This window comes from Pelodiscus sinensis, chromosome 5, assembly GCF_052426305.1.
Source record: "Pelodiscus sinensis isolate ZL-2025 chromosome 5, ASM5242630v1, whole genome shotgun sequence".
Classification (NCBI taxonomy): domain Eukaryota; kingdom Metazoa; phylum Chordata; order Testudines; family Trionychidae; genus Pelodiscus; species Pelodiscus sinensis.
Genome location: NC_143056.1, coordinates 122,676,334 through 122,820,376, shown reverse-complemented (window position 1 = coordinate 122,820,376; position 144,043 = coordinate 122,676,334). Strand labels below are relative to the sequence as shown.

Here is a 144,043-nt window from a genome sequence, read left to right as displayed (position 1 = left end):
GTGTGCCTTGCCGGACCAGCCCACATTAATGTCCGTGAACTGGCCCCGGTGGTGAGACACAGCCTGCAGGAGCACAGAGAAGTACCCCTTGAGATTGATGTACTGGGAGGCCTAGGGTTCCGGGGCATGGATGGGGATGTGCGTCCCGTCAATGCCCCCACCCCTGCAGTTGGGGAAGCTGAGGGCGCCGAACCCCTGGATGATCGCGTCCGAGTCGGCGAGGCAGACCATCCTGCAGAACAGCACCCTGTTGATGGCCTTGACCACCTGCAGAGAGACACACCAAACCACGAATCACTGGGGTGCCCGGGTGGCTGGGAGTGTTCGTTCCCTGGCACTGCCCCGTGCCCCACTCCCAGAAGCAACCCCTGCTGCAATCTTGACCACCATGGGCGGCGTGTAGTACAGCCGGGACAGACTAAACCCTCCCATGTGGGGCACTTTCACCTCCTTCTCCCCCTCCCCCCGTTTTCCCTGGGGCAACCCATCCCCTCCTTGCAGCCCCCGGCCCAGTGGCCAGTGAGTGCCGTACCTCCATGAACACTACTCTGACAGTGCATTTCCCCATGCCAAACTGGTTCCCGACGGATCGGTAGCTGTCCGGTGTGGAGAGCTTCCACAGGGCGATGGCCACACGCTTCTGGAGGGGGATGGCTGGCCTCATGAGAGTGTCCCGTCACTGCAGAGCAGGGGCGAGCCACTCACAGAGCTCCAGGAAGGTGTCCTCCTTCATCCTGAAGTTCTGGGTCCACTGTTGGTCCCCCCAGCGCTCCAGGACGATGCAGTCCCACCAGTCGCTGCTGGTGTCCAGACGCCAGATGCGGCGGAGCACGCTGGTGTCTGGGCGCTACTGTGGCTCCTCCACAGCCCCCAGGGAGGACAGGGGGAGGGGCAGGGGGCTGACGTGCACCAGATGGTACCAGGCAGCCTCCAGCCATTCCTGGCAGGCTTGCAGCAGCAAGTCCAAAAACTGGAGCAGAATGCCCAGGGCAAGCTCTGGCTCCATGGTGCCAACTGCGTCGTCGTCCTCAATGGGAACCACCGACACAGGCAGGCGGAGAGGAAAACGTTTTGCTGTCCCTCTGCAAGGTAGGCAAGCAAGCGGAAAAGCTGAGAACCGGCTGTCCAGGGGGGTCCCTTCAAGCACGAGCCTCAGATAGCCTCAGACAGCAGCCACACAAAGCAACTACTTACCTGATGCACTGCTGGAACCAGTTTCAGCTGCCCTTAAATGAGACCCAGCATCCAATCAGTGTGGATGCGCTATTTCAAATTAGCAAAACGCTAATTTGAATTAGTTTTTGGATCTAGATGCATTATTTCGAATTAGCTTATTTCGAATTAATTAATTCGAAATAAGTTAGTTCGAATTAGCACTGTAGTGTGGACATACCCTGACATTTTCCCCTCCCTCTGACAGTAACTTTATTGCCAAGCAACATCATTGCCTCCTCCCTCTGAAGCAGAGAAGCTCTCACAAGAATATTGTGTGTGCAGGACTTCTTGGGACTAGGGGGTGTCTGTCTGGGAAGCGGTGTCCTAAAAAAAGACAGGAACAGCCTGCAGCATTATCCCCTAGGGTTGCCAGATGGTTTCAACAAAAATACCAGACACACTTGACATTACATCACAATCTACATTACATCTTATTTAGAAAATACCGGACATTTCTATTTTCTCATTTATATTTTCTCAATTTGTTTCCCAAATAGAAAGCTCAAATACTGCACTGTCCAGTTCAAAACAGGACACCTGGCAACCCTATCATCCTCAGGAAAGTCAGAGGAAAATTCTCATAGGGTGGAGCCATGTAGATTAGGCTGATCGGCAAAGGGAAATGAAGCCGCGATTTAAATAATCACGGCTTCATTTAAATTTAAATGGCTGCTGCGCTGAGCCGACAAACAGCTGATCAGCTGTTTGTCAGCTCAGCGCGCTAGTCTGGACGCTCACACGCCGACCTGAAAGCCCTTTATCGACCTCCCCGTTATGCATCGTAGGATTAGGTTTACCGGGGAGGTCGATAAAGGGCTTTCATGTCGGCAGGGGAGCATCCAGACTAGCGCACTAGGCTGACAAACAGCTGATCAGCTGTTTGTCGGCTCAGCGCGGCAGCCATTTAAATTTAAATGAATCCACTATTTAAATCGCGGTTTCATTTCCCTTTGCTGAACAAACAAATCTACATGGCTCCGTCGATGGAGCCATGTAGTTTAGACGTACCCATAGTGATCCATACCTAGCAATGTGCCTACTCACACTAATACATTAAAAAAGGAGGGTAAAGCAGAGATTTTCATCTTTTTCTCTAACAAAGCTAAAACTGGCTAGATACGGGAATTCAGCACCAAAGTGAAACATGTAGTATGCTCACTTCCCACAATGTTCTTCTGTCTCATAATTATTTTATAAGTGATACTGATTCGTGACTGAGCTGTTGGAGAAAATGGAAAGCTCTTCTGGCTTCTGCACAGAGATCTTTTGTTTTGTTACTGTACTTGTGGGTCACCTCACCATTTCCTTTAATTTTACAACTCTCATTATCTTGCAAACACAAAACAAATTGTAGTTCTGAAAATAATTCTAATTTGCCTTCCTCAACACAGGAGTAGGCTTTTAAATGTTTAACTGACTGTTTCCATATCCACTTGGAAGTGATTTTTCTCTCATTATCTGTGATAAAATTGTAAAATAAAGACTAACTTAATTCTTTTACTTGTTCTGACTGGACCTCCTGATTCAGGACATCACAATGAATTTTGTAAAATCAGCTGCTGAACACTTACATGGTATTCAATTTTATAAAATATATGACAAAGGCTCGGGATAAAGAACTAGAACTGAGTAAGACCAAGATCCTCAAAGATATTTGGGTTCCTGAAAAGGAAATGAGGAGTCCAAATGCCTTTGATGATCTGGCCTGGCCCTTGGATAAAATGTGGATGTGTTACCCAGGAGAGAAGACTCAACTCTGAGGGCCCAAAGCAGCTTCTATTTTAAAATGAAATCTCTTTACTGTCCAAAGCTACCTGGCCTCCCAGTTTCAATGCTTCTGACAGGAATGAAAGAGAAATTGAGTATGAGAAGTGGTCTGGGAAATCGAGGAGAACAAATCTTTAACATTCAGAAGCCAGAGGCCTAGATTTTTTCCTGTTTCCATGTTACCTCTGAAGTAAAACATCTGCAAGCACCCCTCCCACTCACTGTTAAAAGGCTCCATGGCACACTTAACTTTCAAGAGAGGCCCCAAAGCCCAAATATTGCTGTGTTATAGCAATACTTATTTAATACAGCTCATTAAAATCCTCCAGAGCACAGGCTCAAGCCTTATAAAAATGCAGTAAACAAAATGGTTATGTCCCTCACAATAGAAAACAGATGGGACGCAGCAGGGGGGCAGTATATAGAGAAAGGGTTCTTTATTTGGAATGTTGAACAAATAGATTCTTGGTGCCCTCATTCTGTATCTTGTTTTCTGGGGTGTAGAGCTTGGACGTCAGTGTTACAATGCATTGTTCAATCCAGATTAAACAATTATGGAATAGATTTCTGTCTATGCTACAAGGAATGGCATCCCCAAAACACAACCCATTCAAATCCTTACAGCTGAAAACATTCTGTGCCATGCTTTAGAAGACCTGGAAAAAAACACATGAGCCCTATACTATGTGATCTGAAGGTCAATGGGGACAGTGGATCAACCTTCTTGTCGCACCATCCACTGCTACCTGATAACAGTCAGGGAAGCTAATGATCCAACCAGTGGGCTGAATTCTGCGAGCACCAGCTCAACAAATCCCAATACTGTCATCACCGACAATCCTAATGTGCAGCCTAGTGACTTCCATGTCATTGGACCAGCTCTATGCATGTTACAACTCAATACTGAGGGTTTGTTGGTTGCCAAACATGATTTACTTAGCATTCTTACTCGTCAATTTACAGTCTATATAATCTGTTTGCAAGAGATAAACGTGGCAATTGCCGAAGTTGGGCATTACCGTACTGATGGCTGTGACCTATTGTGCTATGCTGAGGCCTTCATGATAGCCCTTTGTGCAACTGTGGTGCAACACAGACGATGACACATATTGTCAATGAATGCCCACTGACTAGATCCAGCAGTGGTCTAGAAGAATTGTATCCTGCTACTAAAGATGCAAGTGCTTGGATAGATAGCTATGCATGTACGAAATAAACAAATGAAGGTCAATAAATCTGGCCTCTGTTCAAATTTAAGCAGAAATGCAGAAAGCAAATTTAAAGTGAAATCAAGACCCCTCTCTGAATCCTGTACCTCTAACCTTCTTGTAATTAAATAAAGTCTGGACAGATCTCTGGTTGTGGATACACTGATCAGAGTCTGAGGAGAAAGATTCTGTTTCAGGTAGTCATGTTTCATCCCATATAAGACTTCATAGATTAAAGCAGATGCCATCTGGAAATCAGCTGGAAGCCAGGGCAAATCTCTGAGTACACATCTAATGTGATCTAGTGCCCTGCAACAGATGGGTCAGGGCTTGGCTGCCAAACAAGGCACTGGATAATTCGATGAAACAGAGGAGAGCTGGGTGTCATCTACATGTTGGAGACAGCTCTACTTATGCCACCTCACCATCTCCCCAATTGGCCTCAAACATTGAACAAGAGGTTTGAGAGAATGGAAAGTCCTAGAGCAGCTCCATCTCTCGTGGGAAATGAATAGGCACTCAAAACTCCCCTCTGGTACTCTAAGCAAAAATAGAATAGAACCACTCAAAGCCTGTCTGTCCCCTGTCAGCATGAGCAGCCATGTCAACAGTGCTTCATGGTCAAGGGCATCAAAAGAAGCTGTTAGAGCAGGGGTGGAGAACCTCAGATGTGGGGACTGGATGTGGGCCCCAGCTTGCCTGGATCTGACCCTCAAGGCTCATGGCTCCCCACCCCCAGCACTGGGGTGCTGGTGCCTACTGCAGAATTGGAACATACAAAGTCTACTAGCCTGCACCTCACTAGGCTCTGGGGTGCAAGCAGAATGTGAGGAGTGTCTTCTGTGTTTCTCCTTCTCAGCTAGGGGCCACCTCAGTGAGGATGTCTTTTTTTTTCCTTCTCACTTGTGCGCGGCCCCTGACTGATTTTTTTCGGGGGGTTAGCAGCCCACAATCCAAAAAAGGTTCCCTACCCCTGTGCTAGAGGGGCAGCATGGTGCAAGAGCAGCACGGCACAGAATGAACTACCAAGCCAGTGTAACTCGCAGAGCCTCACTAGATGAAACAGCAACCGATCAGGCCCTAAGAAACGTAAAGGCTCCAGGTATTGTCAGGTTTGCTCTAACTTCACTATCTCTGTAGCCTGTCTTAAAAAAAGATAGATTGAATGATAATCAAGATTATCAGTCTCCAACCTCAAGAGTCTAGTAACTCTTATTTTAAGATAAGCTTGCTTGCTGACAATTGACTCGATCTCACCCTAAGATTTCATTAACAAGGAGGTATATGGATTTCCTTAGCACATGCTAGCCCCACAATCCCACTGCACTACCAGAATGTCTATGAGCAGAACTGACTGGAACTCAAGTAGAGAAGACCGTGTATTTGTTCCCTCCAAAAGAGCTTTTGCTTTCACAGATGCTGAAAACTCAGATCAAATTATCTTGCTCACAAAGTATATTGAAGATTCCTGACTGCAAGGAATATCCAACCCAGTGACTGGACAAAAGCAGCAATTCTGTATGATGTACCAAAGTGACCCAGGAGAATTAAATCAGTGAAGTTGGCACCTGGAACCATCTTTTAAATAGACATGGGCAATTGTTGGTATGCTTTCGGGCCACAAATAGTACACCCTGTTGGCTTTTGTCTTCAGGGACATGTGAATCCACTCTTCCACTTGCATTTGACAATCAGGTCCTCATGAGGACTACTGCAAATGTGGCTGATCATTTTTTTAAATCCAGATGTGACCCCTAGGGTAGTTGTTTGTATTGCCACTGACTATTCAATTTGAGTGTCCATAACCATTTGAAAAGTTGGACTGACTTAGCCAATAACCCATTTGTTATATCTCCTCCCAAGACTTAATAGATTAAGTAGTCTCAATATATTAATATGTTGTCTCAGGCTACATCTAGACTGCAGGCTTCTTTTGGAAGAAGCTTTTCTGGAAGAGATCTTCCGGAAAAATTTCTTCCTAAAGAGAGGTCTACACAGCAAAAGCACATCGAAAAAGCCATCTGTTTTTTCAAAAGATAGCATCTACATTGTTTGGACTATCTCGCATAAGGCCACCTGGAACCAGTTCAGGCAGGGCATTAGGTCACCAGTTGCTTCCACGTGCTGTTGCCTAAGCCTACCTGAGACATATGCTTAAAGGGACCCCCTGGACAGCCATTTCTCTACTTCTGCTGCATGCTTGCCTACCTCTGAGGGTATGTCTACACTAGCCCCCTAGTTTGAACTAGGGAGGCTAATGTAGGCATTCGAACTTGCAAATGAAGCCCGGGATTTAAATATCCCGGGATTTATTTGCATGTTCCTGTCTGGCCGCCATTTTTAAATGCCACTAATCCGGACTAACTGCCCACGGCTACACGAGGCAGTTAAACGGTAATTTGAACTAAGTTCACCTCATTCTAGGAGGAGTAACAGGTAATTCGAACTAAGGACTTAGTTCGAATTACTGTTTAACTGCCACGTGCAGTTAGTCCAGACTAGTGGCATTTAAAAATGGCGGCCGGACGGGAACATGCAAATAAAGCCTGGGATATTTAAATCCCGGGCTTCATTTGCAAGTTCGAATACCTATATTAGCCTCCTTAGTTCGAACTAGGGGGCTAGTGTAGACATACCCTGAGGGACAGCAAAGCTTTAGAAGCGCGTGCTCTGATTACCCAGCTTTTTTGGGCATCGCAGCATTTTTTTTTTTTTGCCATGGAGCCTCTGGGCATGCGACGGCCCCTCACGGCCATGCTGCAGTTTCTGCAGCAGTTTCTGCAGGCTGTCTTCATGGTCCTCCATGAGCTTGACACCAAACTCATTCTTGAGACTCTCTCCCTGTGTGCGGGAGCAACACCCGTGCAACCGCACCCTACAGTGGAGAGATGTTTCTGGAGGCTGGACACCAGTTCTGACTGGTGGGACCGACTGGTAATGGAGCAGTGGGATGACCAGCAGTGACTCCAAAACTTCTGCTGCAGAAGCTGTGTGCCTGGCTCGCCCCTGCCCTCTGATAACATGACACCCACCTGCAGCCTGCCATCCCCATGGAAAAGCGGGTCACAATCGCTGTCTGCAAGCTCGCCACCCCAGACAGCTACCGGTCTGTGGGTAACCAGTTCGGTATGGGGAAGTCCACATTCAGAGCCCTCCTCATTGAGGTAAAGGCACTCTTGGGCTGTAGCCCCTGAAGTGGGGGAGGGAGGATTCCTGGAAAGGGGGATCGTAGGAGAAGAATGTTGGGGGGCTGAAGGGGAGCCCCATCCCCAGAGGGTTGTGCTCATAACATGGAGGGGGAGGTTTTTCTGAAAAAACTTTGCAGTGTAGACATACCCTCATTCATGAACAAATGAATTATTTATGGGCAGAGTAACAAGGATAAGTGCCTCCCTTGCTCTTTCTTGTGGCCAGGAACACCTCCGCAGTGCTCTTCCCTGTTTTGTTTTGACTTCTTCAGGGATTTTTCAACAAACTCCACAGTCTTTCCAATCTCATCCCTTCTTAGGATCTGGGGTTTTATTAAATTCCTTCCCTGCTCCTTTTTTGAGAACTGTCTTCTACCAAGGTGTGACAGGGTGGGTGTAACCCCACTCTAGCCACTGATAGGAACCTGGGTTGAGGCCCTGATTTGGGACCAGACTCCCTACCTAGGCCGCCAGACACCCTTGACTGTCAGCCCTTTAGGTATCGGCTACTAGATCACCCTGCCCTGCACCTCTATTGACTCTGGGTTGTAGGCTATGGCTGTACTAAAGGGCCACATCTAAAGGCAGTCCCCGGGTTACGTACAAGATAGGGACTGTAGGTTTGTTCTTAAGTTGAATCTGTATGTAGGTCGGAACTGGCGTCCAGATTCAGCCGCTGCTGAAATTGACCAGTGGCTGACTACAGGAAGCCCGAGGCAGAGTTGCTCTGCCCCGGGCTTCCTGGAATCAGCCTCTGATCAGTTTCAACAGGCTGAATCTGGATGCCAGTTCCGACCTACAAACAGATTCAACTTAAGAACCCCAGGCGTCCCCAAGTCAGCTGCTGCTGAAACTGATCAGTGGCTGATTCCAGGAAGCCCAGGGCAGAGCAACTCTGCCTCGGGCTTCCTGTAGTCAGCGCTGGTCAGTTTCAGCAGCAGCTGACTTGGGGACGTCTGGGGCAGAGCAGCTGGGGTGCTGCTGGGTTGCTCGAGTAGCGCTGCTCCTCGGCGCTACTGGACCAACCCAGCAGCACCCCAGCTGCTCTGCCCCAGGCATCCTGATTCAGCCGCTGCTGAAACTGACCAGCAGCGGCTGAATCAGGACGCCTGGGGCAGAGCAGCTGGGGTGCTGCCAGGTTGGTCCAGTAGCGCCCAGAGCGGCGCTGCGGGGCCAACCAGCTGCGCCCCAGCTGCTCTACCACAGGCGTCCGGAGAAAAGCCTGGTTTGCTGGGGGGGGTGGGGGGGGCCTACTAGCTGCGCCCCTCCCCCCAGCAGACCAGGGAGACGCGGGCGGCGGACCGAGACGCACCGTGGTCCCTCCGCCCGGGTCCTCCGCGGCTTTGCTCCACGTCTCCCTGGTCTGCTGGGGGGAAAGCCTCTGAGGACGCCGGCAGCGGGACAGCCGCGGCGTCTGGGCTATCCGCTGCCCGCGTGCTCCGCGGCTTTGCTCCCCGTCTGCTGGAGACCAGCAGACCAGGGAGACGCGGAGCAAACCCCGTTTGTTACTGCGGATCTGACATAAGTCGGATCCGCATAACTTGGGGACTGCCTGTATTGACTCTGATTATTAGGTCTTGATGTGCCACGCACTAAGGCTATTGCTTTTACTTGGACCCTTAGTTCCTGAGGTAGCAGAATAGAGATGGACAAATGGACTTAATGGTGATGTCCACGCACCCCCTTTCAGGACATACACTGCTAGATATGGTGGGGAATGCAGCTATCAACTGGGCCCTGGTGAAAGGCCCTGGGAGGGAAGAGGGCCAGGCGAATAGTCTTTTTTCACCTGCCATTTGCTGCCCTTTCCTGGGATGGAGACAGAGAAAGTTTTAAAATGGCAGTTGGAGAGCCAACAGCAACAAACTAACCAACAGCAGCAGCTGGCACAGCTGTTGCAACAAATGATGTGTCAGCAACAACAGTTAATGAGGGAGCTAACAGCACACCAAGCCCAGAAAGAGTGCCTGATTCAATGGCTAGCCACAATGGTGCACCCCATTGGGGCACCAGGACCCAGCCCCAACAGACCAAATCCCGGGACCTCCCCACCAGGCCTCCTTCAATTGCTGATGAAAATGAACACCCAGATGGAATTGGAATGAGATCTGGATTTTGTGTAAGAACAGAGAGACGATCCAACCTTTAGTGGAGCCTAGGAGCAGGTCATGGTTCCAGGCCTGGAGGGGAATGCAACACTGAGACCCCTGCAGGGGCTGTGGTTCAAGATCTGGCATGATCACTTATACTGTGAGGTACAGGAACCACAAATAATAGAGCCTCTCCATCAGTAATTGGTTTCCCGAAGCTACGCCAAAGTCTCCTGTACTTAGCGCACGTGACACCCTGGGCATGCCAGCTTGAAATGGCTCTCTAGAGAGTAGCCTGCTACTTCTTTTGGCCTGGCACCCATCAAGAAGTCCAGAACTATTGTACTTCTTGCCTGGAATGTCAACGGATCAAACCCAAAAGGGTACCTCAAGCACCACTTATTCCCCTTCCGGTGATTGGCACACACCTCAAACACTTGTTCTCACTGGGTAAGACCTTCCGCAAGTATAGCAGGTCTTGGATCCAGGGATCCTCCCGCTAGAATTGAACTTGTATCTATATGCATGTTAATCTTGTCTTTTTGATAAAGTTTAGTTAATAAGAATTAGCTATAAGAGTGCATTTGGGATACAATATGAAATATTTAGTGACCTGGAAGGTAGTGTCTGATCTTTTGGGATTGGTAGAACTTTATCTGACTTGGATGTCTGGGAGGAAGTCTTAGGCTAGGTACTTTAAGGGAATTTCATTGTTTTGACTTCTGCTTAACCAAGAAGGTAATTCAGAAGCCATTTTGTGTGCCTACCAGCCAGGCAGTATGCCCTACGTGACGGGGCGGCGGGGATGGGGCAGGAAGGAATCCCCAGGGCTGGACGTGCTCATGCTTTGCCAGGACCGTGTGTGGGACGGGTACCGCCCTGGGATGTATGCGCGCCCAGGGCCAGTCCCACTCCCCAGTGGCTGATTCTCTCCCCCCACTCCCCACCAGCTGGTTCTCCCTATTGCCCCTGGCCAGCCCCGCTGCCCCCAATCCTCCCTCCCAGCCAGTCCTGCTTCCCGCCGGATGGTCCGCTCCTGATAAACCTCAGCCAGCCCCACTGCCCCCACCCCTGATCTCCCCAGTCCAGCCCTGCTTCCTGCCAGATAGACCCCCGCCCCCCATGTTCCCTGGGCAGCCCTGGTCCCCCCGACCCTTCCCCCCACATACACTGTCCCCAACCCCCTCCCTCCCGGCCAGCTCCACTCTCTTCCCAGCCAGTTCCCCCACCCCATCTGAGATAAGTGTGTCTGGTCTTTTTTTTGAAGCCACCTAATAATCCTATTCCCACATACTCCATCTTTGTTAGTCATTTGTTTCTAATAAGCAATTTAAACCATGATTGCCAGTTAGTTAAAATACTAAACAGAACCACTTCACTTTTCTTCTCAGGGCATTAGAATAGATCAGCATTTTCAACTCTTGAACATAGATTGTGTGACATTTGTTCCTTTTGCCCATATTTCCTGCTATTCCCCTACAAACTCAATTTTAATTAGATTTTAAACTCCAGTTTAAAGGGATTCCTAATCAATTTCTCATTTTTTGCCACTTCATCTGCCAGCTCATTGCCCACTACCCCGCTGTGTTCTGGAATCTACACTAATATTACACACAAAATACATCAATTTGGTTAATAGTAATATTTCATTAAGTATATCCTGTCTGCTATTTGATCTGTCATTTTTGATCACCATTAGTTCTGATAAAGAATCAGACAGGATGGCCACAGTGGCGGAGTGCACATCTGTGACCCAATTTAATGCTAGCATTATCCCTGCCAGTTCAGCCAGCAAAAGAGCACAGAATTTGCTAATCATACAGCTTTCTTAATTCCAAGATAAGGAATGGAGACTGCTGTTCTTGATCTTCGGCTCTTATATCTCTGGAGCATTTGGTACACCTCAGGCAACAGCATCCCCACTTATACTAAATGTATTGTTTTGCTGATCATGCATGTTCAATACTCCCTTTCCTCTTTTTTAATTTCATTGTACCTTCTGAAATTGATATGGAATTATATAAATTTTCCAGTTATAATGCATTTTCCCAAAGCTATAGGCTAAGAGATTAACATTTCTTTTCATGATCCTTTGTCCACACATTAATCCTACTCACAATGAGTTATTTTGAGTTTTTTGCCCTTTATGTCCACCCTTTAATTTCCAGCATTCCTCATATTAGCTTAGTGTTTCCATCTTCACTGTTACCAATACTATTAGCCCAAAATGTCAAAAAGCCTAATTATTAAATTAATAGGAGTTTCACCTCAACTATCTGTAGTACACAAGGCTGCTGTGTGCTTTAGGCACCACATTCATTTCACAATTCTTAAGTTTGGAAACCCCATGCCTACAATTTCCTGCTGCCTTTTGCTTTGGGATCACCTGATCTAATCTCGGTGTGGCTCCTATAAGAATCAGGGCTGGAAAAGTCATCCTGATACAGGCCGCATGTTGTATTTGACCGAGCTCCAATAAAACAGAAGTGGCTGAATAAATTTAATCAGAACAACCCTTTCAGATCTTCTACACTTCCCATACATCTCTCTTGGGCAGTGGGGTGCTAATATTATCAGTGAATACAAAGCATTTATAGAGATGATCTTCAGCTGCATTTTAAAGGGCCCGCACCATGTGAGTAAGACTCTCTCAGTGGCCCTTTGAGAGAGATCAGCACAATTTTCTCAGTTATTCAATGGAGTACTTGTGTATCAGGTACTCCATCGTGCACAGACAGGTCACCAACATTGGTAAAATCCTAACCCAGGCTCTGTGACATGGAGGGTGCTGTTTTCAACCATAATAATCACAGATCACTTATCTGTGATGACGGTTTTTCCATCATCGAAGCGCTGCCTACCCATTAGACTGGCAGGCCTTGGGGAACATGCACTCAGTGCCACCATCTCCATTATCATGACTCAGGAGAACAAGAGAGAAACACAATGCTCAAGTCAAACCACTCAAGTGAAACTAAGTAGTCTGCTGAAGGTGTTGCTTTGTGATTTTTAGGAACAACTGCTAGGAATGTTGGCTTTTTTGAAGCTCTACAAACAAGGATGTCTATTTGTTATTGTTTCCAAATGGTATCAAAAATAGTTACTTAACTCATGAACTGCCATCCATCTTCAAATGTTTTTTCTCTGCATATTGATTTAAATTGCTGCATTTCTATATCACTTTTTACCCGATTACAGTGCACTTTCCAAACACTATTGAATTAAATTTTACAGCTCTCCCATAGGCTGTTTCGTTTGTTCCCACTTTACAGATATGACAACTGAGAGTAAGAAAGAGAGAAAAAGGAATACATAGCAGATCAGTGGAATGAGTCAGTTACAGAAGAATAGAATCCAGGAATCTTGGTTTTCAAACTCTTGTTCTAACCTAGAAACACCACCTCTCAGAGGATGATCTTGTCACTCTCAAAATGTTTCCTCTGGACAGCTGTTAGCAAGCTCTTAAGCCAATTAGTAAACACAGGCATCTATTTTCAGAGGAAATATACCTTGTCTATCAAATCTGGGGAAATAGCCCTCAGAAAATTCATTCAGTCTCAATGTCTCTCATCAACAACTTCAAGTATGCACATCAAGAACCCAGTATCAACTGTGAAGTCACTTTTTATATCTGCCATTTTGCAGTATTGCACAAAGGACAGTCAGAAATATGAAGCCCATAAAAACAGCAAAAGTGAACTCTACAGTCAGAAATATGAAGCCCATAAAAACAGCAAAAGTGAACTCTACCAGCAGCCAAAGAAAACTTGACAGGCCAAAGCCTATCCAGATGCCCTGGCAATTTCTTACAGGTGTGAAAAAATACATATGGCTAACATACAGTAAAGCAGATTCAAGATGTTAAATTCTATCCATCCTAGATGGATAATGCAAAGTTAGTTCAAAAGGACAGAGAAAAACCAAACTTCTCCAGATGTATTAGTGACAGCACACAAACATTTTCAAACTCAAGTTCTGAAAAATAAATTAAATGAAAGAAAGGAAATGGCATCTCTAGCGGCCTGCTTCTGTTGCACTCTAAGCAGACCTGATCTCATGTTACATTGGATCTGCAAAAAGTCCCTCATACTGCAAGACAGAATGTATTTCAATGTAATTTATGATTATTAAGAAGCATGTCAATTACTACAACTCTTGAAGTAATAACCATTGCAGCAGATTTATTACGTGACTTTCTGTAGTCCAATGAGACTTTCTACTATATTTATTCACAGAGTGCTATCAAAGCTACACTTCCATGCCAACGGGATATGGGAAATGTAAGCTTATGTAAAGCATAAGAGCAAAAGTTCACAGATTATCTGTTTCTTTCTACATACAGAGTAACTGACATCTGGAACTCTCTGCTCCAGATATACTGGCAGAACCCACATTAAGGCCAAAATTTTCTAAAGTACCAGTTGTAACCCCCTTTTTCCTCCCCGGGTTACTCAGGAGCAGGTCACACTCACAGGTGTGCCTGGGCGCCTTATGGTTTCAACCCAAAAGGAGATCCTGAGCACCCCAGTGGTGATGGTGTTTAGTTGGGGAAAGCCCTATCCACCCCCTTGCTTGTAATGAATGTACAATGGGGGTGCTTCCACCTGGATGGCCTTGTACACACCCACTGGTGTGCCTTGAGAGCCTCCAGGAATATACTCATTCCAGCTATAATCTGGATCTAATTCCAGAACACTACAAATCATATACATCTAATTGTTTATTTTCATGTAATCTATCTTAATTTAAATAAACAGGGTTTAACAGATTAACAATGAATAGCATTAACAAAGTGCACAACAATAACTGGAATTTATATATCTAGCCGTTACATTGCCAATACTAATCCCACCCCAGAGTGTGCACACCCCTGGACTCAGAGTCCCAGACTCTTGCTTGCCTGGGCGCACTTGAAGAACTGCAGCTGTAGTGGAGGTTCTCTGCAGGCAGTGTGTATGAGGGTCCAAGCTAAGCAGCAGCTCTGTCCCAGGCAGCACTTTCCCAAAAAGGCCCAATTACTTACAGCCTCATGCTGTGCCTATCAGAAGCAGCCTGCTAGATCCCAGTTCCATAGGCATCTAATCCCAGTCTGTAGCTGCACTCTAACAGCCCCTGGACTGGATCAAACTCCTCCACAGCAGCCTGGCTCCTCTTCTCTTCCAAACTCCAAGGGCAGAGTCCCAGACTGCTAGGCCTCTCTTTTCATGCACATGGAGAGCCTCTGATCTCCCACACAAGAGACCTTCCTTCCTGTTTTTCCCAAGGGCTCATGGGAATTGTAGTCTGGATTGCAGCACACAGGGTCTTTCCAGAAAAAAAAAAACAAAACACCACAGAGGCCCTTTTAGTACGGGGACTACACAGTTATTTATAGACACACAACATATGACACCTTAAAGGTGCCTGATGTTTCAGAAAATGTAGAACTGGTCTCTGAAAATTAGGGCCTGTAAGGTACCTCAAATTGGGCATCAACACCATTCCTCACTTTGGAGAAGAAAAGGAAAATTGTACAGCAACTCCCACCCCAATACACAATGCAGCTGTCTTCACATTATGAATATCTTCCAAAGCTGGGCAAACATTCTAAAACTCTTCCCATTAAGATGACCCTCCCATCTGGCAAACTGAAAAGATGAGAACAAAGCAACAGGAGATACTTTCACCAGTAGAGACATAAGATCATTGAAGAAACAACCCAGATTTAGAGTGCTTATTACAATGTCAAATAAAATCAAGTGTTCTGAAGCGATAACAGTACAGCTTCCAAACACCTAAAACTGGCTTACATTAAAGAGTACACTCTTTAATCTACTGTCAGTACTACATCCATCAGAGAACAGCCTGCGACTTGACCACAAGAAAGAAGATCAATCAATAGCTTAAGTGTTGGGTCCTAGCCCTTTCTCTCTCTTTCCAAGTGTCAATATGTCACTGTTAGGGTGCGTACTCCCCACCATGCCTGAGTTCCTGACTGTCTTCATCTAGCCCATCTCAGGGCAAGCTGCAGTCTGTACAGGCTGCTCATCACCAGCACTGGGTGAATCTCTGCTGCCCCGCTTACGTGGGCTGAGTTGCTACCATCCTCCAAGCCCCAGGCCTTGCCCCAGGGAGCCCCTTAGCCGGCAGTCCACTAGTCCTGCCTAGCTGCCCCAAAAACTGTTCTCCCTCATGGGAACCTCCTGCTTCCTTCACTACCAGCTCTTCACTGCTCTCCCCCCTCTGAAGCAAACTGTTCTTCTTTATATAGCCCCCAGCTGGGCTTTCATTAGCCCTAACGGCCACAGCTGAATCTTTGCTTCTAGCCCCTGCTCTGAGTCTGAGTTTTACCCTGTCACAGTCACCTAGCCCAAACTTGTTTCCACCTATGTCTTTTATAATAAAACTTCAGTTAGCTCATCTCATTAGCCATGCTAATGGGGGAGGAAAGAGGGAATGAATTTATTTCCCAGACCATTATCTTTTTGCATTCCTCAAAAGTCACTACCAGCTGGTGACTGACCAACTTCTTCCAGAAACTCGGTAAACTCTACTATAACTTCATGCTCACGCACCACGGAGGTACCAGACTTATTTTTTTCATTACTTTTTTTGTAAAGGAAAGGAAAAACCTGAATTGCAACCCCAGCAACATATATTTAATATTTTACCTGCCTGCCACCCTCTATTTACAATCTTTTCACTGCTCCATCTCTGTATAAAACAGACTCTGGTCGCAATGGACCAAAGCTGGTAGTCTGAGGATTCAGAAGCTTAATGCACCTTCTCATGGGATTTACTTTCTTTGAGACATGCTAGTGTTGTATATGTTGGACAGCATATAGGATTCACAGATAGTTCCAACACTGATTGTCGAGTAATGAGAATGAGCCTTCCATGAATTAAAAACGATTCACCTGGAAAATGACATCCTTCTGAGGAAAGCTGAAGACACATTTAATATTAGCAGGAGAGGGAGAAAGCTAAACAATTCCATCTCTACCCAGCAAAACACAAGGGCTGCATCTAGACTGGCAAGTTTTTCCACAAAAGCAACTGCTTTTGCGGAAAAACTTGCCAGCTGTCTACACTGGCCGCTTGAATTTCCGCAAGAACACTGACTTCCTACTGTCTGAAATCAGTGCTTCTTGTGGAAATACTATGCTGCTCCCGTTTGGGCAAAAGTCCTTTTGTGCAAAGCTTTTGCGCAAAAGGGCCGGTGTAGACAGCTCAGATTTGTTTTGCGCAAAAAAGCCCCGATCGTGAAAATGGCAATTGGGGCTTTTTTGCGGAAAAGTGCGTCTGGATTGGCACGGACGCTTTTCCGCAAAAAGTGCTTTTGCGTCCGTGCCAATCTAAACACTCTTTTCCGTAAATGCTTTTAACGGAAAACTTTTCCGTTAAAAGCATTTGCGGAAAATCATGCCAGTCTAGATGTAGCCAAGGTGATAACTGAGAGGAAATCATTGCTGTGATGCTGCAAGTAGGCATTGAACAAAAAGCAGATTAGTGTGGGAAAGTGTAGGATTATGAAGTAGGCAGCATAACCCTTGATTACTGGACAATTTTAGAAAAAAAACAGCCCTATTCTTCCCATAGTTGAGAGGGTTGATAGGTGTTCTATGTGGGCAAATAACACCTTGAGCTGTCTACTTGCTACAGCTCTACCAGGGATAAAGCAAAACTCTAAAGTCTAACAAAATGTCCCCCGATAGTTTTCCACTATTGTGTCTCTTATCAGCTTTTCAGTAGCTTAGCTTGCAGAGTTAAAAAGCACAAATTTGTTCTGTTGTATGAACTTAAGCACTACATTTTCATTCATTCAGTTGGAGAAACTCAGTGGAACAGCTGAAAGTATGTTTATTTTAGATATAGAGATCTGCAGTAGATGGATCAAATTCTCCTCACACTTACAATGGGGTCAAGCTATCAAAAGCCAAAGAGGCTGCACAGCAGAATTTGACCCAAGGTAATTAAGCCTGTAATACAATATGTTTTCATTTTTTTAAATAAAGTGGATCCATAAGCACAAAATGGTATCTTCCTCTTTCCAGCAGCACATTCAATCTTAACACTTACCTATGATTTGCAGCACAAAATGGAGAAATTCAGGGTCGGATGAGTTAGTCTGCTGTGTTGCTTAGTAAACAAGAGGAAAAGTCAGCATTAAGCACAAACAATGAAAGTAATCATTTCTTGCAGCCTCACATTCCTGCGCTGACTTGCCAATTTGGTGCAGGAGATAAGGCCAGCCTAGAAGAGGAAGATCCTAGAAAGATGAAGGAACTCCTGCTTACTACAGATCCTCCAGCATACTTCCCTCAGTGTGTCAAACAACTGGATGCTTCCTTCATTAACACTGGACTCCGCTCATGCTTGAAGGTCCTCAGATTTGTAAGCTCTGCCCCAAAACTACATGCAACTCTTTTAAGTCTATTAGCCCTGTGTGATGGATGGGAGGAGTACTACCCTTTTCTAAACATCCCAGCATTCAGTATCTAAGGGTATGTCTACACTACCCCGCTATTTCGAAATAGCAGGGTAATGTAGGCATACCGCAATTGCAAGTGAAGCCCGGGATTTGAATTTCCCGGGCTTCATTTGCATAAACGGGGCGCCGCCATTTTTAAATCCCCGCTGGTTCAAACCCCGTGCCGCGCGGCTACACGCGGCACGAACTAGTTAGTTCGAACTAGGCTTCCTAGTGTAGCTGCCCGGCACGGGGTTCGAACCAGCGGGGATTTAAAAATGGCGGCGCCCCGTTTATGCAAATGAAGCCCGGGAAATTCAAATCCCGGGCTTCATTTGCAATTGCGGTATGCCTACATTACCCCGCTAGTTCGAAATAGCGGGGTAGTGTAGACATACCCTAAAGGATTAAAACCAGAATAGTGGGCATCCAGGAAGTGTTGGCAGGGAGCCAGAAAAGCCAGTGGAAAGAGATAGAAAGATTTTTGAAATGTTCCAAAGTTAACTAATATACAATTAAGATATGTCTACACTTGCAACCTAGTTCAAACTGGGGATGCAAATGCAGGCATTCAAAATAGTCAATGGGAATTTAAATATCCTCATTTTTTGAGGAGTAACATTCGTTCGAACCAAGGGGTTTGGTTCAAACTAACGCGTCCCGGCGCGCACTTTCACTTTCGAAACAGCTGGCATTTGGAGTAACGCGTTGGCAAGATCATGCTAGTGAAGTGCGGGATATTTAAATCCCTGCTTTGCTGACTATTTCGAATAGTTCGAACTAGGGTGCAAGTGTAGACATACCCTTAGAGAAAAACTAGGGATTTTAAGAAAGGAAAAAAATGCTTTCTCCTGAGGTCCAAAATGACTATGCCAAGCTTATTTCAGAACTGACTCAGGAACTGCAGAAAAGGCTGATGTATCACTAGAGATCTGATTGGTCTTTTGTCTTCTACACAGTGCCAGATGAGCAAAGGGAACTGGAAAGGAAGCAAAGTCAAGGCCCATGTGACATTGAATAAAATAAGTTCATAGAGAATTTTAGGACAGGCATGATGACAATGTTTTATTTCAGAATGAAGAAAAAATAAAGGACAAACCTTTTCTCACTCTTCGGAAATGCTTTGTTGTACATTTGTACAGTGCTTAACGCATTGGGACCCTGCTCAGTTTGGGGCTACTGAATGTTACTGGAATGGAAACAATGGGCTCTCTGAAGTCAACAGATTCACCCTGACTTGTGGTTTTGGTCCAAAGCCCACTGAAACAATTCCTGGAGCCTGTTTTGTCTTCTTCAAAACTACTTATAAACTTCGGCTGGTTTAGAAATATTCCCTCTTCTCCCATCTTATTTTTAATTCTTTGGGTAGAGTCAAGTCACTTTTGGCAGATTTGTTTGATCCATTGGTGAAGTAAAGTTGGAGCTAACAGCAGAACTGATTTGCATTTGGCTTTTTTGTGTAAATAGTCCAAGAGAGAGAATGACAATCTATCACCAGGATAAGCAGAATTATCTATTCACAAACAAATCTCAAGTTAGTGCAGGTGAAGGTTGAACATGGGCTTCTCTGGAGTCCAGTAAACACCACATTAAATTCTCTAATGAAATTCTACATCTTTAAAAAACAAACAAAAAAAAAAAAACCTGAGCACAGCATCCATTAGACCAGTGTTTCTGAAAGTGTTCCGCGAAATCACTTTCAGAAACACGTTAACTGGCTGCCCCCGTTTGTTTATTTACTGGCGCTGCGGCCATGGAGTCTCGTGGCTCACATTGGCTCCATTTCGTCCTTTGCAACCAAGGGGAACCACAGGAAGCAGCATGGGCTGGGCCACCACTTCACGCGGTTCCCCTTGGCTGTAAAGGATGAAATGAAGCCAACAGGAGCCGTGAGGCTCTGAGGCCGTGGTGCCAGTAAATAAATAAACCGGAACGGCCAGTTAACATGTTTCTGAAAGTGATTTCGCGGAACACTTTCAGAAACACTGCATTAGAATGTTTGGAAATGGACAAGGGATGCAGCCTGTTTCTCAAAGCCAGGGCTGGGCAAGATGCTGCTCCAACCCTTTGATCCAGCCAATGGACTGAATCTGGCTGCTTCCTATTTACATCCTGCTGCCCGTGCCACCAAATTTCCAGGCGGTAGCTCAGGTAGCAGGGTCCTATTTAAATGGCTCATGGTTGCCTTGCTATCCCAGTAGTGGAAGAACAGTGAGCCCTTTACATTGCTGCTATTTAAAGGGCTTGCAGCTCCTGGCCCTGCTGCTACCACATTGCCTGGGAGCCTCTGGGGTTGCTATGGCTATTTAAAGGGCTCCCAGCACATCACTATCCTGGGAGAGACCAGAGCCACAAGCCCTTTAAATAGCCACAGGAACCCCAGGCAGATGCCAGGCAAAGCAGTAGCAGCGGGTCTGGAGTCACAATCCCTTTGCTGTGTTTTTAATTCAAAGCCTCTGGCTCCAGACAATTCTGAGGGGTGGCTAGTTCCCAGCTCCACCCCTTCTGGCCTAGGCTCTGCCCCTTTTGGGGGTGGAGGGTGGAGCTGGCCTGTGACCACATAACAAAATTCACGAAGTGGCCCCCTGCAAAAATGATTGTCCATTCCTGCTCAAAGCCATACAATCCTTGATCACTGACGTCCATAGTCTACCCTGTCCAACTTGCATTATTTATTGGAAAATAGATCCCTTGGGTAGGATTTTAGATATCTCCCTCAAATTAAAAAAAATATAAAGTCTAATGTAATTTTTCTTTCAAATTTCAAGAGGCAGTGTCAATTCTGAGTGTAATTCAGGCACGGTGAAAATCTTAGGACTTTCCTACAAATGAACACCAAAAGTTAAATCATTTTATCATATAATATCCATGCGTCTTATGAGCAGGGCTCAACAAAGCATTGAATCTATTTGCCCGTGGTTTGTTTGCAGTGCGCTCATGCACAATACGGGTCTTGCGCATGCGCAGTGCAGGGCTGGCAAGTGGCTTTCGCCGCCATTCATCAAGCCCTGCTTATGAGTGCTGATTTCAGTAAATGTATGGGGGAAGAAAGGAGATTTTTCCTGGGAGGAATATCTAGGTAACAATATTGATGGGAGGGATGGGGGGATTTTACATTCTGTTGATAAATAAATCAATATAAAAGATCTTTCACTATACAGGACTTTCAGTATACAGGACCTTTCACTATTCTTTTGGACCTGTGTCACTCCAGTACTAGTACATGCATGTATATAGCATCAGTTACTGTGCTATCATTACACCCTGAACATGACTTAGACAAAATGATTTCCTAGGAATAGAGATAATATCTACAACTCTGCTCCATCAAGTGCCACAGTTTAGAAGGATATAGACCCAGAAGGACCATGACAGTGTATTCAATTGTGAGAAAAACTGACCTAGCTGTGGATCAATCTCTGGACAAAATCACTCATGTGTTTTCAAAATAGTGAAATGGTCAGTATCGGTGTGCATTGTCAGGGAAAGTTTGCAGGGGTGATGCCTGTGGACAGAGAACCTCAGTCTTCATAACTCCCTTCAGCACTGTCCACAATGATGAAATCCATATTAGAGAACCCTGTAAGAATGAAGAAAAACAAACCTCAGTATTTTATAAATAACAGTCTGCAGACCCTAAGTGAATACAAGGATGTGATTCACTGTAGGATTTCTGCAGCTGTTAATAAATCACTCAAGCGACACTCTGGCAGCTTATGACATCAGCAGAACCCCTCAAGTGAATTACAGACACTTATTTACATAGAGGAGGCCATCTATCACCTACTATTGACCAGCTGTTACTTGGGATTTGTGCAATTCTTGATAAATTAACTGTAGTTCAACAACATGTAACTTCGGTTGTACTCATTTTAATTGTTCTGTATGCAAATGTCAGCGAAAAATTACTGATGTGACATCATTTAGAGGGAGTTATATTGACCAGTGGGGCTACTCATACCAAAATGTTAAGCACATTATAAAAGAGTTTCTGCAATTGGGGCCTTACTGATGTAAACGGAAGGATAGTAATACTTTTAAAGACATTAGTGAAAGGGTATTTACTTAGCATACAAAGAAGCAAACCATTATTAAGTACACATAAGCTTTGAAAGCCCTAATCAACCCTTGGCTAACAAAGAGACTGCAATTAGTGATCTAAAGCCAGTTACTGCTTTTGGGTAATGCCATTCATTGCAGATAGTAAAAAGAATATTCTGATTGCTATCAGTAAATATAGGTAAAACATTCACCCAATTGAATGATCATTTCTGTCTCACCTCTAAATGTATGTCAGTTACTATGGTGTTTTTTATTTTTATTTTTTATTCCACAAATTTGCACTTATAAATTGCTGACATCACCACCTTTTTCAAACTATTTGAACTGAATGTCTGGATTTTGGTGATGACATGATCCAATATAAAATCCCAAATAAGAGAAATAGCAGCTATAAAGTAGGTGGTGATTGTTATTGCAAGAAATGGTGTTGGGTAGCGCATTTTGTAGATGCCTTAAAAATACTAACACCCTTGTTCATAGATAATGAACAGGTGGTTCTGGATAATGGAACTGGGAAAATTAGGGTAATGGAAAACATGGAGCTAGTGCTAGGCAACAGCTTTGGGCATCTGTGGCTAATAGAGAATGCAGTGTTATTTTGGGGCAGTATTGTGGTGAATTATTAATATTCAGAGTGTACCATTCCTACAAATTCAGTACACGTTTTAAAACTTTATGTATTACTGCCTTTTTTAAAAGTCCCACTAAAATATTGTAAGAAGATATATAAAATGCAGATTTATTACTGGTATAAACACACATGAATTCTCCATTTCAAAAAACTTTTTTGATGAGGACTAAGTTAAAATAATGCAAAACAAAAACAACCAAAAAAAATGCCTACAGTCATGGGTCAGTGCAGTTGCACAAGTACAGGCAGTCCCCGGGTTACATACAAGATAGGGACTGTAGGTTTGTTCTTAAGTTGAATCTGTATGTAAGTCGGAACTGGCATCCAGATTCAGCCGCTGCTGAAACTGATCAGTTTAAACAGCGGCTGAATCTGGACACCAGTTCTGACTTACATACAGATTCAGCTTAAGAACCCCAGGCGTCCCCAAGTCAGCTGCTGCTGAAATTGATCAGCAGCTGATTCCAGGAAGCCCGGGGCAGAGCAACTCTGCCTCGGGCTTCCTGTAGTCAGCCGCTGGCCAGTTTCAGCAGCGGCTAACTTGGGGACGCCTGGGGCAGAGCAGCTCGGGTGCTGCTGGGTTGGTCCAGTAGCGCGGCCGCTCCTCGGCGCTACTGGACCAATCCAGCAGCACCCCACCTGCTCTACCACAGGCCCCGGGCTTTGCTCCACGTCTCCCTGGTCTGCTGGGGGGGGCACTTGCTGCGTCCCCCCCCAGCAGACCAGGGAGACGCTGAGCAAAGCCGCGGAGGACCCGGCCGGACCCGCGGCACTTCCAGCTGATCTGGAAGCGGCCGCGGGTCCGGCCCCGGGTCCTCCGCTGCTTTGCTCCCCGTCTCCCTGGTCTGCTGGCTCGCCCAGCAGACCAGGGAGACGGGGAGCAGCTTTTCTCGCCCCGGAGGAGGCGGGCGGCGGGACCAGGCGTCCCGCCGCTCCTGTCCTCCGGGGCGAGAAAATCCCCATTCGTAACTGCGGATCTGACATAAGTCGGAGCCGCGTAACTCGGGGACTGCCTGTACTCATTCTCTGTGGCCCAGTAAAGGCACCCACTTCAGGCTCCTGACTTCTCAGCCTTCACCTCTTTTAGGTGGAGACCCATGTCCCTATCCTTGTCCCTCCCAAGAGGGATATTTCCATACTGCACAGCTCCCTATCTATGTTGTAAACTCCCCAGCAAAGCTAAGCTCCTTGGATGCGTCTAGATTGGCAAGATTTTGCGCAAAAGCAGATGCTTTTGCGCAAAAACTTGCCAGCTGTCTACACTGGCTTCTTGAATTTGCGCAAGAGCACTGACGTTCTAATGTAAGAATTCAGTGCTTCTTGCGCAAATACTTTGACTCTCCAGCTCAGGGATAAGCCCTCTTGTGCAAGAATATTTGCGCAAGAGAGCCAGTGTAGACAGGCACCTTAATTTTTTGCGCAAGAAAGCCCGATGGCTAAAATGGCAAAAGCACTTTTTGCGCAAAAGCATCCATGCCGATCTAGACGCTCTTTTGAAGAAATACTTTTAACGGAAAAACTTTTCCGTTAAAAGTATTTCCGCAAAATCATGCCAGTCTAGACGCAGCCCTTAAGTTGCACAGTTTACCACTTCTTAGGGTAAAAAAGCAGGATCTGGCTGTACAGGGCTGTAAGGATTGGAATGTTAATTCTGGACCCCAAAGCAGGATTTGTTTAAAAGAAATGGTTTTACAAAATTGAATATCAATAGAAGCATGTAAGTATGATTTCTCAATGGAAATTGTTTAGCCAAAAGGACAACAAAAACAAAAGAAAAAGAAAACTTTTAAATCCTGCAGTGTAGAAAAGTGTGTTTTTCATTTATATTTTCTCCATTTCATGCAAGTTCCACTGCCCAAGGAGAGGGAAGTGTAAAAAGTCAACATATAGTATAAGTGGCTAGCTACTATTAATGTCAATTAAACTGAAAAAAACTTAATCTGTTAACCACATTACTAAAGAATTAAGAATTAAAGTTACTGAAATAATTATCTTGTCATTATCAACTGAAATTCTTTTTATGCTTTAACTCAGTAGTAAGTGTCCTAAACCTTTCAATCCTATAGTTTCAGAGCAGATTTTCTAGTTAAGGTGGAAAAACTCACAGCTATTTTAAATGAGTGTATGAATAAAGTGATTTTTCCATCCATTTAAAAGAATAAACAATTCCATTTTCACCTTCCTTTTTCTTGATTATTAACTCCAAAACCAGCAAAATTTGAAGATTTGAAATGTTCCCTATCTTACTGAGATAACTGACTGGAAACTAAAAAATTTAATATAGATAATTATTTGAGACATGTACAATAGACATTTTTCGCTATATTTCTGAGCTTGCACTTCCAGGGAGCTGGGCTTTGTGTGCATGCTGGTTTTCATAAGTATATGTAAATCAGCCACTCAGCCTTAAAGAGACACAGTCTTATTGAAATCTAGTCAGTTTTAAAGAGTTAAAAGTAGCTCAATGTATGAAACTTGCTCCTGAACCACCCTGCCACTTTTTGTGATTTTTTACCATCAAAATTCCCTATTTTAAAGAATATTTATTACCTTTGTTACTGTGTTAAAGACCCATACAAAATGAAAACTGATTTATTACAGTTCAGAGGGAAAACAGTGAACTGTTCAACACAAAATGCTGCCAATTGCACAATGTAAACAAACTGAAAATATTGTTTTTCTTTAATATGTTTCAGACGTAATAATTTTAAAGTATTGTCACAATAGTAGGGAAAACTTTTTAGACAAGTGTATTTTCAAAAGTTGACACCCTTTCAGCTTAACTTTGATTCTCTCTTTGGTTTGCTTGTAAAAGGCTGTGGTAGGGATGTAGTTAAGCGTCATTGCTTGAACTGGCTCAGCTATACCAACAACAATTTATCCATTGCTGGAATTGAGGCAAATCATTTGTGAAGACAAGGCCAAAGGCCTTCACCTTCCAGTCCAAAAGTAGCTGGAATTCAGTGAAAGGTAAGGTGATCCCTTTATATGCAAGGCCCAATATGAAAGGTAAGGTGATCCCTTTATATGCAAGGCCCAATATGAAAGGTAAGGTGATCCCTTTATATGGCAGGGACCCCAATGCCACAGTGAGCTGGGGGGAGGGGCTAGTTCCTTAAGCAGACTGAACACTCTAGGTCCTTGTCATTAATGTTATCATGGTATCACTATTTGTGACGCTATTAAATATGTGCCATCACTTTTGATTTTAAATAATTATTTTCACAGGTTTACAACTTGACAGCAAAAATTTGTCCTCTAGTCTAACAGTTGGGTGCACGTTCTCAGCTTTGGGAGCAGTTACTTATTACTAAATTTCAGTACAATCTATTTAATGTTTTTTTTAAACTCAAAAACACTTACCTGTTTGAGATACTTTTTTGTTTGCTTGTATAATTCAAACTGAGATTTAAAACAAAATTCTGCAAGTGATGAGATGTGATTAAAATACCTTGGGCCAGGTCTACACTAGACCCAGCAGCTTGACTTAAGGTATACAACTCCACCTGCATAGAATATGGAGTTGCCTTACTTTAAGCCAAGTGGGAATAGCAGTTCATCTAAGTGACACAGCATTTTTAAAAACAAGAGATCCCCTTGCGAGTAGAGGTTGGGGGAAGGCAAGAGAAAGGCAACTCTATTGCATAGGGAAAGGGCAGGGAAGAAGTAAGGGGCACCCTGCCATCTTTGTAGTGTTGATTTGCCCTAAGATTTAGAGCCTTAAGGCAGTACATAAGGACTTCCTCAGATAATCATGACCCAGACCTTGCTGAAGCCAGGCCCAGCAGAGGTTTGTGGTTTATCTGTGTGGACATTAAAAGTCACCCTGGAAGACTTTGGCAAGTCAGTGCGCCACCCATAAGGGAGTTGACACAGAAGGTGGAATCTCTGATTATGGGGATCTGGGTTGGAAACCAAAGCAGGACGGTGGCAGTCAGCAGAACTTCACGCAGAGCCTGGAGGGGCAGTTGACCACATGCTGGACAGCTCCCCCAAGCACTGAGGAAGTGACCTCCCCCATGCCCTGACACACACGGGTGGGGATCTGGAGAGGTGGCTAGAGCTCCTCGGGGCTGGGACAGCGGTGAGGGGTGTTGCTGATAAGCCCCCCCCCCCCAGGATCCGACGACAGGCCTCGACTCGCTCGCTCCCATATCCAAGGGTGGGGAGGATTCATTTTCCTTCCGCTGTTGCCAGTGACCGGTATTTAAAGGGCCGTCGGAAGCGGAGGGATCCCTTCAGGTTCTAATACCGACCGAGACTTCTTTCCGTGCTCCGCCGCGGCCGCCCCTAACACTGGGATGGAGCCGGGACTTGTTTCAGTGTGATTGTGAATCCCTCCGCCCGGCTCATAAACAGCCTGGAGAGGTCATGGGAGTCGCCCCGCATCCTGTTCCTCTGCCTCGGGGGAAGCGCAGGCGGAGAGACCCATTCGGCGCTGCGCCGTCGCTCTGGGAAGTAGCGTGAAGCACTAGAAGGGATTTATTTTGAGGCGTATTCCTCCGCCGCGAGGAGCGATCTTGCAGGACTAGAGCTTGGCGTGTTCTTCCGCCGCCTTGGAGCACACGGACAGGAGGCGCCTCGCCTGATTGTGTGAGGCGGCAGCGGGGCTGGCAGGGAGAGACGGGACCTCGGCACGCGGTGGAGGCTGCTCTGAGTGCGCGAGCGAAGTGCCGAGGGGCTCCCCACGGAGAAGCAGGAGGCGGTGACCGTAGCGCCACCGCTCCGCAGGGTCTCTGTGAGGGGGCCCAAGGGACTCTTTCTCGCGGGGCCTGGCGGATGGATCTCTAGGCGGCTCTTCCCCCCACAGAGTTCGGCCCTTGCCGCCGCCATCTTGGATTTTAATCCGCCATTTTTCCCCCTGGAATAATAATATTTTTTTTTATGATTAATTTTCCTCCGGCTGGAGCTCGGGGCAGCGGCGGCGGGGCCGGGGGTGGCGGCAGGGACCCCAGCGCGGAGGGGCAGCCAGGCGGTAAGTGTTCAGCGGGTGGGGCTGCCAAGCGGCCCCCGGGCGCTATTGAGGGGGGGGGGCCGTGGCCAGGTGGGCCTGGGGGGAGGGGGGAGCGATCCCTTTCCGGGCGGGGAGGGGGGTACCGAGCCCAGGATGGCGGCGGGAGTCACGGTGAGCGGACCGGGGTAGCTAGCGTGGGGGCAGCTCGGCGGGGGTCGAAGGAGGCAGTGGCGGGGGGGTCGCAGGGGGCGCGGCAGGGAGATGGCTGGGGTCGAGGGGAGTAATGGCTGGGATCGGAGAGGACTGGGGGGGGGTCCTGCCTGGGGCGGGGGAGCCAGCCGTGTGCCCCCCTCGCTGGGCGGCGGCCGGGTGTGCCTATCCCCGGGGGAGCGCAGTGCGGAGGGTGTCACGGGGGGGGCACCCTGGTCCCACACGGGGATGGTAGCAGCCCACCGCTGCTCTCTGACAGCTGACATCCTGTGGTGCTCGGGGATTTAAAGGGACCCATGGCGGCTCCGCCGGGCTGAAGAGGGCCGGGCCGGTAGAGAGGGATTGATGAAGAGAGGAAGTGGCTCTGGCTGTTCCCGTCTCCTCCCTGGGTGTGGAGGAAAAGCGGGGGCTGGGTGACCGTGATCCCTCTGGCAGCAGTGGCTAGGAGGGATGGGGACTTTGGATCCTTCTAAGGGACTGGGATGTCTGTTCACATAGTCCAAGGAAGGCAGGAGGTGACCTCCAGGGGGCAGCATAGGATTAGAAACAGAGCTAAGTACTCTGCATCTCATTCGGATGTGCCCTGGCGATTTGAAGGTGTTTTTTCCCCTTAAACCTTGAAAGCAGGGAAGATATGGATTGGGGGAGCAGTTAAACTCTGGTTGTATATGGAAACTGAGGACAGAAGATAGTTACTGTGCTGACAACTTATGGCAACTTTGATAGAGATCTGATCACTAGAGTTCCGCTGCTGAGAGTTTGTATCCTTTGTAGCTATGTATGAATAAATAATATTAAAATCTCTGCTAGTTGTCTCTTTGCTAAAACCTGTTTTGAATGGGCATTCTTGGTTTTGAAAACATTGCCATTCTATTGAAATGTCTCTTGTTTTCTGTTGATGAAAGGCCAAAAGTTCTGAAGTTCTAGGGATTGTGAGGAGACGAAAGTGTATCCTTATCCACAATGAAACTTAAAGTGGGGATTTTGACTTTTAAATGGTCTTTTAAGAAATTCTTCTCTGAAAGAGAGATCATGAGGGAGGGAATGTGAAGTCTTCACAAATCTGTGCCAGAATCTTTTATGTATAGTCTTAATGGTTTCTGTGTATTAATCACATTTGTCTACAATATTTCCATTTAAATATAGCATAAATTAAAAGCACATACATTCTGACTTCAACAAAACATTTAAAAAAAACCCAATTACTTTGTAAGTTAGTATCAGAGGAGTAGTAGCTCTGTTAGTCTGAATCTGCATAAACAATGAGGAGTCCTGTGGCACCTTATAAATCTGTAAGGTGCCACAGGACTTCATTGTTTATTGTAAGTTGGCAAATTTTAAGGTGGATGGGGTTGTTGTGTGGCTTTGTTCTTTTGTTTTTTGTTTTTGTTTTTTTTTTAAAGCCACATGAGGGTCTGATTATGAATTCTCTATAGAGGTAGAACATGGAATTTCATGAAGTTTCAGTTGGGATCAGTTCAAGTTCACTAAATCCTACAAATTTTAAGTTTCAGAACTGGTAGGCTGTTTTCATTTACAGTTGCATTATGAATATGTATACACACCCTTCAATTTAATTTTTTTGTTAAACAAATTCAGCTCAGAGGTAAGTTTTTAAGATAGCTGAAATACACTATAGTCTCAGAAGTAGAATGGTAGGGGAAAAATGCATCTGAAACCTAACTAAATTACCCTAAAATAAGATTATCTTTAGTTACAAGACATCTGGGTCTTAAACTCTGTTTGGTCTATTTACTCTTTAAATCGGGTATTACTTTAATAGAAATAAAAATTGTTTAATTGAGCTACATTTTACTTTGTACATGAATTTTTATATATGGTGGTCTTTCTAAATGCATGTCATGGCAGAACAGATCCATGAGTATTCATTGTAAGCACTGAAGAGGTTTTGTATATATTAGTTCTAATTCCCAGTTTGTACAGTACACTGATTTAGCCTAAGACATGTGTTGTAACTTATCACAGTAATGATTCTGTTATCTCATATGGTTTTACCATGAATGTCATTCAGCTGTCTGAGGTAGCCACTGCACATTCCCACTTGTGGTATGTAGCCCTCCAGTGTTACTGAGCTTAATACTGCTTTGCTAAAAGCTTTGCTTTTGGGGACTGCATGAGTGTGTTCCATCCACCCACACCCCCTCCCTGCTGATGGCACTAGGTACCTGGAGCCAAAATGATGGTTCAAAATGTACTGTGTTCTCCTCTGGGGCAGCACTACTGTGGAGGTAGCCAGCTCAGTTGTTTGGAGGCTCTGACAGTAATTGCTCCTAGACAGGGATTGGCTAATCTAGTAAACATGCCCCTTCCTGCATTGGAGACTTCCAGTTTTAGGGGTAGTGTTCTTGGTGTCGGTGGGGGGGGGGGGGGGGGAGTTGTTTTTATCCCACACATACAGTCTATTCCTCTTCAGCAGTATTTTGTGGTGGGTTCTCCTTTGAATCTGGGAGTGTACCAAGATCTGTGAGTTGAGTGTCTCTAATGTGTGTAGGGGGAAGGGAGTTGCCTGTGTTGGCCACAAAAACATCTGACTTTGGCTTGGTGGCTTCCCTGAACAGCTCCCTTTGCAAGAGAGCTTTGATTCAGCAGATTCCTGCTCTCCTTTTGGTTTCTGCTATGGTCTTTTCTGAGAGGTTTTCAGCATTCTTGGGGCAGTTTTTCCAGCTTGCCTTTCCATGCCTCCCCTTTTAAATCTATCTCCTGTGGAATTATTACTGATGCTTGGGTGTGTGATCTAATTTTGTTCTGTGCTGCTTCCCAAGTGTCTTTTCCCTTTTCTCCTTCAGATTTTCCTCTTGTAACAAAGTGAATTCTTAAGTTTGAGTGCTACACAGGAGGTTCTAAAACAGTGAAAAGAGTGGCTGTCATTTGAGGTTATTCCACTTTCAGAAAGAAACATGAGGTTTTTATCCCATTGTGAGCTTGAGGTAGATGAACTGATGGATCAGTTTTTGCTTTTCCATGCTATTTCCTGACGTGTTTTGGTTTCATAGTCACAATTCAAACAAAGTAAGAACTTGTTTGAATTAAAAGATCAAACAGTAATGAAAAATGTTTGTCTTGAATGAATTCAATTACTAATGAGGAATGTCTAATGTGGCATTTACTCTAATCTGCCACGCATAACCTATCAACAAGATGGATATAAAAGTGAGACTTTTTTCCTTCTACATTGAATTAAATACTAAATAGTGCAGAAGTGGGACCCTAGCTTATTTGATTTCCTTTGACATCATACCTTTACATGGACTAGGCCAGTTTAAATTTAACCAATTTTTGTGGTTATACAGTCACTTTTTTTCTAAAATGAAAGAAATTTTATTATGGTTCCAACTGCAGCAATAACTTGTATGTCTTTCCCTCATAACACTATGCTTAGTGTTAAGTATACCTACCACAAAGATACCTCTGGTAGTACAAGTTGGACCTCTATTGTCTGGCAACATCGGTGGTCTAGAAGGACCATGGATGACTAGGGAGCCAGAGCATGGAGGTTGCTAGCGGTTGGGAGCAGAGCCGACCAGTAGGACAACAGAACCTGCAGCTGGCTGGGTTGGGAAGCCGATGGGGGCAGCAGAGCTCACAACCAATGGGGCCAGGAAGCCACCAGAGTCCAGAGGGTGGGGGTGGGCCGCTGGAATCCACAGCTAGCGGGGCCAGGTAGAGGACTGGGGAGCTTTAGGGCTCTTAGCTGGTGGGGGCTGTGAGTGTCCATAGGGTCACTTCTGGAGCCCAGGGGGTTGCTGAAGCAAGGGGGCTGGGGCAGCACTGGCTGGTAGTTGGTGAGAGGAGCCCAATAGAAGGCTGGCACCCCTCTCCCCCCCCCCCCCCACCCCCTTTCCTGGACTCTTTCTAGTCTGGAAAACTCCCTCATCTGGGACTGGTCAGCTCCCAAGGGAGCTGGACCCAGGAGGTCAAACCTGTACAGCAATATAGGTAATGTATAAGTAGTCCACTAATTTTTAAGGATTTGCAGGATACATGCCTGAGTTTTGTGAAACTATGATTTTGCATTTCTTGTTAGTTTACATTTGAGATTTTATATATGCTTTGTTTACATTTTATATTTTTAATTTTATATTAAGCCATATATATTTTTTTAAGAGTGAAGGCATTTTTGATGAGTGGGGGCGTGGAGGAAGAACTTGAGGAAAAACTTGCTTAGCAAAAGCTTGTTTTTTACAAAGAATTTAAGACCAATAGAAATCTTTACACAAATTAAAGGGGGGGGAGGAGCAAAACCAGTTGTTTGTTTTTAAACACTGCACGAGTGTTCAAGGTCTATGGCCAGATTTTTATCATGGCATAGTCACACTGCCTGTTTTAAATAAAAAGTAACAATTGACTTTCATTTTCCCCAATGACAAATTTAAACAGTATAAATAATGTAAACTGGGTTTTTAGAAAGTATTATAAATGATGCCTTAGATCAGAGTGGGGTACCTATTGTCCAGGGGCTGGCCTGCCTAGATCTAGCCCCTGTAATGGTACGCCAGCCGCCTGCCATCCCCCCACAGGGCTGGAACACATAAAATCAACTAGCCTGGGCCTCCCCAGGTAGACTCTGGTGTGCAAGGGAAATGTGAGGAGTGTTTTCTCTCCTTCTCAGTTGTGGGGAGCACATGAGTATGTTTTTATTTTTGTTTCTTGTGTGCGGTCCCCGACTGGACGCTTCTGTGGCCTCCTGACCCACAAAAGGTTCCCCACCCCTGCCTTAGGTTAATTATTAGAACTATAACCTAGATAATCAGATGTGTGTTGGCAATGTCCCAGTTTTCTGTTCAGTAAATATATTGCATATTCTCTAGACCACAGGTGGGCAATAATGTTTGATATGGGGAGGGGCACTTCAAGAATTTGGAAAGTGGTCAAGGGCCGCACTCTTCAGTGATGTTAATGGAGGTGGTGCAGAGTCTGGGATGGAGGTTCGATGCAGAAGGAAGCTTGCAGTAAGGGATTGGGGTGCAGGAGGGGGGCATGGGGGCAGAGGGTTTGGGTTATGTTGGTTTTAGGGGAAGGAGTGGGAGGGTGGGGGCAGCCCTCAAAGCCTCTCTCCCCTCCCCTGGGCTTGCAGCTGTTCAAAGACAAACAGCTGGAGGGCCCTCTTTTTTCTTAGCAGGGGAGGTAGGGAGCCTTTCTGCCAGATCCAGCAACTTGGCAGGCTGAATCCATCCTGTGGGCTATATTTTGCCCAGCCCTGTTCTAGGCTGTGCATCCTACAGAGCATGCCGAACTTGAAATTAGTAGCTTGGGTGCTCAGTGGAAATGCCATCAAGCCTGCCTTTCCCACAATCAACAAGAGTCCACTCAGGCAGAATGAATTTTGTTATGGGCACCAATGTTGATGTGACTTGTGACACATCTTCATATTGGTGCACATAATAAAATTCATATGGCAGGCATGGGGCCACGGATTCTGTGTGGGGGAAGGGGCTTAGGCCTAGAGCAGAGGGTGGGAGTGTGAGGGCCCTGGTTCTGGATGAAAGCTATGGGATGAGACCAGGAATGAAGGACTGTGGGCTAGGACAGAAGGTTGTGGTACAAAGGCTCTGGAGTTTGGTCTACAGCAGTGGGCTCCAAACAGGGGCTACTGATTTGGAATACAGTAGGAGGCTGTGGATTGAGGTAGAGGGTTGGAGTGAAGGCTAGGGACTTGAAGGACTAATTGACTATCTATCATTTGCTTATCGGATAGTTGACACACTAGTTGCTTCCCCTCCCCCCTTTGCTGCCTCTATCAGAGGCAGCAACGGGGGGGGGGGGGCAGGGGGGGAGGGGAGAGAAGCGGGGATGCTTCAAAGCGGCTGCACCGCATGCAAACTGGAGCCAGACTCTGGGCTCCACATGTCACTGCTGCTTTGAAGTGCCACGTGCATCCCAGGGCCAGCTGGGGGCTGCATGCAGCATTTCAAAGTGGCATCACTAGGCAGAGCCCAGGGTCTGCCTTTTTGAAATGCTGCATGCAGCCCGGGGTAGCTGGGCACTCCCATGCTGATCCTGAGCTCCATGTGGCCCTGCCACTTTGAAATGTCATGGAGAGCCCAGGGCCAGTGGGGGGACTGCTTGAGTCCCCCTCTGGCCCTGTGCTCCCTGCAGCACTTTCCCTTTGAATTGTAACAACATCCCTGGGGCTGTTGCTATACTTAAGTCGGAGGCGCCCTTATCAACTAATCAAATAGTTGATGCAAATTGCATCAGCTATCTGATTACCCAGTTAAATTTAGATTAAACATCCCTAGTGAGGGCTCTGGGGTGGACCTGGGGTTAAGGGTTTGGGATGCAAGAGGGAACTTCAGGGTTGGGGTGCAGGAGGAAAAATAGGCTCTGGGGTGGGGATGAGGATGGCAGGTTTGGGGTGCAGGAGGTGACACTGAATTGGGGCTCACATATGTATATATGGCCTTTTAAAATACAGTAATTCCTCATTTAACATGTGCCCGCTTAACACGTTTTCGCGATAGCACGATTTTTTTTAGGGAACGTTTTTTGAATTACACGACCATCCCCGGAATAACATGATGTCCCCAGCTGGCCTGTTGCCGGTGGCTGCGCAGGGCTTCCCCCACCTCCCTGCAAAGCTGGGGAGGGTTTGCCATGCGCCTCACCAATCCCCATTGGACTGTCCCCTTCACCCTCCCCGCCCCCCCCCTCGTTGGATGCAGTGCGGGTCCTGGCAGACCCATCACAGGGGCATACTCCCAGCCAAATCCCCCTCCCTTTCCCTTCCCTTCCCTTCCCTTCCCTGCCCTTCCCTTCCCCAGAGACAAACACCTCCTCTCCCTGATGTAACCCAATCCCCTTTCTCCCTCAACCTTATGTCCTGGTCCCAACAGACACCACCGCTTGAAATGCAACCCCCCACCTTTTCTATTATTTTCAATGGGGAAAATTGACCCTGCATTACATGTTTTTACTTAACACGATCACTTTCTGAAACATATCTATAGAGTTAAATGAGGAATTACTGTATGTGATGAGCCACTTTGCTTGCTTAAACTGTAAAGAACACATTCAGATAATACAGTAATAGGTGCTGTTTCTTTGTGTTTTTTCAAATTCCCTCCCCCCCCCCCCCCCCCAAAAAAAAAAACTAGGTCTCCAACAGAGTTCAGAAGCTGACCAATTCAGTTACATTTACCATCTTGAAATCAGTATTCAGGGTGTCTGGATGTGAGGGATGCAGAGTGAGATTAGGCTGTACATTGAAACAAAGGATTTGTTTACATGGTGAAACTTACCAGTATAATCAGGGCTTGCTGAGCGGAGGCGAGCCCTGCTCAGCAGCTGCATGGTTCTGTGATCATGTGCGGATGGTTCTGCGCATGCACAGATCGCTCCGCGCCAGCTCTTCTGGGGTGTAATCTACTCGCCATGGGCGAGTAGATTATACTTGGGGCTCGACAAATAGTGTAATGATACAGTAGTCGTACCTGTGTAAGTAACTCTCTACGTGGGCATTATTCTTGTTCCAGAATAATGAACACACCAATGTAACTAGGCCAGTACTCTCTTTTTTTTTTTTTTTTTTTTTCCCCCTTCCATCATGCAGAGAAGCCATGGGTTAGAACTCAGAGTGTTTAAAATGTGTGTGTTTAGGTAAACGTGTAACTACTGAAAATTTCAAGTGGTTGCACGTTTACACGTGGATGGAGGCAGCTTCCTGTGCATACCAGCCCTCGCAGAGCTGACTCCCCTCCTCTGTGCTGCTGCCTCTATATCAGAGGCAGCAGCAAGGGGGTGAGGGGGGAGGGGCAGAGCTGCATATAACTGAAGATTAACCAATAAGTCTAGGCTCATCAGATAACCATGTACAGTTTACACTTTCACATCCCTAGTTAGAACTAGGGATGTTGGATATAGTTGTGTAACGACACAAACTTAGCGGTTACATGACTATTCAATAGTCCCTGGGAGTGGGGCTGGCAGCCAGTGCACTCCTGGCTTTGCTCCCAGGGAGCTCTTTGCCACCCTGCACTGCTGCCTCTTTGAGAGGCAGCAGCATGGGGTTGCAGGCAGGAGCTGGTCTGTGAGGGGAACCAGTTTAAAAACTAGCTTCTCATGCAGACCGCCTGCCTGCAACCCCACACTGGTGCCTCTGATACAGAAGCAGCAGTGCAGGGTGTCAAGGGGCTTCCTGGAAGTTAAGCTGGGAGTGCAATGATAGAGACAGCAGCGGGGGCGATGGGCAGGCAGATCTGGTGCTCATGGGGAGCTGGCTTTTAAGTCAACTCCTCACAGGCGTTGGCTCCTGTGCTTATGTCTTGCTGCCTCTGTGGGAGGAGGGGAGGGGAATGCATGTAGTTGACAAGATTAACTGATAAGCCTAGACTTATTGGTTATTAATAGTTGTTCACACGATGACATCCTTAGTTAGATCTCACTTATATAGGGTTATGTAATTTGAAAGACTAACAAGGTCCCTTAAGTGAATGTGGAGGGTGAGACTTTACCCCCCCCAAGCAGAGTTTTATACCACCCGAAAAGGAAGATAAGCCTGAGACCCCATCAAATCCGCTGAGGACTTCACTATTACTGTTCTAATGTAGAAGGTACATAGCTATTAACCTGATGGGTGGTAGTATAATTTCCCTCCACTCCCTTAAGAAATATTATACCTAGTAGGGATGTTAAATTTAGATTGATTAACCGACTATTCGATTAGCCTATAAGAGCACCAGCGGGGCGTTTGTACGTTTCAAAAGCAGAAGCCCCACAGGGAGTGTGTGGCCAGTGGGGACTCCTCCAGCTGTCCCCGCACTCCCTGCAGCACCTGATCCTTTGAAATGTACAAGAGCTCTGGCAGGACTCTTGTACACTTCAAAAGGAAGCCCTGCAGGGAGCAAGGCTTCTGTTTTTGAAATGTATAAGAGTCCTGCTGTGGCTCGCATACATTTCAAAAGCAGAATTTCAGCAGTGTCCCCCCCCCCCCCCCGCACCTTTTCTGCTGTGCCTCTACTTCCCCTGCCCCCCAAGAAGATGGAGCTGTGGGGAACCAGCTTTTAAGCCAACTCACCCCCAGCACTGGCTCCTGCTTCTTCCATCCCCTTCCCCCCCTTGCTGCCTCTCTCTGGTAGAGGCAGCAGGGGGAGAGCGACTAGTCTCTTAAATCAGCATAGGTACTAGGAATGTGAGGAACAGTGCTTCTTCAGTGACATCTGCTGAACTAGAGAGAAATTGACTCAAGCCTAATTTCCTCCTTCATGGAGAGAGTTTTCCTGGTTAAAGTGTAACTGATGTGCTGCTTTAAGATGTAGAGAGAGAGATTTGCTAGTTATTTAGACAAAGGCACTTACTAAGATTATATTAGAATTCATCTGCTACAATAAGTTTTTCCAGCAGACTTGAATTGCCTGTACTTCATTTTACTGTAGCTTGGCAAAGTTTGGTCCAGATGTGAAAAGTCCTGGATGGAATTCATGTCCACGTGATCCATATTACCTCTTCACAGCAAAGAGAGTGGTTAAACAGATTTAATTGGAATAAATATAATTTGCCTCCATAGCTGCTAGTGGCTTAACCAAAACTTCCTGCTGCAGAGCTTTTCTGAGGGGAAAATTCCAAGCCATTTTTTACCCATTTTTGTATTCTTAAATACCTTCTCTTTGTGTTATGACAATTATCAAACATTCTTGAACCTCTAGTTCTAGTTTTGGAGCTTGTTAAATCTTATGTCCCAACTTATGTTTTTCCTTTATCTTTTGTTAGAATAATTATTTGCAATCTTTTGACAGCACTTGTGGCCATCTATATTGCAAACTTTTTTTTATTTTGGTATATGGCACTGAACAGTCTTGACTTACAGCAGGCATAATAGAATTATTTTAGCTGATGAAAATGTACATTGAACAATATAGCATACTTTTCCCAAATGTTGGCAATTTGCATGTATTGCACTCAAAGATTTTTTTTTTAAAACTACAAATCTTGCACTCTAATCTATCTTACAATGCTTTTCAACTGCTAATACTGTAAATTAAGTAGGAAAAACTAATTGTGTACAGTATAGTAACTTTTTTCAATTTTAACGTGACATATCTACAACATCTAAAGGCATGTTTCAGATTGTTTAGAACTGGGTCCCTTTTTCTATGAGCCATGTGATCACGAGTATCAAGTTACAGTGGTGTAGAGGAGCAGTAATGGCTTTTTGTTGTTATAATTTATTTGTACAAAAGGCATTCAGACTGTGAACAAAGCGGGTTTGCCAGTTATTTACATGCTGTAGATTTTCTGCACTAATTTGTGACTCTACTGACTATTGGGGGGGGGGGAGGTATAACTCAGTGGTTTGAGCATTGGCCTGCTAAACCCAGGGTTGTGAGTTCAGTCTTTGCAGAGGCCATTTAGGGATTTGGGGCAAAAATTTGTCAGGGATGGTACTTGGTCCTGCTGTGAAGGCAGGGGACTGGACTCAATGAACTTTCAAGGTCCCTTCCAGTTCTAGGAGATAGGCAATCTCCAGCCTATTGAGCTAGACTTTTTTTTTTTTTTTTTTAACATGGGTCAGTAGTTGTAGAGGTAGCATTAGGTCATTTGATCACTAGTTTTAAACTATCTAAACTTTAAATGAACAGACATAACCTTTGCTTTTGGTGGTTTCCCTCCCCCATCAATTTCTGATGTCTCTAGTGTTTGTGTTCCTTACCTCCTTAATTCGGTTTTTATTGCTTCTTGTAGAATACTGGTCAAGATGGTTTGATTTTTAAATCTCCAAAAAATATTTTAAATCAAGTTTCCCACTGATACTTCACATTTCTTCATACAGTGGTGCAAATCTGATAACTTTGAGTTAATTACAGCATTTTAACAACATCTAAGAGGATGTATGTTGTGTAATTTTTTTAGTTAATGTGGTTTTTTTTATTAATTTAGGAAATAATACTCTTCTCTGTCAAGCTGCAGATGCAGCGTCAGTACATTAGAAATTGTAAGAACTAAATCATACAGACAAACACAATAACACTTAAAGTTAATTACATTAAATCTTAAATGTTGCATAAATATTTCACATTTGCAATTGCAACAGTCTGAGTTGCCTGCTGACGACTGTACTTTATATTTTATATATATATATATATATATATATATATATATATATATATATATATATATATATATATATATATATATATATATATATATATATATAAAAATAAACAAACAGACCTGGCTAGTGCAGCCCCTGCCTGTGGTAGGGGTGTGTTCCAGTCTTGTGGTTTTTCTCCTCCCCACCCCCCCCCCCCGTCGGTTAGCCAGTTTAAACAAATTGTTTAACAAACAAGTTTTTTATACCCCTAGTGTAGTGTCCTTAAAATGTCTACAACTAGCTCTCCTCTTTCCCACTCTCACTGTCATTTTAATGCAGATCTTATTCCAAGTACCAAAAAAGCGAAGGCTGACTGTGGCTAGAGTGCACTTAATTTTGGGGTAAGCCCCATTGAAAACAAATATTAGGCCTTGTATACACTGTCACTTTTTTTGTTGATTAAAAATTGCTTTTTAACAACAAACCTCTAAGCGTCCACTCTACAATGTGACAAATATAACACATGGCTGGTTTTGTTTGTTTTTGGTTTTTTTGGCAACAAAAAACTTCCAGACATGTAAGCTGAGGTGAAAGTATGCAGGTGTGTCCTGGTGGGCAGCTCCGGCAAGAACTGGCTGAGCTGTGGCAAAAGCCAACAGCGGGCTATTTAAAGAGCTGGCAGGGGCCCAGATTGCGATATGACAGTACCTGTAAGACATTTTAAGTTACTTTCACTACTGCCTGCAAGGGACTTTTGTTTCTGCACTATCGACAGTCATGCAGTGTGTACTAGGTAGGGGTTTTTGTCGAGTTGATTGAACTCCAGTGTATATTCCACTCTGGACATCACCTTGAACTCAGCTGCCCTTCAGACACTTAATATTTTCAGGTGAAGATATGCTCCCCTCTGGCCTGCAGACCCCAAGAAATTTAAATCCATTTTCTGTGTTGGTGGCTCATCATGTGGAGATCCTCATAGCGTCTTTTCCAGGAAACAGGTGGTGGCTATTGATCCAAATACTCTCCTGCTTGAAGCAGTGCAGAGCTTTTAGATCTAATCAGCATGGGGGTGAGAAGAATTGGTGCAGTCGGACTTGCAAATGACCCATAGGAACTGAAACACATACGGTTGCATTTCTTGAGCCTTGTATTAGAAGGGATATGAGCAAGACACCCTGCAGTGCACAGCCAAGATCAAGGAACTCCAGAAAGCCTACCCTAAGGCAGAGGAGGGAAACAGCCAGTCTGGTGCTGCACCTGAATCATGCCAGTTTTATAAAGAGCTGGATGGAATCCTGGGTGGGGATCCCAGAACCACACCCCGGGACCTATGGATAGTTCTCAGAAAACAGAGCCAGAAATACTTGTCCCAGATTCACCACAGACACAAGTTGAAAAGAGATTGAAGAGGGCCAGGAGGTGAAGGTCAATCCAGTGACAACCTGTGTGCTCAGCAGTAAGGAATTGTTTTCAAACAATGTTTGTGAGGATGCTCAGCAACTCATCATGGAAGAGATGCCACACATTGAAGCAGAAGGGACGCAGGGTACATTGGTGTGCAGGTGGGTGGCGTTAGGGGCTGAGTGGGCAGCAGCCCTACAGGACGGTATTAAGGTGATGCCCTGGCAAGTAGTTGCTGTGCAGGCACCCAGAGTTAGGGGCTGAGCAGGCGGCAGGCAAGGCAGTAAGTTGCTATATGCAGTCAGGGAAGGGAGGTGGGGGGCAGCAGTCTGGGACCACCAGCAGCTGTATTTCTCTGACCTGATTAGCACTTCTTGGGTTTGCATTATGGATTAACAGAGCCTGTTGCTGCACACACTGAGAGCAATAGAATCTTCCTGGAAAATGGTGCTGAAGATTCCCCTGATGTACTTGTTTTGTCACAGAGATTCTATGGCAGGGCTGCTGTTGCCTCCCCCTCCCCCCCCCCCCCCCCCTTGTATGACACTTTACCAAACCAGTCCTCAATGTGTGCTGCCAGAATCAAGGCAGCACATAGCGTGGCTGCATAAGGACCGAGGAGCCCCCCACTTGCAAAATCTCAGTCCAGGTTTGCTTGTTAACCTTCAGCAGTGATATGTCTGCAGGAGCGATTTGCAGCATGTAGGATTATCAAAAATTGTTTCCTTGTACAACAGCAGTCTGTACTTTCTTAGTCATAAGCAACCCTCCTTCCTCCCCCTCCCCTCACACTTTAAAACTCACCGTGAGTACAGTGTCTACAGAGATCTGTATTTTGCTTCCAGACTAAGTGGGAAGTTTGTGGTTTTGTTTTTGTTCAGGGGCCTGCATATAAGTGAAATGTAACCATCTTTATTGTGAAAAGTAATCACTCTGTTGTTAATAGTTGCTTTTGCATACCAGACCTTGAGAACTCAGCCGCCTTGTCAACCATCAGGCAGGCTATGACAACTAAGGAAAAAAAGCCAAGGACACACGATGATCTGGTGAAGGATTTGTTGGGTCACTCACGTCAATCAGAGTAGCAGGGAGGAGCTATGGAGAGGGAACAAAGAGATAGGGATGGTGAGCAGAGAGTGGAAATGAGATAAGTTAGGGCCAATTAACAGACAGGAGACCACTGAATGCATGCTATAGTTCATGCACAATCAAAATGACATCACGAGGAGTATAATCCTGCTGAATAATAGAGACCATAATCAAAGGCTTCCCATGCAGGATTCTTTTTCCTGCAGCCGTGCCTCTACCCTCTTCCCCTCCCACATCACCATTCATGGCCGCAAAGGTGCAATTCTGAATCCAGCAACCCTTCCTCTACACCCACACACTTACCACAACCCAGTAATGGTTTCTTCCCCTTACACTCCACTCCATGTGAAAGCAGTGGTGACAGCTGGATGTAACCACAGCTGTAAGGGTTTTCAAAGAGAATGTCATACATGTTTCCATGAGGTTTATTTTGTGTTAAACAACCCACACCAAATGCTTTGTTCTGAGCTGTTTGGTACAATGGGGATGCCTTGCTTAGAGGTAGGAAAGCAACCCCAACACACAGAAATCTCAGGCTTCCTTGTTGTCAAAGTGGTTCCTCAGATCCTCCATGATCTTGATGGCCAGCCTATGCACTCCTTTGACAGCCCGAGTATATTGACTTTTCAAAATGTGCACCCAAATGCGTATGCTGTGCTGCACTCATGGGGGAAAAACTTTACCCTTACTCTTGCAGAAATTATTTAAGCAACAGCATGTGTCCACCTCCTGGGGGATATGATTCTCCAAAAGGTCTAGCCTTGCATAAACACACCTCCATCTTCCTTTCAGTCTGCCAAAGGTACAGTCATTCAGCAGTGGCGTAATCTGTTGTTGAACCGCTCCTTACTGCTGTCCAGGTGGCCTATGTAAAGTTTCAAGAGCCAGGGATAGATCCCGTCACCTAGGAGCACTATGGGCATTTCTGCATCCTCCACTGTAAATTTCTGGCCTGGCTCAGTCCTGTATCCTCCACTGTAAATTTCTGACCTGGCTTGCAATGGGTCCAGGACCTACCTTTGCTGCAGCTCTGCATTTAAAGTGTTTTAGGGCAGGCAGCTCAACTCTGTTCTGGCTTGCGTCACATCTGGGAGCTCAGACCCCTTCTTCCGCCCAGTGGTTGCTTCCACCCCATGCTGCTGCCTCTATCAGGCAGCAGCATTGGGCAGTAGGCAGCCAGTCCACAAGAGGGAGTTGGTTTTTAAACTGGCTCCTCTTGTGGACCAGCTCCCGCCTGGCACCCCGTACTGCTGCTTCTAATACAGAGGCAGCAGCACAGAGTGGCGGAGGCTCCTTGGAAGTGGTGCCAGAGTGCACTGGCTGCTGGCCCCAGCCCGGGGACTATAGAATAGTTGAGTAACCGATAAGAATTCATGAGGTTACTTGACTGTTCAATTAACTGATATTTAACATACTACTACAGGCCACTTTTCCTGAAGATGTGACCTTTTCCAGGCCACCTCACACTTATGTCTGTGAAATGCCCACAGTGATCTACAAGCACCTGAAACACCATGGAGACGTAGCCCTTAGGATTGATGTTCTGTCGGGCAAAGTGGGGTGGCACTATAATGGGAATACATGTCCCATCTATTGCCCTGCCTCAGAAAAGCCCTTTTCAGCAAAGCCAGTCACTGTCATCTACGTTTCCCAGAGCCACAGATTAAACCATATTGTTAGTCTTTAAAGTGCTACACAGTCCTGTTTTTGTTTGTTTCAGCTGCACCAGACTAACACGGCTACATTTCTACCACTGTCCATCAAAATGTGATTTCTGCAGGACTAAGTCTACATTGCTACCCTCTTGCGCAAAAGCCTGTGCAAATGAAGTGTGAATTAGCATATCACCATGCTTCATTTGCATAATTAATTAGGGGCCGGTTTTGCGTTAGAGCCTTTTGTGCAAAAACGAGCCATCTACACAGATCCTTTTTTCACAAAAATTCCCTCTTGTGCAAAAGCCGTTCTTCCCGAAAAATGCGGAAGAATGGCTCTTGTACAAGAGGGGATTCTGCGCAAAAAGAAACTGTAGACGGCTCCTTTTTGTGCAAAAGCCTCTTGCGCAAAATTGTCCCCTAATTAATTACGCAAATGAATTGCAGTGATATGCTAATCCACACTTCATTTGCATAGGCTTTTGCACAAGAGGGATCCAATATAGATGTAGCCCAAGTGTGCATGGCAATAAGTACTGCCTTGACAGTAGATTTGCCCACTCCAAAATGATTGCTACCATTCTGTTGTGAATCTGGAGTGGCCAGCTTTCGCAAAGCAAAGGCCCTACACTTCTCTACCAGGAGAGCAACTCTCATTCTGGTGTCCTTGAGATGCAGTTTAGGGGCTAGCTCAGCACATGGTTAAAGTAAGGTTGCGTTATGCATCTGAAAGTTCTGCAACTGCTGCTCTTCATCCCACACCTGCATGACAGTGTGGTCCTACCACTCAGATGGTTTCCCTACCCCAAAAGTGACAATCCATGGTGTACACCAGGTCTGCCATAGCCCAGTGATTTATCAACTCATCGTCCTCTGAATCTAAATACAAATCTGAATAGGAATATGAATCTGAATCATCATCCACTAGCACAGGGGTGGGGAACCTACGACCCAGGGGCTGGATGCAGTCCCTGGCTTGCCTGGATCTGGTCCCTGAAGCTCAGGGCTTCTCTCTGCATTGGGGAGCCCGCACTGGTGAGGAGTGGGTTTTTTGTTTTGTTTTTCTCAATTGTGTGCAGCCCCTGAATGACTTTTTTTTTTTCTGTGGGTCAGTGGCCCCCAACCCAAAAAGGGTTCCCCATCCCTGCACTAGTAGGTTCATAAGCATATATGCTGCAATGCATGATGTCTTCTGTACACTGTTCATGATGAGGGCCAGAAGGCTGGGATGCATGTTTTCTTGCCATGGATGCTTTAATTGGCATGAAAGTAAACTGGAAACTATGGCTATCTGGGAAGAAAAGAGATGCATGTTTTTCATATTCCCAACATGCCTCATGCGACATTGCGCTTTCCCACAGGGCTTAGGGAGTGAAGGTGATGGAATGTACTGGGGGATGCATACCCACAATGCTTTATTCTTAATGTTGATGAGGGAGCTACAGATGTGGCCATGGTAAACCGCAGGTACCGGGAAAAACTGGTTTGGCGAGTTTCCAGTTTGGGCGACTTTTGTCTGTTGACAGCACTTTCTTCACCAAAACTTGCAAGTGTAGACATAGCCCAGTGGTCACCAACCAGTAGATGGGGATCTAGTAGTAGATCTTGAAGCCTCTGACAGGTGATCTGACTGGTTTGGCCAAGAGGCTATCAAGTGCAGCACTTCAGTTGCCCCTTCCCCCACTGCTGTGCACCTCCTGCCCTTTGCCTTGGAGCTGTCCCCCCTTTTCCCTCCTCCTCCCCTTGTTGGGCAGGGAAGGAAGAGGAAGGGGTGCTGATGTCAGGGTGCCCCCTCTCCCATCCTGTAATCTATCTCCAGAGAATAGAGAGGGGCACAACAGGGCCTGGGATGGAGGGAGTTTGCTGGCAGCTTTTGAGTGGTACGGGGCTTGGGCAGGGGTGAGCCTGCCTTAGCCCCTCTACACCACGTGTGGTAAGCTGTGTCCAGCTGGAGCTTGCATTCTGAACTTTTGTCACGGTCATAAACCTCCTCCTGTACCCCAAGCTCCTGCCCTAGCCCCCCCCCCCCCAGAACCAAACTCCCTTACAGAGCCTATACCCTTAACCCCCTTCTGCACCTCAACTCCCTGCCCCAGGCTCAGCTCAGAGCAACTCCAAATCCCTTAACTCTTCAAATCTCTTAACCCAAGACAAAAGTCTGCACCCTAACTGTCTGCCACTGCTTGATGAAAGGGAGGAAGAATGGAGGAGTGAGGCAGGCCAACACTAGGGCTGTGTCTACACTGGCATGAATTTCCGGAAATGCTTAAAACGGAATACTATTCCGTTTTCAGTTTTTCCGGAAAAGGGGGGTCTACATTGGCAGGCTGCTTTTCCGGAAAAGCCCTTTTTCCGGAAAAGCATCCATGGCCAATGTAGACGCGCTTTTCCGGAAAAGAGCCCCGATCGCCATTTTCGCAATTGGGGCTTTTTTCTGGAAAAGACTACTGGGCTGTCTACACTGGCCCTTTTCCGGAACAGTGTTCCGGAATAAGGACTTATGCCCGAGCGGGAGCAGAATAGTTTTTCTGGAATAGTGGCTGATTTTGTACAGTAGAGCATCGTTGCTTTTCCGGAAATTCAAGGGCCAGTGTAGACAGCTCGCAGCTTATTCCGGAAAAGCGGCTGATTTTCCGGAATAAGTGGCCCAGTGTAGACACAGCCTAGGTGTCCCAGGGATGGAGCTGGCTGCTATTGAAACTAGCAAGTACTCAACTGGCTTCTTGGAGTGTTGTGGGTTGTTTTGTGTGTGTGTGTGTGTGTGTGTGTGTGTGTGTGTGTGTGTGGTTTTTTTTTTTTTTTTTTTTTTTTAAAAGCATATGGATCTTCTGGCTGTGTAACAATTCTTAAAGCTCCTGAGTACCTAAGAGTTTTTTCTTAAAAGTTGTACTTTGAAAATAGATTAGTTTTAATCTTTTTGTATGGTTTTTTTTTCCCCCATTAGGAATTGAAAGTGAAATTATTGACCCACTTCTCCAAGCCTTTTGAAAAGTGACTAAATGCACCTGGGTCAGGCTATCTGTGGGAATGAAGTGGCTGGGAGAATCCAAGAACATGGTGGTGAATGGCAGGAGAAATGGAGGCAAGTTGTCTAACGAACATCAGCAGAATCAGTCCAAGTTGCAGCACCCTGGAAAGGAGAATCCAAAGACTAGCAAAAATGGAGTTGAGAGAAGATCAAGCAGATGTATGTACATGTTTATAGGTGGGGATGTGATTTGTGAATCACAATAACATCTTGCTTGCTGATTCGTTCGCTTTTTAATTGTTTGTTCTGAAATCTTGTGATACACGGTTAATTCACTGGGAAAGCTGTTGCCCCCCTCAATTAGCAACAGACTATTTTTATTATGCTTATAATTCAGTCATGATTATTTCAGAAATAAATATCTATTGAGCCCCATTGAAAAGTTAAATGCAAATAATTTAAATTGAATACATTTTCAATTCGGTGGAGGGAGAGAGGGAAACAACATTCTTAATATATGATGGCTAATAACTAACATTTACATGTGTATCACAAGAGTTCACTCCCCCTTCCCTTCCCCCACTGTCTCTGAGACATGTAGTCACTAGAATTAACTGATAAGATCAGTCTTAGTCAACTTAAATGATTAATGAATACACGTTGACATCCCTACCTTGCTCCCCAATCTCCTACCCAAGGTCACAACCCCCTCCTTCACCCAAACTCCCTCTGAGTCAGTCTCCTGGCTAGGTTTAAATAATAGTTTGGTCTAGGTGATCTATGTCAGCCCAGGATCAGAAGAAGCTGATCTCCTGTCAGGTCTTTCATTCTGTCCAAGAAAGATAGCCATAGTTTCATGGTCCTGGACACAGAGAACAAAGGAAATGAAATAAAATGTGAAAGAATGAAAACCTGCATCATGCACTCACAGGGCTGAGATCACACCCATGTATCTCGCTTCTTCCCCTATCCAATCAACAAAGCAGGCTGGGATGGGACTTACTTAGCTGGTGTCCCAGCTGATTGAAAGCATCATAGCCTGACCTGCACTAGTGCAGTGCCACCTACTTTTTGTTACTGCTGTTATCCTTGGTGGAGTTGTCCTCTTACAGTACCCTTACTGTAAGATTGAATAGTTTTCTATTTTAGTTAACACTGGTGTTTTTTGCTTTTCGCAGGTAGTGGTGCATCAGGATTTGAGGGCCAAAGTCGCTATGTGCCTTCCTCTGGAATGTCTGCCAAGGAGCTGTGTGAAAATGATGACCTGGCAACTAGTTTGGTTCTTGATCCCTATTTAGGTTTTCAGACACACAAAATGAATACTAGGTAACTTTGTTTACCTTTGTTTACCTAAAAGAAAAATAATCATCTTAGTGATGTAATCAGAAAGGAGATTATTGCATATCTGTAGAAAATTACAAAATGGTAATATTTGTTCTGTTGAGTAATATTTAGTCTTCAGAATGGTGCTGCTCGGGACTCGGCCATGGTGCCTGTACTGCTATACTTGGTATTTCTAGTAAACCCTATTGTCCAGTTCCATTATTGAACAGGAACTTAATACAGGTTGAACCTCTCCAATCTGTCACCCTTAGGACCTGGCTGGTGCTGAACCAGAAAATTTGCTAGACCATGGGAAGTCAGTATTTTCTAGTAGCATTACAAACCCTTCTATTGCTTACTGAGCTCTTAGAAGTCTTTTAGGGGTAAATTAGAGCTAAATAACAGCACAGAGCACTGAGAGCAAGGACTGGTAGATGTAAACAAACTTTATGGGACCACAGGAAACTTGATCCCACCCATGATAAGTAGACATCGGCTAAGTAAAATCAGGCCAGACCACAGCTGTTGCGGGACCTGAGAGTGAGGAACTAGAGAGGTTAGAAAGCTTTTTAGTCTAGGAAACAGTTACTTTAATCAGTTCAGAAGAGGTTACATTGATTAGCCTTTGTAAATAATGTTTGGGGGTAAAAGTAAAATGTTTACTTCAGTTGTTGGCCTTTCTTCATTCTTTAGTGGCACTAAGGCCCACAATCTGAAAAGTGCATGCAAAATCCCACTAGAGAGGTATAGTCAGATTATATGTATACCTATATTTAGTTGCACACTAGGGACTTGCATACCCAAGTCAGGTGCATACATTTATACTTAGATACACATTTTCCTAAAGAGTTGAACCTAAAATCGGTGTGGACTAGTGTCTGGTTTTTGAGTGTTTATTCCTATTTTTCAGACATACTACAGATTATACTCCTAGTCTGTAACATCCAGTTAAATTGTCAGTTTATGGATTATTTTTTTTATTTCAGTAGTTGAATTCTATATGTTTACCAAAAATACATATAATTGTGGCAGGAACTGTATCTTATTTTGCAGTAGGCATTGTAAACAAAATGAGGCCTTGATCTCAGTTGCAGCCTCATTGCAAATAAGCAAACTATTCAACCAGTTCATAATATTTCACTGGATAAATTTGTTGGATTTATTGATGATCCAAGATTATATAAAATCCCATTACTATAACAATGGTGCATTTTACTATGTCTTAAGGGTCATGGATGTAGGACAACAGGTGACCCAATATGAAGCTAAATTAATTCATGTTGTCATGCTGTAAAAATAATACTCTAGTAAGGCCTTGCACAGTGGGGTGACATCTGTGCTCTGATGTATTAACAAACCCTTGCCCTCTGCAGGCCCATTCTAAAAACCTGCATTTTCCGAACTCTGCACCCATTTTTGTTTTGCCATTCATCTGCGGAATGGTTTCACTCTTCAGGCACGCTCCAGAGTGTGATTTAGAATAGCAGCTTGAGTCCACAATAAAACTGTTTATTTAGGTAAATATTAAAGTCCTTGTTGTCACGATAGTTGGCCCAGCTGATTACAGATGCTCCTATAGTTAAAGGAGCCCTCTTTCTATCACACGGGAAGTCAGCTGAAGGAGATAGGTGTGTACATGATTCTATAGCTTCCTGTCAAGGAAATTATTGTGCAAAGAAATTTTCTCCTTTCTCTGTTTTATAATGGGATATCTTGACTTCATGAAGGTGTAATGTTTTCTGGTTATAAGGCTACAATGAGCAAACTATATTTCTTTAATTTATTCAAAATAATATTTTATTTCACAGTAATCAGCATGTATCTGTTCCTCTGAGACCTTGTGTGATGGATGGGATGGGTGCTACCCTTTTCTAGACATCCCAGTATTCAGTAGCTAAATTGCCTGTAAAAGGTTAAACCTAGAACAGTGGGTATTCAGGAAATTTTGGTAGGGAGCCAGGAAAGTCAATGGGAAGAGTGAGAAATTTGAAATAGGTTTTGCTTGCTTTGGTCGTCTTTGTGTGAATTAAGAGCAGAAACTGGAAGAAAGATTAAGTAAGCCCTGGTGCCAGACATGACATTTTCAGCAATATCTATGCCTAGAAAGGATGAAACCTTGAAACAACAGATGTGAGTAGACAGGGAATATATAGTTAGACAGACAGGTTATTTTCTTGGTTTGTAGGACTTCTCTGTGCTGACTTTAAAAAAAACCCTGTCCACTGTAACTGAATCCCAAGGAAGCAATTCACTGTGCTTTAATCTGTTGTTTTAGTAGTGCTCTAACACCTAGCAACCAAGATACTTTACCAAATTCATCATCTTTGTTTTGTTAATAAAATCACCTTTTTAAGACTATAATCTGATTCCTGTATCCTAGAAGGCAGGTGATTCTGTATGCATGTGTTTGAGACTGAAGGTCAGTTATTAGGAGAGATCTTGAAAAAGAACTGTAATCTCTTGAGGGAGGATTAAAGAGTTTTGGGTTAGCCCATAGGAAGAAATTCACAAGTGCATCTTCCTGGCTTTTAAGGGGTTTTTGCATGTGGTGGCAGTGTACCACCCAAGGTCATGGAATCTGTGACCTTAGGAAGTTTTTTAAGCAGAAGCATTTAGGGGCAAGGTATTTTTTAAGGTCTCTTGTGGGTCCCCACCTTCTGCACTTGAAGTGCCAGAGTGGGGAACAATCTTGACACCTTAGAACAAAGTTACAGACTCTGTGCAATTAGATTTCAAGGGTAATATATAGTTATTAATTTTGAAGTACTGTGAGAAATGTTTTGGTGGGGCTTAAAACTTCCATCAGAAACACACTTTCTAATTCTGTTGCTTGAGTATCTTATTGCAATGAATTAAAATAAAGGTATCAGCATAGTGTGTGTGTTTTGTTGGTTTTTTTTAAGCTCCTCTTGGTTACACCTGGTTATTGTCATGACCAGACAGATTGGATTTTGTTACTTTTATCTAGTAAGATGTTTTTCTTGTTATGCATTGTCAAAAAAACAAATGCAGAGTGACTAGATAATTGTTCAGAAAATAAGAAACACTAGTAACTGGACTTGCGATTTTTAGTAGAAATTAAATTAGTTTCACAACTCTTAGTTTTGGAAGATTTTCATCTTTAGGTTGAGGTTTTGCAAACACTGTACCAAACATATTGAAGAACCTCTAAAACATAAAATTATTAGAAAATGCACTTTTTTCTTTTACACCTTCAGACTAAATGAGGAGGTTGCTATGCAAATAGTTAGCTCACAACAAATACTCTCTAGGGCTGTTGAATATGCTGTATATGTTGATTTGCATATGGTAACAAGGTTTGAATTTATGTAAATGCCCATCACAAAGATGACTGAAGGTTGACCTTAGCTTACATCTCTGGAAGTCAAGTTTGTGCTGCAACTTAAATGTATAAAGATTTTCCTCTGTGGGTCTAATTTAGCAGTCAAAGGTTTTTAAGGGTTTATTTGTGCAGAAGTCATTGGGAAGATAAGCCATCTTTAAAACTCTTAGCAAAATATTTAAATTAACAATTAACATTTTTCCCTTTCCTCCCTATCCCTCTTCCCTTCCCCCATCCCTGTCCTCCACCCATTGACTGAGCTACTGCAGTCAAATAGAAAATATAAGTGTGGTGAATTGTGTTTTATAGGTTGCTGGTGGTTATATTTATTTTATCTGAAGCATCAGTGAAAGAATATGAAGTCTGAAATAATTGTGCGGATTTAGTTAGAAACTTCTAATCATATTGATGCAGTAGTCTTCTGACTGGCACCTCCTCAGAGCCCCACATGTGCCATGTGAATAATCAAATCCTTTTGAGCAGTAGCTGGTAGGGTGGTTGGTTGGTTGGTGTGTGTGTGTTCTTTTTGCAGAGCAGATATAGTAAAATTAAGGTCTGATAAGTATTCTTTCAAACTCCTAGAATTTGGAGAAGTTAACCTATGCAAGGATTGCAAGAAGAATAAAAGCAGGTGGGTTAGTCATCTGAGTCAAGATGACTTCTGGTGCTTTAGTCAGATGAATCCAAGGTTCTTTGCAATATCCCATCAAGCAGAATATTTAGACTCAAAATGTCATAGTGCCAAGCTCTAACCATTTCACCTTCAGGGTGTATCAGAATGGTTAAGGTGAGGCTTTTTTCTGTACCTCCTCATTCCCCAGAAATTTCCAAATAAGACCTTGATGCTGTGAAAGCTTGCTTTCTGGAGCGAGCTGCTGTCACTTTCACATCCATTAGATCACAGTTCTTAACTGAATCCAACTTCAGTGATTTGAACCTTGTGAAACTGAGGAAAAACCAGGTTATTTCACTTTTTACTGCAACGCTATCTGAAAGGGAGCCTAGTTTGTGTTGTGGAGCATTAGATATCTTATTAGGCACCTTCAGAGTTTAAATCTTACCTAGGCTTTTCTCCATATAGGTATTGTGCATCTTTAGGCTTTAGGAAGCAGAGGATCAGAGTTAGTAATCTCTCCAGAGAGAGATAATGAAACAATTTTCTTAGTCCCCACAATCAGTAGTTCTGCTTGATGTTATCAGGCACTTCTAAAAGAGAAAGTGGAATGCCAGTCCTGGGAGGCTTACTTTTCTACCACATTCTCTGATGAGGCTCTTACCCACTCTCTTCTTTCTTCTGAAAGGCCTGGTGTTACTGCGGACTTGATGGACTGAATGGATATAGCTCTGGAGATCCATCTAGTGACTTTGCCCAGAAATAACATGATTTTGACATCTAGAATTTCCAAGAGAAAGTAGTTGTCTTTTATCAATGTAAATCTGTTGGAACTGGCTGAAGAGGTTTGCAATCAATCTGTCTTGGCTGCCTTGGTTTCTAGAAAATCGTGTGCTTTGGACCAAGAGTTATGGAGGAATTTGAGCTAATCGCTCAACCCCCTTCCACACGTTTCGGCTGTAAATGATTAATTGGAATTTGGGGAAATGGCATCTATCCCAGGAAGCAAATCACCTAGAAGATGGGTACATCTAATAGGCTGTTTCTTTGCAGTCCTGATGCTCAGGGTCTCTTGCTGCCAGGCTGTCATGCCCCTATGTAATCCCTCAGGGTATGTCTATATTACAAAGTTAATTTGAACTAACAGCCGTTAGTTTGAATTAACTTTAATAGCGGCTATACATACAAACCGCTAGTTTGAATTTAAATCAAACTAGCGGAGCGCTTAATTCAAACTAGGTAAACCTCATTCTACGAGGAGTAATACCTAGTTCGAATTAAATAGTTTGAATTAAGGGCTGTGTAGCCACTTAATTCGAACTAGTTGCAGGCTAGCTCTTCCCAGGTTGCCCTGGTGGCCACTCTTGGCCAAACCAGGGAAACTATTCTGCCGCCGCTCCCCCCCCACCCCCCCCCACGGGCCCCAGAGCCCTTAAGGGGGCACAGTCTGGCTACAGTGCTTGTGCCAGTTGCAAGCCTGCCAGCACCCAGCCAGCAGACCCTGCACCTGTCACAGCATGAGTCTGCCACCCAGCCCTCCGCCTCTTCCCAGGACCAGGATGGTGGCTCCCAGGAGCCTGCCCGGGGCCACAAGAGGCAGGTGCCCGCCTGGTCTAGTGCAGAGATCGTGGACCTCATTGAGGTTTGGGGGGAGGCCTCCAATGTCTATGACCTCTGCACTAGGCACAGGAATGCGGCTGTCTAGGGCAGGATAGCTGCCAGCCTGGCCACCCATGGCCACATGCGAACCCAGGAGCAGGTTTGCATGAAAATCAAGTTGGTCCAGTGAGACCCCCAACCCTGAGCTTAGAACACAAGAACGGCCATACTGGGTCAGACCAAAGGTCCATCTAGCCCAGTAGGCTGTCTGTCAACAGCGGCCAGCACCAGCAACCCCAGAGGGGATGGACCGAAGACAATGACCAAGCGATTTCTCATGCCATCCATCTCCAGCCTTCCACAAACAGAGGCCAGGGACACCATTCCTACCCCCTGGCTAATAGCACTCCATGGACCCAACCTCCATGGATTTATGTAACTTCTCTTTAAACTCTGTTCTAGTTCTAGCCTTCACAGCCTCCTGCAGCAAGGAGTTCTACAGGTTGACTATGCGCTGTGTGAAAAAGAACTTTCTTTTATTAGTTTTAAGCCTGCTACCCATTCATTTCATTTGGTGTCCTCTAGTCCTTCTATTATGGGAACCAATGAAGAACTGTTCTTTGTTCACCCTCTCCACACCACTCATGATTTTAAGACCTCTATCATATACCCCCTCAGTCTCCTCTTTTCTAAGCTGAAAAGTCCCAGTCTCTTTAGCCTCTCTTCATATGGGACCTATTCCAAACCCCTAATAATTTTAGTTGCCCTCTTCTGAACCCTTTCCAAGGCCAAAATATCTTTTTTTGAGGTGAGGAGACCACATCTCTACACAGTACTGAAGATATGGCATACCATAGTTTTATACTTCCCTTCCTTCTCCTGGCTTCCCCCTTCCAGCTCCCTCCTCCCAGGTTTCTACCTCCCCTCTCCCACCTCCTTTTCCCAGTCTCCCCAGAGGTTAATCTCCCCCCCCCCTCTCAGTTTTGTTAAATAAAGAGTTTCTATCTTTGAACACGTGTCCTTTATTTTTTTACATCAGGAAGGGGAGCTAGGGAAGGAGGTGAGGGAGGAATGGGGCATGAGCCCCCGAGGGGGAGGACTGGGGTGGTTTTGTGGGCTTCTCGGGGTGGAAGCTCTCCTCCAGGGCCTCCTGGATCCTGATAGCCCTCCGATTGACCCTCCTCCTTCCCCTGGATGGCAGCCTGCAGCAAGTGCAGCTGGGCTGATGGCCGAGAGCTGTGATGTGCCGAGTGCGGGCACTCGGGGCGTTCCAAGACCGGACTGCTTTGCTGTCCCTCATTGAGGTAGACAAGCAGGGAACCCTGAGAACTGTCTGTCTGGGGTGGGAGTTGGGTCCCTTTAAGTACAGCCCTCAGCTAGCCTAAGGCAGCAGCTCCACACCTTAAGTCCTAACCTGATGCCCTGCCGACACTGGTTCCATCCAGCCTTAACTTCGGTTCAGGGTCCACTCAATGTGGACAGGCTATTTCGAATTAGCAAGACGCTAATTCGAATTAGTTTTTAGGTCTAGATGTGCTAATTTGAATTAGCTTATTTTGAATTAACTAATTTGAATTAAGTTAGTTCAAATTAGTGCTGTAGTGTAGACATACCCTCATTGTTCAGGGTGGTCTTTTAGCCTGGTTTATTCTAGTGGACAAAAGGGAGTTCCTAGAGTTTTATGAGGAAAACTAGATCTTTTTAGGCATTTGCTGAGGGTCCCTTTTGACGCATCCTTTTTTGGTCATAGCTAGAGATTAAAATTAATGGAGATTGCCTATCTTCTAGAACTGGAAGGGACCTTGAATGGTCATGGAGTTCAGTCCCCTGCCTTCACAGAAGGACCAAGTACCATCCCTGACAAACTTTTTCCCCAAATCCCTAAATGGCCTCTGCAAGGATTGAACTCACAACGCTGGGTTTAGCAGGCCAATACTCAAACCACTGAGCTATCCCTCCCTCGCAGAGAAACTATCTGGTTTTGGCCATTGCTGTCTGGCAGGAGATCTTTCTGGTTCTGGAATTTTGAACTTTTGGCATAGACTGAAAGCAAAATAATGGATTTTATCTTCTAAAAGATTGACGAGGCCTTTAAGGAAACTGAAGATCACCAAATCCACAGCCTGGTTTCTAAATTTGGATCACTTGGCTCCTAAAAGGGTCCTGATCCAAAAAAGGTTCCTTACCCCTGCTCTAAATATTGGGGAAGGTTCAACAGGATCAGAGTGATCTCAGGTATGTCAGGCTTAATTTCTAGAGCTGCTGGCCCTGCCCAGAATTCATCTGCTCCCTTTTCTGATATGAAGAGATTTTTTTGATCCCAGGTGAATGGTAAAATAACTCACCCAGACTTCCAGTGGTTTGAATTGGCGATATTGCTGGTAGGGTTTCTAGGTCAAGATGTCTTCTACTTAATCTGTTTGAGGAAATCCAAGATTACCCTATTGGAGTCTAAAAAGTCATATGGTAGAAGTGTTATATTGCCAATAGAGCCAGTTTAAGATGTTTGTTGTCTGGATCTATTTATATAGGGCTTTCTCTTTGTTATAAAGATTCTTTCACTATTGTTCGCTTATGGTCCATGGTATTCCATACAACACTTTTTAAAGGGTCCTAGAAACTAGTATCCTCCCAGTATGAAACCTAACTGATACGGGAGATTTGACTTTTGGTGTTAATCAAACCTGTAAAAAGGCCTGTGTTCATCCTTTGGATTCTTGCTCACTAGACTATATCTTACTGAAGGTGTCCTTTCCAGTGACCTCTTCCATGAGCATCATGAATTTACAAGCCTGGCCAGTCGACCTACCTTGTACAGCATTCAACAAAGACAAGACAGTTTTTAATTTTATACCTCTTTACAATGCTTGATGATGTTCCTGGGGAGGTGACCACTCTCAGCATCCAGGATGTGACTCCTCTATTAATTTAGGCAGAACTAAGGGGTATTTGGAAAATGAAACAATTTTTGCACATTGGAGAAAAAACTAGAGGTTTAAGACTGCATTCAATAGCATTATGACCTAACTGATTGCTCAGTGGATTTGAAGATCTCCTGGGCTTACAGGGCTAGATAGATGGTGTTCCAAATGCTGTGGATCTATACCAATCCCTTATCTGAAATTTTTAGGGCTGTTATGTGGACTTTACCTCACACCCACACATTCTCTTATCACTGCATAAAGAACACATTCTGGTTTCAGTACTTCAGTTTAACTTTGTAGAGCTCCTCAGCCCCCACCTTCTCTAGGAATTCACTGCTTGTTACATATGCATGTAATAGTATGGAGGACCAAAGTGAATGGGCTACCAACAGTAAATCTTGTCCTCCAAATTCATAGCCTTCAGAGGCACTTGATCTCTAATTAGAGGAACTCCAGGAACCATTGAAGGGCCGGCATATTTATATCCTTAACTAGTGAAACCTAGCCTATGATGGAATATGTACATATGCTCAAACCTGCCAAGTCTTTCCAAATATGATTTTGTGGTCATATATTTAAGCACACATTTCCCTATACTGTTACTATGGAGTGGTAATGCATTGGAGAACATGAGTTTACAATTGGTAACTAGTCCCTTTATAGAGCAATTTACTGTTTCACGTTTCAAAGTTTATCTGTGTTCTGAAGACCCGAATTCCTAGAAATAGCTAAATATTGAAAGTTAACGGTTTCACTTTTAAAACCCACCATGATCTAAAAATCTGTGCATTGTCTAGTTTTTTTTGATTCTTTGACTTTTATCTTGCTAACAGTAAGTCCCATGACTTTTGTATTGGGGTTTTTTTCTTCAAGATATGATGTCTTTTTTTGGATTTAACTAATTTACTGTTGTCTAAGGCAATCAGGTATGTTGGGTAAAATGTTTCCCCATGCTATCATATATAAGTGGTACATATCATTCATTTGAATTTCAGTGGATTATAGCAGTTTCAAAAGGACCTCTACACAGTAGTTTGCCTAGAGTGCTTACTGACAAACTATTTTATGAAGTGGAGGCGGAGTTTGAGAGGTTATAGAAATAAACTTTGAACATCTTAGCCAAAACAGAGAAGCTTCTACTTGCTGCCCTGATCAATTAAATAGTGTTTGAGGGTTTTGGGTGTGTTGGGGGTTTTTTGTTTCAATTTTAGACACACTTAAAGATTGGATATATCAGTTTTAGTTTTTCAGTAGATTTCTTGAACTGAAGTTAAATTATTGGGGTGTTTTCCCCACTGCTGTCCATTGAAGATACAGTTTTTTGTTTTGGAATACAGTATAAGAAGCTGGCTTTTCTTGATGACAGCATTGAAGATTAAGCTCAGAAATAGACTTGACTTAAAAACCAAAGTTGTGCTACTAGCTTTTGTAAACTATAGCATTTATTAATATTGTCTCTTGTGTGAAGACCAAGCATTATATTACTTATATTAAATTTTATTTCATATGTACTTTAAAAGTAAATTAAAAATTTCCAGTTTGGTTGTAATTGAACATTTAATTATAATTGGAACAGATTATTTTTATGTTCATTATGTGGCATTGTCTTCCATGCTCCATAGTCTTTCATTGTTAAATAATGCTATAGTGCTATTGATGTAATATGTCTGTTTTTACATCCACCAACGCAAGTATCTTCTGAATAAAGTGCCTGTCATTCAAGCAGACTATTGGGCTGTAATATTTGGTATCCTGCAATATGTCTTTCTCTTCAGTTTCTCTAGTCTGAGTTTCAGAAGCAGCTGTAGCATTTTATTACTTTTCCTCATTCACCAGTTGAGCATGTCAGATATGTTCACTACACGGAGTACCATTCTGTATCTCTTGCAGGATCATTTTACCCTTTTTGTTCAAAATCACTGCTCTCAGTGACTGAATTAATCAAGGTACTATACTCCTGAACTTACCAGAACCTCTCCTTTAACTTCCTTTATAGGCAAGCCTCTCACTGACCCTTGGCTTTATACCTTGGAGTTTCAAGATACTTTAAGTAACCCCGAGGTAAGAGAAACTTCAGAGAGAGAGGGCGCTTTGGTACTCTGTAGCTGTTCTCTTGACAGCCTAATAAGCAAGGCTTTCTCAGTTACAAGGGCCAGACCGGGACAAGACTATCATCTATCCCGCTCTCCTAATATAACCGCCTCAGCTATTGGGGAATCTCATTGATGAGAAACAAGTATTTACTATACAGGGTAATTTGAAATATTACTATTCTCGAGCTCAGCAGAAGAAAGGAAGTGGCTTTCTTTAAAGGTACTATCAACACAGAATTTGCATTCTTAGCTCTCTTGCCTCCGGCATGAGTCCTTTAGCAATCTCCTTAGATTTTTGGCCCTTTTGAGGTAGATTGTCTCTGACTGCCCTAATCAGCATGTTTCAACATCATGTGCTTCAGAGAACCCAGAACATGCAATTTAAGTTGTTTCTTTTGGTGTTTTGTTTTGTTTTTTTCCTCCCCCATAACGAAAGCTGGCAAAGGAGTTTATTGCAGGAGTTGTCCTAAAGTTCTAACAGCACAGCTCTTGTTTTCATGGCAGCCTCTGCTTAGAATCTGGGTTCCTTTTTTTCTGTTTTCTGGATTTGAGCTGGTCAGTTACTTTTAGGGTCAGGAAAGTTTTCTCCTTGGCTCACATTTTTATATATGTTCACTTAAGATTTTCTTTTTAAATTCTTGTAAACAGATTGAGGTATTGTTAGGGATCTGTCAGTCAGTTTCAGATGGATGCAGTCTGGGTTCAAGCAGAAAGTGTTGGAGAGAGAGAGAGAAAGAGAGACCCATAACACCTATGGCATGGTGTTCAGGCTCTTAGTGATACTGTGCGGGCTACTGGCAGAAAGGGCTAGTTGAAAACTGTCACAACCCAGTGCTAAATCAGTAACCAACTGGTGAAGGCCTGTGGTTTCTCTCATGTATGACATTGTCAAACTGTTTTAAGGAGGATTATACTTCTAAGATTTCTTGGTGTATTTTAGGCAGCGGTACTGTGAGGCAAACCAGCACCCTAGGGTATGTATGAAAGGTCATTTCTGAGTGTGTTTGATGCCTTTTCATCACCACTTTGGAGTCCAAGACTCTTGGTAGTTTTTTCAACTCGTAGAGGATGATGTTTTACAATCCTGGGTTCTAACACTACCTACACAACTGGTCTATGAACACTTCTGAGACACAGACTTTGACAAATTGTGTTGAGAAATTCCATCATGTTGGCACCATTGAAGTCTGTGCTGCATGCCGTAGTATGTGTTGTATTCAGTGCTGTTACAACAGTGGTTTTTTCCTTCTTTGACAGAAGAGGTGTTACAGGTCACTTCACCTTGAATGGTCCCTTGATGTATATGCTACTAACTGTGCTAAACAACTTGTTTCACCTTGTATTTGGCTGTGACACTGAGTACATTTCCCAGACCTGAAGAGGAACTCTGTAAGCTCAGAAGCTTGTCTGTCTCACCAACAGAATTTAGTCCAGTAAAAGATTTCTTCATCCAGTTTCTCTAGCTCTATAATATCATGGATTCATATGGCTGGAACCAGAGTTCCTCAGTGGGGATTCATGCTATCATTACTGTCCACTGTTACTGTAACCTGAGTCTTGTCACCATTCTGTGAAAAGAAGCCTCATTGATTCTCCATGTACTTCAGGAATACTTTGATATTGCTTTTGCAACAGCAAACCTTTTGGAGTTTATCCAGGTTCTGTGCGTTATGCTTTTTACAGTGATGTAGCACCTCAAAAGCCCTATTTCCATTTTCAGATTTTTAGAGACTATGCGCAGCTTGACATTCCCCCATTCTCTTTTCACGTTTCAGAGTTTCTGACTTGGAGAGGAAGGTTTGTGGTGGGGTTTGTGCTTTTTGGGGGGGGAGGGGAAAGGAGAGGGAAGAGGTTCAAAGTTTCAAGACTTTTTGATTCCCTAATACATCCCTGTTTGAGGAATGCTGTTACAGGTCCATTGCTGCTAGCCCCTTGGGGAAATTTCCTTGACAAATCAAATGCCAGATTCTTGCTTTAGTAGAATACTCTCTCCTGCTTATGATCATGGAGGGGCTATGAGCATTTCACTGAAGTACTAAAATGTGAGGTGTCTAGTGAGGTTCCTACTCTGCTTATGGAGACAGGATGCCATGGAAAATTTTAAAATCTGCAGGGCCCTCTTGGGCTATAAAACATAATTTGTTCTCCCTCGTTTTCCCATGATTTCTGGAAGCTTGAGGTATATTGTTTTCTGCATCTGGACTTAATATTTGGTGTGTCAGTCTGGTTGCTGTCCTTCTTTTCTTCCTTTTTCTTGATCAGGTTTCTTGCTCTGTTTGACTAGTTGCTTACATCCCTGTTGTTGACTACCTGATAAGCAAATGCCTTTTTTTCCCCCCCCTGCACCTTCTCCACAGGGAGCAGGTGAGGTAAAGGGCAGCAGGAAATAGCACAAGTGGGTATTGAAACAATCCTGCTGGCAGTGGTCCTTATTGCTGCTCCTCTCCCTTTGAAATGTACAAGAACTGCCTGCAGCTCATGTACATTTCAAAGAAAGAGGCACAGAGGGAACCCATGCCAGCAGGGCCTGCTTCAGTCCTCCCTGGCACTGTTCTGCTGCCTCTATGCCTTTGAAATGTGCAGGAGCCGTGGACAGTTCTTGTACCTTTCAAAGGGCGAGGCGCATCAGGATAGTAAGTGACCCCTTATTGACTAATTGAGTAGTCAATGGAAATTCCACTGACTACTTGATTAACTGATTAATTGAAATTTAACATACCTAGTTAACAAGTGCCAGAGTTGTTCTCTGTGCTCTACTAAAATGGAGTCTAAGATGTTTGGCACACACAGTGCTGGTCTCATTGGGTGGCATTTATAGTATTCAAAATCCAAACCCAACCCAACCCTGGGAAACAGTGCGTCAAGCCAAGTGTTGTGCACGCTCACTGAGAGTTAATTACATTCAAGATACAGTTTTCAGTATGTACCTAGGCATGTCTTCTGACTTCCTACTCCTAACCTATCAGAAAAAGGCTACAAAGATGTCCAACCATCTGTGGCAACTTTTTAATTGCACATAGACTCCATTTTAAATAGCTTTTCTTCTTGTAATATTTCCTGTACTCATCATAGTTTAGTTTGGCACTATATGTTAGTCTATCATAAGACAATCATCTGATCTTGATGCTTCAAATTCAGCATTAAAAGTCACTCTTTTATGTTTGAGACTGAACTGTTGAAGGCCTCTTTGATCAACTCTGTGTTTCTAAGGTGTCTAAGGTGCCTTGTGTACAATATTATTTTCCAGATGGAAGTGACTTCAGCTCCTTAACTAGAGTTAATATGCTTCATGCACTAGGGATTCACCTTTATATCAGGTTTTACAGTAAAGATTGCTGTTATGGACTCATCCAACATTTCCTACTTCTGATAGGTTTTGTGTTATTTTTGTGAGACTTCACCTATCGGTGTCTTTTTTTTTCTATTTAATTTTTCCCAAAAACCTGCATCCCCATCCCAGAGAAGTGGACCTTCTCCAAGCCCTTACCTTAAAAGACCCTGTGGATGGCTCTTGTAGTAGATGAAAAGCTTTGGAAAATGCAGTTTCCTGGGGTTTTTTACTTATTTCCTCAATAATGCTGCTGTTAGAGCAACATGTTTAAAAACTGACATTTTAATTGATTTCAGTCCTAAACAAGACATTTCCCATTGTCTGTTTTAGGAAGATTTTCAGTCATGGACATAGGATCATGTGGCTGCTCTACATATGTCCATACATTGTCAAGTACTTTCTCTTGGATTTGATCTTGAGGTTGGAACTACTGTTTGTCTCTGTTGTTGGGTTTTTTTGTATTCTGAAAAGCCCAAACTCTTTGCTTATTGTGCTTTTTTTTTTTTTAATATTATAATGTCCTTATTGTAGCAAATTGGATTTCATTTTGGCTTTTTTACAGTCGCATTCTTGCTTGCTTACTTGATTTTCCTGTTTCAGAGGTGTAACCGTGTTAGTCTGTGACTGGAAAAACGTAAACAACAAATAGTCTTGCAGTACCTTTGCTTTCCCTATTACAATATGTATTTCACGAGTATACAGTCGTCCCTCAAACTGTTTACTCTCTCAAAAGTGAAAATCTTATGTCGATAGTATCTTTGGAAAGGGAAAATTATGTTGCTTCTCTGAAGATATTTTGCACACTTCTAATTGAACTAGTTACCCACATCTCCTTTGAATTTGAATTTTTAAATATTGACGTGAAGTTGTGCATCTGCCCTCCATTTCCTTTCAGGTTGACTTCTTTGGTATTATTTGAGATACCTTACCTATATATATATCTGAGTAAATTACTTGTATCGGTTGTAGCTTAGGTTGCTTCCTTTTCTTAAAAGGAACTGGCTTGAATGTCCTGGGGTCTCCAGGATATCAAAGCATAATCAGTAGGGCAGTGTCTACAAAGTACCTCAGAGGACTAAAAATCATAAGAACTGGGGTATTTTCCCTCATAATTTATACTGGAGACCCAACGCTGAGACTCCTGCATATCATCTTCATAGAAACAGACTTAGAAGATAAACACTCATGAATTTCTGTTCTATCTGTAGTCCTCAAATTTATGGATGCCTCTTGTGAGGGGAGCTATGTTATTTGTCTAAATGACCATAAAACTGCTGAAGCCATTTAGTCAGTTCAACAAGTAAAGTTGAGGACTAATTGAAAGGTAAAACAAGATGAGATACTGCCATTGCAACTAAAGGTGTATGCAAACTGTTTGGTATACAGTGTTTCATGCAATGTAGTTGGTAGATGTGCTTTGTAGTTTTGACCTTACTGAGGAAATTAATCAGACAATGGAAAGGTGAAGCAGAAAACAAGCAATAAGTCCTAAACTAACATTAGAGGCTGCTTCAATTTAGGATTCTTCATCTAGCATGGTCTGAAAAGGCTCCGCTAAGTATGGTTATTAAATCCAGATTTAAGGTGTGGTTTTGGGGGGGGGGTCTTTTCAGCTTCAGAGCATTGGAAGGAATTATCCTTTTAACATTAGGTGAGATGTGTGTTTGAGGGAGAATTCCCTAGTGTGCAAAAGCATTCAATCAGACTACTGAGGATATTGTTCTTCCAAGTTGAGGGCTCTCTTCAGAGTTTGTTCAAAACACAGCTTCTTGAGTCTCTTCCCCCAACCCCACTCAAATTTGGGTATAGTCCTTTTACGAGAGGATCATTTGGAACAATAAACCAAAAATGGCATCAGTGGGTTTATTTTTTATTTATTTTGTTGTTGTTGTTGTTGTAGGAGAGCATCTGTATTTACCTAAATCTTACCACCTTTTAAGACTTCATTACAAAGCTAGTCAGTATGGTCTTGTCACTTCTACAAAAGATGATTTGCTCAGTGAAATTCTCAGGGGCTTTAGATCTTTTCAAAACTACAAAAAGATCAGTAAAAAATGGCTCAGCCACTATGTTTCAGGAGAGCACAAAATAGAGACCCATTGAAAAGCACACGAGTATAAAAAGTGGAAAGGTGAGAGTTTGGTTGTTTCCAATGCCAGCAGAAGTGGCATTACTAACATGAAGTCTTCCTCTGCTGCCTCCCACTTTCATCAAGGGCACAAAAATGATGGTTGTTTTTTTTTTCCCCTGCAGCAGAAAGTGATTCAAGCTATTATTTGTTGTATTTGATTAAATTTCTTTCATTAATTGTATGATAGAGAATAGCATCTTGATTCCTTAATGCCTTCTGTTCTGAGGCAAGTGGCAAACTGGAAGTTTAGCATACTTGGCCGTCTCTGAGAATGTGTCTTTATTTTTTTGGCACAAATGAAAATGTGCAAGTAACTCAGTGACCCATCTCAAAGACTTAATGGGATTTGATGGTCTCATCTAGCCTTGTTAAGCGGCTGACTTGGGGACGCCTGGGGCAGAGCAGCTGGGGCGCTGCCGGGTTGCTCCCCGCAGCGCCGCACCTCGACGCTGTGGGACCAACCCGGCAGCCCCCCAGCTGCTCTACCCCAGGCGTCGGCGAGAAAAGCCTGGTCTGCTGGGGGGGACGGGGACACACTAGCTGTGCGCCTCCCCCCCCTCCCCCCCCCAGCAGACCAGGGAGATGCGGAGTGGCTTTTCTCGCTGTGGAGGATGCGGGCGGCGGGACCGCGGCTCGTCTCGGCGGTCCCGCCGCCCGCGTCCTCCGCGGCGAGAAAAGCCGCTCCGCGTCTCCCTGGTCTGCTGGGGGGAAGTGCCCCCCGCGCCGCCAGAGGCGGCAACAGTGGGGGAGGCATCCCCCACTAGCTGCGCCCCCCCCCCGTTCGTAACTAGGGGTCCGACTTAAGTCGGATTGATGTAACCCGGGGTCTGCCTGTAATTGTGTTCTTCTGTTTGTGCTTTTAGATTAACTGTGATTGTATTTCTCGTATTTAAGTTCACATCCTCTTTCTTTCAGAAGATGGAGAAAGAGGGATGGAAGTATACAATAACAAAGCAAAACACTAGCTAGCTCACCTAATATTAGTATTGGGGGATTGGCAGGTTATGGTGGTTGGTTGACTTTATTCAATTTTTTTTATTTGGTAGAGAGGGAATGAAAGCATTAAAATCATATTTCCTGTTTGGTCATTCGGGGAGCAGTGACCAATGATAACCCATCTTTTTACATTACAGGGTCTAAATTTCTTCAACCAGATCTACTGTATAGTTAGAAAATTATAATTTTCTCCAATTAAACATTCGTTAAAGTGCCTTTTAAGCTGCTACAAAGCTCTGGGAGTGAAGAACCTAACCTTGACTAGGTGAAACAGCCCCTTGATGCTAAGAGTTGAATAATCCTAGTGCAAAACTTCTTGCCAGCAATGGAATGAGATGTATAAATGGATTGAATAAGGATGAATAATAGTAGATTTAGAGTGGTTTTATTTTTATTTCAGGTTTCGACCTATAAAAGGAAGGCAGGAAGAGTTGAAAGAGGTCATTGAACGTTTTAAGAAAGATGAGCACTTAGAAAAAGCCTTCAAGTCCTTAACGTCAGGTGACTGGGCCCGGCACTATTTTCTGAACAAGAACAAAATGCAGGAAAGGTTGTTCAAGGAACATGTAGGTGTATTTATTATTACTTTCAGATTACTAGTATGTATTTTACATGCTTTTGGAAGCCTTTTGAGGAGTATTTTGAATATTCCTCAAGTGAAAAAAGGATAGGTGACGAGAATAAAGTCACTGTATAGCCTTACCATTCTCTCCATATTTTCTACTTTAGATATTTAAAACCCAACTTAAAAAAATAAAATAAAATGCACAAAAACTCTCTCATAGATGTAATCCAGAAATAAAAGTGTACATGAGCCTTCTTTTGTTGCCATCACTCGTAAACAGATATACCACCCATTAGATAACAAGCTTTTGTATGGTCTCCTTTTGTAATTGACTCTGTCAAGGGCCCCCCACTTTTGTTTTTTCTCCATTGAAGTCAGACATCCCTGCTTCTTATGGAGGACTGTCAAGGGAGAGAGAAATTCCTCCAATGTGGTTGTACATGACGCTTTTCATTGGCAAGTTCTAAGATTGTCCCTCTTATTTCATCATGAATTGAGGGGAGTGGTTCTTGGTTTTAAAGTTGTATCCTGTTCTGAGACAGATTGTTAGCAAAATCTTAATTTGGCAGCCTCAATCAGAGGCTCCTGCCTCAAGAGCTACTCAAACATGTCAGCTCTCATATTCTTTCAGACTTCCTTCCCCATCCCTCTCACCAATCTCCTCAAGCATTTCAGATTAATCCAGTGAGGATGGGATAATGCAGCCCTCGCCCTGCCTTGCCCATAGCCAAGTTGGGCATAGCTAATCAGATTCCAAAGACACAAGAATGTGCTTCCCTCTCCTTCCCCTGTCTAGGCAGAGAATCAGGGCTGGTCCTCACCCTGAAGAGGGTACTCCAGGAAGATCATGTCCCTGGGTCTCAGTGATTCCTTTTTATCCTGAAGCTAGAAAAGAACATCTTGGGAGTTCCTGGCGTTTCTCACAGTCTCTGAAGGATCTACACTAATGTCCTCTTGTAAACCCAATTGCAGAGTTTAAAGAGGATAGACATTCAATTTTTTGCTCTTTCTTGGAAAAAGAAGCCATTGCCACCTCTGGAGAAATCTGATTATCCATATCTCATTGGACAGCTCAAAGTGATGGATATTGAAGCATTGACTAAACTAGATTAGGGAGACTAAGAAACCCAAGGAGGAGGAAGCTATGACCAGAAAGAGGGTAATATATTTCATTTAAAACCAAAGAAAAGACAGGATTGCTTCCTGCTCTCAAAATCTGCCAAAAATAATAAAGCATGGGAGAAACCAGTTTACAAGTATTTTTTTCCCCAGAGTGTCAAGTTGAACAAGCTTCCTTTGGATATAACTGACAAATGGAACTTCTCCCATAGAACAGTCAAAAGATCCAGTAGCTAGTCCTGTCTTCCTGTTGTGGGAAGTATCTCTATTAGGGATCTCAACATGTAGATGACTACACAATTAACTGATAAGCCTAGGCTTACTGGTTAATCCTGTCGACTACATGCATCCCCTCCCCCTTGCTTCCTCTGTATCAGAGGCAGGAAGGAGCAGCAGGGGGAGGCGGGAGCCGGTGCCCTTGGGGATCCCGCTTTTAAGCCAGCTCCCCACAAGCATCAGATCCGCCTGCCTCCCCACCTCCGTGCTGTTGCCTCACACATAAAGAGGCAGCAGCAGCAAGGAGTCATCTTTCAAGAGGCAGCAGCACGGAGATGGGGGGGGGGGAGGCTCCATTCCATGGAGCAGCCCCTGTCTGCATTGAGTCTGTGCCCCTCGCAGACAGAGGCTGCTCCGCAGCAGCAGTCCCTGTCCATAGCAAGTCCGAGTTACTCGCGGATAGAGGCTGCTCCGGCACAGAGAGCCTATGTCTGCAGTGAGCTCGGGTGCCCTGTGGAAAGGGGCTGCTGCCGCTCCACGCTGCTGCCTTTGTATCAGAGGCAGCAACATAGGGTGGCTGGCATAGCCTGTCTGCACAGGGCTGGTTTTTAAACCAGCTTCCCTCATGGACCATCTCCCACTTGCCACCCCGCACTGCTGTCTTTGATGGAGAGTCAGCAGTGCGGGATAGCAGCGGGCTCCCTGCGAGTGGGACTGGAGCACACTGGCTGCTGGCCCTGCTAGGATACTCCTGGGGACTATCAAATCATGTAACCAGTAACGTTTTACGCCGTTACCTGAGTATTCAATTGCATGCTATCGAACATCCCTAATCTTTATCAGGCCTGCTGACCAAAAGTTGGACTCTGTTGCTTTAAAATAATGAACCTGTTCTCAAAGGCTAAACATAGCTATTTGGTCCTCTTAAGAACTAAGGATATTTGACTCCCGTAAGAAGTATGCAATAAAAAAATTGAACTTTATCCTCCCAGTTTGTCTTTGTTGCAGCCTGAGGTACCCCTGTATATTTACTTAGACACTAACAGGCATGGAGGATATTAATGTGTACCTACAAAGCTTTCAAATTCAGGTGGTCTAAATAAATAAGCAGACCTCTCTATGATATGTGCGATTTTTAAAATCCATAATCCTGAATATCCACAAACTAAAGGCAACCAATGCTATAAAGGAACATAGTTGACTCATAAGATATGGAAATCTTGATTACTTGTGTGTGCACTTAATACAGCAGTACTCGGTCTTCTTTGTCTATTCAGGTATTTATTTATTTACGAATGTTTGCAACTGACAGTGGATTTGAGATATTGCCTTGCAATCGGTATTCTTCAGAGCAAAATGGAGCCAAAATTGTTGCGACAAAAGAGTGGTAAGCATTGTAACTGTGAATTAAGTTCTGTTTATAACCACATTTTAAAAAAATTAATGTAAAAGCATCTGCATATGCAATAAGAGTTGTAGTTAATTACCAGTAAATGTGGAAATGTTAAGTTCACAAGTAATTTTGCATAACCTGCAAGTTCTTTAAACTATTCACCACATAATAAATTAATCCCACTTTTACTTGTAATACATCAGTGTGAACTTTATAGACCTAACGTTTTGTATGTTCTATACACAATTTTGAAATAACTTTGACAGGATAGGATTAACTTAAAAAAATAAGTCTTCAGTGCGGAATGTCCATGTGAAGATTTGAGTTAGAATATATCAGTCTCTGGGGACGCCATTGGGAAGGTCAAATCAGGGTGAACTGCTTAGAATCTTGGTTACTTACAGCCCAAGACGGGGGATCCTCATCTATAAGGCACCAAACCAGTCACAGAGAGCACTTTTTAGCTGCTATTCTGGCCGGCAGGAAGTCTCATTAAGCAATCCTCTTCGACGCTCCAGCTTTACTTGTCACAACCAGCACCACACCTTATAGAGGTGGAAGGTTATGAAAACCAGTCTCAGAAAATCTGAACAGGTTTTCCTGGTTCTAAAAGACCAGCCACAATCCCAGGTCAATTTATACCTCATAGTTTACGCAAAAGAGCACACTGTGTGCCAGTCCTTTAACATCTAAAATCTAAAGGTTTATTAATCAAAAGAAATAAAAGGTTGAGAGTAGGATTGTTAAAGAAAGCACACTACATACATCAGTCACCAAGTTCTTGATGCAGGTTCTTAGCAGAGATGTAATAAACTGCTAGCTTAAAAGTCTCTGGTGTACATCCTATGTTAGGATGGGTCAATGAATCCTTGCAGGCACTCTGTCCTTAGCAAAGGTGCTTCTGGAGAGAAGGTCAGGAGCAAAGACAAAGATGGAGGCACCACCAGGCTTCTTTTATAATCTTGCCCATGTGTGGGGAAATCCATTGTTCTCCTGAGTGATGGTACCTCCCAAAATGGGGAAGATCATATGCTCAACTAACCTGTCCATGTCCTTTCTAGGCAAACAGCCATGGGGTATCTGCTGATCTACAGGTTTGCATCAGAATTTCTTTGGTGTTTGTTGGCAACGCTTAAGAGCCAGTGTCCATGCAGCATAGCTATCCACTGAGTAAACACCCCTCCAATGAGTGATAGACACTTGCTGCTATCTCCCAGATAGAAAACAGTTATTATACAAGTACAGAACCCATATTCATAACTTTACGTACAACATTCATACATGTATATGAGTAGCACAAACAGAATCCACATAGTATAAGTTTTCATTAGACACCTCACTTGGCCCACTTTGCACAGAATTTGGGGCAAAGACCCAACAGTGGGGGAAATAATGATTTGCACATTCCTGTTAAAATCCAATAATACGGGTTGAGCCAGATTTGATGTACTTGTCGGGGGGAGGGGAGATTTTTTTTTTTTTTTTTTTAAGTTGGAAAAATGGGTTTCTCCTTTGAGGAATGGATGCTTTCTGCATATTCCAGTTTGTGAGACAAGCATACCTTGTGCATGCAAACTGTCCTTTTGGGAGATGCACTTGAACCTCTGTAATCTGGGTGTCCCTGATCCGGGATCAGCCATGGTATGAATCCTGGCACAGGGAGGAGGATGAGACACTGCTGCTCTCCTTACCCCCAGCTGAGGAAATGGAAACACAGCATAGCACTGGTCTGGAGGCTTTTCCCCCACTGCTCCCAAAGCAGAGATGGTGCCTGGGAGCAGCAGGGGGTGTGGAGTCATGGGTGCCTCTGGGAGCAGGATGCTGGTAATCACCTTATGCCTAGATCCCATGCCTTTCATTATAGAAAATACCCATGGTCTACAACATTTCCATAATCCAGCATAGCCTATTTTCCAAGGTTGACATATTACCAAGGTTTAAGAGTATTTTTGATTGAGTTGGATAGTCCAGGTTTTCTGTTGTAGGTTTTTGGTTTAATTAAAAAAAAAAAATCTTTTAGCACTCCACCATTACAGGTATTGACCAAACCTGCAAAGGCAGAACTAACTCAAACCCATGTGACGGTTGGAGAAGATCTTTGGACGCATCACAAATTTGGGGTGTTCTAGCATTGTCTGTGTTGAGTGGCTTCTCAGATTCAGAGATTTTATTTCTAGTTTTATTTGGATCAACAGAATCTGGTTGGAAGACCATCTGGAATTGTCCACTCCAAAGTAGGGATGTTAGCAACTAGTGAACTAACTGATAAGCAGGAGATTATCCATTAGCACTATCGACTAATCTTATTTCCCCCACCTGCCACTCTGCAATGTACAGCCCAGGAAAGCCAGTGCACAAAAACGCTAGGTAGGTCCCCACTCCATGGGTCTCCTATCATTCAGCACAACACAGACACACTCCCCAGCGGCCACTCTGCATTGTACAGTCCAGGGATGACGGTGTGTAAAGGTGCTGGGTCTGTCCCCACTTGCCTACCTGTAGCATCCTGACCCCTGCAGGATTTTTATTGCCTGTCAACCATAGCCTCCTGGCTTGCTCAGTGTCCTGGCTATTGGTGGTATCTGGGGCTTCTGTGTTACTCCCTGCCATTCATTTCAGCATTCTTGATGTTGTGTGCTTTCCCTTACTTGGGCTTTGCTTCGTCCTCATTAACCTAATCTTCCGCAAACACTCCTGGTCCCTCACACTGGAGTGTTCTGATCTCTCCTATCACATATCTTTGTTTCACTCTAAGTAATCCTCCCTCCCAGACACTTTGCTGGTGTCCTTTCAGTTGCCTTCATACCACGTCTTTGTTGCCACCCTCTCCCCAAAGTCTTCCTCCACCCTCACATTTTGGTAGCCATCTTCAAGTAGCTACCACCTGTCCTTGTTTTCTTGGGCAAAATACAACAAACTTTGGTTGGTGTCCCACCACTTTGTGACACTGCCAGCTGCACAGTTGAAACAGTATTGAAGATTTCATTTTATTTTACTGTTGGTGACAGCTACTGAATAGTTAAGATGGAGCAATCAAAAAGGAGTGCTGCCTGGAATTATTTCACACAGCCAAGTGCAGACACTGTTAAACCCTGCAGAACACAGTCTACATTTAAGTATCTAAGGAGTACGATAGCCATGAGCAACCATTTGCGGCTGAAACATCCAACAGTTTCATGCGAGCCAGACAGCACACAGCAAACAACTTTGACAACATGTGTTTCTGGCAGTTCTTAAAAAAGATGCAATGCACAGTGTGAGCAACAACTGATGGAATTGTTGTGCACCATGATCACTTCCTATAAGTTTTGTTGAGGGTGCTGGTTTCTGTGCGCTGATGAACTTTGAGGAACCTGAGTACCATGTGCCTGCAAGACCACCAATGACCTTGCGATTAGAACAGTGCTATGAAGCCTGTGTGAAGTCTCTCTGAAAAATTGGACAGTAGCTTTAACCATTAACAGCTGGACTGCATTAACTACTGAGCTATATTACTGTCACTTGCCATTATATCGAAAATAGGGAGCTGTGATCCACTGTTCTACAAACTGACAGTCTCCCAGTCAAACATACAGCAGAAAACTTTGCTCAAAAATTACATGTTGAAAGATGAGGACTGGTAGGCCATGACAATGCAAGCGATATTGTGTGCACTAACTTGTTAAGGTTTGTTACACACAAATCAGTCAGTTGCTTTGCCCATACCTTGCACCTAGCCATAAACGATGGCTTCTCTGGGAAACAAATTCAGAAAACAATTGTCACAGTGAGTCAACTAGTTTTAGGCACTTCCACCACAGCACCATGGCCATCAAAGCGCTAGAAAGAAAACAAATTCAGCTTCAAGTTCAGAAACCTCATCTGATCTGATCATGTAAAACTCGCTGGAATTCAATCTGACATGTTTGAAAGATGCGCTGAACAAAGGTGGGCAATAATAGCTGTGCTTTCTGATAGCACTGTAACAAGACAAAATAATGCCTGCTCCCTTCAGCTGAGCAATGAAAATTAATAGCGGATCTGTTACCCCTGCTTTCCACTTTAAAGTGCACCACAATTGTAATGTCTGCTGAACAGTCAGTCAGGTGCAAATATTTACTCAATTTGCAACTGTCTTCTCCATGCTCCCCTAAAAATGAAGCTTCTGCTGAGAATAAAATTGTCAGTACCTTCAAAAATGATATTAGTACCTCTCTGGAGTATCGCATGATACCCAGTGACCCTGATATAACTGCCAAACTGGCATTTATTGCCTTCTATGCCATAAGCACATGCGGTTTCTTTCATCTGCTGTCCAGGATGCTGCCAAGACAAAGCTTCTTGAACTTGCATCACGACTGGAAACAAAAGAACCTACAAGTGTTGGGGCTGAACTAATACATGCTGAGCCAAATCAGCCAATAGAGCCAGCACCAGAGAAAAAGACAAGTGGCATGCTGATGCTTCTAGGTGAAGGTTACACCAAAAAGAATATGGAGGAAAATACTGTGGAAAATGAACTGGATGATTACTTTAACCCCAGAACGTTTTTTACAGTACTCTGTTGCTACCCCCCACTTCTATCACTTCTGGTTTTCTGTTGGTAAAGCATAAGTATGTACAACATTTTTATTCCTAAAATATATGTATTATATTACTCAACAAAGCAATTACACATATCCTGTGTTTTAAGCACCTGAGTAATCCATCCCAATTTAGCAAAGAAAAACACCACCTTAAAAATGTTTAGGATTGAGCATTATAGATGTAAACACAAATGTTTTTAAATTAAATACAGATAATAGTTTAAGATCCACATTTGCTGAAAGTATATGTATACATTACAAATATATTAACAAGAGACTTAAACTTTTTTCTGATTTAATTGCTAGGACTTGAGTTCCAAGTCTCCAATTTTCTTGTGTTAACTGACATTATTAATGTGTAAAAGTGTAAGAATTAACTAGTGTTGTCCATGTATTTTGTTGAAGACATTAAACAGTTTTTTTAAAAAATTCTATTGTTTTAAAACTATTTTTGTGATAAAAAGATTTTTGGAATGGTTTTTATTAACTTGTTTTGTAATTCTTGGAACTTGTATCTTTAATATTTTAAAACTTAGGAAACGAAATGACAAAATAGAATTACTGGTGGGTTGTATTGCTGAACTGTCAGAAATAGAAGAGAACATGCTGCTGAGACATGGAGAGAATGACTTCAGTGTCATGTATTCCACAAGGAAGAACTGTGCTCAGCTATGGCTTGGTCCTGCTGCATTTATCAACCACGGTAAGCAACAAGTATAGGAAGTATAAGAGAACAAAAGTTACTCTGTTTAAATGTTCCCATGTGCAAGCTATGCCATACAGCCTCAAAGTTCGCTACTTGGATTCACTCTGAATTATGTATCTGAAATATAATTAACAGAATCTGGAATAGTTTACTAATTTAAGGCCTAAATCCTGGTTAACAGCTTAGCTGTGGACTGGGAAATTAATTGGAAGCTATGGGAAGAGTTGTCTGTTTCCTTCTCCCCTGCTTCTTCCAAGCATACATACAGGGGAATGGCTGATGAATCTGCTTAATAGCAGATCTCAACTGTCCCTAAATCCATACTGCATAGCAGTGTTGACAAAATCTTTTCAGAGTTGGGCACAGACATATAAGAGATGTGCGTTTCTCAGGGGAGTTTTCTCAGTCTTCCTAAGGTAAAGAGCATAAAAGCTGTTTAAGGTGTCCACCTGTATATAAATCATTCTTATTTAATAACATACCCTCAAGTATTTAGTTGAGATTCTAGCAGATGTCAGAGCAAAACCTTACTTTAGATATCTACAACTATTCATGTTTCAGGTCTTATCAACAGTTAATTGACTTTATCTTTTGGACCTTTTTCAGATTGCAGACCTAACTGTAAGGTAAGCATAACACTTGGGGGGGGAAAAAAGTATATTTATTTTGTATCCAAACACTCAAATTAATCTTAGTGATTACTCTTTACTTTCAGTTTGTATCAACTGGTCGAGATACGGCATGTGTGAAAGCTCTAAGGGATATTGAACCCGGTGAAGAAATTTCTTGTTACTATGGGGATGGTTTTTTTGGAGAAAACAATGAATACTGCGAATGTTACACCTGTGAAAGGTATATAACTGACAATGTAAACAGTAAGGTATAAGAAGGCATGCTGGGAGCCAACATAACATGCATGTTGTGAAACTGAAGAACAAGTATTTACATCTCTTGAATAGCATAGTATAACCAAGTTATATTCTTAAAGTGTTATCTTTGTAATGTTTTCATTGTGAAAACAATGAACATATTTTCCAGATTTCTACATACCTCCGTTCTACCCCACTCCTCAGAAAAAAGAACAAAGTGCAGACTTAATATACTAGTGATGGACAGATAAAGAGCATTAGCAAGCTCCCAACCATGTGATACTGTGAGAATCCTCACAATTCTGCTGTGAATTACTGTGTGTGTACTCTGTTGGGAACACCTTGGTTTTTTTTTTTTTTTTTTATGAGAATGGGAGTATTACCTTTGACAGTCTGTTAGAACTTATGTATGTTTAAACAGACATCGGATGTGATGCTCCTACGGTTTACACAGGCTCATTTCATACTAACAGAGGCAATTTTGGCTGCGTTTTTATTTTATCCAGAGTATCTCTGTTCACCTTCTTTAGTGCATCCATCTAGAGCAGCATTTCTCAGAGTGGTCCGCAATACCACTTTGAGAAACGCTGAGCTAGAGAATTTCAAGAGATCTACCTTCTTGTTGTCTTGCCTAACAATTTCCATTTAACAATTTCCATTTAAAAATGAATTCTGCACATAGAGACACACCAATATTTTGATGGGGGCATGGATCTGTATTGAATTTGAATGGCAGTGTGTGTAGACATAACTGCATTAGCTGTACTGTAGGTCACTTAAAATAGATGTGGAGATACCATGGCATAGGCTGCAGCAGCTCACCCAACACTCAGCTGATGATGATCCCATGCGTCTGCATTCTCTCTGGGTTTTTTTCAGAGAGCTAGTTAGAGTACAGCTATCACAAGTACATCTGCACAAATTGCCTTTCAGACTGCATGTGCCATGCAGACGTATCTCTTAAAAGCTCTTTTTGGGTACACTGTTGGGAAAATGAGATGATCGTTGTAAGCTATACAATTTTTGTGTGTAAACTTGTACACGACGTGCACATTTTGTGTGTATACAATAGGGATGTAAGCGACAAATTGACCAGTCGACTGTCCGATAAGCAAAAGCTTATCAGATAGTTGACACTAATCGACTAGTCTTCTCCCCCCTCCCTCCCCCCCCCCCCCCCTCCTTGCTGCCTCTATCACAGAGGCAGCAAGAGGAAGCACTGGTAGGGAGCTAGCTTAAAAGCCAGTTTCCTTCAGCTCCATGAAAGAGGGAAGGGGCGCAGTAGCGGTGTTCCAACTTTGAAATGTACAAGAGTCCCCACTGTACATTTCAAAGTGGAAGCGTCCGCTTGGAGCTCAGGATCAGCAGGACTCCTGTTGGGCCCAGGCTCCACGCAGCATTTCACTCTTTGAAATGCACAAGAGCCCCTGTTGGGGCTCTTGTACATTTCAAAGGCAGAACGCTGTGCTAATCCTTATCGACTAATCGAATAGTTGATTAATCTAAATATAACATCCCTAGTATACAGGAGAGCACAATCACATGTATGTGTATGTGAGCAAATTAGTGGAGAATGGAAACAGACTTTGCTCAAACTCCTTCTTTCTTCCCATGGTAGATAGCCAGAGAAGTAGGATCTAAATGCAAAGCAGGCAAAGTTCCACTATAGGACAGAGCACCTGACACTTCCCTCCCTTTCTTCTCTGTGAACCCTAATTGCTCAAAGAGTCTCTGATTTGCTGAATTTAATAGGGCACTGAATATTCCCTGTCAAAGTAGCACCAGTTTATTTAAGAAAGAAGTAATGGATTGGCCTATTGAGCACAACAATGCATGAAAGACCAAGGTTTATGTCTCACCTCATTTGTCTCTTGTACCCTTAATTATTGTGGGTAGTTACAATTATTACATAGAAGACAACCTCACTTGGGGATTCAAACTCTGAAACGCAGCCCCTCTAATCACTAAAGGATACAAATGGAAGTCTGCTACATGGACAGATGGTATCAGGAGACCTAAAGTAGGAAGCTTGAAGGCTCTGGTAAATCTCCATCCCCTTCCAGGTCTCCTGGGACAATTTATCTTTTTGGCCAACAGTAAAGCTTTGATGAACAAATCAACTGAGGTTTTTATCTATCCAGAGGGGGAAGAAAGATGCAAGTGAAAGAGAGGAGACGGTTGTAATTACAAAAAACAAAACAGTTAGTAACTGTTCCTGATAACACTTTGGCTGTGTCCAGACTCAGGGGTTTTTTCGAAAAAAGTAGCCTTTTTTCGAAAAAACTTCACCTGCGTCTAGACTGCAGCCGCGTTCTTTCGAAATTAAATCGAAAGAACGCGGCTTTTCTTTCGACAGCGGTAAACCTCATTGCACGAGGAAGAACGCCTTTTTTCGAAAGTGCTCTTATGAAAAAAGGCGTTCTTGAAAGCAAACAGGGCTTTTTAGAAAGAGAGCATCCAGACTCACTTGCTGCTTTCTTTCGAAAAAGCAGCTTGCTTTTTCGAAAGTTCTGCATGCAGTCTAGACAATCTCTTTCGAAAAAGCCTCTTTCGAAAGAGGCTTGCAGTCTAGACATAGCCTTTGAAAATAACACATGCTACAATTATAGTGTTCATTTTTTTTCATAAGGCATATATTAAGGGGAAAATTGTTAATTCTCATTGAAATATTCATAACAGAATTAATAGCAAATACTGTTTGAACTTTTGTACTCTTCATTTTATATAAGTGGGATTTTGTAAATGGTACTGAAACAGGTTTTACTAGACAATCTCTTTTTAAAAGGAAATGCAAGAGACAAGTATCTATTCTTTCAGTAATTAATGCCAGTTTCTTTTCATCCCTAATTGCAAGTGAAATATGCATACAAATTCTTTACAATATCAGTAGTAAAATAGCCCACTAAATACCAAAAAACTGGAAACTGTTGCATCAGCTTACCTTCCCTAAATATACCTGGGATTTAAGTGTTATATGCCATCAAACAGAGCCTTACTACTATATTGAGATGTTAATATATATTATTCTGTTTTATAGACGTGGAACTGGTGCTTTTAAATCAAGAGTGGGACTTCCAGCACCTACTCCTGTGATCAATAGCAAATATGGACTGAGAGAAACAGATAAACGTTTAAACAGGCTTAAAAAGTTGGGTGACAGCAGCAAAAACTCAGACAGCCAGTCTGTCAGCTCTAACACTGATGCAGATACCACTCAGGAAAAAGCTAATGCAAGTAAGCAAAGGGAAAACGTTTATAAAAAGTCTTTGTTTTTATAATAGAAAACTTTCACTTCAGTGGGTTTCCTGTCTTATGTTGATGAAACACAATAACATACAGGCTTTTCACTGTATAATTTTGTTCAAGAGCATGGTAAAAATTTACCCAATAAGTCAAGCTTTCCCTGAAAGCTTAAAAAATGAAGACAAACTGAACCAGTGAAATAAACTAAAGATTCTATTTGTATCCAGAATTTTCTCTGTCTCCTGATTCAAAGCACACCAGAGTACAAAATGTCTTAATGGGCCTGGATGTATTTACTGAGTTTCAAAATAGTACAGATGGTAGTAAAATTCAGGAAATATGAGTGATCATGAGTAAGAGCAGTTCAAGTGGATAACGAAACCCACATTATTTGTTTGGAAGCATAGAATTATAAAACTGGAAGGGGCCTTGAGATGTCTTCCAGGCTAGTCTCTTGCACTCAAGACGGGATTGAGTATTCTAAGCATAATATAGTAAAATCTCATTTGATGGGCAAGTTAGTGAAGAATGGTAAGGGAAGGATATGATTTGTAAAAATCTACAGAATTATAATTTCAGTGGTGTCACTTTCTGCAGCAGGGACTTGTTCCACATCAATTTCATCCCCAACTCCTCTAAGTCCTCGCAGTTAATGTAAATGTGATAATATTGTCATTGGAAATGGGTCACGTTGGGTATCATTCAGAAGTCCTTCTTTTCACAAACACAACAGTACCAAAAATGACAAACCTCGCACAATAATGTAGATATTTGCAAAAATTTTTTTTTTTTTTTTTTTTTTTTTTTAAATTACACTTTTACACAGGAATGCATTGGTCTGTGATCACTATAGGGAAGCTAGTCGTGATATGTTGAACTGAAATCATGTATTCATCAGAAACCTCCATGAGTGTCATCTCTTGACTAGGGCACCACTGCTAGACCCATCACACTGATCCTCACCCATGCTTCTTTCGCACACCTCTGTACAAGGCAGGTTGCTATCAAACATTTACAGATTGTTGAGCATCTGGTCTTTGCATGCAAGCACTTGACTAGCTGAATGATTGACTTAGGAGCATGTGGTATTTTACAACACACAGTTCCTGAGTTCAATCCATCCTTCGAAATTCATCCATGCCCAATAGGGTGGGGCAGTTTTGGATAGGTTTGATCATCTTATTTCTTGATGTTTTGCCTTCCTGTTAGCTGGTATAAATGCACCCCTTCTCGGTGGCCATTTTTCTCCATTTGTCTGCTTTGTGGAAAACATCACCAATATGGCTCTTCAAGTGGTAAACTCAATACATGAACACTTTCAGTGCACTTAGCACCTCATCCACGACTTTCCCAGCCATTTTGAATTATTTCAGAGGGAAGAGCGAGTCCTTGAAGGCTGAGTCAAATGCCTTTCCATTAGTGTCACATCTTGAAACACAGTGAAAACCTGGCAGCATGGTGGCTTTCAATGGGCTGAGTGATCGGAACACATCTCTATGGGGCATACAGTGATTATGTTCCCCAACAGCAGGTGCAGAAACAGGATCTTGCACAAGTGTTGAGTACTGTTTCAGAGAATATTAGAGCATCAGACTTGTGCAGGAATCTCGAATTTTGTAGCATTTCTCTGGCATTGATGGCATACAAGATAATTCTAGTGTCTGTCTTCTCATGGACACTACAGAGAAACTCCACTGAACAGTGCAAGGCAGCAGCTTCATTATGTCAAGTGACAAGAAATTCTTTGAATAATTCTTTGCATTCTGCAGCACTTTTCCTGGAAGTTATGTAGTTAACTCCTACTTTTATGTATGGGCTTCTTCATTGTGACATTGGAGATACTCATGGTATCAGTGATTCTTTATTGGATAGGTGCAATATCAGGGAATCTCCTTTGTGGTAATGTGTTTTAACAAAAAAAAAAAATATTCCTCTACATACCTGTCAGATATTAGGTGGACTTTGTCATAGATCCAGTATTTTCTTTAGCCTCCTAGTGAAGTGTTCAGCCAAATCATGGCCAGTATTGATGATTTCTGGTTTGTCAAGGGTTTGTACCTCAACTTTACCATCTGTTTGCAACCCCAGAAGGTGCCTCTCTCATAAGGTACTGGTCATGTCAGTAGGTGCTTACTTGGAAGACCATGTGATACTGTCATCTGGAACGTACATCTTCCATCACATTTGAATGTTCATTGTGGTACGCCAAAGAACTTGTACTTTTCCCAGTGATTCTTATTCATCAGTATCCTGCTGATATCTCATCACTGAAGACTGCTTTCATCATGATATTAATGAGCTCCAGTTCATCATACGTGAATGGGTTGCCAGTGTAAGTCCATCCTATAGCTTTAAAATTGCCCCTTTTTGGCATTTAACATCACCTAAGGAGTCTAGATGGTGCTTATTTACCCTGGAAGTCATCCCAGACATACTTAATGTTTTGTTTCAAATTTGATGGCATTTTCATGTTGTCAGGAAAAAACTGGGAAAGAGCATTTAGATGTTAAAAAAAAAAAATCTACATTTGTAAATTGCACTTTAACAATAAAGAGTGCACTACAGTACTTGTATGAGGTCAATTGAAAACTACTACTTTTACCATGCAAATATTTGTAATAAAAATATAAAGTGAACACTGCATCAACCATTACCACCACTTTCCTACCACTGCTGTACAAAACAAGTTGTGAACTCCCATCTGACTTCCATAATTTGTAGGATTAAAATCATCAAGTGTTTCTGCTGCTTTTGGTATAATGCATTGGCGTGGAACTCAGTGTGATTATGCAGTGTTGTATGCATGGTCTCTCTTTGGGACAGTGCACCCACTTCCCATGCAATGTTATGAGTGACTGCTTCGTACAGTTTTTTGTGTTGAAACTGTTCTTGCTGGATGCCTTTGGGATCTGACTTTCTGGAGAAAAGAATCAAGTGTACTTCTTGAAACCGATATCATGGGGCCTAGTAAAGGCAAGTCTTGTCTTTAGCAGCACTTTTCCAGGCATTTTCATCATTTTCTGGTCCTTGAGGTACTTCCTCTCCAACCTTGCCAAATTCAGTTGATGAATGTACTCCTGATTGCATGGAAGATGCCACCGAGCATTATGGTCTTTCATGATGATATTCTTCAGAAGTTCAGCTACTAGTTGTACTCTTGGTCTCCTCATTGGTCTTGATCCTTTTTAGAAATCAAAGCAAAAATGATTTAGGAGTAAACTTGTTATCTAATGTGTTACGTAATTACGTGCATACCATTTGCAGATGGATTCCAGTAATTTGTGGCTGGATACTGATGCTTTAACCAACGCCTCATTGCAAGTCTTTTGGCATAATAAAGTTGACTATCAGTATCATTGCACCACTTCTTTTTTTGATGATGCAAATCAATTTAAAGCATATTTTCCTTTATCAGAATCTGTAACATTTTTTTTAATAAGTAACCAGTTCTGTTCTGAGCATTAACTGATAACACATTGGTCAGTCAAGGGCCACAATGTAATTTTGTGAGTCCAGCATACTTGATGTGATTATATTGATGTACATTCTTTAAAAAGGTTGTTTTTAAACTTTTCCTCTTCTATGCAGCTACATAATATGAAGGACATAATTGTTCTAGATATCTCCTCTTTGGTACCATTGTGCTCACAGGAGAAAGTGCTTTCGAATTATAACCAAATCAACCCATTTTTGATGCCATTGTATTATCAAAATTTCCACCAACTGGAGGATATTGAGCTGGGAGCCAGGCAACAGTGAATCCTCCCAGCAATGCTGCAGAGTGTGATACCATTGAAATTAGGACACTAGATTTTTTTTAATCAAATTTCATCTTCCTTACCTTGCTATCACTAACTTGCCCATAGAATTACACGTTCACACATTGTTTTACAAGAAAAATGGTGTTCAAATTAATAGATAATGTGAGTCTGTGTTATGTAGACTGGCCATCATTTTTCTTTAGACAGTTTCTGATTCTGAAGATATGAATCAATCTTATTCTAGAATTAGCAACGAGTGTTATTGCTCATCAGCAATGGGACTGGTTAATACAATTTTTAGTCTGAAGTAAATGCAGACAGCTGCTAATCTTAAAAGAAATTGAGAGATTTTTTTATTCAGTGAAGTACTAGAAAATTCTCTTCATATAACTGCAAGTGGTCATATCTACCTTTTTATTTTCAAAGTGAGACCTAAATTGCTAAATAGTTTGACTTGACTGATAAGCGGACATCAGATTGCTTTTAAAAGCGTTTCAATTCCATTTTGCTCCCACTTGCTACTGGAGTGTCATAGCAGCACTGTTCCTGTTTTAACGTCCTTAAATTGTTCTCTGTTATGAAAGTCAGAGTACAAAGAAAAGGCAGGGAATACGCAGAGTCCAAAAAACAGTGGTGTCTGCTATCTTAGAGTATGTTTTAAATATAGTGCTTTTGAAATGTCTTTTGGGTAGATCCCTTCATGGTCACCCAAGTATAGGACACAGATACTGTGTCACCTGAGAAGGCAATACAAGCCAAAACCATTAAAAGAAAAGGTGGTCATTTGAGCTTCCTAGCAAAAAGGGGCGGGGTGCACAAAGAGCTTTGAGCTTCTCCTGTGCCTGAAGAATGTACAGCAAGAACTAATAGTGATGTGCAAAGGTAATTTCTATAAAGCTATCAAGAAACTCAATACAAATAAACACTTTTGGTGCAAATTCACTGGAATTTATAATTTAATGTATTTTGGTAACTATATAAGGCGCAGTACCTTTGGGCCTGAGTCACTATTTTTTTCTACTTGAAAACTCTTATAATGACTTAAATCTGATTTTTGAAAATCTTATATCCACACTTAAGTTAAAAGTTAAACAATACTAGCAGAAGACCAGATAATTAACTTGTCTTAATTATTTTTTAAACTTTTATTTTGTAGCTAACAGAAAATCTTCAATTGGTGTAAAAAAGAACAGCAAGAGTAGAGCATTAACAAGACAGTCTATGTCAAGAATTCCAGCTTCATCAAATTCTACCTCATCTAAACTAACTCATATAAATAATTCCAGGGTACCAAAGAGACTGAAAAAGCCTGCAAAGCCTTTACTTTCAAAGATAAAATTGAGAAATCAGTGCAAAAGGCTAGAGCAAAAGAATCCCTCTAGAAAGCTTGAAATGGGAAATTTAGTTCTCAGAGAACCTAAAGTAGTTCTATATAAAAATTTACCTATTAAAAAGGATAAAGAAATAGAGGGACCAGCTAAAGTTGCAGTCTCTGGTGGATGCTTAACAAGACATGCAGCAAGAGAATATAAACTGAATTCTGTGAAAGGTGCTTATGAGCATGGTGAAATGTCACCCTGCACATACATAACCAGGAGGTCAATGAGAACAAGAATGAATTTGAAGGAGACCTCTGACATAAAGCTTGAACCAAATATGTTGGATACCTATAGAAACAACTTGACCGGAACTCGATCTGATATCTTACAACAGCCGTCTAGTGTGATACGTGAAAATGAACTGATTCATGGAACATCACATAAAGGGGACGTTAGATACCAGAAGAATGATGTGGGCATATCCAGAAAGAAATCACGACAGGGAAAACTGGCAAAATCATCTGCAAATATAGAAGAAGCTGATCCTACACATAATCCATCTGGCAAAGATGAAGTACCAAATTTGATTAACTCTCATTCTGAACATGGAGAGAGAAGTAATGCAGTGGATACAGCCCTTGGATATAAGGACAGTATTCCTATGTCTGGTGGCTGTTCCATTGTTACATCTGACAATTTCAAAGCAAAGGACAGCTTTAGAACTGCTAAAAGTAAAAAGAAAAGACGAATCACTAGGTATGATGCACAATTAATCCTTGAAAATAGTTCTGGGATTCCCAAACTGACTCTGCGTAGGCGTCATGATAGCAGCAGTAAGGCAAATGACCAAGAAAATGATGGAATAAATTCTTCGAAAATAAGCATCAAATTAAGTAAAGACCATGAAAAAGACAATAACTTGTATGTAGCAAAGCTAAATAATGGATTTAACTCAGGATCAGGCAACAGTTCAACAAAATTAAAGATACAACTAAAACGAGAGGAAGAAAACAGAGGGACATACTCTGAGGACCTTCATGAAAATGGCATGTGCTGTAGTGATACTCTCTCTCTCTTGGAGTCAAGAATGGAAGTGGATGATTACAGTCAGTATGAGGAAGAAACTGCAGATGAATCTTCATCGGAAGAGGAAGAGGAGGAGGAAGACGACTATGATGATGAATTTGAAGATGATTTTATTCCTCTTCCTCCAGCTAAGCGATTAAGGCTAATAGTTGGAAAGGATTCAATAGACATTGACATTTCCTCCAGAAGAAGAGAAGATCAGTCTTTGAGGCTCAATGCATAAGCTTATAGGTCTTAAACTGACCAGGATGTCCATTTTTAAACAAAAAGAATTCCATTCAATTATTCCTCAACTGAAGAACTTTCTGAAAATTTTAGTAACAGCACTTCTTTATTGTTTATTCACTTATCAACATAATATTGTAGAAAGTGTACAGCATACTGATTCTTAAGTCTGATTTGTGCAGATTTTTATTGTACTTTTTAATAGCCTCCTTATGTGCAATTCTGAGTTAGAGTAAGAGGTAATGCTCTGTTGTAAAATAAAGGCTCCAGCAAAATTATAAAATGACATCAAAACTTCTCATGCAGGACAATGAACACAATAATGTGGCTCCACAATTATTTTTATCCTGTAAGAGCATTAGTTTGCTCTTAAAAAATATCTGACTAAACAATAATTTAAAAAAAAAATCATAGTAGCAGCATATTACAGTTTTCTAGTATATGTTAATATCACCAGCAATGATCTACGGCTTTACAATTTATTTGCTAGATGTTTTTCCCCCTTCAAGTTTGTCAGTTTTAACACTGTATGCTGTCCCAGACGTACTGTTTGTGGCCTTTGTTATAGTAGCAAACCGTTGGTTGGAAGTCAAATTGATTTCTTTAAAAAAAGAAAAAAAGAAAAAAATAAGAAAAAAAAAGAAATAAAAAGGTGTTAACAGTTTGCTGACTTTTTAGTACATTATATGTACAAGGGTAGCAGTATGCAGAATACAAGTTTGGATATGGTGTATTTATTGCTTGTTATGTAAATTAAACACCTTGTATTTAACACTTTTCAATACTTTTAGATAAAACTGTTCTTTGCAAGAATGATTGGTGCTTATTTTTTCAAGAATTTGCTGTGAAACAATGTGATTTCAACAGGCAACAATTATCCAATGAACTGCAGCTATCCTAAATTGGTTCTTCATAGTTTTCTGTTGCACTTGTAAAATGCTACAAGGAATTTAAAGAAATCTATTCACTTTAACTTATGATAGTTTTATGAAATTAAAAAACCTAAGTCACAGCTTTTGTTCTGTGGTAACCTATAAAAATGTTTGTCTTTTTGAGATCCGGTGTAAAGGACTGAAAAAATATGTATATGTTGTAAATATTTGTGTGTTGTGAGAAATTTTGTCATAAGAAATTGAGAACTTACCAGAAGGGTTTTTAAGTTTAGAAATACATTCATGCCAATAAAATAGGAAATGATAAACCTAGTTTTAAACTCTGCATCAGTGGGAATTCTTTGCTTTTATTTAGTTTGTAAGATTTCAGCCTGCGGGATATATAATAACAGTAAAGAAATACCAGTGAAGAGTTTCAGGGTTTGGCTTTTGATACAAGGCCATGAGGAAGAGGAACAGTCTGCAGGTACAAAGGGGGGGAGGGCTGCAGATGAGAAAGGAAGGAAATTAATTTGTATATAAATCTTAATAGATGAACTATTTATTTTTGGCACATGGATCTTTTAAAAAGTCTTCAGTTTGAGTTGAGTGGTATATATTCTATGTACAGCAGTGTCTTACAAGTTTTTTTTTTTTTTTACTAAACAATGGAGGAAGATTCTGAAAATGTGCTGTTACAGTGCTTTTGTTTCTACTAACATATAGAAATCAGAATAGATTCATGTTTAGTAGAAAAACTTAATCCACATAGCCAAAAATGAAGTTACATGGCATGTTCCCAATAAACGCACTTTCTGATGTCTGCGCAGAAAAGCCAGTTGGAGTTACAGGATCGCTTCATATCACAATTTTAGGGACCTTTACAAAGGAGGGTGGGTAAATTTTTATATAGATGATTGTGCTGTACCTGGTTATACTGTAGCTAGTTACCTGTTTTCAGGAAAACTCTTTTCCAATTAACTTTTCAAAATTTGGAGTAATTTATTTTCCGTAGATGGCAAATGAAACAGAAGTATCAGTTTCTTCTTTCATTTCCCATCTTTTATTCTCAAAGGAGAGTTAGACTGTAGCCCAGATTAATGTTTAGCCCTTCATGAGTATTTGCTCATATACTCTCCTCCTCGCCATGTTTTAGAGTTTAAACTCTCCCAGAGATAATCAGGTAATGTGTTGAGAACAAGTAAGAAAATCACAGAAATGTGGATATGCCTTATGTAATGCCACGCCTCCAATGGCTGAGACATTGGATTCCTGGTTTCTGAGAGGGCATAGTAAACTCTGTGGTAAGTACTGTACAAACTACTGGGTCAGCTACAATAAACTATTTTGCATTCTTGTTTTAATATTGTATGACAAGATTATTGTATTATGATGGTAAGAGTATTGTAAAAACAGGATTACTAAGGGTTTGCATGCACTAGAACATTTTATGGGCAAAAGTTTGTTGTCATATAGCTACTTTTGAGAATTCTCCTGGGATTCATTTGTTTTTATAAATATCCAGCATACATCTAGTCCACACACTAAACCTAAACTGCCTCTATAAATGTCCATTGTTCTCATGTTGGTTGGTCAGCTCTCAGATTCCCACATGTCAGGTGGTAAGTTTTACTCCCATAACCCTGAATCGGCTCTTCTTAGCTGGTGGCAAAGCACACACTACCTCCACCAGTAAAATATTTGAGAGACTTGATTGCTGCAGCATGTTCCACCTCAGATTAAAGTATAGACCAGTTCAGTCCCTGACTGGATCTAAGGTGTAATTAACATTTTACCAACATGGCCATGTCCTTTAAGAGTGCGGAAAAGAAACCACACCCTTAACTAATGTAGCTGGCCTAGGAAAAGCCCTACTGGCACGCAGTTTATATAATTAAAAAGTGCTTTTATGGAGTAGCTTATTGCATTAGGAGAACCAGCATACACCAGATTGACAAAAGTACCTTTTTGCCAGTAAAAGCCGCATATCCACAAGGAGAATTTACTCATAGTTACATGAGCAAACTTTCTAGCATAGACCTGGCTTTCAGCTATTGCAGAACACTGGTGTTCACTTCTTAAATTGGAATCTCTAGATGGGAGTGTACCAAACCACTGTGCTGGAACCTGTACCAGCTGCTGATTAGATTCAGGACAGAGTTCAAGGTGAGGGAATTGCCCTACAAAGCAGTTGGTGGTCTAAGAGCAAGCTACCTGCAAACCTGCTTCCAGGGGAGGCTGGCTTGCAGAAATTTTGCTGCTGACCAGAGTCCACACCCCTCCCTCACCTCACTCTGGGAGGGAATTTGAGTTGGGAGAGGGTGCAGGCTCTGGGAAAGGCAGGGGATTGGGGTATAGGCTCTTGGAGGGAGTGTGGTGCTGGATGCAGGCTCTGGACTGGGGTAGGGGATCAGGGTGCATGAGGTGGTGAGAGGTGCAGGCTCTGGAGGGATTTTGGAGAGGGAGTAGACCAGGGTGGAGAACCTAAGACCTGAAGGCTGGATGTGGCCCTGGCTTGCCTGCATCTGGCTTCCGAAGCTCAGGGCTCCCACCACCAGCATTAGGGAGCTTGCACTGGTGCTTCAGTCCCCCTCCTACAGGGCTGGAGCACATAAAATCAACTAGCTGGGGCCCCCAGGCTCTGATGTGTGAGAGGAATGTATGGGAGGGTGGCTTTCTCTTCAGTCAGGGGCCACATAATTGAGGGTTTGGGGAGGAGGTTTGCTTCTCACTTGTGTGCATCCCCTGACTGATTTTTTTTTTTCTGTGGGTCAGCAGCTCCCAACCCAAAAAAGCCCCCCCCCCCCCCCGCAGTAGACTGGGATGTAGTAGGAGGGGTGGTCTAGAGAGAGGGTGCCACACTTAACCTGGAATATGCCCTTCTGGCAGCAGCTCCTGGGTGAATGGGGGGGGGTGTCTGCAAACTGCTGCCACCCCCACACGCTCGCTTCAGGCCTCCTGTGACCCTTCCATGCAATTTAGTCTAGTGGGGGGGGGGGCTCTCGCTGTCGCTGCCACCATACTCAAGGCAGCGGAGCTAGAGTAGTTTTCCGCTCCTCACTATAGCTCCTAGCATGTCCCTGCAGCCCCACCGTGTACATGTGTGTGTCTGTCTCTCTAGAAGCAGCACATGGGAACACCCTCCCACACTGGGGCTACAAGGATGTACGAGCCAGCAGCTGTGCTGAATGAGCAACTTTGCCATACTACATTGCTGATGATGGGAGTGGGGTCCTCCAGGGCCATTTTAAATCACCTGGGGGTTGCAGGTGGGGCTAGGGGAGAGACCCAACCCCAAACTTTGCTGGAGTAGGGCCTTCGTGCCCAGAATATTCCTGGTGCCTATGCACCAAAGATCCATATAACTTGCTACCTATGCCTGCTTCTTCCCACCTATGGTATTACTGCAGCTGTGATGAGCAGCGGTGCTGGAGGGGGGGAACTTCTTGGTTTACAGGGCAAGGCTGTTTGTGAGGGTCATTTACTCTGGGATGTCAAGGATAGTGAGTTCCCAAATTTGTGACTAATGTAATTGGTGAGGATGACTGAGCAATACTGGAGAGGGTTAGACAGCTGAGCGGGTAAGTCTGGAGTGGTCATCCCGGGTGGCTGATTATTTGGCTTTTATTGAAAACGTGGTGGTTTTAGGATGGGTTTGTTCTAAATGTTATCCAGATTTTACACACCCTCCAGTTGTCTGTATCCAACTTCTGTGCCAGCAGCTTGATTTACCTTTTTAAATTGAGTTTTTTATTAAACGCAAGCAAATTCCAGTTAGCACCGCCACTCCTGTGTTACTGCTTTTTTGTTAAATTCTGTTCATCACCACCCTGAATATAAGAATGGCCATACTAGGTCAGCCCAAAGGTCCATCTAGCCCAGCAAACTGTCTTCCAACACTGGCCAATGCCAGGTGCTTCAAAGGAAATGAACTGAACAGGTAACCATCAAGTGATCTAACCCAACCCTATTTCCTGCTTCTGGCAAACTGAGGCTAGGGACACTTAAGGACATGGTTTTGCATCCCTGCCCATCTTGGCCAATAGCCACTGATGGGTCGAAATGCATTCCTCGGTTTCCACCAAAGAAATAACCAGTGTGGGCAGTGACCTAGATTGTTCTAAGAGAACGATTATAAATATGGATTAAAAGAAAAATCCATCTCAGCTCTATTTGGATTCCAACAAGAGGGAGATTGGAGATTCCCCAGGTTTATTTTAGGTAGCTCTGAGAGACTTTTGGGAAACTGACAGGTTACTACAACTCTGCTTACAATTGCAATGATAGATTGTAACTTGCCCATACCTATATTTTACCTTCTTTAACTACTCAATAACTCATTTATCCGCCTCCCCCAAAATAATAAAGCTTAAAGTAGTTTACTATAGAATCAGATACCAGCACTGTCTTTGGTGACAGTTCTAGGGAACTGGGGGTAACCTGGAATATAGTCCATCTTGCCTGGGTGGTGAGGTACATGAGAAAGCAAAGGGGACCATCTGTGACGCAATTGCAAGACTACTGCAGCACTTTTAAGAGTTTGAGTTTGGTGATCATACAATCAGCATGAGGTGTCTGCCCTGCTTTTGACAGTCTGTTCTGAGGTAGGCACTCAAGTTTATGAACCACTCCAGACAGCGTGACAGTAATTGCCAGAAATCTGACCAGATAATACCTCTACTTCTGCAAAAGATACCAGAAGATCTTTAATTATCACAACTGGTCAGGACTTTGGTTAAGTCTAGTCCAAAATTTGGCAATTTCAACAGCACTGTGCCCCCAATGCCAAGCTAGGGCATGGGTTCAGGACTGACCAGAGAGAACATGCGCACCTACAGTTATACCCATCACTACTTTTTGCAGCATCCAAATATTCCTTGGGATTCTCCCATCCAAGTTTGGAAACAAGGCTAATCTGACTTTGCTCATCAAATCTGACAGGATCACTGCCCAAAATAGTATAAATGTAGTCCTGTGGCACCTTAAACACTACGGCTATGTATACACTTGCGGCTTCTTGTGCAAGTACAGTCGTTCTTGTACAAGAATCTGCAGAGAATCCACACTTGCCCGCCTGCTCTTGCGCAAGTAAATGTACAGTAAGGCATGGTAAGAAAAGGCTCCTTGCACGAGAGCTATGCTCTTTTTTGACAGGTGTAAGCTACGGCTACGTCTACACTGGCATGATTTTGCGCAAGAACTATTTTGCGGAAGAGTTCTTGTGCAAAAACTCTTCCAGAAGAGAGCATCTACACTGGCATGTGCCTTTGCGCAAGAGATGAGCTTTTGCACAAGAGCATCCGTGCCAGTGTAGACACTCTCTTGCGCAAGAAAGCTCTAATGGCCATTTTAAACATAGGGCTTTCTTGTGCAAGAAATTCATGTTGCCTGTCTACACTGGCCTCTTGCGTAAGAACAGTTGCGCAAGAAGGCTTATTCCTGAGCGGGAGCATCATAGTTCTTGCGCAAGAAGCACTGATTTCATACATTAGAAGGTCAGTGTTTTTGCGCAAGAACTCGCGACCAGTGTAGACAGGCAGCAAGTTTTGGCGCAAAAGCAGCTGCTTTTGCACAAGATTGCACCAATGTAGACCCAGCCTAACATTTAGTTGGAAAATAAATGTGTTGGTGATTAAGGTGGCACAGGACTCCTCATTTTTCTGTACTCTAGTGTAACTGGAGGAACTTTCTGGTCTACATATGTATTGTTATGGATTTTCAGAAACAAACTTCTTTTAAAAGTGAAATACATTTCAGCTCAAGGATGAACAAGCAGTTAATGGAGCAATTACTTGTGTATGTTTCAGATATAGTAATCATTAACATTTCTGTAAATTTTACAATTTAAATACCTTAGTGTTGTTAAATCATCACATCTTTAATATTCCATAAATGCTGACATTTCCCATTGTCACTATTTAGATGCAAAAAATGAAGTTTACAGGATCTTTTGAAAAAGGCTTTTCTTTTCAAAAGAACCGTATGTAGAAATAGCGTTTTCTTAAATGCCGTGACGTGGTTATGCAAATTAAGAATGGGAAATTCAAATCCTGGCTTCATTTGCAATTTTGATGTCTAATTTACATCCCTTTTTCGAAAGAGGGATGTAGTCTAGACATAGCCTTAAGCAAATATACATGTTTTCATTGACCCAAGACATATTTTTTTCTCTCCCCCATCAAAAAGCTCACTCTCCCTACTCTCTTTTTCTCCCTTTCTTTTCTAAAATACTCCCTCTTCAGAAGGTCAGAAAGAGTTTCATGCTCCCTGCTTACCCTTCCCCTGGGTTCTAGATAAAAAAAATTCTCCAGACCAGCATCTTCTGTTGTCTGTTCTCAGTAGCAGGGGATGACAGTCAGGACTAGCTGCAAGCAGTCAACCCGACTTTGCCTCCCAAAAGACAGAAAGCTTATTTGACAGCTATTGGGCTAAAAGGGAATTTAGATCAAAGCACCAGGATGCTGGGGCCTCATTTACCTATAGCCATGATAGTTGGGAGTTGTTGCAAATTCATGCAACTGCTAAAAACCACAAGCACATGTGGGTGGCCAGTATGCTAGGTGCCTTCCCAAACCACCAGCTTGGCCCTGCCCACACTCCATCCCCGGAACACTGGGTATAGGTGTTCTGGGGGTGGAGTGTTGCTGCCCCTGAGTGCTTCATAGTGATTTCAATATAAAATATTTAAAAAGTCCTTAAAACAAAATCTTATTTCACTATCCTTCCTCAGAAGAAATATCTTTCAAATATTTGTTTCTATAAAATAATGGATTGATATATTACATAGAAGACCCTCTTGATCGTTTCAAACACGAAGGGTTTTTTGGTCCATTTATTGTCTTTAATTGTTCTATTTAATTTGCTAACAACTATTAACTATTTTCATTGTTTCAAGTTCATAACTAATGGGTGTTCTTCATTTTGTCATTTGAAGCCCATCAAATAATGAAGATGTTGGATAAGTGAATCACACTTGCACTTTTTAGAAAATTACTTTGGTCAGCCCATGTTGTGGAAAAATACAGATGTATTCAAATAAGCCTCTGGGGTTTTCAGTTAAAGGCTTTAAGAAAGTCCTGACTGACACAGACATGCCCCATCCAGCCATCTTTTCAAGATAAAGGTGTGGCCAATGGCTGAGAGGCCTGCATCTAAAAGAGCCACACATTGCCCAGACACTGCCAGGAAAAGCAGTCCTGGCCCCTGGTGCCATTAGAGCCCCAAAAGCAGCTGAGGAGCTAATCAGACCCCAAACTGTGACACAACAGACAAATGGCACCCAGTCAATCCTCAGGGATGTCTGGATTGCATCTTGGCCAGCTTGCTAGCATGCATCACTATTTGACTAGTTTCATGTACTGAGGTTTTGGACAAACTGGAGAAATGGTCTGAGGTAAGTAGAATGAAGTTCAATAAGGATAAAGGCAAAGTACTCCACTTAGGAAGGAACAATCGATTTCAAATACAGAATGGGAAGTGACTGTCTAGGAAGGAGTACTGCAGAAAGGAATCTAGGGGTCATAGTAGACGACAAGCTAAATATGAGTCAACAGTGTGACACTTGCAAAAAAAGCAAGTATTATTCTACGTTGCATTAGCCGGAGTGTTGTAAGCAGACATGATCATTCTTCCACTCTATTCTGCAGTGATTAGGCCTTAACTGGAATATTGTGTCCAGTTCCAGGCACCATACTTCAGGAATGATGTACAGATATTGGAGAAGGTCCACAGAAGAACAACAAAAATGATTAAAGATCTAGAACACATGAGCTATGCAGGAAGAGAAAAAAATGGGTTAGTTTAGTTTAGAAAAGAGAAGACGGAGGAGGGACACAATAGCTTTCAGGTACCTAAAAGGGTGTTACAAGGAGAGAGAAAAATTGTACCCCTTGACCTCTGAGGATAGGACAAGGAGCAATGGGCTTAAACTGCAGCAAGGGAGGTTTAAGTTGGACATTAGGAAAAACTTCTTAACTGTCAGGGTGGTTAAACACTGGAATAAATTGCCTAAGAGGGTTGGGGAATTAAGAGTTAAGAGCAGGTTAGATAGACACCGGTCAGGGATAATCTAGATGATGCTTGGTTCTGCTGTGAGGGCGGGGGACTGGACTTGACCTCATGAGGTCCCTTCCAGCCTCGGTATTCTATGAGAGGAAATCTTTGTGACATTGTTACTGAGCTCTCCAGCTTGCTGAGCTTATTGCCAGACATGTGCCTCTGAGCTCACGTCAATTAGGACCTGCAGCTTACTGGTCTGCAACCAAAGGGACCGGTCTTGTACCATTCAGAATTTGGTGTAGTTCTGTACTTCTACGCTGTGGAATTACTCTCCTGCAGATTACAGTGACGGCTTTTTGTTTGTTTGTGCCCTGTTCCTTTCCATGTAGCGGGTCTCAACTGACACAAGCTTTCCAGTCAAGGGAACAACAATGAAGATGTTTGGTGTTTTCAAAGATCTATTAAAAGGAAGGAAATTGTATCTGGAACTTTTATGAAGAGAGATGCCCTGAAGGTAAGGGGGTGGGGTAGATACTGGCATGGCCTATGGGACAGGGCATTCACTTGGGGAGGCCAGTGTGGTGGGTTCAAGTCTCTTTGCCCTTGTTTAACTGGAACCCCTGGATCAGCCTGCCACCCCACACTCCTTCTCCATTGCTGAATCCCTTGTCTGACCTCCACCATGTCCTTCAATGTTGGTCACCTGTGACCTCTTTCTTCTGCAACCTCCAGTCAATCAATACCCATGATTTACCCTCTGCACTAAGTCTGTTCCTCACTTCCCTCTTTGGCATTATCTGTCTTTTGACTCTCCATTGTCCATCTTCCTTGACACCTTCTCTCATTGCAAGATCTTCCCAATCAAACCTTAGCTCTAGCTCACTTGCTTCACTCACAGATTTTTTTCAATAAACCTAATCTCCACTCTTACCTTGTTCTCCCTCTGCCCCTTTAGTTGCTGTAGCTGCCTGTTGCCCTTCATCATCTCTTCAGGTTGAGGCTCTTTCAGACAGAAAATGTCTTTTTTTTAAATGCTTTAATTACATGAGGGTACAGCATCTAGCACAATTAAGGTGTAATGCCTAACTGGAACTTCTAATGCAATTAAAATAAATCATAACCAACTGGCCAAAAAAATCACTTTTCTGAGGAAAATTTGACCAAACTTGAGGACAGCAAATAGTTTCCCCCAAAGAAATAGTTTTGTGACTGCCCAATTTTTTTCAAAAATATGTTTTGATTGGAAAATTTTCCACTAGCACAACCACGTGCAGGTGGACAGACTAAACCAGTGATCAGCAACCAGTAGATCAGGATCTAGTGGTAGATCTTGGAGCCTTTGACAGGTGATCCTAACAGGTGTGGTGAGGAGGCTGTCAAGTGCTGGCACTTCATCTGCCCTCTCAGCACTGCCATGCTGCTCCTGCCCTCTGCATTGGAGCTGAGCCCCACCCCTGGGAGTTTCTTGCTTGCTGTGCAGGGAACAAGAGGACGGGGAGCTGAAGTTAGGGTGTCCCTCCCCCCACTCTGTACCCCATCTCCACATAGTTGGGGGAGAGGGGAGGGCAGGGATGGAGAGAGTTTGCTGGCTGCTTTTGGGAGCAGGGGTAAGCCTGCCTTAGTCCCCTGCATCACCACCCAGAAGCCATCTGTTGTAAGCGGTGCCCAGCTGGAGCTCACATCCAAACGCCAGCCCCAGTTCTGAACCTCTCCTGCACCCCAAATCTCTACCCTAGCCCATAGTCCCCCTGCCTCCCAGAGCCTGAACCCCCCTGCTGCTCAACTACCTCAGCTCAGAATCCCTCCCACACTCCAGATCTTTTAGCTCAAGGTCAGAGTCTGTATTCCCCTATCCCACACCCCAGCCTTCTGCCCCCAGTCTGATAAAAGTGAGTGGGGATGGGGGAGAGTGAAAGGATGGAGTGAGCAGGGGTGGAGCCTTGGAGAAGGGGTGGGAAGGAGGCAGAGCACAAGCATGTTTTGGTTTGGGGTAGATCCTGGATTGCACTTAAATTAAAAAAGTGATCTCATGCTTACAAAGGTTGGAGACCACTGGGCTAAACCAATACAATGTTTGGGGGAAAGAAAAAGAGTGATCTTGTAGCAGCTGCAACCCTTTGACAGCTCTCTGTCTACATGGAGTAGAATGAGGCTCTGGGGGAAAAAACAAACCTGCAAATCTGACAGTGCCACTAAGCAGGAGGAGCCCAACTGACCTGAAACTACTTTACCTGGTGTTCCCTACAGCTATCTGTCCTCCAAATGCTCAGCTTTGGGCAGGACAAGAAGCCAACACACACACACACGCATTGTGCTCCTGTATTAAACACTGACTACAGAGCTTATTTCTGAGCAAGACACATATACAATACGCTTTGTCCATCGTAAGAGCCTTCCATGCACTGCAGAGGATGGATGGGGGAGCTTAAATAAGTTATTTTACACATGATTTCCACCTAGTGGCTGAGCAGTCGAATGCACTTTGGCATTTCACTACACACACCAAACCACAAATTGGAACCAGAAGGTAGAGAGGAGAGCCAGCCTGGACAGAGAAAAGAGAAGGAGCCCTCAGAGGCCACCTTCCTGCAGGAGAGGCTAGACTGCCTGGTTCACCCTTTGGGTCTCCCAAGCACAGCTGTCAAGGGAATGTCGGGGTCTGGGTAGCACAGGGCCAGTTCAGCCTCTGCTCCAGAGAGCAATGTGCCCTGCTTAGCAGGGGCGTTGCACTGTGAGTGACTGTCCATGTTGGGAAAAGGGTCTGGAATGAGCTAAGACCAGGTGGGTGTGTGGGAGTGGGCATATCTGGGGTGAGGCTCACACAAAGCTGGCAAGGTAACATCACCCCATCCCCAGACAATGGTGAGGTCTGCAACTCTTACTTTAACTATTCACTGTAGAGATACCTCTCATCAATCAGTCTGGTGAGACTCCAGAGTGAGGGGGGTGGGGGGGAGACACATGTGTACATGCCTGGCAACCAGATAATTTTCCTGATCCAGTTAAGTCCTGACATTTCAGTGTCACTGCTTCTACGTACAGACTGTTTCTTGATGCTGTTATTTATTTATCCTTCTGGGGAAGGATTTCAAGGTTTTTTCTTTCATGACTGTGCTTGTGTTTTTTGGAGCCATGGCCGGGTTTTGAACCCCTGGCTTTCTTGTTTCCAAATGCATGTATTAGTAATGAATGGGCAGAAGATGCTATGCTAGTTGACCCAGGGTATGTCTACACTGCAGAGTTTTTTCCGGAAAAACGATACTTACATCCACACTGCTATTGTGGTCTTTCAACTAAAAGTTGAAGGAATGGAGGATTTTTTCCAGGGCCATCCTTAGACATACACAGAGTATGTAGCTGCGTAGGGCACCACTATTGCTGGGGCACCACTCTGCTGGGATTGACGGTAAGCACCGGAGCCCGTGGGGGCCCTGCTCCAGCAATTTTTGGAGCTGGGTCTCTCCCCCGGCTCTGCCTGGAGCGGTCCCCGGTCCCCACCTGCTGGCCCCCCATGTGTTTTCCCACCCCGGCCCCAGAGCATCTCCCCCAGCCCCGGACCGTCCCTGCAGTGTGCGGCTTTCAGTGTGGCTCCCCCTCACTGGCGCGCGCGGCATTTGCAGGTGAGTGGAGAGAACACCCAGGCGTGATGTGACATCACGGCCCGGGACTTTAAAACTGGTCAGCGTGGCTTTGTGCCGTGCAGCCTAGCTCCGGGTTCGGAGTCCGTGGCCCAAGCGCAGACTCCGGCCCCACAAAGTGGAAGGCAGAAGATAGGGGACGGGGAGGAAAGGTCTTGTGTGGAGGGGGAGGGGGAAGAAAGGGGAAGGCACCAAGGCACAGGGTGGAGGGGAGACAAATGCCAGGGGGCCAAGTGCAGACAATGAGAAAAAGGGCAGGTGGGGAGGTGTCAGTGGGAGGGGGGACAGGGGGATGCTGCGAGAGGAGAGGGTAAGGGCATTGGGGGCTAGAGAGGGAGGTGCTGGGAGAAGGCTTGAAAGAAGGGGTGGGCATGAGAAAGGTGGGGATGGAGCAAGTCATGTGTGAGGGCACAGGGGCATGAGGGGAATGGGGGCAGAGAGTGGTGAGGGGGTGGGCATCAGGGAAAAAGGGGGCAGGGGCAATAAGGGAAGGGGGAGGCACCAGGAGGGTGCAGGGCTAAGGGAAGGTGCAGGTGCCAGGAGATTCTGGGGGTGAAGCAGAAGGGCAGACACCTGCAGGGGAAGGACCAGCAGCAGAGGAGAGAGGCAAGGGAGGTGTTAGAAGAGGGGATGAGGAGGGATAGCTCACATGATCAGAGTGGGCCTACTGGAGGCGTGGTCATGGGGGGAGAGAAGGTCTGGTGGAGGGGGTCAGGAGGGCTGAGGGCAGGAGTCAGGACAGCAGAGGAGGGTGAGGAGTTGGGGAGCAGCAGGCATCAAGGGAGCTGATGGAGCAAGGGGGGGAGACATGGCAGCAGAGAGAAAAGGTAAAGGTTTATAAAATATTTATTATTAACTTGGGTGCCACAGTGGCACATCCAAACAAGCCACATGAACTCAGTACTAGTGCACAACACAAAATTCATTCTGCTCATGGGGGAAAACTCTTAGGTGACTTCTTGCGCAAGAACATCTTGTGCAAGGGTTCTTATGCAAGAAATCTTGTGCAAGAACACTGTCATGTGGGAGCTGTGCTTTTGTGCAAGAGCATCCTTGGCAGTGTGGACGCTCTCTTGTGCAAGAAAGCTCTGATGGCCATTTTAGCCATCGGGCTTCCCTGCCCAAGAAACCCCTGCCGCGCGTCCACATTGCCCTCTTGGGCAAGAGAGCTTACACCTGTTAGAAAAGAGCATAGCTCTTGCGCAAGAAGCTCTTTCTTACCACACCTTACTGTAAATTTTCTTGTTCAAGAGCAGGCAGGCCATGTGGGTGCTCTGCAGAAGAATGGGTGTTCTTGTGCAAGAAGCCGTGAGTGTAGATGTAGCCTTCCTTGCTTAGGGTGGCTGCAGCAAGAACACCCATTCTTGGAATGTGGAAGAGGGTGGGATAGAAAAGTGGGTAGCAACACTTCATAAATTAGGACTCAGCAGGCCATTTCCTTAGAAACAGTAACTCCTGAGCCTTGTATACACTGGGAACGTGCCTCCATTCTTGCCACTGGAGCGGATGCACCAGTGAAGATCCTTAGCGTAGTTGGGGTAAAAACTGTGTTAAACTGCGAATTGCACTAGAGCAGCTCATTTTAATTCCAACCCAGGGTTAGTCTCATCTGTGCTTTTACCTGTGTGCACTACGGGTTTTCACTCATGGCTGGAATCAGGCTAAATGCCAAATCCCTCATTCTCTTCACTGATTTCCTTATTTTCCAGCACTCCCTATTAGATGAAGCCCATTTGTCAGGACACAGTTCTGAGACAGAGGCTCTATCTGATATTCAACCGAACCAGCACAGAAGAAGAGAGAAAATCTCTCTCCATTCTAAATGAATGAGATGGTCTGAACCCAAAACCAGATATGGCCAGGCCTGACGTTTGAGTCCAAATCTGAAATGGGCAGCTGGGACTAAGACAAATGAGCCATCTAAGTTTGCTGGACTTTACCTTTCAAGCACATTAGGTGGCGCTCGCCTTCCAAGAGAGAGACCACTTATCTCTCAGCACTGCTCATGCTTCCTCAGGGACCTTTGAAAATCTGGAGTCTGTTTTTTTACAGACAGTTGGTCCGTTCACTGCTTTTTGCACTGTACCGGCTGGAGTGTGCATAAACATTTCCTCCGCAGGTATCAGATCAACAGCGAGCTAGAGGGAATGTTTCCAAAGAGTAGAATGGCATCCCAAGAGAAACAGGGAACATTCTGATCTTGACGCAGGCACTCAAATCTTCTCACAACCTATCACCCTAAAGATTTTCTCCCCTGCATTTCAGCATCTCTCCGTACCTGCCCTTGAATTCTACTGTTTCTAATAGTCAAATCATTCCCACCAACTGCAACTAGGGTTTTAGTATACCAATTCTTGTAGAAGGTTCTTTAGTGTCAAATTCTCTTCAATAGACAGAGGAGGAGGGATGCAGGGAATTGAGGAAACAGGAAGAGAGGTGGTGAACTTCTATGAATGGAAGGAAGCCTATAAATAGAACTCCTCCCACCCCACTTCTCCCATCTACAGGAATCTGCTTTTGGCCTAGATCTTAGAACTGACACTTGTATGAGGAATGCTATAAACATTCCTTTGCAGTTGTTGGCTGGGTTTTTTGCAGCTCCCGGAATTAAAGTAGTGAGCTGGCTCTGTTCCTTTTACTCTTCTTTGTTTTGCTGTTGTAAACCATTGCTACACAGGAGCAAAGATCAGCCCTCTCTCTGTGGAGCCATCTCTGCTAGGGAGGTGCAGGTTTGGTTAAGAGATCACATTTTGAAGGACAGATCTACTATCGCATTTGGCTTAGTTCAATGTTGTGTCTTGTAGCAGGAGGCAATTCTTAGCGTACAGGCCTGCTGCGCACACCCAGGTCAGCCCAATCTTAGCGTGATGCCTGCCGAGGAATCTGCACGACAAATATGTTGTAAATTGCCACCCTGTTCTGTCAACTCCTGAGTTTTCTCCTGAATTGCTTAGCTTATGTGCCCACGCTGCCCAGCCTTACTAACCAGTTAAAGAACAGTATGTTTAGCCAAAAGGATCCAAGCAAGTCTGTACCTTTATGCTACCTCTCCAGCACAGACTACGTGCAGGATTCATTGACTCGCAAGGTCAGACCAGAGACTATCTTTAGAATAATGTTTGTTCTGGCAGTCACTGAGAAGATAGTGCTGTGCTCTTCCACAAAAAGCACTAAAGGTACTGGGATGTATCAGTTCCAGAAACACATACGTCTGGGTAAGAAACATGTTAGTCAGGACTTCTTCTTTGAGGGTAGGAATTGCAACAGCCAAGCTGGCATCTCTGTAGCTTCAAAGGGTAGCAGTTCACAGTGAAAAGCTGTTCAGTTATAATCCCCAGCTCTCTTATCACTTTTCATCCAGAGCTGTCAAAACACTTATGCATCGTTGTTGCTATTTGAGCAATGGGGAAGCTCAAGCTCAGTGTGGTGAAATGATTTGCTCAGTATCACCCAACAGGCCAGTGGCAGAGTTAGGAAGAGAATACAGGTTGTCGCAAAGCTCTGGCCATGCCCTGAGGGTCTATCCTTCCTGGCAGTTAGTGTTTGCCTCAGAGGCTCACCTAAGGGTGTTAGTGTTTGCCTAAGGGCCTCCACACAGCCTCTGGCCCTTTACTAGAGGCAAAAGTTACAGCCTGCTGAGCCAGCCTCATCATAGGCTAGCCCATAGTTTGGGGCAAAACTTTTCTGTAGTCCTGTCCCCTCTCTCGGGGCAGACTCTGTAGTGGTGTGGGAAGGGTTGGGGGAAACGCAGGCCCGCCCACTACTCCAGGTTCTGTCCAGAAACCTTAAGGCAGTAGTAATTGGCAGTGTTTCTCCCACTCCTTGTCGTGCAGCCTTTCTTTGAGCCACTTTCCAAAACGATCCCTCCCAGTATCTTCTCCCTAGTACCTGAGCAATCCTTCCTGCTCCTCCTCAGCCCTCTTCTACACTCCTAGTCCTTTGCTCTCAGTGCACCTCTTCACTCTCAGTCCTTGGCCTCCTGAGGGGAACCCTTTTAAACTGGCCTCAGCAGGCCTTAATTGGCTGCTGGGGCCCTGATTAGTCTGCTGCTTTAGGCAAGCTCTTAATTGGCCCCAACTGCCTGCCTGCCTTGATTATGTGGTTGCAGTGCCTGGCCAGTTCACTCATGGAATAGAAACCCATTTGCCCAGTTTTCTGTATATTTGTCCTCCACCAAGCTACTGTAATGAGTTATCCTGGGTCTGTCACAAAGTCAATCAAGTCCTAGTCTTAATGTCTAGGCTCGCAATAAAGTAATGGCTTCTCTGCTCGCTATAAAGTAATTGGTAGTATTTGATTATTTGCGGTGCCAGAGTGCCCAAGGAGCACTAGGTTTGGACAAGCACCCATTGTGCTAGGTACTGTACAAACACAGATGGTACCTGTCCCTAAAGAGCTTATACTTATAGTCTCAGTAGACTATTGTTTTTTCTGAATACCCCAGATGGTCTTGAAAAACTTTCCAAGCTTGGGCCACTGATGGGATCGACATAATTAGTGGCTTTCTCCTTGAGATGCCTGCGCTGAGAAATTATAAGACAATCAAAGTTCCCTACACTTCTGGCACATGTATCCATTCTTTCTCTAATTCAGTGATGAAAATCCCAACACAATGTGTGTTTGGTTTTTTTAAATTACTATATGTGCACAAGCCAAACATGTTCATAGAAGCCATCATGGTAGCAGCAGGGATGTAGTGACTGTGTAGCAGCCTCTTAACACTAGACCCTGTCCTGGCTCGTGTCTTTTCACCTTGAAATTGTACCACAAACCTCTGTCAGCCGACGGTCAGGGCAGTGTGTGTGTGTGTGTGTGTGTGTGTGTGTGTGTTACACCCGAGTCTTTAATGTCCATGCCTTTACCGCTAGGACCGGGGTCTCATCGCGGAGGGCAGCCAACAGGCTGATAGACACCCCAGAAGTTTATAGGAAGAGCTTATTACATCTCAGATTTCAGCTGCTAGGATACAGAATCCCTACGCAGTGGGCAGTCTAGGGAAGACTGAGAGATGCCCCAATGGATCTGTCACCTGGGAGTGGCACGATCCAAACGCCCAAGCTCTTCCTATACTTGTCCCTTATGACTGGCTGAAGTTCTTTTAAATTGTGCTTGGTTCTGTTACAGCAACTGAAGGAGTCAGGTTAAAACTTAAACAGTTACAGGTTTATTAAAAAGACTTATAAAGCATATGGTTACAATGGCTATTGCTCTCTTTCTTAACTGCTAGCAAATACAGATCTTATGGTTATAATGGCTATTGCTCTATTTCTTAACTGCTAGCAAATACAGATCTTAAAAATGGTTACAAAGAAAATATAGAAAATAGAAATAATGGTACCAAGTGACAGCTTAATCTTTAAAGAGCTCTAAGTCTACGTGTACACTTAAGACAAAGGACACATCCAGGTACAATTTTTACCCCCTTCTGTGCCTCTCGACTCCAGTGGGTCAAGCCAGGGCTGGTCCCTCAATTCCTAGGAAAGACGAATGCGAGGTGGGCATCCCCGTGGAATCTCGGGAGGTCAAACACCTAACCCAACCAGCAGATAGATGGTAGATTGACACTCAGAGTAAATGTGCTGCTGGACCCATCTTTATACCCCTGGGAGCCCGTATCCTCTTTCTTATCTTAAGATGCCAAATTGTACTGGTCCGTTTCTGTGGCGCCAGTTCTTACAAGCAAGTTTCAACTTAATTTACACTTGCAAGAGAGATAACTAAATTGTGAGTACTAGACATTTTTTTTTACTGGGCGAGAGTTTCCTCCCCCCCGCGGACGGCTGTGTGTTCGTATCAATATGGAATTTAGTCAAGGGCACTCCTTGGCAGCCTCTTGGTCAGCAATTGGCATATCTCTGTTTACAGCCATTCACGGTCACAGCAGCCTGCCATATCCGGGCCTTCTGTTCTGTGTGCCCTGCATGCTCCAGGCAAGCAAAAATGGATGTTACAGGGGCGTTCCTGTCTGGCTACAACCTCCTAATCTGTTCTGTACAGAACCAAGCCCTAAGCTAGAGCAGAGGGATACCCTAGTGTGTATGACATTGGTTGGGGAACACAGGAGACTGGGTTTAATCCATGGTGTAACCTTTTGGCCAAATCACTTGGGGCTTGACTTTCAGGAGTTCAGCTGCCATTTAAGCACCAAACTAAGCCATGTGCACTGTCCTTCTTCAAAAGGGCAAGTCAAGGAAGGAGCTGTAGCTATGAAAAGTGCCTTGAGTCTCAGTGATTTTCATTTGCTCAGTTTACAAAGTGTGTATTCTAACTGCCACCCTCAGCTCAAAGAGTCAAGTTGATTCTTTTCCATCATGCGCGTGACCACTAGGATTAAAGATTCCTCAAGATTAGTTTGGCCTTTGTGACACTTGTGCAATCAGAAAGGAAGGACTGTTGTGTGTTAAAGCATTGACCTGGCACTTCTCAGTACCCAAGGTCAGTTCCTGGCTCGGTCATCAGCATTCTGTGGCCTTGTGCAATTCTGTGTGTCTCAAGTCCCCACTCCTCTTTTGTAAAATGAAGAGGATTCCTTTCTCCCACCTTGTGTCCAGCTTGTCTGTGTCTAGGGACAGTCTTGCTGTGTTTGTAGAGGGTCGAGCACAATGAGGCCTTGATATCAAAAAGAGTTTCTGCCAGCAGCTGTAATACAAATGCTCACTACAAACGCCTGCAGTGAATTGTCTCCCTGCCATTGGTTGTGCTCCCTTTGTGCGTCGTTGTTGTGTTGCTCAGCAGATCTGGGAAGCTGACACTTGTTTCATTTAATAGATGTCTCTTTGAAATACATTCTTCGCTGATTTTTTTTTCTAGTAGAGCTTGCAACTACGAGGAGAAATGCACAGTGAAATGATACATTCTCAAGGCTGAGAAGACTATTTAAGATCCTATTTCATGTGGCGGAATGCCGGATTTGAATCCAAGCAGGTGAGTGTGACCAAAAATCTGGATGCACAGTGGCATGTGTCAGATGAAGTAAGGGCCTCTCTCCCATTCCTAGTGGACAATAGTCCACCCCCCAGAAGCCACTGTTACAACTGACACTAAGGCCTAAGCCATGTCTATGCTCCTGAACCTCGGGGGCTGAGACACACAGTCGGGACACTGCATGGAGACCTTGCACTGCTGATTCCTGAGTGGAGGAAAAGAGTCTGTCGCCCCAGAGCACTGCGTCAGGGCAGCCGCTTTCGCCAGCAGCCAGGCTTACTTCAAACAAAACAAAACCCGAACTGTGGTGGTGGTTTTACCAGCTTTCCCCAGCAGAGGGAACAGTTAGAAGTTGAATGAGTGAACGTAAGTGAACTAGCAAGTGAATAAGCTCCTGCAAACCTAGCAAATTCCACTTGCCCCTTCTCCCTCTCATTTGTCACTTCTCAGTGGCACTCTAGCCACTTGTGTCTGTGTTAACTCTCTGAGAGCTGAGCTGAGATTCTTCTCCCACTGCCCCCCAACCCAGAAAACTCTGCTTCTCTCCCATCCATGCTCACCAGGACCAGGTCACTTCTGTTTCTTGCATCTGCTGTCCATTTCAGTTCTGCTGCTGTCCTGCTGTTCTGCATCCAACTCAGTTCCTTCAGCCCTGCATTCTCAACAGATTCATTGTTCAAGGCCACTGGTTCCTACCATGGCAGGTCTGACAGCTGTAACACAGAGGCAAGCAGGTGGCATTTAATGCTGAAGAAGCATGTTTCTGGGGATAGGGGATTTAATCAAAGCAAGAGTTGTGACCTACTCCATTAGGCCACTGTTGAAACCATCATTGTCATATTAGCCCCCATCATATTAGCACTGCAGAAAGCCTTTCCAGTGCCCAAAGTGGTGCATAGACATAAGAGGAAATTGACTATGTCCACACTGGAGGGTTTGGTGACACAAGTGCTGTCAACATGCAAAAGTCGCCAAAAGTGAAAACTGGTCAAACTGTTTTTTCTGCCTGCCATTGTCAACATTTCATTGCCACATTGGTAGCACCCTGTTGACAAAACCAAACAGTGTGAGTAAGCTCCCCACTGTACAGTGTTGTGGTAAGGCAGGGCTAATCCCTGTGCTTCTTAGGATTCCCTTGCAGCTCTCTGACGAGGAATGTCAAAGCAGCACAACTGTCTCTTTAGCCTTTCCCCAGAAGCACCAGTCTGCCTGCCACTGTGTTCCTAGCAAGGCAGGACAGGAGCATTCCAAAGATTTGTTCTTTGTTCCCCAAACAGAGCAGCTCACTTGGTTGTCAGATACTTCTCAGAGCTTTGAAAGGGGAGGGGTGCATGCCTGCAGGGCAGAAGAGAACACAAAACACTGAGCACAGCCATCAGGGTAGGCATTGTGGTGAGAATTATTTTTCTGCGTGTTTTTTACCTGAGGCCTATTTTACCCTGCCTTCTCTGATTTTATGGAGGAGTCCCTGGACTTGAGAACTGGACTGGGAACTTTCCCTAACTTCAGCTGAAAGGCCATGTATGAAAGGCCAGAGCTGTTCTCCCTTACTGTTTGTCAGAGATTTGAGTTAAATAGGACTTAGCCAAAAAACAAAAAACAAAAAAAACCCAAAGTGTTTTAAAAAGTCTGGATAAAAAAAAACCCCTTCTCCCCACCAGTCACCTCAAAAGGAACAATGGCAAAGTGGTTATGACACTAACCTGGGACTTGAGATGTCAATTATGTATTTTGCAACAGACTCGGGCAAGTTCTTTTAGTTTTTCTGTGTCTCAGGTCCACATCTGTAATGTTGGAATAATAGTACCTCTGCTGCTTTGCTCTGAAAAAGAAAACCATTTGTAAAGCTACCAGTGTGGAGGTTTGATGGAAGAAACTAAACTAGCTCCCAATCTGAATTTTCAAGGGCTTGTCCTTGCTGCAGAGTTAACTTCATTTATGACCTGTGGGTTGCCCCTAACTTGAGTCCCATTGACACAGAGAAACTCAGTAATGTCTTTCACTGCCATTGGCAGGCCCAATAGAGGGGAATGGGCTAAAGCAGTGTTTCTTAAATTTTTTAAGACCAAAGAACACCAAACAATATTTTTTTTATGGGGAACACCAAGGATTTTTTGTTGGGGGGGGAGGGGAGTCAGAGAGGAGGGGGGGAGGGGAGGGGGGGGAAAGTTATTGAGCTAAAAAAAAAAGTTGCTTTCTCCTTAAACTCCCCACCTCTACTCAGGACCAAATCCACACAGACACACCTTCTCAACCCTGACCAGGATTGTTCTATCTGCTTCCCAAAATCCATAAACCTGGGGTCCCCGGACACCCCATCATCTCAGGTATCGGCATGCTCACTACTGGATTATCCAGCTATGTAGACTCTCTTCCCAAACCCTACGCAACCAACACCCACAGCTATCTCCAAGATACTACTGACTTCCTGAGAAAACTACAAAACATCAATAACCTCCCTGATAATGCCATCCTTGCTACCATGGATGTAAAAGCTCTCTACACCAATATTCCACATGAAGACCGATTACAAGCAATTAGAAACACTATCCCAGAGGATACCACTGCCAATCTGGTAACAGACCTGTGTAACTTTTGTTCTCACCCACAATTATTTCCAATTTGGTGACAACTTATACCTCCAGATCAGCAGCATAGCCATGGGTACCCACATGGCCCCACAGTACGCTAACATCTTTATGGCTGACTTAGAACGTTTCCTCAGATCCCATCCCCTTTTACCCCTTCTCTACTTACGCTACATCGATGACATCTTTATGATCTGGACGCATGGCCAAGAAACACTGGATACATTCCACAGAGACTTTAACAACCTACACCCCACCATCAATCTCAGCCTGGACCATTCTACACGAGAGATCCATTTCCTGGACACCACAGTACAAATCACTAATGGCAAATTAGACACCACTCACTACAGAAAACCCACTGACTCCTACAGTTACCTACATGCCTCCAGCTCCCATCCAGAACACACCATACGATCCATCATCTATAGCCAAGCCCTTCGATACAATCGCATCTGCTCTAACACCACTGACAGAGGCCAGAAACTTCAGGATCTCTACCAAGCATTTATAAACCTCAATTACCCACCCAGAGAAATAAAAAAAACAAATTGAAAGAGCCAAACTAATACCCAGAAACCATCTACTTTAAGACAGACCCAGGAAAACCAACAATAGAACACCACTTGTCATCACCTATAGCCCCCAACTTAAACCTGTCCAACGCATTATGAATATACTACAGCCTATACTGGAACAGGATACTAAACTCCGAGAGGCTCTGGGAGACAAACCCATAGTCTCCTATAGACAACCACCTAACCTCAGGATGATTCTTACCAACAACCACAGGACATACCACACTAATACCAACCCTGGAACTTTCCCTTGCAGCAAACTCTGGTGCCAGCTTTTTCCACATATCTGCTGACACCATTATTGGACCTAACCATGCCAGTTACAAGATCAAGGACACATATTCCTGTTCATCCAGAAATATAATTTATGCCATCATGTGCCTAAAGTGTCCGTCTGCTATGTACATTGGACAAACGTCTCAGACACTTCGCCAAAGAATCAATGCATGCACAACAGACATAAGACTCTCTCACAGAGAGAAAGTGGTTGCCTGCCATCTCAGCCAGACTGATCATTCACTTAATGACCTTAAAACATGCATATTGCTTCAAAGAGACTTTAACTCCAGACTTCAACGAGAAGCTTCAGAATTGTCATTCATGCTTAAATTTGACACTTTATGTATGGGTTTAAACAAAGACTCTAAGTATCTCACCCATTACAAAGATAGCTTCCCCAATTATCACCCCTAATGTCATTACCTCACAGAAACTTCCCCTATTATCACCCCTATGTCACTACCTCACAGAAACTTACCTTCCCCCCTCATCCCCACTCTGTTCTAAAATTTGATTTGTCAATTTCACATGTGTTCACTTTTTTTTGATTGTATCACTTTGGTATATATGGTTGTGCCAATTTTCTTCCACATATTGATCTGAGGAAGTGGGTCTGGCCCACGAAAGCTCATCACCACCTAATAAACCATCTTGTTAGTCTTTAAAGTGCTACATAGTTCTGCTTTTGTTTCAGCTACACCAGACTAACATGGCTGCATCTTTTTCACTATTCTAGTAACGTAACTGGGCTTTGGAATGCTGCCTTGTGTTTTCCTATGTGCTGATTATATGATCCCAAATCAACATTGCATTTTAAGTCCCATTGAAGTAAGTGGGATTTAGGAGCATGTTGAAATGCTTTGCTGAGCTGGGGTCTCAACCTTTTTTCTGTCTGCCTACAAAGAGGTATTTCAGTAGCTCAACTGTTCACCTATTTTCCTTGGATGAGGGAATGTACCACGCTGGGCAACATCAGACACCCTCAGTATGGGGCAGGGACCAGGCAGTGTGATTCTTTTTTTCTAATCTTACGTTGCTCTGTGCTTTGTTAGTGTCCATTATCTCAGCCATCGGGTCATTCAGTTTAAGCAGGCAAGTTGTTGATTTTGGAGATGAGATAATACTTCCTGATTAGCCAGAGCAAACAGTTCACTCTGCAACCAAAGTTCATGGCAGCAGCTCTGAGTTGTCTTGTTTCATATGTGCGCTGACACAAAAGAATAAAGAGGAAATAGGAGAGAGCACTGAACCCACGCATGCTGTCGATGTGTCCATCCAAAGGGCAAGGCGAAGTCAGCTGAGTATGTGTAAATTCCCTTTTTATGAGAGGCGGACCTTAGACTCTGATCTACCAAAGGAATGGTGCAGATATCACGCCGGGGGCTGCTGAACTCTGCGTCCATTGAAATAAGTGCGACTTGAACTTTGCGATGAGTTCTCACCGTGGCACAGAAACCTCTGCTCAAACAGACTCAGCTGCAGCTTTGTAACTGCCTTGAGATGACTGTATTTGCTAATGTGGCTCAGTACAATGACTTGAATGCTCACAGGGAGCCTGACACCCTGAGCTCAAGAGCTTGAGTTTAGTCATCTACCCTTAATGCTTTCTGCTTATCAGAACCTCTGAGCTAATCTGGGAACCACCCACCATCTATATTACAGTGGATGGGGGACCTGTCACACTGAACTTTGGCAATAGTGATAGAAATGTAGCCGTGTTAGTCTGGTGTAGCTAAAACAAAATACAGGACTATGTAGCACTTTAAAGACTAACAAGATGGTTTATTAGATAATGAGCTTTCGTGGGCCAAACCCACTTCCTCAGATCAAATAGTGGAAGAAAATAGTCACAGCCATATATACCAAAGGATACAATTAAAAAAAGTGAACACATATGAAAAGGACAAATCACATTTCAGAACAGAAGGGGGATGCGGGGGGGGAGGGGAGGAAGGAAGGTGAATGCCTGTGAGTTAATGATATTAGAGGTGGGGAAGGGTAGATGTCTGTGAGTTAATAGTGTTAGAGGTGATAATTAGGGAAGCTATCTTTGTAATGGGTAAGATAGCTGGAGTCTTTGTTCATGCCCCCGCGGAGAGTGTCGAATTTTAGCATGAATGCCAGTTCAGAGGATTCTCTTTCAAGTGCAGATTTGAATGTCTTCTGAAGTAGGATGCAGGTGAGTAGGTCATTGAGACAGTGTCCTTTCTGGTTGAAATGGCAAGCAACTGTTTTTTCTTTGTGATCCTGTCTAATGTCTGTTTTGTGGGCATTGATTCTTCGGCGAAGTGTCTGAGACGTTTGTCCAATGTACATAGCTGACCTAGAACAACGTTTCCTCAACTCCCGTCCCCTTTCACCCCTTCTCTACCTATGGTACATCGATGACATCTTTATGATCTGGACGCATGGCCAAGAAACACTGGAGATATTCCACAGAGATTTCAACAACCTACTCCCCACCATCAACCTCAGCATGGACCATTCTACACGAGAAATCCACTTTCTGGACACCACAGTACAAATCAACAATGGAAAATTAGACACCACTCTCTACAGAAAACCCACCGACTCATACAGTTACCTACATGCTTCCAGCTCCCATCCAGAACACACCACACGATCCATCATCTATAGCCAAGCCCTTCGATACAACCGCATCTGCTCTAATCCCACTGACAGAGACCAGAAGCTTCAGGATCTCTACCAAGCATTTATAAACCTCAACTACCCACCCGGAGAAATAAAAAAGCAAATTGAAAGAGCCAGACGAATACCTAGAAACCATCTACTTCAAGACAGACCCAAGAAAACCAACAATAGAACACCACTTGTCATCACCTACAACCCCCAACTTAAACCTGTCCAACACATTATCAATAAACTACAGCCTATACTGGAACAGGATACCATACTCCAAGAGGCTCTGGGAGACAGACCCATAGTCTCCTATAGACAACCACCTAACCTCAAGATGATTCTTACCAACAACTACAGGACATACCACACTAATACCAACCCTTGTACCTTCTCTTGCAACAAACCCCGTTGCCAGCTTTGTCCACATATTCATTCTGCTGATACCATTATTGGACCTAACCAAGTGAGTTATAAGATCAAGAACACATATTCCTGCACATCCAGAAATATAATCTATGCTATCATGTGCCGAAAGTGTCCGTCTGCTATGTACATTGGACAAACATCTCAGACACTTCGCCAAAGGATTAATGCCCACAAAACAGATATCAGACAAGATCACAAAGAAAAAACAGTTTCTTGCCATTTTAACCAGAAAGGACACTCTCTCAATGACTTAACCACCTGCATTCTGCTACAAAGACCTTTTACATCTGCACTTGAAAGAGAATCCTCTGAACTGTCATTCATGTTAAAATTCGACACCCTCCAAAAAGGAATGAACAAACACTCAAACTATCTTACCCATTACCAAGATAGCTTCCCCAATTATCACCTCTAATACCAGTAACTCACAAACATCCCACTCTCCCCACCTCTAATATAATCAATTCACAGACACTTACCTTCCTTCCTCACCCCCCCCCCCCCGCATCCCCCTTCTGTTCTGACATGTGATTTGTCCTTTTCATATGTGTTCATTTTTTTAAATTGTATCCTTTGGTATATATGGTTGTGACTATTTTCTTCCACTATTTGATCTGAGGAAGTGGGTCTGGCCCACGAAAGCTCATCATCTAATAAACCATCTTGTTAGTCTTTAAAGTGCTACATTGTCCTGCATTTTGCTTCTAATTTTTAGGGCATCTTTAAGAAGTTTAGCTGCACACCCAAATGAGTGGGGATTTCTGCAATGCCTGGCTGTAGCTTTGTGCCTCAGTTGGCTTATCAATGAAATTGTTTTGGGTTTTTTCAGATCATCTTCCCAGCCCTGCTGTTCAAATGAGGCTCTATCTCAAAGATGAGAATTTCAGTATTTTGTTTAGGTGTGGCATTTGTGTACCTCAAACATGGACTTTCTTTTAGGGCTTCAGTTTTGATTAAATCTGGAAGTGCAGAGACTGAGGACACACAAACAGAAACCACTGCCAAGCAGGTTCAGTTCTCTGCATGAGATCAAGATCAGTTCAAGCTAAGGAGTTTGGGGTTTTTTCTATAACAAGTGGTTCTGTGCCCCCCTATGCATAGAAAAGAGGAAACTCAGGTATTAAGTTTATTATTCCACCAGGGTCACATGTTCTGCTCCCCTATGGAAGATGCAGGGGGTTTCTGCCCATAACTAACAGACCTGAGTGGCTGGAGGACAAAAATTGACAGCTCTGTGAATCTTTGCTGGCTGGTCCTTTCACAGAATAACTGTTCTACACACCCTGCTTCCAGAACACATACCGCTCAAGCAATAGTTCTGCTGTGTGGAAGAGAAAACTGTGCAAGATCACAGTGCCAAGGGGTGGGACTCCCAGAATACCCAACTTTGGCCTAACTTTGCTGCCCTCAACATCAATGGGGGCAGAGTTAGATTAGTGCCAAGAGCTGTGGAAAATCCTACTGTACAAACAAATCATTGGAGTGCTCCTGTTCTTCCCTGCTAGGAACACAGCAGCAGACAGACTGCTGCTGCAGGGAGAGAGCTGGAGAGACTCCTGTGGTGCTTTTACATTCCTCAGCATGGAGGGTACATCTAGACTACAGGCTTTTGTCGACAGAGGCTTTGTTGACAGATACTGTCGACAAAGCCTCTGTCGACAAAGAGCGTCTAGACAACAGCCAGTTCGGTTGACAGAGCAAGCCGCTTTTTTGACAGAGAGTCTAGATGCTCTCTTTTGAAAAAGCACAGTATGGATGCAATAGCGCCTTTTGTCGACAGAACTCTTGACAAAAGGTGTTATTCCTCATAGAATGAGGTTTACCGCCATCGACAAAACTGTCGCATTCTGTTGACTTACTGTCAACAGAACTCGGCAGTACTGTAGACACAAGTGTAGTTTTGTCAACAACAGTCTACTTTTGTCAACAAAACCCTGTAGTCTAGACACACCCAGAGAGTTCAAAGCCCCAAGGAAGCCCAAGAAGCAAAGGGATCAGCTCTGCCTTCCTACAGCACTGCACCAGGGAATGCATACCCACATTGCTTTTCTTTTATCTGTCAACTGGGTGTTAGCAACCTGGCCATGAAATGTTGACAGTAGGAGGCAGAAAAACCGGTTTGACCGGTTTTCACTTTTGGCAACTTTTGCATGTCAACAGCACTTTTGTTGCCAAACCTTCCCAGTGTACGTTCAGAAGCTTCAGGGGATAGCCGAATTAGCCTGTACAGGTAATCACTCTGGTCAGCTGAAGAAGTGGGCTGTGTGCACGATAGCTCATGATACCATCTACATGTTTTGTTAATCTATAAAGTGCTACCAGATTATTTGTTGTTTTTTTCAATTTCCCCAGTATAGAGACAGCCTGAGCTGAATGTGAAACACTCTCACTCATTTTTCATTCAATGGATGTTTTCTAGCATCCTTAGCAAGGTGGATGCTCTGGAGCCTCCTGAATTGCTTGCTTTTATCCTTGGTAGCTCAGCACCAGTTGCCATGCTTCTGTCTCTTCCACCACCTCCCACTGCACCCTTTTTGCACATTACACGATTCCTGTGTTAGCCTATTATCTTCCATGTGCACCAGTCTATTTGTAGCGATCCTCTCCCTGGTCCTAGGCCACAGCTGGACTCTCCTCTCCTGCAGAATACGGACAATAGGTTTAATTCCCTGGTACATATGCATCAATGTACATCAGTGGCCTAGATCCCTCCCAAGAAATTTAGGGCACACCTACCTATATAGCACTGCAGTGGCACAGCTGCAGTGCATTTGCTGTCTGTCCAGAGCCAGCCGCAAGGTTTTTTGCACCCAAGGTGACTTTGGCTATCGTGTCCACTTCCCGGCCTACACATTCAATATAGAGAAAAATGAGAAGTCTAGAATGAAATTGGACCTTTATTTATTTGGCACTCAATTTTTTTTCTGCTTTTCATTAATCAACACAATTGTACTAGTGCCATGGTCACCAACCAGTAGATCGCGATCTACCGGTAGATCTCAGGGGCTCTAAGAGTAGCTCTTGAGCCCTCTCTGAACTGCGTGCCTGCGCAGTACATTTACATTAGATTTCCTCATTTGAGGAGCAGCTACTCACCGAGCAACAACACAGGTGAGTAGCTGCGAGGAATGGTGGGAGCTGGGAGATTGGGAGGGCTGAAACAACCCAGCAAGCTGACTGTGGCTTTCAGCTGAAAGCGGCTGCCCCGCGCTCCAGCTGATCGGCAGCTTCTCCTCTGTGCCTGCCCATGTGGAGCTTGGTGCATCCTGGCTGAGCGCCATGGCCAGCTGGCCGGGCAGCCACTTCTCTTCCCTCCAGCCCGGCTGCCCTGCGCTCAGCCCAGGGAGGCTGCGTCTAGCTCCAGCTATGCTGGAGCAAGCTTCCCAGGCTGAGTGCAGGATCACAGATGCCCATCTGATGAACTGTATACAACTAGCAATCTCAGACTACAACCCAGACTTCAAGACACTGGCAGATACTGTTCAGTCACAGGTTTCACACTGAGACTTTGTTATTGGAAGAAAAAATATATAATTATCAATACTTGAGTTTAGATTTACAAAATAGCAGAGAACAAAATGTATAATTGTAAATGCCTCATTTGACATTTAAATAGCATGAATTAAAAACAGACCATTTATTTCATAACTATAAACATGTGATTTTAATTTTATATATTGCATAATTTAAAAATAAACTGTATATGGGCTGGGGATAGCAAGTGATAGAGAGGAGAATAGAGAGGGCAGGGCTTCAAGGAAGGGGCAGGGCTTCAAGGAAGGGGCGGGGCGGTAGATCTTCGCCTGTTCTGAGACTTAAAAAGCGATCTTGGGTGTAAAAAGGTTGGAGACCACTGTACAGGTGTATAGGGTAAGCTGACGTCTCTTTTTGAGTTGCAACCCTTGTGCACTGGGTGTGATCATGGCTTGTAACTCAGCAGAACAGCTGCTGCGGCTCACTAGCCAGCGTTCAGTAAGCAGTGAGCAACACTGCTTCAACTGTGTGACTAACCAGCACTGGGCTATACAGAGAATGACCAAACTGCCAGACCCCGCCCCCTGGGCGCAAAGCCAGGCAGTGCTCTTTTGAAGCTATGCTGCCTGTGACACAGAACTGTATTTACACACACCACAGTGTAAAATAAATGGTATAACTCCTGACGTGGCAATGCTGCACTGTCACAAGTCCAAAATGAGATACTTTTGTTTACAGAAAGAACATATTAATACTTTTTTTTTAATTTGAGAAATAATTCACTTCTAATTTGCTGTCCCTTTAAGCCTGGTGTCCTCCGTAAATGCCTAGTCCATCCTGTGTCTGTCAACAGGAGAGAGCTCTCCTATCCACATAGCACTGTGCACACAAGTGCGTACGTCGGTGTAACTTCTGTAACTTGGGGTGGTTTGTTCACACCTCGGGTCGACATAATGGATGCTTAAATAGGCTGCACTGTAACCTAAGTTTTAGCTTTTTTCCCCCCTATGATTATACAGCTTCTGAATGCTCCCGCCACAGATGTGAGAAGGGAAAATAACAGGAAAACTTCCCCAGGGACACACCTGGCAGAGAGGCAAGTGGCACCTGCAGCGGAGTGATTGGGGGAGGGGCATTGGAAGAGAAAGAGTGAGAGGACAACAAAGGATGACCTTGATGTGAGTGGCTGATGGGCCCTGCAGCCCAGGGAAGGGAATGAAATGAAGCCCTGGCAGCAGAGAGGGGAGACCTTGAAAAGAATAACGAAGACTAAACAGCTCTGAGGAGGAGGGATTCCCCCCTCCCTTGCTGGAACAGTCAGACAGCTGGGGGGGGGGCTTGTGTCACACAGGAAAGGGATTAAATACACACTTGGATAAATAAAAAGCAATACTGTACATGACAGATTTTTTTGTTTCCCCTGATTTGCACCTTTGCTAGGATCTCCAGTTTTGCTTTTTACAGCTGTTGAGTGCAATTGCTCATTCTTGCAGCTCAGCTGAAGAAGTGGGTTGTGCCCATGAAAGCTCGTGATACTATGTATATTTTTGTTAGTCTCTACAATGCCACAGGACTGCCCATTGTTTTTAAAGTTACAGACTAACACAGCCACCTCTCTGAGACTTCCTAACTAATGACCAGAGTCGAGTTGTTGGTAATTAAACAGCAACTTAGGCCTTTTGTTTGGGGAGACATTGGACAAAAATAGACATGTTGAGTTTTCCCAGCTGGCAGAGCAAGCTCAAGTTATGGGAAATGCCTTTCTACATAAGGCATGGTACATTGGACCTGATTCATCATTGCCTGGATCTTGCATAGTCCTTTGTACTTGTTTTTAAGAGGAAGTCCAATTAGGTAGCATATCCTGCTTTGCACTAGTGTAAATGGCTACAAAGGTGTTGGTGAGGATCATTGTACACACACACACACACACCATTCTATCCCATATTGGGTGCTTGGGCTCTATACCACCACTTCTTCCCTCACAGAGGGGGAGTCTTAGGCCTCCAGAGGCTGCTGGGACTGGAGGAGGGCTTTACTGCACCATCATGTTAGAATAGTGTTTCTCAAAGTGGTCCGTGGACCCACTCTGAGACAGCTGCTAACTGGCCGTTCTGGTTTGTTTACTTACCAGCTCCTCACCACGGAGCCTCGCGGTGCCCATTGGCTCTGGTTCACCATTTGCAGCCAAGGGGAGCCGCTGGAAGCCGCATCCCAGGTTCTTGCTCGACGGACAGGCACCGCTCAAGAAGCGTGAGGTGTACCATTGCCAATCTGCTGAATGCCACTGAACTACAGGATCTTTGCATGTGGTGCTGTTGCGCTCGAGCAGATCCCCATCGCAGCATTGGAGATGACACCAGTGTGAGTGGTAGGGACAGTCAACCTCAGCATTGTCCTGGTACCTCAGACACAATCCCTCCTCTTAAGGCTAGGATAACGAGCAGGAGTACCTCAAAGAGAGTCAGGGTCCTGCATCAGGAAAGGGAAGGTTACTTACCAGGTGCAATAATTGTAGTTGTCCCCGTGGGTGCGCCATGGGCGCAGCGGCACTGGCGCACCTAAGGTGGAGCACCCATGGGGACACTTCTTGAAGAAGCAGCTCACATTTCATGGTGATATCATCTGGAGCACCACGACCCTATGGCCATAGACTGCCTCTTGGTAACCTTGGGACTGCTGGGGATTCCTGCAGCCCTCACAGGGGCTCAGTTCAGGCTGCGGTCCCTCCAGTGGTTGCTAATGACAGACTAGTGTCCATCCAAGGATCATCTAGACAAGGTCATCACAATTCTGCTGAAGATACTTATCGCTTTGTAGGTGTGGACTGACCTGAGGAGTGGAAGGAGTGTCGTTCATGAGTCCACAGCCCTCAGTCGCTCTGATATCAGATGCATCTGACCTTGTTGGGAGTAGACTGTGGACCCAAGAGATGTAGGTGTGCACAGGAGTCAGCATTGTACATAAAAGTCAAGGCATTCAGAGCGGTCCACGTAGCCTACAGGGTCTTCCTCCCTCAGCTGTCTGGCCAAGTAATGCAGGTGTTGCTGGACAACACAACCTTAATGTTCCACATCAACAGAAAGGGAGAAGTGTGCTCGTTGGCTCTGTCAAGAAGCATTCATCTGTGGGATTTTTGCATCCAACATGCAAGTCACCAGGAGGCCTCCCATCTCCCCAGAATCCAAAACGTGATGGTGGATCACCTCAGCAGGTCCTTCTTCTCTCACAATGGGTGGCTGCTCCATTTGGAGGTCGTTCAGATGCTATCCAGAAGGGGGGAGCTATTTGCCACCAGACAGAAGAGTGTCACTACCCAAAAGTCAGCACCAGTTACTGATAACTTTAATCTGCTGGGACCTTAGATGGGGATGTTCCAAGCCTTTGAGCATGTCATGCTAACTAGGCTTTTTCCTAGGCTGTAAACAAATAACCTTATTCAAATACAATAAAGATAGCTGGAAGTGTCTTGAACCTGTTGGTTAGTGTGTTGTGCTGCAAGAGTGAGGTCATGATTTCACATTCTCTTGAACTGCCTTTGATAGGACCCCTGGGATACCTGCTGAAACAGTTGTCACTGCCTAGTGCAAAATTTTGAAGAGGGCTGGGAAAGAATTTGTAAGGAACCAGACACCCTCTGAAGAAGATAATGAATTCTTAAGGGAAAGACTGTCTCCTTTTAAATCACATTAACATTCAGCACTAGATAACAGGTTCCCGTGGGAAGCAAGAAGTGGGTGTTTGTGGAGAAATATGGGAAGACAGGACTCAGACTGTAGTACAGGTCTGAGCTGTGTAGATCACAAAGCACCAATAATACATCAGAAGATGCCTGAGCTAGCAAATGATGATCACAGGGATATGGGAAAGAAGTGAGCACAAGAGATCTATGGTTTATTTTTAAAATGTCAAGAGTTCTAAACAGACACCAACGTCAACTCACAGTTTCTTTTCTTTGTTTGTGCAGAAGTTGTACACTTCCCCACTTTGTCCTAGAGCTGCATCAAGAATTGTGCTAAAAATCTAAACGTGCTGGAATTGGATTCTTGTTGGATATGAGTTGCTGGAGGTGTAAGTGCCAGGAGCCCCGCACTCTTTGAAAAATTCCAAATCCTCTGAGTGCTCTTCTGGAGTCAGGCCAGCCTACAAGGGAAATTGGACCAAATACAAAGCCCCTTGACAGAATGCTTTCTGCCCAATTCTTTTTAGCCCTGGCTTAGGTTTGATTTGCTGCATTGTCCCAGAGTAGGACAGCTCTCCTAGAGCATGGAGAGGTAGTCTTTGCTATAGCTAGTTCTTGACCATTTGGTTCATTATGTCTCTCTGGCCCAGTGAGTCTTTTAAGTTGTTATCTACAATCAGACTAGCCAAATTCTGAGGGGTTAATATAGTTCTACAGGGGCAAACCGATGCTAAGAAACCTCTGGAAATAAAGTATTTTGGAGCTCATCAAACCAAACCCATAGCGGACAAAGCTCCTGATTTGGCAATGTCTGCCACTGTACAGGCAGGACATACAAGGAAGCATGCAAAAGGCTTGGGGCTGAGGTTTCACACTGCTCTTTGCAGGAACCAGGCTGTAACTAGGGCCAATGCTGTGACACTTAAGTCTCATGCAGTCCATATCAGTGCACCATCATTCTCCCCCAAGCACCAGGGCCAGGGCTCCCAGGGGTCCTATGCACCGTAGAACTGGTGCTCCTGCTGGGCAGCTGCCAGAAGCTTTTGTCTCCTCTGAAAGCTGTAATTAAAACCTGAGCCACCTACTCTCAGAGGAGCAGATATTCACACAGAGAAACAGCCACAGTGCAACAAGCTTGTAAATCATTGACTGCGCTGCAGCGCTTAAGGCTACATAGTAAATACTAGACGTTGAGGGATTTCCCCGCCCCAGCACCTGACTCTGTTCAAAGCTGTGCAAACACAACAGGAATTCAAAATCAAGACCTTGAGTAAGAATTACTAAAACCAAGAATGTGTGAAATGCTGTGCTAGGAGACTGGCCTTTGTAAGACCAAAAAGCAGTTGTGGACCACACCTTATTCAAAGTGGAGTTAAGTAAAGAAAAAGGCCATCCATCACCCACCCCAAAAACACATGGGCCAGAACATTGTGAAGTGAGATACTTTCATGAATTATTTTGGAGCAGGTAGAGGAGGGAAATATACACAAGTAGAATGTAGTCTATGCTAGATTTAGGAGCCTTCTGTCCTTCTGGATGTAGTTCTCTTGCTGTCCGGCCTGCTGTAATACCATTGAGTTAGCAGGAGTGCTGTAGGCATAGCAGGAAAACCATGTGCTTGATTAGTGGTCCAAACTAGAGCCGGGGCAAATTCGTTTTTCCATCATGTGACTATTTTCAGGAGTTCTGAAACTTCCCATTCTGCACTGGAACAAACTTGAGTCCTTTCAATGATTTTCATCACTAAAAGACAGGGTACATGAATGACAGATGAGAAACGGGTTGTGCCCATGAAAGCTCATGATACTATATAATTTGTTAGTCTCAAGTGGTACATCTAAACTACATTCTTTTTTCAATAAAGGGATGTAAATTAGACATATCAAAATTGTAAATGAAGCCAGGATTTGAATTTCCCCCGCTTCATCTACATAATGGCGGCCGTGACTTTTTTTCAAAAAAAACGCTTTTCGGAAAAAAAAACACGGTCAAGATGGGGATCGTTCAACAAAAATACCCCATTTTGAAAGATCCGGTAAACCTCATTTTTTGAGGGTTACTGGATCTTTTAAAACAGCATTTCTGTGAAACGATCCCCATCTTGACTGCAGGTTTTTTTTTTCAAAAAGCGGCTTTTCGAAAAATAGCCACGGTCGCCATTATGTAAATGAAGCATGGGAAATTCAAATCATGGCTTCATTTACAATTTCAATATATCTAATTTACATCCCTTTATCGAAAAAGAGATATAGTTTAGATGCACCCTAAGGTGCCACAGGACTGCCTGTGTTACATGCAAGTGAGAAGCATCAGAACCTCTGTAGAAGTGCAGGGACCATCGGAGCCAAAACCACAGGAACAGAGGGGCCATGCTTCCCACTTTTTAACATTGGCATAATTTGGAGGATAGGGGGCAGTGTGGCCCCCCAAACTGCAAACTTTTGGCAGGTGTGGTGCTGGAAGGGGGGATTTTCAAAGGCTATAGCAGGGGTGGGCAATAATTTTTGAGGAGGGGGCCACTCCAAGATTTTGGAAAGTGATTCAGGGCCTCACTCTTTCAGGATATTAATGGAGGAATTCCGGGGTTTGGGATGGAGGTTGGATGCAGAGGGGAGCTTGGGGTAAAGGATTTGGGTGCAGGAGGGAGACTGGAGTCTGGGAGGAAGTTTAGGTGAAGGAGGTGGTTGTGACCTAGGGCAGTGGACTGGGATGCAGGTTTTGGGATAGGAGGGGATTGTGATCTGGGGCAGAAGATCGGGGTGCCAAATCTGGGAGGGGGCATGGGTGCAGGAGGGGGCAGAGGGTTTGGGTATGTAGAGGGGGGAGCAGAGGGCTGGGGTGCCAGAGGCAGGCTCTGGCTGGGAGGCTCTTACCAGCAGAAACAAGAGGCAGACTCACGAGCAGCTGCTCGCTGCTCCATATGGCTCTGCTCTGGGTAGGAGTGGGAGAGGAAGGGAATGGGGACAAGGAGGGAGAGAGGCTTCCTACACTGCCCCAACTCCCAGCAAAAATTCTCAGCTCCTATTGGCTGGAAACTGAGAGATTGGCCAATGGGAGCTAAGAGATTTTGCTGGGGGCGGGAACAGCATAGAAGTCTCTGTCCTCATTTCCCAGCAGTCCGGGGTGAAGAACAGCTGGCTTTGTAAAGTGTGAGCTGATCTCTGCTTAAGGGTTCCAACAAGGCAGCCGCAGGCAGCCTCTTGCCCACCCCTCGGCTACAGCCTCCCCAAAATTTTCCTTAACTGTTGCCACTCTCTGGCCTCCACTGTCTTACCACTGCCCAGCTGCCACTCTCTGCCCTGCCAAGGTCCTGTCCCCTGGCCAGCATGGAAGCTGGAGACAGGCAGTGATAAGAGCCACACAGAAATCCTGGGCCACTGTGCAACATCCTGGACCCTCCACATGCCCTGGGCAGGGTAGGGGGCTGGATGCCTGACAGCAAAACTTAGCCCATATCCCTGCTCCCCGAGTGCGCTGCCCAGAGCAGGTAGAGCTTCCAGGGATTTCCACAGTGGCCCAGGCTCCATGGGTGAATCTTACCATGGCCCAGCTCCAGCTTTCAACCTGTCAGGGCACAGGGCCTCAGAGGGAAGAGGCTCGACGGCCATGAAGCACATTCTCTGCTGGCACCACTCCATGCCTACTCAAGGCTTATAGCTGATGGGCCTGACCCTTGTACTTTTAGAAGTGGGGAGGCCAGAATCCCCTCTGTACTGCCCCAGTTCTGGTATCCCTTCCATAAGTCATTTGAGTCCCTGTTCCAGCGATATTTAACATACCCAAAGAAGAACAGTTTGACAAGGAGAGATTAGGAGAAATCCCAAGCTGTAGAATTCATTACTAGATGGGGTAGTTAACTGGGATGTGGAAGAAACGGGTTCAAGTCACCGATGAACTAAATTTTTGTGAAATCCAGCATGTGCCCACTTTTGACAAACTGATGTTTCCCAGTGATGAATCGTTTTGTTACAAAAATGCAGATTTCAAGGCCAGAATGTACCACTATGTTCATTTCCTCTGACCTTCTGCAGAACATAGACTACCAGGCTCATTTTGTATGAATCAAATATCCCTTTACAACATTTTGTTCCCTATTGACCTGGATCACTTTCTAATTTGTGCCTTAGACACAAGAGGCTGTGTCCATACACCAGCCAGGACTTCTTTATATAGTTGTATCATGACCTATCAGATGTCTTTTGTTTTGTGACAGTCATCCCTCAAAATCTGGAAGTAAGATGGATATTAGTGGTCTCTCTCCTGTTACCAGAAGTTAATGTTAGAAGGGAACTCCTGGATTGTCTAGTCTTGTGTTCCCAAAACCTGATACATGAACCACTGTTAATATGTGAGTTTGGTGTTCCAACACTTCACTAAACAATCATTTTTTGCAAGGTGGTAGGTGAACCAATAGTTTGCAAATCTCTCTAGTGCATTCCTCTCTCCCTGTAGGGTGGCAGGATTTTCCTCCCCACTAAACTCCGAATTGCAGTTATAAATAATGGCAGTAAAGTTTTATTGTGCTAGTTATCAGCCACCAACAACAAGTGAACCAAAGTAGAAAATATGAACCTTGTTGCTGCTACATGGTGCTGTAGCTTGTGTGCTAGGATCACAGTGCTGAAGCTGGGGTATCCCTATCTGGCAGGTATTGAAAAGTAACAAAGATCTAATTTTTTTTGCTTCAGAACATAGCTGGGAGTCTGGGACATTTTAAGCCTGGCAACCATCAAGTCATAGGTCTCTTGCCCACCCCTTCTTCCAAACAGGAGGACATTCTGCTGCCTTTCCATTGTAAATAAGCAGCTCTTTACCTTCTCCCCTATTGCAAGTAGTGCGCTGCCCCTAACTTCTTGTCCTTGCACTTCTAAGAGTATGTCTACACTGCAGAGGTTTTTCAGAAAACCAGCTGTTTTTCCGAAAAAACTACAGTTATGTCCACACTTCAATTGCATTCTTTCAGAAAAAAAATCAAAAGAAAAGAGGGTTTTTTCTGACATTGGTAAACCTCTTTCTACAAGAAAGAAGCCTTTTTCAGAAAGAGCTCTTTCGGAAAAAGGCGTGTGTGGATGGGGAAGAGGGAGTTCTTTCGAAAGAAGAGGAAAGAGGAAAAAGCACAGGTGCCCTGGTGGCCACTCTGTCCATTGTAATCACAGCTTAAATTCGAGATAGCGTCCATTCAGTGTGGCTGCTATCTTTCGAAAAAGCAGATCACTTTTTTGATGAGCTTTTGCAGTGTAGACTCTCTCTTTTGGAAGAAGTTTTTCCGGAAGATCTCTTCCAGAAAAGCTTCTTCTGAAAGAAGCCTGCAGTCTAGACACAGCCTAATATTCTATCATGGTAGCCATTTGATCTCTGGCACACATCTCATCCCTACTAGCCAGCTATCGATGGGGAGGTAATGCAGATCTCTTTCCCTCCTCCACACCCACCAGCCAAAACTTGACAGAACTCCCACAGCTCCAAGCAATGTTTTCAGTCCTTGTGCTGCTGTCTGTCATGCACAAATCACTGTTTTAAAATTTGATACAAAGGGGTAAATACTGAGTTTATGCACATACGCACGCACACATAATAGCCTTGCTTAAAGGTATTTCCTGGGGATTCATGACAACATGGAATTAACAGCTCATTGTGTTTTGGGCCATTGGCACTGCCAAGATGACTAGTTAACCACAGGAAATACTGTGCACTTTGGTTGTTGTTACTTATTTCCAAGGTCTTAGGATGTATCCAGCATTTGGATTTCTTGCATGAAAATGTCACTGATTTTGGTTCCAACTATTCCCGTGGTTAAGAATATGGATAAGGAAAGAACTTTGTTTTGAGAACCAAGACAGTGCTTGGGTTAACTTTCTATATCATATTAAAAACAGGAAAAGAGGCCAAGCTGTTCTGTGAGATAAAGATATGTTTATTTCAGTCACTGGAATTATAAGATCATACACTGTGGACTGATTGTGTTGCTTGTCTATCTTCATTATTTGAAAACTAGCCCATAGAAATAATTTGTTTCTTAATGTTTAGCAAAAATAGCAATTGTAGAGTCACTATGAAATGTGAGTTTTAACAAGAGATGGACATTTCTGGTAAATGCTTGTGATTAATAAATGTCACATATAGGACTGGTTAGCAATGGGATTTGCTGCCTTTCCTCTCTGGGTCACTAGTTTAGATCTTCCCCAGTTCAGAAATGACCCGTGGTTGTGAACGCTGTTAGCTATTTGGAGGCCTATATGAAATGTGATGATAATTCTAATCCAGCTCCCAGCAGAGTAAAAATCCCACCACAATTATAACCTACTAATGGGCATCGGTAGCTGGTAGTCTCAGAAGAAAGATCCAAAGCAGTTGCATGCAGCTGGAAACCTGACTATTTTCACCCCTTCTAGTGGTGCGTCCTGGTTGGTATTAGGGTGTCTCTGCAAGGCAGTTTGAAGAAGCCCGTATTATCACTTTTTTTTGTTAAATCTCTTTCTGTGGATAAATAAATACAAAGCCTCAGTCTGCAGGTGAGTGCAATATATTTCATTAGCTCTAAATTCATATTTTTAAAGGAGAATAGGCACCTCAAATACATTGGGAAGCTAGCTCTTGCTTGGGATCAGCAAATATAAAATGTATCCAGAAATATTTGTCTCAGAGGGGTAGCTATATTAGTCTGTATCTGCAAAACCAGCGAGGAGTCCTCTGGCACCATAGGGCACATCTATACAGCAGGGCTAAAGCCGAAATAAGTTATACAACTTGAGCTACGTCATTTGCATAGCTGAAGTCAAAACAGCTTATTTCGGCTTTTGGCCCTGTCTACAGAGCAGGAAGTCTGAGAGAGAGCACCTTTCATAGACTCATAGACTCATAGACTCCAGGGTCAGAAGGGACCATTATGATCATCTAGTCTGACCCCCTGCACAGTGCAGGCCACAAAATCTCACCCACCCCTCCTAGAACAATCCTCTCACCTATATCTCAGATATTGAAGCCTTCAAATACTTTGAAGACCCCAAGATGCAGAGATCCTCTAGCTGTGATCTGTACCCCATGCTACAGAGGAAGGCGAAAAACCTCCAGGGCCTCTGCCAATCTACCCTGGAGGAAAATTCCTTCCCGACCCCAAATATGGCTTCCCTTACGCCTCGTAAAATGAGGGTTACAGGAGTCACAATAAGAAGTCCTCCAGCTTAACATTATTTTGACATTATATTGAAATAACTGCTTTTAGTGTAGATGCAGAGTATGTTATTTCAGAATAAACACCAGTTATTCTGCAATAACATGGCTGTGTAGACGTAGAGCCATGATAGCTACTTATCCACGGCAAACCAGTTCGGTGTGGGGAGATCCACCATCGGAGCAGTGCTCATGCAGGTATGGCAGTCTCTGGCCACTGTGCCGGGGGAGACAGGGAGGACAAGTAGGGGATGGGCTGCCCCAGGAAAAAGGGGGGAGGTGGTGCAAGTCCCCTCTCTGGGACGGTTTGTTCTGTCCCAGCCGCACTACAGACGGCCTGCGGAGGCCAGGATTGCAGTGGAGGTTGCTCCTGGGGAGGGGGTGCGGGGCAGAGGTGAGGAAGGAGCACTGTCAGCCACCCTGGCACCCCAGTGACTCTCGGTTTTGTGGGTCCCTCTGCAGGTGGTCAAGGCCAGCAATAGAGTGCTGCTCCACAGAGTCATCCGCCTCACTGATGTGGACGCAGTCATCGAGGGCTTTGATGCCCTGGACTTCCCCAACTAAGGGGAGGCAATCAACGGGACGCACATCCCCATCCGTGCCCCAGACCATCAGGCCTCCCTGTACATAAACCGGATGGGATACTTCTCGGTCATCCTGCAGGCTGTGTCTGACCACCGGGGCCACTTCCTGGACATTAATGTGGGTTGGTCTGGCAAAGCACACGACGTGCAGGTGTACCGCAACTCCTCCGTGTGCCAGAGGCTGCACGCCGGGACTTTCTTCCCCGACCTCCACATCAGGATCGGGGACGCCTCAACCCCTCCTGGCAGGCCTTTAATGGAAGGCTCAGGAGGGCCTGCATTGTGGTGGAGGGTGCCTTCGGCTGGCTGAAGGCCCGATTTAGATGCCTCCTCACCTGCCTGGACCTCTCTGAGAGGAATATTCCGCACATAGTGGCGGTGTTCTGTGTGCTGCACAATTTGTGTGAAAGGAAAGGAGAGGCTTTCCTGCCAGCCTGGATGGGAGAGGCTAACCACTTGGCTGGACTGTACGCGCAGCCCCGCATGGCTTCCAGCTGGGAGGCCCAGTGGGGGGCTGTCAGTATCCAGGAGGCCCTACGGGAGAGCTTCCAGATGGAGGAGGAGTGAAGTTTCTCTGGCATGCCCCACTGGGGCCTTGTGCCTTATTCCACCCTCTTGTCCTTCCACTTTCCCTTCCCTAACCCTCCTTCCTGATGTAAAATAAACACACGTGTGTTGCCAAAAACAAACTCTGTTTATTGAACATAACTGGGTGGGGCGGAATGAGGGGGGGAGAGGGGAGGCGAGAATGTGGGAGAGGGAAGGGGTAAACCTGGGAGGAGGGAGCTAGAAGGGGGAGGCAAGGGGAGGAAAGGGGAGGAGAACCTCAGGGTTGGGGGCCTTACTGATCCACCTGTCTCCCAGCACTGCGGGTGCGGGGGCCTCGGCGTCCCCAGAGGGGAGCGGGTATGGAGGATGGGGTACGTAGGGAGGGGAGGAGGAAGAGGCAGTAGAGGGGGCAGGAGTGGAAGGAGGAGCTATAGATGGGGTGGCAGCAGGGGCTGGAGCGACAGGAGGCACCAATCTCTGCACCAGGGTCTGCACGTGGTTGCATGGCCCTGGGCAAGCAGCTACCACCAGTTCTCCTGCTGCAGCTGCAGGTCTTCATGCACCCAGTGCTCCAAGATGCGGATGTCTACACAGCTTCGCAGGAGCCTCTGGTGCTGCCGCTGGTACTCCTGGTTCCAGGTCAGCCTGCTGAGTGCCCTGGTGTGGGAGGATGTCCTGGGCAGGGTGGTGCGCCCTGCACTCACAGCTGCTGTGGCTGTGGAGAAACAAGAGAAGTGGTCAGTTATCCCTGGGGGGACAGTGGGTGAAGCCCAGCCCCCCTCTGCAAGGCAAAGACGGCAGATCTCCACACCATCAGAGCCGATGTGCTTGCACACAAGCCATGTTTGGCATGTCCTGCTATCCCCAGGAGTGTGAGCTGGCCTGGGACTGCACCCATGCCCCTGTGCTGTATATAGTGTGGGAGTGGGGGGGGGGGAAGGGGAAATGTGCCCTGCATCTGCGTAGAGGGGGCTTGTGGAGGGAAGGCATCGTGCAGTGTCCCTCTCCAGGGTCAGGAGCATGTCATGTGCCTTCATACATACATGCGTGTGGGTAACAGGCCAGGGCCCCTTGCGGCAGCCAACTGGGGCCACATGTCCAGGGTGGCACGGCACATGCACAAGTTTCTGCATGCTCCATGGTCAGCAAGGCCCACACATGCGATCCCTGGTCTCCCTCTCCCTTCCTCCCCCCTTCCCTGCCCCGCATAAGGGGACAGTGATGGCACTCACTTGTCGAGGCCTCCCTGGCCTTGGATGACACCGGGGACGTAGCCACTGTGATGCCTTGGGGGTCCTGGGTGAGTGCCACGCTCCTTCCAGGCTCCTGCGACTCCTGGCCATCGTCCTCATTCTCCTCCTCCTCCTCTTCCATGCCCTGCTCAGGGCCCTCCGCCCCAGGGTCGATGACCACCTGGGGGGCATGGACAATCTGACTCCCCCACAGGATGCGGTCCAAGGCATCATAATAGGGGCAGGAGTCTGGGTCAGCCCCTGGTTGGGAACAGCCCCGTGGCCTTGGCATAGGCCTGCCGCAGTTTTTTAATTTTCATGCGCACCTGCTCCTGGGTGCGCTTGTGGCCTTTGGTGGCCAGGCTGTCAGCCATCTGCCTGTAGACGGCCACATTCCTGTGTCTAGTGCGGAGAGTCTTCCCGCCAAACCTCAATCAGGTCCATGATCTTCGCACTAGACCAGGAAGGCACCTGCCTTTTCTGGCCTCTGACAGGCTCTTGGGAGCTGCCAGCCTGCTCCTGGGGAGCAGTGGAGGTCTGGGTGCCAGTGGGTTGCTGGCTTATGCTGGGCCAGGGGTAGCAACTGCTGGCTCTGTGCTGGCAGGCTTGCAGCTGGCACAGGCACTGTGGCCATAGTCTACCCCTTTAAGGGCTCAGGGGCTCAGGGCAGGCAGGGGGGCGGAAGCAGAAGAGTTTTCCTGATTTGGCCAAGAGTGGCCACCAGGGCACCCTGGGAAGGGCTAGAGGCTTCCTATTTCGAAATAAGCATCTACACCTCACTTATTTCGATTTAGCTATTTCGAATTTGGTGTTATTCCGTGTGGAATGATGTTTACCAAATTTGAAATAAGCGCTCCGCTATTTTGATTTAATTTCGAAATAGTGGTTTGGCTGTGTAGACGCTAGTAAAGTTATTTCCAAATAACAGCTGTTATTTCTCGAAATAACTTTGCTGTGTAGACATACCCTAACATATTTATTAGGGCATAAGCTTTTGTGGGTAATGACCCACTTCATCAGATGAATTGGAGTGGAAGTTACAGAAGCAGGAGTATATATAAGGAAGAAGTTGCTTGTGTTAATGAAGCTAATCAAGTCAGGGTGGAAGTGGGTCATTCACAGCATTTGGTGTGGAGATGTGACTATCCAGAGAAGAGAAATTGCCTTTGTAAAGCATGAACCAGTTAAGATCTTTATTCAGTAATAAGTTGACAGTGTTTGCAAATGAATTCCAGTTCCGCTGTCTCTCTTTGTAAACAGGTTTTGAAATTCTTTTGTAGAAAGATGTCTGTTTTCAAATCCATTACTGAGGGTACGTCTAGACTACATGCCTCTGTCGCCAGAGGCATGTAGATTAGGCTACCCGACAGAGTAAAATGAAGCGGCGATTTAAATAATCGCCGCTTCATTTAAATTTACATGGCTGCCGCGTTGAGCCGACAAACAGCTGATCAGCTGTTTGTCGGCTCAGCGCGATAGTCTGGACGCTCCCCTGCCGACATCAAAGGGAGTTGTCGACAACCCAGGTATGCCTCATCCCAGGCATACCTGGGTTGTCGACAACTCCCTTTGATGTCGGCAGGGGAGCGTCCAGACTATCGCGCTGAGCCGACAAACAGCTGATCAGCTGTTTGTCGGCTCAACGCGGCAGCCATGTAAATTTAAATGAAGCGGCGATTATTTAAATCGCCGCTTCATTTTACTCTGTCGGGTAGCCTAATCTACATGCCTCTGGCGACAGAGGCATGTAGTCTAGACGTACCCTGAATGTCCAGGGAGGTTAAAGTGTTCCCCTACAGGTTTATGTGTGTTACTATTCCTCATGTCTGATTTGTGTCCATTTATCCTTTGGCATAGAGACTGATTGGTGTGGTAAAAATACATGGCAGAGAGGCATTGCTAGCATTTGATGACATATCACATTAGTGAATGTTCATGTGGATAAGTCCCTGATGGTATGGCTTATGTGGTTAGGCCCTGTGATGGTATCGCTTATATAGAAATGTGGACAGAGTTGGCAACAAGGTTTGTTGCAGGGATAAGTTCCTGGGTAAATGTTTCTGTGTTGTGTGGCTGCTGGTGAGTATTTGCTTCAGGTTGGGTGGCTGTCTGTAGGCGAGGATTAGCCTGTATCCCAAGGACTGTGAGAGTGAGAGATCGTGTTCCAGGACAGGTTATAGACTGTCATTGATGTGCTGTGGAGGGGTTTTAGCTGGGGCTGTAGATGATAGCCAGTGGTGTTCTGTTATTTTCCTTGTTGGGTCTGTCTTGAAAAAGGAGACTTCTGGGTACTTGTCTGGCTCTGTCAATTTGGTTGTTCACTTCCCTGTGTGGGTATTTAAGTTTTAAGAATGCTTGATAAAGATCCTGTAGGTGTTTGTCTCTGCCTGAGGAACTGGAGCAGACACGATTCTATCTTAGGCCAGGGCTGTACACAGTGGATTGTGTGATGGAAGCTAGAGGCATGTAGGTAAAATAGCAGTCAGTAGGTTTCTGGTATAGGGTGGTGTTTATGTGACCATCATATATTTGTACTATAGTGTCCAGGAAGTGGATCTGTGTGTGGAGCGGTCCAAGCTGAGGTTAATAGTGGGGTGGTAATTGTTGAAATCCTGGTGCAATTCTTCAAGGGTCTCCTTACCATGGGTCCATATGAAGAAGATGTCATCAATGTAGCATAAGTAGAGGAGAGGTGCTGGGGATGGGACCTAAGGAAATGGTGTTCTGGGTCAGCCATAAAGATTTTGGCATATTGTGGGGCCATCCAGGTATTCATAGCAATGCCACTGACTTGAAGGTATAAATTATCCTCAAACAGAAATAGTTGTGGGTGAGGACAAAGTCACATAGCTCCGTCACCAGATGTGCCATGGCATTCTCAGGGATATTGTTCCTGACAGCTTGTAGTCCATCCTTGTGTGGAATATTGGTGTAGAGAGCTTCTACATCCATGGTTGCCAGGATGGTGTTTTCAGGAAGATTACTGATGCACTGTAGTTTACTCAGGAAGTCAGTGATGTCTTGAAGATAGCTAGGAGTGCTGGTAGCATAGAGTCTGAGGAAAGAGTCCACATAGCCAGATAACTCTGCTGTAAGGGTGCCAATGCCTGAGGTGATAGAGCATCCAGGATTTCCTGATTTATGGATTTAGGTAGTAGACAGAATACTCCTGGGGTGCATTTGTGTAGATTTGGACCTGTGCTATTGCAGGGAGTATTCTTTGGTATTGAAGGGAGTATTCCTCAGTGGGATCAGGGGAAAGTGACCTGGAGAATAAGGTGTTATAGAGTTGCCTGGCAGCCTCCGGTTCATAATCTAATCTCTTCACAAAGACTACACCACCTCCTTTGTCAGCCTTTTTAATTATAATGTCAGAGTTGTTTTTGAGGCTGTAGATAGCATTGTGTTCTGCATGGCTGGGGTTATGGGGCACATGATGTTGTTTGTTCACAATGTCAGCCTGCACATGTTTGTGGAAACACTCGATGTAGAAGTCCAGACAGTCATTTCAATTGGCAGGAGGAGTCCATGTAGAATTCTTTTTCTTGTAGTGTTGGTAGGAGGGAACCTATGGGTTAGTGTAATGTTCAGTGGTGTGTTGGAAATATTCCTTAAGTCAGAGATGGCGAATATAGCTGCCAAGTCACAACACAACTTGGTTAAGCATGTGGTTGGATAGACTAACAATATTGTGTGAGTTCAGGGTACCATAGCTTGTAGGAATTTAGGTAGTTTATTGTCCTTTTTCTTTTGTAGGGAAGTAAATAGGGTTGCCAGATGGTTTAACAAAAAATACCAAACACCCTTCTCTCCCCTCCCTCCCAAAAAAAACCACCGGGAAAAAATTCTGTTGAGAAAAAAAAGCAGGGGAGACCAAAGTTGTTAAGAAAAAAAAAATAATAAAGTGCGCTGAATCTTTAAATGGCCCCTCACTCCTCACTCTTCCGCCCCCGCCAGATGCGGCAGGGGAAAATTGTCCCCACTGGGCTTCCATCTGAGGGAAAAAGGAAATACCGGACATTTCACATGTCTGGTATTTTCTGGTTTTTTTTACAGGATGGGGGATCTGAATAACAGACAGTCTGGGTGAAAACCAGACACCCGGCAACCCTAGAAGTAAAGCGTATGTTGTAAATGGCCTGTCTTGTATTTGTAAAGTCTAGCCATATGGAAGTTTGTGTGGAAGCTTGTTTTTTATGAGTGTCTCCAGTTATGAGAGCTCATTTTTGATCTTCTGCTGCTGGTATACAGGATGCTGATTTGGTGATTCCTCAGTTTCTTTGAGAGAGTGAGACAGAATCTCTCACTATAATCTGTGTAGTATGTTGATTGTAATGGATTTTTCACTTTCAGTCCATTGGGTATGATGTCCATCTGTTTACACATGGAGGCTACGTCTAGACTGCAGGCTTCTTTCGGAAAAAGCTTTTCCGGAAGAGTTCTTCCGAAAAAACTTCTTCCGAAAGAGAGTGTCCACACTTCCAAAATGCATCGAAAATGTGATCTGCTTTTTCGAAAGATTGTGTCCACACTGAATGGACGCTATTTCGCATTTAAGCTGTGATTACTATGGACGGAGTCGCCACCAGAGCACCTGTGCTTTTTCCTCTTCTTTTGCAATAACTCCGGGTATGTCTACACTACCCCGCTAGTTCGAACTAGCGGGGTAATGTATGCATACCGAACTTGCTAATGAAGCCCGGGATTTGAATTTCCCGGGCTTCATTAGCATAAAGCCGGCGCCGCCATTTTTAAAAGCCGGCTAGTGCGAACCCCGTGCCGCGCGGCTACACGCGGCACAGGCTAGATAGTTCGAACTACGTAGCCATTCCGATCTATCTGTACGCCTCGTTCCACGAGGCGTACAGATAGTTCGGAATAACTACGTAGTTCGAACTATCTAGCCTGTGCCGCGTGTAGCCGCGCGGCACGGGGTTCGCACTAGCCGGCTTTTAAAAATGGCGGCGCCGGCTTTATGCTAATGAAGCCCGGGAAATTCAAATCCCGGGCTTCATTAGCAAGTTTGGTATGCATACATTACCCCGCTAGTTCGAACTAGCGGGGTAGTGTAGACATACCCTTCCTCTTTCCCGGCCACACATGCCTTTTTCCGAAAGAGCTCTTTCAGAAAAAGCCTTCTTTCTTGTAGAAAGAGGTTTATCAATGTCGAAAAAGCCCCTCTGTTCTTTTGATTTTTTTCTTAACACGATTGCTGTGTGAACATAAGTGAAAAAACTCTGTAGTGTAGACATAGCCAGAGAGGAAGATGATGTCTGAGTAAGTTTCTTCATGAAGTTGATGGATTTCCACTTCATACAGCTAAATGCAGTGCTTTGGTGAAGTCTCAGAGAGGATAGCCACATTAGTCTGAATCTGCAAAATCAACAAGGAGTTCTTTGGCACCTTGGACACTAAACAGATATATTAGGGCATAAGCTATCGTGGGAAGAAGTATTTGTATTGCTCCCACTCAGCAGAACAACTGGAATTCAAGGCTAAGCAAACGAGATATCTGTATTGCAACAAATAGCCAATTACTAGTGTGGATAGAGCAGACAATTCCTTGCGTCATTCTGTAGACAAACTGAATAGGGGCATTCCCTTCTCTGAGCTTCTTGAAATGAATAACAGACCCATTCAGTTTACCAAAACTGGGGGGAGGTATCATTATATCTTAAGGTCAAAATTCCATATGCATGCATCTGACTTATTTGGCACCCATTACTTTAGCATTTGAGTACTGTATAACAAACTACGCTAAACACTGCCCTCAGTGCCAGTGTGGAACAGTTGATTCTATACCATCCCTTCCTTCTGTTGTCAGAAAACCTGCCTGACTGCAGAATCATGGCCTACTAAGTTGTATGTGGTGTGGGAGAAGCATTAAATCTAAAGATGGAGAAGAAACCAATTCTACAAATGACAGTTGGCTGCTGGGAATGCAGACTCCCCAAGAGATCAGATTGACACAGTAGTTACTTCACAGTTGATCTCAATGGAGAACAGAGGGAGAGGTGAGTGCGAGTGCTCAGTCTGACACCATAACCTCTTAAACTTCAGTCATATCTCTTGCTTGACGCAATATTTACTTAAGACAGAATAATGATTTTATATGGAGTCTTGATGTTGCAATAACTCCCTTGTTACTCAGTTGGTTTCCCCATATCAGGTTAATATATAACAAGCCAGACTTGTACGTTCATTTGTTTCAAAATAAAGTGGAACTGAGAACTCCTTGATACTTACTTTATGGGCTAATGACATTAAATAATGTATTAGTTATTTTTAAAGGAAAGTGGCTGGTGCTCAGTTGGGAGTAGGCTTATTTGGAGAACAGGCTTTTTGGAGTAAAGCTATGTCAGATATATTTCTTAATGATGTGTGGAATTTGCTTCTTCTCCATTTTTAGGTTTAATACTTGTCATGTGATCATCACTAGGAAATAAATCTGACATAGCTTTACTCCAACAAATATTCTAGTAGTAATACTAATAATTGTATTACTCCCTCACTCGAGGTAAAATGCAAAGCAAACATAATGAATCCATTACAATGTCAAATTCAACAAGCAAAAGCCAGATTAACAAAGAGCCCAATCCTAGAGTTAATCCATCAGTCTCACAACCTACAAACTGGATGTGTCCCAAAATAATTTGTGAGGCTTTTGAAATATCACCACATCTGGCCATTACCAGTGATATTTGATACTGACATAATGCCTTTGACTTCACTATATATTAATCCAAATCTCCAATCCTTTGCACAGGTTTTATGTCAGCATAGCTCCGCGGAAGTTCATGGAAAGTCAAGCCTCAGATAGTATAATAATAAAAATCAGCCACTTCTGAAGTGGGTGAAGGGGGGAAAATATTGGCAAAAGATACTAAAGCAAGCAACTCTTACAAATGCCTTGGGAGATTGAGAGTGATATTTTAAAAGCTGTTTAAGGGAGTTAGACACAACTATTTGATATCAGTTGGTGAACTGTGTGTTCAGAGTCTCTAGAAAGAGTAAAAACCTCAGAATTAGTGCCTGTGCAGGCCTGATTAGACCTTTGTTTTTAAGGTCTCAGCCAAGACCAATTGGAACTTAATGTATGTGTCTCAGAAGGATGAGAAGCAAGGCTATCCCCTCTCAGCCTACGACAATCTCTTGGATTTGATGATCCTCTGAACTTTATCTGGTCTGCTCTAGAACACCTCTACATGATGTTTTTAACCAAATGACTTCCTCCTTACAAGTTGTTCTCTAAATGATCTGTTAGAAAAGGTTTCTATATGTGCAACTTTGATGGGCCCCTTAGCTAGTGGTTATTATTAAAGATGATAAACCTAGTCTGGATAACACATGAACTTCCTAAACTTTTGTCCAGAATGAACACTGGACTCCCCTCACCTTTCATTCAAGTGTGACATTCTGGATGCAATCCAGACCAGTGAGGAGTGTCACCATCTGTTCTAAGCTGGGTTGCTTTGCAATGCTTTGCTGCTGTGGCTCCCAACCTGGGCTCTTCACAGACAGCATACAGGTCACACCTTGAGGGGCTGTGTGCAGCTACAGACCTGGATCAGCAATTCTGACACCAGCAGCCTGTTAGCAAACCCTAAGTTGCCACACTCTGGCTTCCAGGAGTCTTCGTTACTACATGTAGGGTGACCCAAACACACTTTCAGTCCTGAATTCTCCCCCACCGCAAACATATGTTCTGCACTGTCCAGCTCTCTCCTGGACAGTGCAGAACATATGTTCTCTCCTATTATGTCCATTGCCCCTCTAAGGGATTTAAGATACAACAATCTGAATGGAGTTGCCCAGATAGTTTACAAGACTGGATCAGTTTTGAGTAAAAAAAGAAAACAAGTTTATTTAACTCCAATGAGATAGGCTTTAAGTGAATACAAGTAATTAGGCATTAAAGTTAGAAGCAGTTATAAGGAAAATAAAGATAAAGTACTAAACTTGAATTGAATGGCTACGCTAATTATGCATATTTGGTTATTTCCTTTGGGATTATTAAAATTTATTTGTAACAGCATTTATGGTTTTAGCTGTGGGCTAAGCCAAACCTCAAGAAAGTTATACAAATAGAAACAGCTGAGTTAAAACTGTAGCAGTTAGATTCAACACTCTAAAGATATTCTAAACAGAGGAAATAGTTGTATCACTCGTGACTAACCACACTCTCAAGTCACAAGTGTTCCGAATGTTATTTTGGCCTCAGTTATTAAAAAATACTAGCAAATATGCAAGGTGACTACTTTTGGTCATTATTGTATTGTCTCAAAAATATATATTGGAATTGGAAAAGGGTTCAGAAGCAGGAAACAAAAATGATTAGGGATATGGAACAGCTTTCATATGAGGAGAAATTAATAAGATTGGAAAAATTTTCAGCTTGGATAAGAGATGACTAAAGGGGATACAATAGAGATCTATAAAATTACGGCTGGTGCGGAGAAAGCAAATAAGGAAGCATTACTTAGTCCTTCTTATAACACAAGAAATACAGTTTGCCAAAATGAATAGATAGCAAATTTATAAGGAACTATTTCTTCACACAAGGTAGCCAACCTTTGGAACTTCCCTCCCAGAAAATGATGCAAAGGCCAACACTATAACAGGGTTCAAATAAGAATTAGATAAATTCATGGAGGATAAGTCCATCAATTAGCCAGTATGGGCAGAAATGGTGTCCCTAGCCTCTTTTCACCAGAAGCTGGGAATGGGGATGGAACACTTGATAATTTTCTGTACTTTTCATTCCCTCTGCAGCACCCAATATTAGCCACTGTAGAAAGACAGGATACTGGACTAGTTGGTCCTTTGGTCTGACCCAGTATAGCCACTCTTATGATCTCATAAGGAGAAAAAAATTGACTATATGGTAAACCAAATGATTTTAGGATAAGCCTATGTGCTACTTCATCATAAAGTTTGAATGCCTAGCTTTGAAGCAAGTGTTACAGAAATAGGTCTGGCAATTTTGTGGGGGCAGTGAGGTCTGTTTATCTAACAGACATAATTAGCAGAAATTGGATGTTGAAGGGGAACTATTAATTAGGGATATTAAAATGTGATTGATTAAGTAATGATGTAAATGCTGAAAATTTCAGCAGTTACACATGGGAAGTCGTTGTGATGCGACTCCACAGAGCTGGTGCATGCAGGAGCTGGCTTTTAACCCAGCTCCCTGCACACATCTGCTCCTGACTGCCCCCCCCCCCCCCACGCTGCTGCCTGTGTATCAGAGGAAGAAGTTCAGGGTGGCAGGTGATTCCAGGGAGCCAGTGCATGCAGGGAGCTGGCTTTTAAGTGTACCAGGTCTGTGTGTAACCATGCATGTTAACCAATGAGCCTAGGCTCATTGATTAACCATGTACATGATTACACTTTTATATCCCTTCTATTAATGTTTTTCTTTCAGTTACCCATTGAATTAGTCAAACTTATAGTAATTTATCCAAGTTCAAAGCTTTCTTCCTCCCAACAATCTGTTTAATAAATATTAAAAATGAAATTCTAAGTTATGTGTAGGATTTATTACCCTATTAAAAAGAAATGCCTGAAAATGGGAAGGAAAGTTTTAACTAGTTTGGCTGTTATATTTTTCAAGCAACTGCAAAAAATAGTGTCCTAAAGTTATCAAGTTCTTGCACAATATACACATCCTCAGAATTTCATATGTTTTACTTTAAAATCAACATTAGCTGTCTGAGACTTGCTGACAGAAGTGAGTAAGTCCTGGGAGACATGCAACACACAACTCTAACAGGAAGTCTTATCTGGGCCCTTTCCACACATACCCTATGCATTCTTCCTCCACCCAGCAAACATGCTCCCAATGGGAGCATGCTTCTTACCACATACATAGTTTGCATGCAAAGTCCTATTGAATGAAATCAGGGCTGGCTTTGGATGCTCTTTTTCATTGTGGGTTTGTAATATTGTTAGCAGAAGCTTTCTACTACAGGTTTACACATACCACTGACAGCCATTAGCCCAGTGTATGACTACAGTAGAAAAAACAAAGTGGGATAGGATACAAACAAAATGAAGAAATGGTCTTTCTGTTCAAGGAACAGTTTAGGCTCCTATTAGCACATATCACTGTTTGCGGATCACCTTTTCCCCATAAAGAATGAATATCAATGAACTAGAAAACTAGTATTTGATTAATGTCCTTGGCTAAATAATACTCCCCTCCCCCAATTAGTTGAGAGTGTTCTAGAGGATTACTGCCTTCCACCTCACCCACAGCTGCATTCCAATGATAAAGTAATTCCTGTATGTATTTTGGACCAAATTCCAAAATCTATATTCAAATAACTCTGTAGTAGTGAATGTCAGTTCTGCCTGAATAAGCATCCCTAAGTTCTACTTGCACCTCTGCCATTGACTTGTCTTGTGATGTTAGGAAAATTACTTGACCTCAATTTCCTTTACATCAGATAATTAACCCTCATAACACACCTGTAGGTAATGCACTCAGAACTCTTCCGATAAATGGTGGCCTAGAGAGTCAATAGCTACCTCTCCTCTTTCCCAACCCTTCAATATTTTAATGCAAGAAGCTCCTTTGGGGTAAGCCCCCCAGTTGGACTGATAATAACTAGATTACTTTCTGATTTTGTTTTTTCCTATACCTAGTCTTCAATTTGATAGACCAGAGCATGCTCTTCTGATGTCAGCATGAGCAGGACAAAAACAGGGTACCAATAGACCATTTTACAGCAGACAATAAGCTGAGAAAGTTGAGCTGCAACATGTCCAGTTTTCAACCCAACACCAAGTTGAAAAGTGACACTCCCTAGCCTGGTGAAAATGAGCAAGCGAGTGAGGGTGGGCAAGAGTGAGCGATGGAAGGAGGGGGGGTGGGTAGAAGGGTTTGGGGTAGGGCCTCAAAGGATTGAGCAAGTTCTGTTTGGTAAGAAAGTTGGTGATACTTCCCCCTTTGCTTGTTCTTGCTTTTCTGCCAACAGTAGAATAGCATGAGGATTGATGGGGGAAAGTTGAAATCTGTTGGAGTGAGAAATGCTTAAATGAGTCCAAGGAAGTGTGGGAGAGTCCATTAACAGATTGGATAGTTTTGTTCTTTTAAATTTTGTACTGAAATTTGGGGACAAGAATTGGGACAGAGACTGAGTCCCTAGAACAGTCCAGCTAGAGAGCACCAAAGAGAAGTAATAACTGCCACATAAAGAATGATTCCCTATCACAATAACCTTTATTCACATTGATTACCTACCTATAAGGATCCATATTGTAGGTGAAGAACCTGGACTCAGGGGCTATATCTACACTGCCTCTCTTTTGCGCAAAAACATATGAAAATGAGGCAAAGTGTGGAATACTGCCACACCTCATTTGCATAATTTAATGAGGCTCCGTTTTTGCGCAAGAAGCTTTTGCGCAAAAAGGAGCCATCTACACAGATCCCTTTTGCACAAAACCCCCCTCTTGCGCAAGAGCCGTTATTCCACTTTTTCCGAAGAACGGCTCTTATGCAAGAGGGAGGTTTTGCACAAAAAGGAGCTGTATAAACAGCTCCTTTTTGCACAAAAGCCTCTTGCCCAAAAACGGAGCCTCATTAATTATGCAAATGAGGTGAAGCAATAGTCCATGCTTCACCTCATTTGCATATGCTTTTGCAGAAAAGGCTATAGTGTAGACATAGCTATAGTGTCTGAATAATAGTGTCCTTTGAAGAGAGCAGTGAGTATACTTGTAATCATCTCAAAAAACAAGTTGCCATGGTAAATAATTACTAGATTCTTTGAGCATAACTTGCAAGGATTCCCACTGTAGGTAACTGGCAAGGATCTTGTCTGAAGAATCTGACTATAAGATTGCATGACTGAACTCCAAATGGAGGTGCAGAAGAAATGAAGGGAAATTTGAGAGGACAGGTGTAGGAGCATTTTCACTCCAATGATTAAGAGTAAAACATCTGTTAGAAGCCCTGGTGCTGTTACTAGGTAGAAGTGAAATAAGAATGGAACTTAAATCCTGTCTAAATCTCAGTTGTATATTTTAACTACTTGATCATGTTTGTTCTAGGAATGAATTTTATAATTCTATTTACAGATTTTGGTGATGAGCTTTGTTCCAATTTATTATGCTGTTACCAGAAAGTCTTGACAAAAATAAAGCCTTATTACGTGTATTTTCCAATTCCCAACAATAACAAAAGGCTCACTTGGGGAACAGAGTAAAGTGCTGAGAAACACAGTTGCAAGCAGTTAAAATATGGTCACAGGGTTTTTTTTTTCTTTTTCTTTTTCTTTTAATGTGAATTTGCCATGTGTGAAAAGTACCAGGTAGCCAGGTCTAGAGTAAAGTTATCTTTTCACCCACAAAATAGGTATAGCAGAGGTATGTCTGTACAACCCTCTCATACATTGACCCACCAACGTGCCTCATATCCAACCTGCAGGGACTACCTCTAGGACCAAAAAAGTACTCTCTGTGGGTATGGCTACCCTACTGCGCTAATTCGAACTAACAGACGTTAGTTCGACTTAACTTTGATAGGCGCTACACATACAAACCGCTAGTTCGAACTTAATTCAAACTAGCGGAGCGCTTAATTCGAACTAGGTAAACCTCATTCTACGAGGACTAACGCCTAGTTCGAATTAAGTAGTTCGAATTAAGGGCTCTGTAGCCACTTAATTAGAACTAGTGGGAGGCTAGCCCTCCCCAGCTTGCCTTGGTGGCCACTCTCAGCACCACCAGGGAAACTCTTCTGCCCCCCTCCTGGCCCCGGAGCCCTTAAAGGGGCACGGGCTGGCTACGGTGCCCGTGCCAGGTGCAAGCCTGCCAGCACCCAGCCAGCAGACCCTGCACCTGGCACGGCACGAACCAGCCACCCGCTGCCACCCAGCCCTCCCCCTCTTCCCGGGACCAGGCTGGCGGCTCCCAGGATCCTGCCCGGGTCCGCAAGAGGAGGGCGCCCACCTGGTCTAGTGCGGAGATCGTGGACCTCATCCACAACCTCCGCACTTGGCACAGGAAAGTGGCCGTCTAGGGCAGGATAGCTGCCAGCCTGGCCACCCAGGAGCATGAAAATCAGGGTGGTCCAGTGAGACCCCCAATCCTGAGCTTAGAATGGCCGTACTGGGTCAGACCAAAGGTCCATCTAGCCCGGTAGCCTGTCTGCCGACAGCGGCCAACACCAGCTACCCCAGAGGGGATGGACTGAAGACAATGACCAAGCCATTTGTCTCGTGCCATCCATCTCCAGCCTTCCACAAACTTCGGGCAGGGACACCATTTCTACCCCCTGGCTAATAGCACTCCATGGACCCAACCTCCATGAATTGATCTCACTTCTCTTTAAACTCTGTTCTAGTTCTAGCCTTCACAGCCTCCTGCAGCAAGGACTTCCACAGGTTGACTATTTGCTTTGTGAAGAAGAACTTTCTGTTATTAGTTTGAAGCCTGCTACCCATTCATTTCATTTGGTGTCCTCTAGTCCTTCTATTATGGGAACTAATGAAGACCTTTTCTTTATGCACCATCTCCACACCACTCATGCTTTTATAGACCTCTAGCATATCCCCCCCCCCCTCAGTCTCCTCTTTTCTAAGCTGAAAAGTCCCAGTCTCTTTAGCCTCTCTTCATATGGGACCTGTTCCAAACCCCTGATCATTTTAGTTGCCCTCCCCTCTCCCACCCTCTCTCGTCCCCTCTCCCACCTCCTTTTCCCAGTCTCCCCGAGTTTTGTTCAATAAAGAGAGTTTCTATTTTTGAACACACGCGTCCTTTATTTTGTACATCAGGAAGAGGGGCTAGGGAGGGGTAAGTGGAAGGAGGTGAAGGAGGAATGGGGTACGAGCCCCCGATGGGGAAGACTGAGGAGGCTCTGCAGGCTCCTCGGGGTGGAAGCTCTCCTGCAGCCCCCCAATTGATGCCCCACCCAGATGGCAGCCTGCGGCAAGTGCAGCCGGGCTGATGGCCGAGTGCTGTGATGTGCCGAGTGTGGGCATTCAGGGCACTCCAAGCCAGGACTGCTTTGCTGTCCCTCATCAAGTTAGACAAGCGAGCGGGGAACCCCTGAGAGCTGCCTGTCCGGGGTGGCGGTCGGGACCCTTTAAGCACAGCCCTCGGCTAGCCTGAGACAGCAGCTCCACGCTCTAAGTCCTAATCTGATGCCCTGCCGGCTCTGCTTTCGGCCAGTCTTAACCTTGGTTCAGGGTCCACTCAGTGTGGACATGCTAGTTTGAATTAACAAAATGCTAATTTGAACTAGTTTTTAGGTCTAGATGCACTAATTCGAATTAGCTTAGTTCGAATTAACTAATTCGAATTAAGTTAGTTCGAATTAGTGCTGTAGTGTAGACATACCCTATATGCCTAATCTAATGTCAATTGAAATTAATGGCAGTCTTTCCCCTGACTTCACCCATCACTGGATTGAGCTCTGAGCTCATTCATCCTAGGCCTGTCTGCACAGACTGCCAACAAAGTTGCAGCAAGTGCCAATGCAATTTGTTATGTGATCACCTGCCCACTCAAAACTGTCTGACAAGAATAAACTCATTTCATAAGGGCCACAGAACAGCCTTGAGATAGTAACAATTTTTAGTCACCATTGACTTCAGTAACCAAGATCCTGACTCAATCTACCTCCTGGGGATTTTTTTTTCCAGAGGAGAAAGTAGTTCAAGATAACTTTTTAAAAAATAATTAAATGTGTTCTAAAACAAAATTAAAAAGAAACAAATACATTAGAAAGAGAAAAATAAATCTGTTGACAATCATACCCAAGATGTGTAGCTTTATATAAAATAAGCAGCATGAAGCTCATGTGAACTACAATCTTCATTTGTCAGCAGTCTGCTAGTTCTCTGCTCTTGAATTGACTGCAGTGTATCCATTCATGACTCTAGTGTGAACCCCTCAATGGATGGATTATGTTAAACCTACCTGTATAACATAAATCATTGTAAAGATTTTGTTTCTTATGTTTCTATACAAATTACTGTAAAACTCCAACAATCTCTCTCTCTCTCTCTCTCTCTCTAAATATATATGGGTATGTCTACACTACAGTGCTAATTCGAACTAATGCATCCAGACCAAAAAACTAGTTCAAATTAGCGTTTTGCTAATTCGAACTAGCATGTCCACATTAAGTGGACCCTGAACCGGGGTTAAGGATGGCCGGAAGCAGTGCCGGCAGGGCATCAGAGGAGGACTTAGAACGTGGAGCTGCTGCCTCAGGCTAGCCGAGGGCTGTGCTTAAAGGGTCCCGACCCCCACCCCGGACAGGCAGTTCTCAGGGGTGCCCTGCTTGCAAAGCAGTCCTGGCTTGGAGTGCCCTGAATGCCCACACTCGGCACATCACAGCACTCGGCCATCAGCCCGGCTGCACTTGCCGCAGGCTGCCATCTGGGAGGAGCATCAATTGGGGGGCTGCAGGAGAGCTTCCACCCCGAGGAGCCTGCAGAGCCTCCTCAATCCTCCCCATCGGGGGCTCGTACCCCATTCCTCCCTCACCTCCTTCCTCTTATCCCTCCCTAGCCCCTCTTCCTGATGTACAAAATAAAGGACGTGTGTGTTCAAAAATAGAAACTCTCTTTATTGAACAAAACTCGGGGAGACTGGGAAAAGGAGGTGGGAGAGGGGAAGAGAGAGGGTGGGAGAGGGGAGGGCAACTAAAATGATCAGGGGTTTGGAACAGGTCCCATATGAAGAGAGGCTAAAGAGACTGGGTCTTTTCAGCTTAGAAAAGAGGAGACTGAGGGGGGGGGGGTTGATAGAGGTCTATAAAAACATGAGTGGTGTGGAGATGGTGCATAAAGAAAAGGTCTTCATTAGTTCCCATAATAGAAGGACTAGAGGACACCAAATGAAATGAATGGGTAGCAGGCTTCAAACTAATAACAGAAAGTTCTTCTTCACAAAGCAAATAGTCAACCTGTGGAAGTCCTTGCTGCAGGAGGCTGTGAAGGCTAGAACTAGAACAGAGTTTAAAGAGAAGTGAGATCAATTCATGGAGGTTGGGTCCATGGAGTGCTATTAGCCAGGGGGTAGAAATGGTGTCCCTGCCCGAAGTTTGTGGAAGGCTGGAGATGGATGGCACGAGACAAATGGCTTGGTCATTGTCTTCGCTCCATCCCCTCTGGGGTAGCTGGTGTTGGCCGCTGTCGGCAGACAGGCTACCGGGCTAGATGGACCTTTGGTCTGACCCAGTACGGCCATTCTAAGCTCAGGGCTCAGGATTGGGGGTCTCAGTGGACCACCTTGATTTTCATGCTAACCTGCTCCTGGGTGGCCAGGCTGGCAGCTCTCCTGCCCTAGATGGCCACTTTCCTGTGCCTAGTGCGGAGGTCGTGGACAAGGTCCATGATGTCTGCACTGGACCAGGTGGGTGCCCGCCTCTTGCGGTCCTGGGCAAGCTCCCGGGATCTACCAGCCTGGTCCCAGGAAGAGGGGGAGGGCTGGGGGGCATCGGGTGGCTGGCTCGAGCCGTTTCAGGTGCAGGGTCTGCTGGCTGGGTGCTGACAGGCTTGCACCTGGCATGGGCACCGTAGCCAGCCCGTGTCCCTTTAAGAGGTCCAGGGCCGGGAGGGGGGCAATAGAGTTTCCCTGGTGTTGGCCAGAGTGGCCACCAGGGAAAGCTGGGGAGGGCTAGCCTCCCACTAGTTCTAATTAAGTGGCTACACACCCCTTAATTCTAACTAGTAAGTTCGAACTAGGCTTAGTCCTTGTACAATGAGGTTTACCTAGTTCGAACTAAGCACTCTGCTAGTTCGAATTAAGTTCGAACTAGCGGAGCGCTAGTGTAGCGCCTATGAAAGTTAATTCGAACTAACGTCCGTTAGTTCGAATTAACTTTGTAGTGTAGACTTACCCCATTAGAGCATGTGTGTGTCTGTGAGTCCATCTGTCTACCTGCGAGTCCGTTTGTTCAAGAACTTCTCCTAAATGGTATAAGCTAAGGCCACCAAATTTGGTATGCAGCATCCGCTTATCCTAACTCTCCCTCCCCCCAGACAGGCTGCAGGCTGGCTCCTGCCTGCTTGATACAGAGGCAGTGGGGCAGGGAGGGCTGTGTATAACTATGCACGTTAACTGATGAGCCCAGGCTCACTGTTTAACTGTGAACATGGTTATACTGTCACATGCCTACTTTCCAGGGATCTCTCAACAACTATAAGAAGCCAACTGTCATTTCCAACTGCCACAAAACTTTCTGACCCTCAACATTTCATTCTTTTTTCTGTTACCAGGGCCCCCCAAAAGCCACTCTCAACTGCTACGAAATGTTCTGATTAGGCCCCTCTGGAACGGGTCCTCACCTGATCAGAAGTTTCACTGGAGTCAAACTGAGCTATGTTAAATTACACCAGCTGAGGATCTAGCCATTTTTGGTTTGTTTTTTTGTGTGTGATTAACAAAGATTAAACCATTATCCCTTCATGCAGAAATTTCTTTTCTCCTATGGCCTTGGCACAGACATGCACATGACACTTCTATCTCAAAAGCAGCAAAAAGCACCAACAAACAGCTTTAACTACATCTGACAACTGTAAATGAATTCTTGTTCTGAGCTGTACTCTTCAAAGAGCGGTATCTATACCAAACCAGGTGAGTCTGTGAGCAGAACAGGTTAGGAAATGATAGTTTAGGCTCCTACTCTATTTGCCCACCAAGGCCTTAGTTCGGCAAAGCATTTAAGATTTACTTAATCTTTTTAATATGAGTCACAGGCTGTGTCTAGACTGGCCAGTTTTTCTGGAAAATCAGCTGCTTTTCCGGAAAAACCTGCCAGTTGTCTACACTGGCCGCTTGAATTTCCGCAAAAGCACTGACTTCCTACTGTAAGAAATCAGTGCTTTTTGCGGAAATACTATGCTGCTCCTGTTCGGGCAAAAGTCCCTTTTGCGCAAAAGGGCCAGTGTAGACAGCTGAGATTTGTTTTCCGCAAAAAAGCCCCGATTGCGAAAATGGCAATCGGGGCTTTTTGCGGAAAAGTGCGTCTAGATTGGCCACGGACGCTTTTCTGCAAAAAGTGCTTTTGCGAAAAAGCGTCCGTGCCAATCTAGAC

The 144,043-nt window shown here is 44.2% G+C and overlaps 1 protein-coding gene and 1 long non-coding RNA gene across 4 annotated transcripts; one reads left to right on the top strand and one right to left on the bottom strand.

The window, feature by feature from the left end:
• Positions 1-26,973: 26,973 nt before the first annotated feature.
• KMT5B (lysine methyltransferase 5B) lies at positions 26,974-84,572 on the top strand. Of its 3 annotated transcripts, none has more exons than XM_075928309.2 (10): positions 26,974-27,585; positions 45,911-46,171; positions 47,113-47,260; positions 64,688-64,853; positions 67,465-67,574; positions 72,682-72,848; positions 73,458-73,477; positions 73,567-73,703; positions 76,758-76,954; positions 81,881-84,572. In XM_075928309.2, exons 2-10 carry the CDS (start codon positions 45,994-45,996, stop codon positions 83,350-83,352), a joined length of 2,595 nt encoding a protein of 864 aa, XP_075784424.1. In that variant the 5' UTR covers positions 26,974-27,585; positions 45,911-45,993; the 3' UTR covers positions 83,353-84,572. The 3 variants fall into 3 exon arrangements, with proteins under 3 accessions (XP_075784424.1, XP_075784426.1, XP_075784425.1); XM_075928311.2 differs by having other exon boundaries at positions 26,976-27,585; positions 45,911-46,153; XM_075928310.2 differs by lacking the exon at positions 26,974-27,585 and adding an exon at positions 27,715-27,735.
• A 16,371-nt stretch (positions 84,573-100,943) lies between these two features.
• Positions 100,944-107,417, bottom strand: LOC112546086 (uncharacterized). The gene is made up of 4 exons (XR_003089720.3): positions 107,264-107,417; positions 104,490-104,608; positions 103,347-103,499; positions 100,944-102,684 (listed from the first exon to the last, which is right to left on the bottom strand). It is a non-coding gene; the product is annotated as an uncharacterized LOC112546086 (long non-coding RNA).
• Positions 107,418-144,043: the final 36,626 nt, after the last annotated feature.

Excerpts from the sequence above, each read along its gene's own strand:
- KMT5B (XM_075928309.2), top strand. The coding sequence starts at position 45,994 with ATGAAGTGGCTGGGAGAATCCAAGAACATGGTGGTGAATGGCAGGAGA. Across the intron at positions 72,849-73,457 it reads TGCTGCATTTATCAACCACG|ATTGCAGACCTAACTGTAAG; the intron begins GTAAGCAACAAG and ends GACCTTTTTCAG. Across the intron at positions 73,704-76,757 it reads GAATGTTACACCTGTGAAAG|ACGTGGAACTGGTGCTTTTA; the intron begins GTATATAACTGA and ends TCTGTTTTATAG.